This window comes from Polypterus senegalus, chromosome 9 (genome assembly GCF_016835505.1).
Source record: "Polypterus senegalus isolate Bchr_013 chromosome 9, ASM1683550v1, whole genome shotgun sequence".
In the NCBI taxonomy this organism is placed as follows: Eukaryota; Metazoa; Chordata; class Cladistia; order Polypteriformes; family Polypteridae; genus Polypterus; species Polypterus senegalus.
Window position 1 is genome coordinate 45,315,971 of NC_053162.1, and position 144,179 is coordinate 45,460,149.

Here is a 144,179-nt window from a genome sequence, read left to right on the forward strand (position 1 = left end):
AACACAAACTATATTGCCACAAAGCTAAATTTGCTTTTATACTTGAGACAAGCAGCAGAAACAGGGAATGATTAGATCTATATCATGCCATTCTCAAATACACGTAATTCAGTTCTGAGATGCAGGAGTTGGAGCCTATTCTAGCAGCAGGGTTGCATTTGTTTATAGTAGAGTTCAAATACAATAATAATATTACACATACAAACGTTCTCCAATGAATAACAACTCCATAACTGAAATACCCAGGCAAAATTCAGCAACAAGCCAATTTTCAAGTGCAGTGTTAGGTTTCATATTCATGTATTAAATGTTAAATGCCAACAATCCACATAATTAGAACACTGGGAAGCTGTTCAGCTACACTCCTTCTCGAAATGTCATTGTAATAGGTGACACAGAAATGGCTTTTTGAACTGAAAATAGGGATTCTCATGCCAGGGGGCCTCATGTAGAAACAGTGCACACACACAACAATGCTGTGTATGCCCATTTTCATGCTCACATTTTTTTTTTGTTCTTTATTTTGCCTTATACAATTTCTTGTATTAGGAATTTGTAAGTTTTCACATACCCCTTGGGATCAGAGTGTAGGGTCAGCGCCCCTGGAGCAATTACAGGTTAAGGGTCTTGCTCAAGGGCCCAGCAGAGCAGGATCTCTTTTGGCAGTGACTGGGAATCGAACCAGCAACATTCTGGATACCAGGGCAGATCCTTAGCCTCAGAGCCACCACTCCACCCCATGTATAAAATGTATAAAGGATATGTAAAAACCAAACTTGTCATAATGCCACAGCAATTTTCATGGCAGACTCAGATTATGTGTGCTACTGCTCGGTTTTGTAAATGGGTGGCACCCAGCATCAAAGCAGTGCTGCTGTTTCTGTGTGGTTTCCGTTCTTTTTTAAATTCACATCCATTATGTGGGCTTTATCAAATACACAGAAATTAATCACATATCTTCAATTGACAAATTTAAAGCACTTGATTGTAATCAATCTGTAACAATATAAAGGTGTGTGGAATGGCCAAACTATTCCAACTACCAGGGCAGCTTTAGCATTGTTTGAAGACATGCCCAATACAAAAACCAGAAGAGAGTGCATATTTAGAGATCATACTGATTTCTTGTCCCATGATGATGACTGGCTTCTAAGTCTATTTAGATTTCCAAGAGCTATCCCTCTTGGAGCTGTCTGCTGAACTGGGGCTGGCTTTACAAAGGTAGACTTTGTGGAATTACGCTCTACCTGCTTCTTTGCAAGTTCTGTTCACCCTCAGGTTTTTAGCCCAGGAGCTTTTCAACATGAACTGGCGGACCGATCGGGTATTTCTCAGTCATCACTGAGTCGCACCTTGCCAGCTGTATGGAGAGGTAGTATCTGCTTGTCCTACAGATATATGATTTATAAAAGGAAAGTGATTTGAACTTTGCTTAAGCACAGTTTTATACATCTGAATTGTTTTGTGCATACACACATTTATAGTATTGTCTGTACACCAAGTTTTAGTGTGAATTCAACGCAAGGTTATACATGAGGCCCCTGGTGTTTACAGGCTTCAGCTAGACTATGGTAAAGAATACAAATACATGTCATAAATAACATGCCAATAAGTAAGACATTTTGTCCAGTGATAGTATTTCACAAGAACTTCTATGTGCCAGAGTAACAGATTACTTCTGTTGTATTATGAAAAAGTCACATTTTGAATCTGTAAGCCATCATTGGTGCTGGGCATTTATCTGGTGTTTTCTTACTTTTCAAATGTCTTAATCATAAATACTGAGAGATGGACTTAAACCAGATTCAGATGCCTGGACAACTGTTTGTGATTTCACATAGTCAGCTTTTATTAAATATCTGGATGTAACACTGGACTTACAACCAGTAACTACCGATTTAGATGACTTTATCCCTCTGTGCAATTTAAAAATGAAATTTGTATGCTTGAATATAGGATACATACTTGTGTCTAAATAATCTGATAATCTGTTAAAGGTTGATTTACTCACTTAATAGTAGATGCTTTATGAGGGAACAGCCCAATGATGACTTTCTAGATACTGTATGTCTTCTGGTACATACATGTAATTATCTTAATAATAAATGTAAGCTTAAGGGAGAGCAGGTGAAACACATGTCGACACTGACCAAACACCACATTTGTTTTGTTAAATTGCAGATGTAAATGAAAAGACATCTTGGTATCAAATTCATTATTTCAGTAAGCTTTAGTCCAAAGCAAAGATAAACAATCATATACAATATATGTTTTGAAAAATAAAATGATGCTTTACAAAAGAAAATGTATGCATAGCATTAAATATTAAAAAGCAATGGTACAGTTCTGTAAGATCTGTGAAAATGTACTTAACTGCGTTGTTTCCCATCACACAACTAACGACCCGAACCACTTAAATATTTTTTTTACAAGTTTCGAATTAGGTTTAGGTCTGGGTTTTGAAGTTGTATTTCAGACACTCAAAACAGGACCTTTTTAAAATGTCTTCAATCAGTAGGCATGTTTCATGAATCAGAAAGCAGCACTTATCTTATAACCAGGTCTCTTATCTACCTTAAGTAAGTCAATCTTGGCAAATTCAATTTATTAAAGTACTCTGCTCATTCTGGTGGGCTCCAAAACAGAGTGTTGATTAAATGAAAATATTTAGGCCCAATGAAAATATTATTCAATACAGCCTAGACTAAAGATGACCTTCCATTGAAAAATTCAATTTTCACAAAAAGTAGATGACACTAAATGGTAATCTCTTAGTTTTTAATCAAATGGCAATTTTAAATTACAAGACTTGTTTGTGGGGTGCATTTTGAGTAGCCGATTATCTTGCTTCAAGCACACATACAGTAGATAAGAAAGCATTCACACTCCTTCACTTTCTGCACACTTAGTGTTGTACATTTAATTTGAATCAATCTACAATCAATAACCCATAATGATTAAGTGAAACATGTTAACAGAAAGTTATGCATCATTGTTAAAAATCAAAAACTAAAATCTCATTCATATAAGCATTTAGACCAGGGGTCTCCAACTCCAGTCCTGGAGAGCTACTGTGGCTGCAAGTTTTCATTCTAACTCTTTTCCTAATTAGTGACCAGTTTTTGCTGCTAATTAACTATTTCCCTTTATCTTAATTGACTTTTCTTAAGACTCTGACTGCTGAATTGATTCTTTTTTCCTTAAATGGCACCTAAACATAAATTTGATGTGAAGTGAGTCAACAGATGACTAACTAAGTTGGGGCCTCAAACTCGAACCAACTTCACTTCATTCAATTTCTTAATTTGAAGCCAGTTCTCGTTGCTAATTAAACCTGTTATTTAATTCCATGCCGTTCATCCTGCCATGGCAGACATTTCCAAAACTGTTGATTTTCTTTTTTAAGAATGCTGTCAAAATGTTTTATGGACCTGAGCAGATCAACATTACTGAGGCCTTCACCATTCTTTATTTTCAGGTATTGTGTGATGGACGCAGGTTGTTGTTTATGTGTTGGTTCATTTTGTGTCATAATATTGTTTGGTTGCTAATTAATGAAAAAAGAATTAAGGGGCCCGAGTCTTAAGTTGTGCATCAATTAAAATTAAGGCAAAGAGTTAATTAGCAGAAAAATCTGGTCACTAATTAAGAAAAGGGCTAGAATGAAAACCTGCTGCCACAGTAGCTCTCCAGGGGCCTCATGTATAACGCCGTGCGTAGAACTCACACTATAACATGGCGTAAGCACAAAAGCCGAAATGTGCTTATGCACAGAAAAATCCAGATGCAGGAATCTGTGCGTACTCCAACTTACACATTCTTCTGGTACATAAATCCCGATCAGCGTGAAAAGTAACGCTCGTGCACGTGCTTTATGTAACGCCCCAACTCCTCCCAGAATTACGCCTCTTTGAATATGCAAATCTATATAAATCACCCTTAAGCTCAGCCTTCTGTGAAAAGACAATGGGAAAAGCACGGAGGAAAATATAAGAATTTCAGCGAATACCAAGTGGAGGCAAAGGAAAAACAATACTATTTGTTCAAATAAACCGTGGTATAATCAACAAAAGGAAGTTGATCGAGTGACATAGCGTGTTGGAGAAACTTGAAAGCTCACGTTCACAAAATTGCAAATAAAAAAGAAGTCACATATCAAAGTCGCCGTGAAAAGGCGAGTTGTAGCCCACCATCTGAGTGTCATATGAAAGCTTATTAGGGTACAGAGAAAAAAAAGGCACACAGTGGGGAAAAAGCACGAAATATCAACTTCAATCTCGATATTTCCACTTTAATCACGTACTTTATTTTGTCATTAATGTTTAACATCATAAACTTCATCTTAAAATTGTTTAATTAACCAGTTTCTCAAATCACATCGTAAATAAAGTAGCACGTTAAATGCTTTGTTTTGTATGTGATCTTCTATGTGCTCTATGTGTGTGAATCACTACTTGCTTCTTAAACCGGCTCTCTTCCTCCAACTGGACATAGAATCCATTACATTTGTGATATTACAGCTCTCTGAATAACTAAAATACTGAGATGTATACGTGATATCATTTTCATGATGATAGGAGTTAAAGCACGTTATTAAACATGGGTTTTACAGCGCAGCGATTGTATGAGACCTTCGATGAAATAATTTATTGCAGCAGTACTCATGGGCGGCTCTAGGCTTGTGGTGGCCCTGGGTAGAGGACGAATCGGTGGCTCCTTCACCCGCCAATGTCAATAAGGTAGCTTATGCATGGTGGATGGCCACGTCCATTGCGGACACTGCATAGCCGTCTTGTGCTCATGACACAAGCATTTAACTTTTGCTGAAATTTGTCGCTGCGTTTTTAGCTGTGTTGTTATTTTCTCTTTCTGTTTTATATTCAATATATATTGCCATGGCCGCCCCTGAAGTCCTTGCTTTTCTTTCTCCAAGTAACCAATCGCCACACAATCAGCTCTGTAATAGACGTTAAGCCATCTGTAAGCTTAGAGCGCCGATTCTTCAAAACGTTTAAGGAACATTGAAATATCTTCGTAGTACATGTTTAATTATTCTATCCTTCACGACAGTCCCAGTGAAGAATATAGGTTATTTAAATGAAGTTAAAGTTTTATCTGTATAATATAATAAATATATTTTGCTGCAACTCATCTTAAAAATGATATCGTCATCATATGCAAATACGCACTTTATAAAGTGGCTAAGGTTGTGTAATATTATAACTGTAGTGCAAGTTTACAGTGGGGTGATTGTACTTATATGTACAAACAGTTCTACAAGGAGCAATTGATTAAGTGCATTTAAAGATCTTGGGATGAAACTGTTTCTGAACCGCGAGGTCTGTACAGGAAAGGCTTTGAAACGTTTTGCCGTGGCTGAGGTAGCATGTGCTTGAAGCTGTATACCGATAATTCCCTTTCTGATCAGCTGCTGCTGTGATTCACACTCAGATACAGTGATATAAATACTCCAAGTGGTGCAGTGAGAGTAATATGGAAAATGATTATCCGCTGTGGCAACTCCTAAAGGGAGCAGCTGAAAGAAGAAAAAGAAGAAGAAGGTGTAGTGAAAGTAACAACACTAAAGCAGTTATGGTATTTGGAATACTATGGCTGTTCCCTGGACCATTATATTGTTACAAGTTAATTACAATCAGATGCATTACACTAATAAACAATATGCTGTTAGTTTCAGTGTATTTATAAAGCCTTGTCAGGAAAATAAGGAGTAACCACACAGGAACAGTAGCACTGCTTTGACGCTGGGTGCCGCCAGTCTGCAAAACCGAGCAGAGAACTTGCGTACGACAAGGTATGAGGTACCGTGGAAAAGTGCATGGCTTTATGCCAAGTGTAGGTTTTATACAACGCAATTTGAACATGGAAAAGTTCTTATGCAACATTTCTGTGCGTACGCACTGTTTATACATGAGGCCCCAGGACTGGAGTTGGAGACCCTTGATTTAAACCCTTAATTCAGTTGTTTGTAGAAGCCCCCAGCTTTGAATTTTCAGCTTTGAATCTTTTTGAACAAGTCTATAAAAAGCTTGGCAGATCCTCTCAAGCTCTGTTAGATTGGCTGGGAAGAGTCTGTAAACTGCCATCTTATAAAAATATGTTTTTATAAGAGTCTGCACATTTATTAAAAACTGAAATCTTTGCTTTATATAAGCATTCAGACCTTTTGCTGTGGCACTCCAAATTGTGGTCAGGTATATCCCATTTGCTTTAACTCTCCTTGAGATGGGTCTAGAACTTGATTGGCACCCAACTGTGGCAAACGGAACCGTTTGGAGATCGTTTAGAATGTCACACAACTGTGTATATAAGATCCTACAATTTACACTGCATGTTAGAAGTCCAATGGACTCTCTCTAGAGCAATGTGATCAAATTATGGTGAGGCATAGATCAGGGCAAGGGAATAAATCCATTTGTAAAGCTTTGAATGTCCCCAGGAGCACAGTCCTAGAGTTGGTTGTCTGGCCAAATTGAGTAACTGGGCAAGAAGGACCTTTGTCAGGGAGGTAACCAAGAAGCCAGTGGTCACTCTAACAGAAGTCCTCTGCTCAGATGAAAGAATCTGTCAATAGGATTCCCATTTCACAAGCACTCTATCAATTAGGTGTTTACGGTAGAATGGCTAACCCCCACTTGGAGTATGCCAAATGGTATTTTGAGAGTATTTGGGAAAAGGTTCTCTGAAAAATGTAACTATTGAGGCAGAATACCAAGCACTATGTCTGGCAAAGACCAAGCACTGCTTATAACCTGCCTAATACCATCCCTACCGTGAAGCATGTTGGTGGCTGCAATCATGGGATAGATAGGAAGAATGGTCAGAATGGAGCGAAGGATGAATGCAGTCAAATTCAGGAAGGTCCAGGAAGAGAACCCAGTCCAGAATGCATGTGACCTTAGACTGAAATTGACGATTCAACTTCCAGCATGACAATGACCTGAAGCATGCAGGTCAAGACAACACTGGAGTGGCTTTGGGCCAACTCGCTGACAGTCCTGGAATGGCCCTGCCAAAGCTCAGATTTGAGCCACGAAGAACATGTGCGGAGAGACCACAAGATGGCAGTTTACTCTTCCAATCTAAAAGAGCTTGAGAAGATCTGCCAAACTTTTAGAGACTTGCCCAAGAAGATTCAAAGCTGTAAATGTTTCCATGGGGGCTTCTACAAATAACTGAATTAAGGGTCTAAATGCTGTATGAGTGAGAGATTTCAGTTTTTGATTTTTAATAATTATGCAAAGCGTTTTTGAAAGCATGTATTCACTTTGTTATTATGGGTTACCAAGTACAGGTAGTCCCCAGATTACGGACATCCGACCTATGACTTACAAACAGGGCCGCAGCTGCAACACATGCGCCTTAGTAGCCCGAGGACGCTGGAAGCAGTGGCTGGACGGAAGCTGGAGGGGGGCGATTTCGCTGCTCGCACAGTGTGGTGTCCCTCGGGTGGCTCCCAGCGGCAAGCAGTGACCCATAGTCCATAGTCACCAGGGCCACAGCTATCGTTCGTGTGCAGGACGGAGGCTTGATGGGGCGGTTCGCTGCCCGCCCACTACGCCGCCACAGCTACTGCTCCTGACTGGACGTAGGCTAGATGGAGCGGAGGGGGTCGTTTCACTGCCCGCTGTCCCATTCGTTCTCGCTGGTAGTGCTGCAAGTGGTGACCCGGTTCTGGCTGAACGGAAGCCATTGAGGGTGAACAGCGCTGCGGGGGGTAGCATTGTAATGTGGCTGCCTGGTGAATGGCTGCGGTGATGGGCAATTCACTACCCGCCTTTGGCCACACCGTGTTCGTTCTCGGTGGGCGGACGCTGCAGGCAACATACTGTAGTGGAGGTGACTGTGTGGTGGGCTGTTAGTGAACCGCCCCTTGCTGCCCTTCTCGGTGGGCGGACGCTGCAGGCAACATACTGTAGTGGAGGTGACTGTGTGGTGGGCTGTTAGTGAACTGCCCCTTGCTGCCCCCATTCATTCTCAATAGCAAGCCTGCTTGTACTGTTTCGCACATAGCAGGAACTTGTCTCTTGTCTGTACATCTGACGTGTTGACAATGGGTGCCTTCATCCTGTGATAGCGTGTACAGTGCTGTGCAGAAGAGCTCATCTTAATCTTTTGTTTTCACACTTCAAGAATGTCTCTGAAATACAAATGTGATGCAAGTGCTGATGATACAGTAAAGAAGAGAAAAACCATCACCATTGAAAATAAAGTAGAAATAATAAAAAGGTCAGAGAGGTGAAACTCCATCATTCATTGGCAGAGCACTTAATTACAGTCGGTCAACAATAGCATTTATTAAAATAATGTACCTGTTCTGACTTAAATACAAATTCAATTTAAGTATAAACTTACAGTCCCTATCTCGTACGTAACCCAGGGACTGCCTGAATAGGTTGATGGGCACTCATGGCAAATTTAAAAATTAAATGTACAACACAGTCAAATGTACAGAAAATGAAGGGAGCTGAAATACTTTCTGAATTCACAGAATATGTAGACTGTGTTATATGAGAAAACGCAGCATGGATAGTTGTAGAATTGACTGAATAATTAATGTTCCAAATACATAACTGAAAAATATCTCATCTTCTAATTTCACACAAATCCTGCCTCTTTGTGAATTTCTTGGCTCAGGAGTATTTGGAAAGGCATAATTATACACAAAATCTTTTTCCCCCCATGTAGCGGGAGAAACTGGGAAGCTCAGAAAGTTTGTATGACATGCTGAGACATGATTCAGATTCAGAAAAGCATTTGCAGGGACATCTGAAGTGATGAAATGTTGCCTGCATAACCTTGAGCAAAGGAAAATGGGTCATAAGCATTTGCTCTATTCCGATCATATCCAAATTTGTAGAATAAACAGAGTTGGCAATCAAATGGCTTCAGAGATTTATTTTAAGACACAAACTCATCCAGGTCCTGAGACCTCAAAGAATTTTCAAATTCTGGTGCCATCACCACTTCTTTGTTTGAATAGATGATGTGAGTGTTTTAATTCTCGGAAGAGGCTTTTCGTTTTCTCCTTACGTAGAAACATTTGGAAGATTTCACAATTTTACTTTTTCACAGTGGCATGACAAGTACACAATTTCACCCACACTACAAACCGGAATGTACCAACAGTTCATGGCTCAGATTACCTTTTATATCATCGGGAAGCATGTAAGGAAAACTGATCAGGTTTAATATCAAAAAAGAGCAAAGAGTTGGAAAATCGAAAAATGCGATTTCAAAGAACTGTGTTTTAATAGACATATGAGGGGGGTGTTCAGTAATTAATCTAATCTAATCTGAGTGTGTAAGAAAGTAGCAAGCATGTTGTGACTCGTGCACAGTTGGGTCAGTGCAAATCTAACATTCCAAGAGACAAGGATGTCTGAAGAATCCTCGTGTGAATTAAGTAAGCTTCTTCATGACAACGTACACGCCGGATCATAGGTCACGCCAATCACAGGCTGCCATCTGAGAATGTGGGGTCCAGCAGCTGAACCACTCGCCCCACAGTTCTGACCTGGTTCCCCAAGATTACTTCCTTTTGAAGAAATCTCTCCATGTAAAGCAGTCAAAGGAACCGTGACGTCCTGGTTTGAAGATCAGACTGAAGACTACTTTTTCAAAGGAGTTAAAGTCATTGCAGGAAAACTGGATGAAGTGTATGGGGCTATCAGGGGTCTATATTGAAAAATAAAACATTTTTTTTTAAAAACTCTTTTCTTTCCTACTGAGGTTGATAAACACCCCTCGTATCTACAAATGCTATTTCACAGAACTCTATTTTAACACACATACTGTATCTATTAACTTAACTCCACTTGACTTTTTGGTTTTTGGAAGCACCTCAAATTTAGTAAAGGAAAAGACAATTGAAAAAATATGCTTTGCTTTGATATAATCAATATCAAAATAAGCTGATAAATACCTTGCATGTTTCTATTTTGCTCATGGCAAGATCCTTTGCTTTTTAAAGAGTGCATCTTTCAATGAAGATGAAGAAAATAAAAATTTGTTTTAAGACGAGACAATTTACATTTTACAGGAAAGTTCTATTAATAAAGGAATTGTCAAAAAATTACCATGTTATACACAGTAGCAAGTAGAGAAATATGAAACCTTTCTTTATGCTAATGCATGAGATTCCATTTATGTCATTTATAAGGAACATTTACTTCGCACCTATGATGATTTACCTTATTTTAAAAATTTTTAATCATAGTTTCATTTTTAAACTGTGTGGGTGTTCTGTGGGAATGACAGCAACAACCTCAGTATCTGATGGAAAACATGTGAACATATTTATAAATTGTGTTATTAAATACATCACTTTTCTATGGAGTTAATTGTATTCTTTTCTTCTTCTGCAGACATATAGAATGCTTCATACCGGTAATTTAAAAGAATTATAAGATTAACACGATCCCTTCTTTCTGGTAGCAAAGTATAAAATTCTGTGACACCACACTTGCTTTATCAGTACTGGCCAGCAGCAATGAGCTTCAGCTGAAAACGATTTGCATATCAGCTTGGTACTCTAATGAAGGCAACATGGGATAACCACGTTATAAAGAGGTACATGCATATAACACAATTTCAAACAATATTTTATATTATATATAAAATATATACATATAGTATATATACTCGGCAAAAAAAGAAACGTCCTCTGACTTTCAACTGTTTTTACTTTCAGTAAACTTATTGTATGAACAGTAAAAGAGTCAACACCATAAGACATAAACTAAAAATGTTTCACAATGTGTCCCTGAATGAAGGGAGGCTCAAAATCAAAAGTACCAGTCAGTATCTGGTGTGGCCACCAGCTGCTTGAAGTACTGCAGTGCATCTCCTCCTCATGGACTGGACCAGATTTGTCAGTTCTTGCTGTGAAATGTTACCCCATTCTTCCACCAAGGCACCTGCAAGTTCCTGGACATTTCTGGGGGGAATGGCACTAGCCCTCACCCTGCGATCCAACAGGTCCCAGACGTGCTCAATGGGATTGAGATCCGGGCTCTTCCACTGCGAGGATGATCAGCTGTCCTTCCTGTCTCCCTGTAGCGCTGTCTTAGGCATCTCACAGTGCGGACATGGCAATTTATTGCCCTAGCCACATCTGCAGTCCTCATGCCTCCCTGCAGCATGCCTAATGCACGTTCACGCAGATGAGCAGGGACCCTGGGCATCTTTCTTTGGGTGTTTTTCACAGTCGGTAGACAAGTCTCTTTAGTGTCCTGCGTTTTTAGAACTGTGACCTTAAATGCCTACTTTCTGTAAGCTGTTAAGGTCTTAACGACCATTCCACAGGTGCATGTTAATTAATTGATTATGGTTAATTGAACATGCATGGAAAACATTGTTTAAACCCTTTACAGTGAAGATCTGTAAAGTTATTTGGATTTTTATAACATTATTGTTAAAATACACAGTCCTAAAAAAGGGACATTTCTTTTTTTGCTGAGTATATATACATAAAATGGCAATATTACAGAAATTATATAAATCAGTATTATAATTAATAATGATAGTTGGAATAGGCTCCATCTGCCTTGCAACCCTGCTGTGAATAAGCGGGTTCGGACAATGGATGGATGGATAACAGGAGAAATATACTGGAATAGCAAAAATATTCCAATCAAAAATATTGATTACAGTACAAAATGTTTTGGCAGTTTTTTTGTGGAGATTGTTCTGTGGTGCCATAAGATTAGCCATTACAGAAGTACTCAAACCCACGTGTCTGGCAGCACCAATAATACCACAGTCAAAATCACCAAAATCATATTTATTCCCCATTCTGGTGTTTGATGTGAACTGTAGCTCTTGACCCGTATCAGTTTTATTGTATGCAGTTTGCTGCTGTCAAATAATGACTAGATAATGGCATGGTGTTCTTAATAATTTGCCAGTGATTGTATTTACATGTATATTTGTTTAAGTAGATTACTGTTTAACATTCATCAGGGTTGGCTCGGAGTTGAGAAGTGGGTAGCGCTGCTGCCTCGCAGTTAGGAGACCCAGGTTTGCTTCCCAGGTCCTCCCTGCGTGGAGATTGCATGCTCTCCCCATGTCCGAGTGGCTTTCCTCCAGGTGCTCCGGTTTCCTCCCACAGTCCAAAGACATGCAGGTTAGGTGCATGGCAATCCTAAATTATCCCTAGTGTGTGCTTGGTGTGTGGGTGTGTGTGCCCTGCCTTGCACCCTGTGTTGACTGGGATTGGCACCAGCAGACCCCCATGACCCTGTAGTTAGGATATAGCGGGTTGGATAATGGATGGATGGGTGGATATTTATCAGGTTGTTTAACACGTTCAATTAACACCCTAAGGTCCCCTTGGCATTCCCATTTCATAGGCTGTATTATACTTTTATTACAAAACATCATTTAATATTAAGTAGACTCACCAAAATGTTTGTCATATTTTGAGGCAAGCTACACTGACAACAGTAGCTTATGATGTGCTGTGGTTTTAAATGGTCTATATGTCTATTTTTCATTTAAAATCCACTTTTTGACCAGCATAGAACTGAAACATAATTTATTGATTTCCATTATTTTAAATTTAACAACGTCATGTCAATACTCTTTACCATGTCTGCTCAAGTCAAAAGCTTCACTGCATGAGTCTGAGAGGTGCAGTTAAGATGCTGCAGAGCTGCCATATGTGTACTTTGCATTCAGTCAGGTGTAGATTTCTAACTGTCACTCACACCACTGTATTACATATTTTTTTGTAAGTGTACGAGTTTTAAATGAAGATCAACTCATTTGTTCATTTCTCTGTTATAAAAACCAGATTAAAGAAATGTTAAATACTTGACAACTCAAAACACAATTGTAAAAAGTAGACCCACACTGTTGTACTTCAAAAAGATTTAAAAGCATCCTTGAGGAAAATATATATACCTATATTGATAAGAGTCCAATCCATGTTTTTGCCTTAAAGCGACCCAAATCTGATTTTTTAAGGACTGTATGGACATTGAAATCCAATCTTTTTCAAATCAGATTTGAGTCACTTTCAGATGTGGTCCTGGATCAGATACCTATATGATTCTTGGCCATGCAACATATTTTTTTTCCCCCTATACACGGGCTGAGCACTATTGTCATCAGCCAGCACAACAATGGAGGAGAGTTACAACTCTGACAACAGTCATGGTCCCACCATTGCTGGCTTCTTTCATATACCCATACATCTCATTGTGCAGTAGTGCTAGCAATAGCTGTGAAAACAGCAAAGACTAGCCATCTGGGTATTTTTCACCTTCTCGACCTAACCATATACAACTGACAAAACTGATTGTCATCCTCCAGAGCAATGTGATGCATACACTAACTACTAACATGTCCATTTTGTGATTCATACCCTAACTACTAACATGTCCATTTTCTCAGTTTTAGTACCATCAGTTCTCTCACAAACATGACATTTTTTGTTTTGATAAAGATGACTTGTGCATAGGCACATCAGAGGACACTTGAACTTACGTGAACCATCAAGACAGGCAAATCTAACCTGAGCAAAAAATCAGAAATTGAGCAATGAGGCTTGTAATGTGAATGTAGAAGGACCTCCAGAGACATTACAAACAGCAATAGACTATAGGCTTCAGCACATTTATTACAGTTACAGTTAAATATGAAACACAGTTTAAAAGAAATTATTAAAAACATGATATCTGGGCATACGCCATACAGTAATGTCACCAAAATAAAACCATATAAATCTTTTTTTATATATAAAAGTTCCTTTTAAATCTATACCCAAAAATTAATAAATAGCCATCTAGAAATTACAGTACATCTTATAAGAAAAAGATCTGTGTTTATAGTTTTTAAATAAGCGATTATTTAATAAAGTTTTAAAGGAAAACTCCCATAATAAATACATTCCACCTGCTTATTTAAATTGTAAAATAAATCCATAGTGCTACTGAAGCACTTTACTGCGCGCGCTACCCCGGCACTCCCACCCATTTCCAGTGTTCAAACTATTCATTTTGAGGTGTGCTGCTGCCTTTCCTCATCTTGTATACCATCAGGGTTCAAGACCTGGGTTAGTTTTAACTGTATGAACAATATGAGAAACTCCACAGTGCCCTCTGAAATTAAACAATTACCATAACCTATGCCAACAACCAAAAAGTGGCTTCGGCGATCTAAAAGGTGGTATTCAAGGCTTCACCAAACATTTTTTTGACAGTAGTCTTCATAGTTTAAATAACACACAAGCATACAACAATAGATGACTAACTTTATGTGGGGAGCCAAAGAGCTAGCCAAAAGTTTTTGTTTTGTTTTTAAAACAGTAGATCTAAAAATGTGTATTCTATAAAGGCTTAATTGTGCTAGAAATTTACATTTTTAAATAAATTTAACCTGAGAAAGGGAGGAACAATCTATAGTAATCATACTTTTTTTGATCTGAAAACCATAAAAAGGAAAAACAAAATCTTAAAACTCATACTAAGCACTGTCTTTGTCTGTTACTTTGTGCTATTGACTTGTTACTGTTTTCACTGTATGATAATATGCTATTTTTACCTTATCTTTTGAATTATACATGAAGCAAAATGATAAACTTTGTGCTAACCAGAACATTGAGTAACATACCACTTCTAAATGCACGAAGTTGTTTTATAGGAGTTTTTGCACTTCAGCTTCCTGCAGGTTGACCAGAACATTTCCTCTTCCAGAAAAAAAAACAATCATTAAAACTTTGTGGCTGCCACAGAAAATCAAAACTGTGAGCCAAAAAAATGTAATTATTAGTTATGCCTCATTCAGCAGAGGCTTCAGGACCCATTGGATTTACTCGGAGAACAGAAAAAAAAACATTTATAAAAAACAGTAAAAATATGAAAGAAAAAATAATGAGAATTGTCTTGAATATAAACATGGCTCAAATCAGGTAATTATGGCATTTGGGAATTCAGCTTCTTGAAATAAAACAGTAGTTACTCTGATATTCAGGAGCTGTATAAGGATAGGCATCCAATAAAAGCCAAAATGCTAATGTGAAGAAGAAACCAGAAAAGGTTTAAAGTGCTGCTGGCCGGCCACTCAAAACAACAATCTACCAAAGTTCACGAAATTAGGATAAAGAAAAAAGTAATATATTAACCTGCCAGTATAAAATTAACAAACTGTGGTCAAACACCATTAAGGACACTAACATTTGCAGAAGGTATTTTTCCCTCCCCATTTTTGAGAATTTCAGTCGGCTTAACCTCTGCCAGTCTTCCGCAGCTATAAATTATTCCTTTGGATAGCATCACAAAGATTCTGGTTAGCATCAGGTTCTTTAGTCATTAACTCCACCACCTCCCACTCTCCAGACCTGCTGGACTTTTTGATGGCATCCACAACGCTCTGCATGTAAAGCCCATCTTCAAAAGAAGCTGCCATAGAGACGGGCCCTTGGTCCCAGGTTCTACGGTCATCCTGTCCCTGAAAGGACTGCCGAATAGCCTGCACCATGCAGACCATTCCTTTCAGGTACAGTAAAGGTATGTCTCTCAGTCCCTTCTCAAAACATCCAGTTGTGCAGATACCAGATGTGTCAGCCAATAACAACTCTTCCTGGAAAGAGGTATTTTTATGGCCATACAAGTCTGTACCTCGGGCCACAAGCCTTCCAGTGGAACCTACAACCATCACTTCATGCACAAAAGCACCTGGCATGTTGAAGTTCAAGGTAACGGTGCTACAGATCCCTCCAGTCATCATCATTTGAAAAAAGCAAAAATCATCACTGGTAACATGCCGGATACCATGAATAGCACCATTCTGTTTCACAAAAGTCTTCAACAGCCCATGAACCTTCTCTGCTCTTTGACCAGTGAGGTGACTTAAAAGATCCACAATGTATGTCCCCATGGTGTGAAGTCCACCACCTCCCATCATCTCATCACAAATCCAGTTATAGCTTTTGCTTAGTAGGCTGCCCCAGTAAACACGCACATCACACACCATTACTTCTCCAATGTATCCTTCATCAATCAGTTCTTTCATTCGTATAAAAACAGGAAGAAAACGTAGCACATTTCCCATCAGGCTCATTAGCTTTGGATAGTAGCGAGCAGCTGTTACCATTTTAAACGCATCCACTGAAGTGGCAGCTTTTTCACAGATTACATTCTTCCCAATTCCTAGAAAAAAAAAAAATAAGTTAAAGCAATCTGAAAGCTTTTATAAAAAGAAAATTCATGTCAGCTACAATCTACTGCAAATTATTATTTAGCAAAAGCTTAACTGGTGAATTTATCCCACATTGTGATTTAAATACTCGATAGTACTGATGCAATTTGCTTTTGAGAATTACATTTTTTTCATATATAAAACTAGGTTTTTCTTGCAGATACGACTCTTCATTAGGAAGAAACACTACTTTTCCCTGATGTCAACACGAATTAGATGATCTACAAGTCTCCAACTTAAAGTTTAAATCCAGAAAATGTATTCAATCTTATTTCCCTGTTACATTATTTCACAGAGTAATAATTTCCGTTTGTTTGCACTAATGCAATCTTTACTATCATTTTTTTGAAATTTAGTACTTTCATTATCTTTAACCTACTCTGCATATTGCGCCATTTTTTGAATTCTTTACAACGTTCTACTTTGTCATCTACTCTGGCCCCGGGCATGGTTAAATCTCTTGGCACAAAGTCTCATCTCGCGGGACGTGAAAGGATCTCTCTGAAAAAGTCACGTCTCGTACCAGGAATTTTTTATTATAATAGAAAGATTATTATAAACTATGTTTCCAGTATAGAATTTTAGGGAAACATCTAAACTTCGTCTGACTATGAATATATATGTCTGTTACACATTCAAATACCCCACCAGTAAGGAACATAAGTCTGCTATTTCCATTTCAAGTTCAGGGAAAGATGAAGCCTTTCATCACAGCATTTAAAAAAAGGAAGGAACCTGGGTGTGCTGCTAGTCCATACTAGGACACAATCACTCCTTCTAAGCAATTTACAAGATACCAATTAACCCAACATACACAACTTTTGAATATGAGGTAGAACTGGATCTTACTAAGAGAAAAACCACATGGACACAGAAGGAAAGCGCAAACACCAGAAGCACCAACTATTGTACCAATCCCAAAAATAAACTGAATATTTAAGTTAACAAAAATCATCCCTAAAGCCACCCCATTCTCTGGTTAATTTAATTTACCAGATTGGAAGATACTGCCCTGTTTTGTGAAAACTATGACCTGTATATCCAAGGGGAAAGCATGCCTGACACAGTTATCCTGATTTGTTCTATTTCAATGCAAATGTGTTTCCGCTGGCCTCTCCAGGACAGGAAGGTTTGTTTCAAAAACATAAAAAACAATGCATGTCACCAACAGGGACCACAAGTGAAATGTTTATACTTGTTTTTATGATTTCCTGCTTCTTCAACAATAATAGTTTTCATAAAGACCCATTTTCACTATATTTAATTTTTTAGATTAAAGGGGACAAGCACAAAAATTTGCATTTTAACAAAAATGATCTTCCATCATTTATTGTATAACAGTAAATCAATTTTGACATCAAGTATACCCTGTGCCAAAAAATAAGACTGACAGCAATTTTGAAAAGCACAAAAAGTATTTAATCATGACTACACCCCTTGCTTGTCTATGCAGTGACTGCCTTAAACAAAATATTAGTCTTCATTTACAGTGGCGTGAAAAACTATTTGCCCCCTTCCTTATTTCTTATTCTTTTGCATGTTTGTCACACAAAATGTTTCTAATCATCAAACACATTTAACCATTAGTCAAATATAACACAATTAAACAAAAAATGCAGTTTTTAAATGATGGTTTTTATTATTTAGGGAGAAAAAAAATCCAAACCTACATGGCCCTGTGTGAAAAAGTAATTGCCCCCTTGTTAAAAAATAACCTAACTGTGGTGTATCACACTTGAGTTCAATTTCCATAGCCACCCCCAGGCCTGATTACTGCCACACCTGTTTCAATCAAGAAATCACTTAAATAGGAGCTGCCTGACACAGAGAAGTAGACCAAAATCACCTCAAAAGCTAGACATCATGCCAAGATCCAAAGAAAGTCAGGAACAAATGAGAACAGAAGTAATTGAGATCTATCAGTCTGGTGAAGGTTATAAAGCCATTTCTAAAGCTTTGGGACTCCAGCGAACCCCAGTGAGAGCCATTATCCACAAATGGCAAAAACATGGAACAGTGGTGAACCTTCCCAGGAGTGGCCGGCCGACCAAAATTACCCCAAGAGAGCAGAGACGACTCATCCGAGAGGTCACAAAAGTCCCCAGGACAACGTCTAAAGAACTGCAGGCCTCACTTGCCTCAATTAAGGTCAGTGTTCACGACTCCACCATAAGAAAGAGACTGGGCAAAACGGCCTGCATGGCAGATTTCCAAGACACAAACCACTGTTAAGCAAAAAGAACATTAGGGCTCGTCTCAATTTTGCTAAGAAACATCTCAATGATTGCCAAGACTTTTGGGATAATACCTTGTGAACTGATGAGACAAAAGTTGAACTTTTTGGAAGGCAAATGTCCCGTTACATCTGGCGTAAGAGGAACACAGCATTTCAGAAAAAGAACATCATACCAACAGTAAAATATGGTGGTGGTAGTGTGATGGTCTGGGGTTGTTTTGCTGCTTCAGGACCTGGAAGGCTTGCTGTGATAGATGGAACCATGAATTCTACTGTCTACCAAAAAATCCTGAAGGAGAATGTCCGCCATCTGTTCGTCAACTCAAGCTGAAGCGATCTTGGGTACTGCAACAGGACAATGACCCAAAACACACCAGCAAATCCACCTCTGAATGGCTGAAGAAAAACAAAATGAAGACTTTGGAGTGGCCTAGTCAAAGTCCTGACCTGAATCCAATTGAGATGCTATGGCATGACCTTAAAAAGGCGGTTCATGCTAGAAAACCCTCAAATAAAGCTGAATTACAACAATTCTGCAAAGATGAGTGGGCCAAAATTCCACCAGAGCGCTGTAAAAGACTAATTGGAAGTTATCGCAAACGCTTGATTGCAGTTATTGCTGCTAAGGGTGGCCCAACCAGTTATTAGGTTCAGGGGGCAATTACTTTTTCACACATGGCCATGTAGGTTTGCATTTTTTCTCCCTAAATAATAAAAACCATCATTTAAAAACTGCATTTTGTGTTTACTTGTGTTATATTTGACTAATGGTTAAATGTGTTTGATGATCAGAAACATTTAGTGTGACAAACATGCAAAAGAATAAGAAATCAAGAAGGGGGCAAATAGTTTTTCACACCACTGTAGTCATTATCACCTACTCCAAAAAAAACAACAAAAAAACCCATGTTGTAAATACAGTTGCCTTGAGTGCAGCCAGGCAAGAAAAAAAACTCTTAAAGGACAGCTGAAAGGAAACATTTCTCCGCCTTATTAGAAATACCACTCTATCACAAGACCAGCCACAGGTCCCATTCTGCAGTCTACAGGGCCATGAATAACAATGAACTACAGCAAGGAAATAGCTGGGTGGGTACAAACCTGTTTTATCATGCCTCATCTAGTAACTTGTAGGAATTTCTTAGGTAGGAAAAACCAAAAAAAAAAGGTGCTGGACACGTGGAGATGATGCCTTCATCTGTGCTTCATTCAGTACAGCACTATGGCTAAGTAACCAATTAAGCTCACCAAAAATTTGTTAAACATAACTGCTGCAATGCAAATGATTTAGTGTGAACCTGATATGCTACAATGCAAAACAGCTTAATTATAATTCCTGTAAAAATAAATGTTACCTTCAATTGAGAAACACAATTAAGCATAAAAACACTTTGCAACTAAATAAATGGAGGATTAAATTGAAGAGAACATCACTAACTAGCAAAGACATGCCTGCCAAACAGGCCACATCATACTCGAAAATTGTCAATTAGGCTTAACCTAAAATTAATCTACTTTTCTTTACAATTTAGCCCATATAACCATTCTTACTTCTTATTAATGTGCACATTTCTCTCCCCAGGGAAACATTATTTTACTTTTCTTTTTTTATGAGTGGATAAAGTACGTATGAAGTTACTGTTGCTAGACCTAATGTGTGATGTTTATCATCTAATTGGGATGGATGGGTTGTTGTAAAGATTACATTGACTTCACATTCACTATAGTTTAAGTACTGTATATGATTAGGCTATCTTCACTATAAATCAAATTCTAAATTTTAGCTTTTTCAGAAATTATGGTACATTCATGAATAGCAGGAGTATGGACTGACCAGACAAGACAAGTTACATTTATAAATCTGAACTGATTAACGTTCGAATAATGCAACATTGGTTTTGAAAGTGTTCTATCTCAGGGGTGGGGGTTGATTTGTTTTCAATCTTATTTTTGTAAAAATTTATTTGTATGGAATGTTGTGTGATTTCAATAAAATAGTAAAACAAATATAAATAAATAAATAAAAGTATTCTATCAGATACCAATTAACCCAACATGCACAACTTTGCAATCATTGCACACCATTCATAGAAGACCCTCTGGCAGTGGTCAATGATGTTATTGCATCCATGCCAGCACAGCAGTGTCCTCAATAACTGAATCTGAAGATAGTCATCTGTAAAATAAATCTAACTCGCCACTGCAGACACTCACCAGTTGTTTTAAGCAACTTTGACAAGTGGTCAAGAATAACTTATTTATATAAATGATTTGTTATAAAAATAACCAACTCTAAAAAAAAAATCCTTTTTTCAACTTTATTTCAGTTTTTTAATTCTAATTTCCAGTGCTGCTAATTGCACTTAGAAATCAAACAAGGATAAGGCATTCTGTAACATTTGCTAACAGATAACTAACTTTAAAAATCATTTTGTTAAGTGGACTGACTGGTGTTAGCTAGATACAGTCATCCATTTACTAACTTCAAAAATAAATAAAAAGCCAAAAGATGCCTGATCTAAGGTAGATATTTACGGCATAAGCCAATGGCAATGAGTGAAACATTTCTTAACATTTCAATAGTCATCTTATTTCAAAAAAGTATAATGAATTATATTCACAGAAACTGTATTCCAATCCTTCACCCCAATACAAGAATGCCAACAGTCTTTTTTTTTTTTCCAACATGAGGATCAAAAGAAAAAAATATCATATGCTGTACAATTAGGTAGAAGATAACTGGCCTGTGTTGACCAGTGGACCAGCTCTCTGTACAGATATGGGATGTCACGGGTGTCTGTCCTTTGGTCTACACAACAATAATAATAATACATTTTATTTATATAGCACCTTTCCCATACTCAAGGCGCTTACATATAGATTTATGGCCTAACCTACTGTACACTGCTGGAAGTTGGCTTTAAAAAGTGACCAAGCAGCACTGCAAGAATTCATCAGAAGAGAATAAGAAGAAGCATCCATCTAAAAAACCATAGAGAAGTTTCTAATTCAAACATGACTCAAGCAACTATCCCATTTAAACAAAAAAAATAATTATCAGTCGGAGTTATTGCTTTGAAACAAAAAACAAACAAGATCAGTACACTCCATCACAGAAAACAGACTTTAAAAAGAAGAAAAAAATGTTTTACTCTCTTCCTTTACGGGGAATTGAAAAAGGAAACATTTCCACAAATGTCACACCCAGTTACAAAAAGTAACATTAACAGTTTTCCTTTTGGAAATTTTAACAGGGAGCTGTTAAAAACCCATCTTTAAACCCTTGGTTCAAAAGTTTGTCTAGTTTCTTTGAACTTTCTCGAATTTTGTTATATCTCATCTTACTTGACTGGCTACCCCTACAGTCAATTACCACCAGTTTCCTTTCGAGGTTCTGTCACTCTGTGAGCACACCCTAAAAAATAGTTTTCCCTCCATTTCTCCTCTGTCATGCAAGACCTTTAATGTATACTGTTGTCTGCAATTCTTTTCCTGTTTTTGTGATAAGATCTCAAATAAATGTTTATTTTTTCAGCTAGGATTAAACTCTGGTGTCATCTCCAAAAGCAACCCATAACATAATAATCTTTCTAAGAACAGTGAACAATGCTTTACGACATGTATTGCTTTAAACAAATTATTCAAACTGTCTTAAATAAATATAACAACAACTATAATACTTTAAAGTGCAGGCCTCAGATTTCACATTTGCTGAATATTTTCAAATATCTCTGAACAATGACTTTTGCTAATCTATACATTTGCATGGATAAAGACAGAGAGTATACTTATAGCCCACAGGGCAATGCACAGGAAAAGGAAACAACCCTTATCAGGATTCTGCTTCACGCAGCTTTCCTGCCTAGAATTAAGTAATTAGGAGCAAACAAAAAGCAAACAAGGGGGGATTTTCTCAATATAAATCTCTACATTCTTAAACCAAATGAATTAATAAAAACTGACAGTGAGATTTAGGCTGCAAGGTTAAGGCAGATTACAACATTAGATAAATTTAGAAGAGAACAGGCCATTCACCCCAACAAAGCTTGCCAGTCCTAACCGCTTAACTCCTCCAAAATAACACAATAACAAGTCAAGTTTTGAAGGTCCCTAAAGTTCTACCATCTACCACACTACTTGGTCACTTATACCAAGTGTCTATCGTCTATGGTTCTCTGTGGGAAGACAAACTACCTAATGTTTGTGTGAAATTGCCCCTAACAAGTTTCCAACTATGATCCCAGGTCCTTGTTGAACAAATTTTAAAATAACAGTCTCAATCCACTGTATTAATTCCTTTCATAATTTTCAACACTTCAATCATGTGTCCTCTTAATCTCCTTTTGCTAAAACTGAAAGCTCTATTATTCTTTCCTCATAATGCATCCCCTTTAGCCCTGGAATCAGCCTAGTCACTCTTCTCTGGAGCTTTTTCAGTGCCTTATATGCTTTCTTTGTAGCCTGGGGACTAAAACAGTGCACAATACTCCATATGAGGCCTCACCAGTGAATTATAAAGCTTCAGCATAACTGCCTTGGACCTGAACTCAACAGATCAGGGCATTATATAAACCAACAATAGGTTAGCCTTCTTAATAATTCTTAACAATATCTGTCTTGATAGTGAGGAGTCCACTATGACTCCTAAAACCTTCACATATGGTGTACAACAACTTTCAGGACTTCCAATGCATCATAGCCCAAGAGTGCTGGGATGAAATCCTGGTGTATGTATGTAAGTGCCATGAAGGACAAATGGGTATGCCAGATGGATGAAGAAATGAGAGGGCATTGTCAGGGTAGGACCTCCCTGTTGTCCTCATGACCCGGAAATGCTTCCAAGAGGAGACACGATGGGACCGGAAGAATCCCCAGTTTTAAAGAAGCCCTCTGCCTCACCTGGAGAAGTCAGAGTCAGGCGACACTCAACAAGAGGAGCAGAAGGAATGAAAGAAGATACACTTGTTTATATTGTGGTTTAGTTTCTTTTTATGTGTGGTGATTTATTTTTGCAAATAAAATCCTTAATTTGAAAATTGGACTATGTTGGGTACGATTGTGTCTGAGGTTTGAAGACACCTTGTGGTCAAAGTATGTTATCCCAATACATCCAAGGTTTTTCCTACAGGTGCTTCACCTTCTTTACATCTCAAAAATCCTACTCCAGAGTCCTAAATAAAAGAACCCACTCGGACTCATCCAGGCAAGTCACAGTCTGGTGGAAGTGGTCAAAGCTCACCACGGAGGTGTAGAGGAAGAGAGAGGGAAGAAAAAGCATGGAAACTTTTGTGTGTATTGCATTTTTGGAACCTTTTTGGAAGGTAGTGTGAAAATAACTCAGCTTTGTTTTAATGGGACTTATATCTGTGAGGTTGTTTCTAAAGTTGGGCAATTACTGGCGCCCACTACTGTCCAAACCATATATAGAACCATTCAGAAAGCAGACATGCGTGTCTGTTTTCCTTCTTACAATTCCAATCCCTCACTGTACAACCAATAGTAAATGTTTATTTCATTTTCTGGTACAGATAGTATATAACTTTTTTTTAGATGTTTAATATTCAGGTCTTGACTGAAATTATTTTTAAAGATATGAAATTTAACATTCCCTCTTGTATTACTGATTTAATTATGCATCATTAATTTGAATGTGTTATGTGTGTTACAACTGTAAGTGCAAAATATTATTTTATCGTGACTTGAACTATTACAACATTTTTTACATAGCAAATATTTTATAATGCAAAACATAAAATGTTCAAGGAAAACTAACCATTATGATTAACATGATTAAAAAAAGGTATAATATTGCCATTCCAACAGGGGTTTAATACACTGTTTTCAACTCTCCTTACAACCCTCATACTAATTTAGGCAAGCGTTTCTTTTCACACTTCTTATACAAAAGTTAGTTGTGTATCTTTCTTAAAATATACTGCGAGGCAGCAGCGCTACCACTGCGCCACCGTGCCGCCCAAAATAAGAACACATATACAAAAATAAAAGTCTGACAGAATTAATTCATGACATGACATGATATGGCTATGAACAAACAAACCATTTACTGGCAAAACATCAGTTTTGGAGTTTGAGTACTCTGGATTATTGGATGAGAAGCGTTCTCTCTCTATGATATTAAAAAACTTTTCAGTCGTGTCCACTCCACACTACTCGCCCAATCATTACTCCTGGTGTGCACATCCTTTCTCCATACCACTGTCAGTGCTAACTTGACCTTCAACGCAGTCGGTTATAAAGGCAAGGCAGAAAAGCAAATTTTCTATTCAAGAAAGTCGAATTTTAAATTTCACTAGAAGAAGAACAGCAGGAGCCGATAATGAACGTTGAAGAAAAAAAAAATTAACAAAAAAGAGCTACATATGATAAAAATCAAACAAAGACAATCGTCCAATAAATGAAACAGAGAAAAATACCCTGAACAATATACAAACTGAACTAAAAGGCAAAAAAGCAATATTTACAGAATGTAAGTTAGAGGATAAATTAGCTCATGATATTGTTTTTGACAAAGCATTAATGTAATTTAATTTTTTTATGTACTTTATTATATTTTACTTTTTACTACGTTTTATTATTCATTGGTATTTAAAATAGACAGTTGTAGTGAAATACTCAAGTAACTGATTTTTTATCTATAGCAACTAAGTACCAAGCCATCTTCCTCATGCTCCACACATACTGTTCAGTATACCATCTCTTGAAATACAATTGCTTTGTCTAACGGAGGAGCGACATGACGACCTTCGAGCAACTCGGTCGTGAGATAGCAGGTGCCCAGCACCTGCCCCATGGGATTGGCAAGCGAAGCGAGCAAGAGGTGGAGCCCCCTAGTGGAAAAAAAAGTCTGTCTAAAATTAAACACTCATTTTGTGAAACCAAAAAGTAAAATAAACATCACTACACACACTTTTCTTTTCCTGGGTCACTGTTCCACATAATAAAATAATTTTACAATAATCTGGGAATGTGCTTTTACTCTTAATGAAAAGATAATGAGGATGTATTTATTATTAGCACATTGCTGTAATTGCAGCATGAGCTTGCTGCTTTAGAATTTCAAGTATAAACAATAACTTTTCAATAATAAGACAAAAAGTAGAGTGAGAGAGGTAGAGGACAGACAGAAAGCAAGCAAATTGGAGTATAAAACATTAAACAGGTGAAAGCAGAAACATAAATACCAATGTAATTCGCTATAATGAGCAAACAACCTTACCTAATGCTTTAACAGCAATCTGCCTGGTGAGAGGTGGTGGGATATTGATACAGACAAGATCCACCTCTTGGTGCAGCAAAACGTCATCGGTTCGACTGGTGTAAAAGGAAACCTTCAACTCTGCAGCCAGCTTCTTGGCCTCCTCTTCTGTTCTTCCCCACACAGCTTGCACAGGGAAGCCTTCTGCCCGCAGCAGAGACACCAGGACCCGGGCAGTGCTGCCTGTTCCAAAGACCCCCACACCAGGTAACATTGTCAGTAGGTGTACACTTGTTACTTGGCGGGGCTTGTACTCGGAGTCTAGGACAATGTTCTTAGATGCATTCTTGCCACTTCTTCCGACTTCTAGAAAATGTGAGGAAACACAACATACTAAATAAAGTATTTACTCTTTAAAACATCTAGCATTTATAAGTGAGGCAAATAACACCTAGTCAAACCAGATGGTCTTTGTGTTCATTCATACTGACCTAAACCAACCTGACAGTAATAAAAGAAAAGGACAAATGCCATGAAAAAGATGCACCGATTAATTTGAATAAGTGAATGAAGTCTAGTAATCAAGGGGGCAAACTAGCAAGATATCGAAGAAAGTACAGGAAAGTAGGCTTAAGTATTATAGACATGTGAGGAGGAAAGACAATGAATATGTGAGAAAAAGAGTAACGGAAATGGGAGTACCAGGGAAGTCAATGTGAGTAGGCCAAAGCAAAGGTGAATGAATAAAGTAAAAGAAGATTTAAAAGTAAAAGGTCTGACTGGGAAGGACGTGCAGAACCGAGCTGTATGGGGAGGGCTGATCAGCACATCGACCCCAAATAGAACTGGGAAAAGATGAAAAGCAGCAGAGTTAATGTAGCCATTATATAACAATACCGAAACAAAAAAAAACGCATACACACTTTCCTGAAAGATTTGGCTGATGTAAGTATGGAAACAGGCAGGACTGAAAAAAATAAAATCAGAAATATCTATTACACTAAACAATAATAACAAAATTAAATTAATGCAGGTTTAATCAATTATACAATTAATTTAAAAGATATCTTCTTAAATACTTTCAACTCCATGATTATACATAACCATGTTGAACATTATTATGACAGCCGGATGATGATCAGTGAACATATCACCCACTTCCAGCAAATTATTTGCATTCTCTTTTCAAAATACAACACAAAGTCAGCTAACCTAGTCCCAAAAAGACTTGGTGAAATTTAGTCAGAAGGAATCCTACAATCATTAGCTTCAACAGTAAAATGTTTTTCTTTTATCAATGTCCTCTGTCTATGATCGATAGATAGACTGACTTTAAGGGGAAAGTATTAAAACCATACATCAGAAATGGAAATGTTACACCATAGTTTAAAAAGACTGACTTATGAATGTGCATAATCCTAATGAGCTCAAGTACTGTTCTGCAAACGGGAAACTGGGATGTCTTTTCCAACATTTCTCTTTTTCTAAAAATCTGGGCCACATCTGCTCTAATCAAAGCTTGTTTATTTTTGTGGCATTTTCACAGATATGAAACACAAACACTAGATCATTACCTCTACAGAGATTAACAATCACAATCTATTAATGACAAATGACAATACTACTACTAATTTTGATTATCCATCCAGCTATATCCCAACCTAACTACAGGGTCGTGGGGGTCTGCTGGAGCCAATCCCAGCAGGAAAGGCAGGAAACAAACCCCGGGCAGGGCGCCAACCCACCGCAGCTAATTTTGATTAGCTTGCATAAAAGACTTGCATTAAACACAGCACCAGACAGCAACAAGTAAGGCAATATCCTACTACGATTTATCACTGGAATGTAAATAATATGCTGTAAACAGGGACTTCTGGAATAACATACAACATCTAAACTATGGTCTTAATTTATAAATGAAAAAGCTAAGATAGCAAGGACAATTAATTACAGCACAATTAAACAGAAGAAAACTAAGCAAAATATACATTCAAGTGAGTGACAAAAGGAATGATTTATGGAAAACCTCATAAGATAGAGCAAAGTATTTATTCACAGAAGGGGTGGGATCACAAATTGCACTACCCGCATTCACATTCCAAGACATACATATCAAGGAAAGAGGAAAGTAGGAGAAAGAAGTTAAAATCCAAAAATAAATCCCTAGTTTCTTTTATGGCACAAGTTTGTCTTTTAGTCATCATTTTTTCTACTTTCTTCATGAAATGAAAGACAAGAAGTCGTAATGAAGGCACAACATAGGAAAACCTGGCACTACACAGCAGCTGTATTCCTGCCTGTAAGTGAGGCCTCCATAACAGCAGATTTGCGTCACTGGTCTTCAAAACAGATACACCTTGTGTAATATGCAGAGCCATTTACTGGGTCACTTCTCAGCAGCAGAGAATTAAATTCAAAAGATCTCATTCAAAACACCTCAGCATAAAAACACAAAAACTACTATGACTAATCATTTAAAGACAGGTAGGTGTTGGTAAAAACCACAAATGCAGCACTGTAATTATTTCAGAATCTCAAAATACAGCCGTAAAATAAAAAACCAACATGTTTTAAACTTGGGAAATGTCACATTTGAATAGATATTATGGTATGGCTGAGGATATTTAAAAAAAAAAAAATTACAGCTTTTCCCACCCAACTTTGGAAATTACTAGAAGTTTCATTTACTGAAATAAAGTATAAAGCTCCAAGACAAATCAGGGTAAAAAAGTTCAGACAGTTGATGGATAACAAACTAATTTAACTAAAAATTAGCAAAAGTTTAAATTGCACCCCAGCGGACCTCTCTATAAATAACTAGCTTGAATAAGTCATTGTATACAAAAATAAAATTATGAAACTTTAAACCAATAGGAACAGAAAGGTTGTGTTCAATACTGAGCAATAAATGGCAATTAACCCTAACTTTTTACAGACGAACAAAAGTGATTATTTGCAGGAACTTCCAAAATAGTGTTCCAAAATGCTACTCCAAATGGGCCACTTAGAAAAAACAGTATTAACTTAATAAATCCCATTGTTTTTATATGTTTATAACAAAGACTACAGTAAAAAAAAAAAAAAAAAACTTTTGTATATATTTTATATCTGACTGACCCAAATGTTAAAATAAAACAAGTCATTTAATTGTTGCTAAAATTCATTTTATAATAAATAAATATACATTTAAATCTGTGTTTTAATTCATGTTATTGTATGAAGGTTTGTAATTACCAAATTGGAGATATGCAAAAATATTATGGCACCTTAGTTATCAATTACTTTAGGCAACTAAAGACACTGAAGATGTATAAATCACCTAAATAAACATATGAAAGTATCATGTAAAAATGACACATTTCAAACAAAGCAGTACTGTATACAATGCCAGCCACCTGTAGAGATACAATAAAGTCAACTATTATCAAAATAATGAAGACAAAAACACAATGACTGGCAGAGGATTAGAAAATCTTAAAATTAATTTACACTTCTGCATAAGTTCTCCGCCAGCATTTCAAAGATGATCAGGTTAAGTTAAATGCAAACTCTAAACTGGCCCGGTGTAACAAAGTGTGGGTGCCTGAATGAGTATGGCACTTCATCCAGTGTCGGTCCCTGTTTTGTGTACAATAATGTCAAGACAATCTTCGGGTCCTTAAACCCTGAACTTCATTAATATGGTCATACAATGGATGAATATACAGATGAATAACTCCTCCATTAAAAAACAACATTTTCAAGCATTACAGTATATCATCATCAGGCATGTCCTTGAGGAGAGAATGACAGAAATAACAGAAGTTCAGGAATTAAAACCAGAGGAAAATGAAAGTTCAGGAATTAAAACCAGAGGAAAATGAAATACCTGAGGAATACCATAGTGGATATCAAAGGTATTCATCATCCAAGTAAATGAAAAGAAGAATTAACTGATAAAATAGTCAATCAGTGCTGGTAGAAAGCAAACAACAAGAATGAGTTTTGCTAGTGCCTTTTCCTCTTTGGTGTTTACGTCTAAAGACATTTTCACTAAGTTCATAGACTGCCTGGGACAGCACGCAGATTGACAGAAGGAATTCAGCCATTAGTATACCAAGGCAAACAGGAGCTCACTTAATGTAGGTCGAGCAATTCTTGATCATTTATATTGTTAGCAAAAATACTTGTATTAAGGTTCTGTCTGGGAAAAGCTTATGTCTGGATTATAGACAGCAATATATCACCCAGATCAATGCAGTACTTGCTTTGTCATGTCTTCAAATATCTAACGATTTGTTTCAGCCACAAATTTGTATTTAAAAAAAGAAGACGTTACAACGCTACAAGAGAACGATTAACAGGCAAGACAACTGGCTTGTATCCTGTTCTCCTAACAGATAAATATAAAAAGGGGAGGTTGTATTGAACCTACATCGAAACATGGTTTTGATGAACAAACCCAAGTAACACTCAGAATGCTGTAAAATAATACTTCACTAACTTTAATAAATAGTACACTTGGAAATGCTGTGATACATTACATGTCTACGCAAAACAAAATTATGGAACATACATACAGTTGAGCAGGTGCACCCAACCAAACACAAAGAAGGAGCTAAGCAGATCGCGTACTGTCAAAACACAACTAAAAGCAGACTGGATAACAGATGGGTGGATGGATTGATGAATAAAGAAAGTTAAAAGGAATATTGCGATACTAATATGTATAACGAAAGGATGTTAAAAGACCCCCGGTGCAAGAAGGAAACCAAAACAAGCAGCGATTAGAGTGCTGTCATGGCAGTGACAAGCACCATAGGAGATGAGGAGAGACGCGGCGGGGCCGCACAAAGGTGGAATCGTCGCGGCGAACGCTTACCTGGAGCCTGCTTAACTCCACACGCTTCCCTCGCTGGCTACCGCATGATCACCAAACGCACAATGGCTGGATGTGAAGTCCGACGTCGCTCCCGGTGTGTCAGCAATAAACCTGGACAAGAAAAGGGGGAGTAGGGCTAGGAGAAAGCACCGTTTGGAATTCTTCGTTATTTTATTTTTTTATGTATTATTTTTAGAGAAGACGCGTTTCTATTTTCCCTACTAGTGCGCTAAGGATTGCATTTTCCTATTCGGAAGCCGAGGAACCGCTCATAATTCCGCCTGGCCAGACCTTTGGACTGTGTTAGCCTTGAAACGAACAAAAAGTCGTCGCGTATAAAAGAACCCCCTATAGGTCACCCCTCGCTGCCCGCACCGAGAACGAACCTCCGCCTCAAACCCGCCTTCAGAGGGTCGCACTGCCTGCGCTTAAAGAAACACACACCGTAAAGCTACACATGAGGAAGACATAATGAGTAAACTCACACCGTTGAGGGACGTTTATACACTTGCTGCTAAGAAAAATGACCATCGGTGTGATGCCTTTTTGACGTGTAAGCTACTCAGTGTAGCGCGTTACTTCTGTTAAATAAATAAATAAGGTAAGCTTATCTTAACATTGGCACATGACCACGCCCGTTTTATGCAAATTAAGTAAATTAGCATACAGCAACACCCTTTTTCCTTTGCTCTTTCTTTTTAGAATTATTATTTCAAGTTTGTACTTGCACATCTTTACAATTTATTAAGGCTAAAATTATACAGAATTAACTCATATCTATACATATCAAATCAAACATATTTTTCTAGAGTAGATCTCTATTTTGCCCCTCCCCCTCCTTTCTGAAAATGTTAATCAAATTCAAAAAATTAGTGACGTTTCCCGTTTAGCTCCGACTTAGAAATGAATGCGCGAGCACGTATCTTTCTACGGATCACTGCAAGGTCCATTCTATAAAGCAGGGATGTCAAAGTCAATGTTACTCAGGGCAAAAATAACGTTTTATATAACCAAAGCGGGATGAAATATATCAACAAACAACTACCACCGTTGTTTTGTTTTTCCTTCAAACAAGACATCCCGTTGAAACTGCTTTACCTCTGAATCAGTTCTTGTTCTTGGGCACTACAATAGGCTAGAGAAGCTATTCGGGTCCGAAATAAGCATCTAGTGAAAGAAATGACGTCAGCAAATGTAGTCGAGTGACAGCAGCAGTCAGGACACACGTGACAATATGTAGCTGAAGAAAAGTGCATCCGTTCACACTTGCAATAACGTGCCTCACAGTCGAAACGGCACTTGACCAAATTAAGAAAACGGGTGTAAACGAGCTGGTGATGGATGACATATGCCACATTCAGAGTTGGTCAAATACGGACAGCAATCACGTGTCGACACGCAGATGAGATTTCCAACTACAGCAAAAGTGATTTGACTTTGGACTTTTAACACAGCCTCTCAAGTCCTGCTACTGGCATGGTGTTAGCATGAATATGTCATTTCATCTGCCTGTGCTCCAACTTAAAAAAAAAAAACTATCTCAAATGCTGTACGACGCCTTGGATAAAGACAATATAATCGTGTAAGGTGGTGGCAGAAGTCAGGTGAGCCTTGGAATGGTAGGTCCTGCAATGATAGTTTTGCTGCTTTAAATAGTAAGCGGGGTGGCTAAAATCTCCATTATGAGACCGTCATATCTTTGACATAATACTGGAACACTGAAGTTATGTGTGGCACATATCGTCCAGTTTTTACGTTTTCAGTTTCCATTAAAACTACAGGTAGCTGCACTGGAGACGCGTTTTAATGTTGTAGTGATTTTGAAATATGAATTAGGAGTTAACGATTTGTTATGGTTATTTTGTACAATATGTCAGAAGAAAAATGTGCAATCAACAACACAATGTAAAAGAAAAAAAATAACAAAGGACCAGAACTAACAGATATTTCATCAGAGTTTGGGCTCTTCGCATATTTCATGTAGTAATTTGGAATAGGAAATTAGTTGTTGAGTATAGGATGAGGTCCAAGTTTTTCATGTTAAGAGAGAAATACAGTACAGTCAAAAATATTGTTTAATTGGAAAACACAATTAGGGACAAAACTGTGAATAAGATCATGTTATTTACATGTCACCTTTTTTCTTCCTTTTATTAAAAATAAACTGTAACTTTAACATTTTTATTTTAATGTGTCCTTTCTCTTTATTTTATCTGATCAAATGTTACTCAGTATCTGCATTGTAATTCTTTATTCATAATAATTAAAGTAACTGTTTTATTGAGTTGGTAAATTTTGTCAGATTAGGTCTAAAATTGAAATATAAAGTATTAAAAATCTTACAATAATAAAGAGTGAACCTTTGCTACAGTAACAATATTTAATCATTTTCATTTGGTATCTACTTCACAAACTGAGTATGAAATTCTCTTTTCAAAGGTTTTCTCCAGGCTCGTGTTTTTAAGACAGCAATAATGGACAAGATTGTCAAGGGCTTTAGTCAGAACTTTGACAGTGTCACTCACGCACTTTTCACTTACCTTTTTACTCAATATCAACTCAAAAGCTTTGACTTTTTATAAGACTGAAATATAAACTCTTACATTAACTTCCAGTACTGAATTCCATCAAATTTTCTTTTAGTTGATAACAAGCTTCTTAGTCTGCATTGGTGAAAAAATTCCCAACATCATATCACATTGGCTGCTTTACGTCACATGTACTAACAGTGTTTCTTGGGGCATTAGATTTGCAGTACATACTGCATTTTTAATTTTGACCAGAAAGTTTAAACTTAATGTTAAACACCTTGATCTTTTTCCAAATAGCTAATTCTCTTTTGTTCTTTCTGCCTTAAGATGACTCTTTCTAATTAACAGTTTATTTCTATTTCTTGCAATTATCTCACACAGACCAGTGTTATGCAGACATTTTTATATAACTAAGGTAACTGATGTACCTTTAGTTCACTCTCAGATATTAAACTTTGACTTTGTAGGTTTTTCAAAAAATATTTTTTTGACTTTCAATGTTTTTCTCCTCAAGTATTCTGAGATTTGACAGGTGACATTATTTTCTTAGAGATGTCATACACCTTCCATTTCTTGATTATTGCACTAACAGTTCTCAAAAGGAGACAAAAACATTGATACATTTGTAACATTTTTGTAATCTAAGCACATCCTTAAGTCTCTGTCTTTGTATTTATGTCACTTGGATTAGATATTTGCTGATTTAGCCTTTTTCTTCTTGATTATGTGAGTTCACAAACACACTGGATGCAACAAGATGTGAAAGGATGGTCTATAATTTAGCAAAATTTAAAGGTTAAAAAAATACAATGGTAAATTATGACAGTTATACATACAGAGTATGCAGTTAGTTCCATAAATATTTGGACAGAGACAACTTTTTTTTGTAATTTTGGTTCTGTTCATTACCACATGGAATTTTAAATTAAACAACTCAGATGCATTTGAAGTGCAGACTTTCAGCTTTAATTCAGTGGGTTGAACAATAAGATTGCATAAAAATGTGAGGGAACTAAAGTATTTTTTAACACAATCCCTTCATTTCAGGGGCTCAAAAGTAATTGGACAAATTAAATAACTGGAAATAAAATGTTGATTTCTAATACTTAGTTGAAAACCCTTTGCTGGCGATGACAGCCTGAAGTCTTGAACTCAAGGACATCACCAGATGCTGGGTTTCCTCCTTTTTAATGCTCTGGCAGGCCTTTACTGCAGCGGCTTTCAGTTGCTGTTTGTTTGTGGGCCTTTCTGTCTGAAGTTTAGTCTTCAACAAGTGAAATGCATGCTCAATTGGGTTAAGATCAGGTGACTGACTTGGCCATTCAAGAATTTTCCACTTCTTTGCTTTAATAAACTCCTGGGTTGCTTTGGCTGTATGTTTTGGGTCATTGTCCATCTGTATCATGAAACGCCCAATCAATTTGACTGCATTTAGCTGGATTTGAGCAGACAGTATGTCTCTGAACACCTCAGAATTCATTCGGCTGCTTCTGTCCTGTGTCACATCATCAATAAACACTAGTGTCCCAGTGCCACTGGCAGCCATCACACTGCCTCCACCGTGTTTTACAGATGATGTGGTATGCTTTGGATAATGAGCTGTTCCACGCCTTCTCCATACTTTTTTCTTGCCATCATTCTGGTAGAGGTTGATCTTGGTTTCATCTGTCCAAAGAATGTTTTTCCAGAACTGTGCTGGCTTTTTAGATGTTCTTTAGCAAAGTCCAATCTAGCCTTTCTATTCTTGAGGCTTATGAGCGGCTTGCACCTTGCAGTGCACCCTCTGTATTTACTTTCATGCAGTCTTCTCTTTATGGTAGACTTGGATATCGATACGCCTACCCCTGAGAGTGTTGTTCACTTGGTTGGTTGTTGTGAAGGGGTTTCTCTTCACCATGGAAATGATTCTGCGATCATCCACCACTGTTGTCTTCCGTGGACGTCCAGGTCTTTTTGTGTTGCTGAGTTCACCAGTGCTTGCTTTCTTTCTCATGATGTACCAAACTGTAAATTTTGCCAATCATAATATTGTAGCAGTTTCTCGGATGGGTTTTTTCTGTTTTCGCAGCTTAAGGATGGCTTCTTTCACCTGCATGGAGAGCTCCTTTGACTGCATATTGTCTGTTTACAGCAAAATCTTCCACATGCAAGCACCACACCTCAGATCAACTCCAGGCCTTTTATCTGCTTAATTGGTAATGACATAATGACGGACCTGCCCATGAAATAGCCTTTGAGTCAATTGTCCAATTACTTTTGAGCTCCTGAAATGAAGGGATAGTGTTAAAAAATGCTTTAGTTGCCTCACATTTTTATGCAGTCGTTTTGTTCACCCCACTGAATTAAAGCTGAAAGTTTGCACTTCAACTGCATCTGAGTTGTTTCATTTAAAATTCATTGTGGTAATGAACAGAACCAAAATTACAAAAAAGTTGTCTCTGTCCAAATATTTATGGACATAACTGTATACTCATACAGATATACTGATGTGATTATTATTGATCAAATGAAAAGTAAAAATATGTTGTCATAACTTTTATCGGTTAGCCCTATGCACAAGTTCAAGTAAAGGAGGCAGTATGATGGACCAACAGACTGATGCATCAAAGGCAGTTGTATTACAATAAATTGTGGGAGCCGAATCCTTGTTTTCAGTTTATAAGTTAAAATATGTCTACATACTTATTCGTTGTCACCAGTATAGATTAGTGACAAAGGGAATGAGTTTGCATGTGTAAATGACTGAAATGTGGTTCTTCACCAGAATGGCATGACTCATTATTCATGACAATGTGAGCAGATCAACAGTTCAGGAGGACCTAAGAGTAAATCCACTGCTGTTTTGACACCAACGGATGTAGGATGTGGCTTGGGTGTCTGGGGGCTCTAGATGTTTTTCTTATGCCAGCTTTACTAGTCATGACTCATGGTGACGAGACACAAACACACAACCATGACATGCTGGACTTGGATATTTCTAAATATTATTGTAATGAAAGAGAGTCTGAACAAGTCTTCTGACTATAACATTGTCTTTTTTGAACCAAATGCTAACACCACGATGATACTCAGGTTTATATTCCTGTCTGCAACTCTGCAACAAATCAACTCCACAACTGTCTGTCTGAACTAAGATCCTGGATGGCTAATAATTTTCTTGATCTAAATCAAAATAAAACGGAGGTGCTTATAGCGGGTCCATCAGCTAAAGCCCAAATTGGTCTTGGACTTCTCGGCTCTTTTTCTGTCTTTTCCAAACCTCAAGTCCACAATCTTGGTGTTACCTTTGATAGTAACCTCTCTTTTGAGAAACAAGAAAATTCTGTATTCAAGAGTTGCTTTTGCCAACTTCGTCTATTAGGTAAGATAACGCCTTTTTTATCTTCTAAAGATGTTGAGAAAGCTACTCATGCTTTTATTTTTTTTTCGCCTCGATTACTGCAACTCGCTGTATTCTGGGATTAAAAAATCTCTGATACACAGGTTACAGCTGGTCCAAAATGCTGCCACTCGCTTTCTGGTTGGGGCAAGAAAGTATGACTCTGTTTCTCCTATTTTAGCTTCTTTACACTTGGCTGCCTGTCAGTTTTAGAATTGATTTTAAAATCTTGATGCTAGTTTTTAAATCTTTACATGGGCTTGCTCCTGCCTATTTATCTGAATTGTGTGTTTTACACCAGTCATCCAGAGTGCTTAGATCTTCTGGTCAGTTGTCTTTGGTTGTCCCTTGTACCAAATGTAAAACCAAGGGGGACAGGGCATTTGCAGCTACTGCCCCTCGCCTGTGGAACTCTTTACCTCATCATATAAAGGAGTCGTCTACAATTGAACTGTTCAAAACGAGATTAAAAATTCACTTCTATTCACTTGCATTCCGTGACCTTCAGTAATACTGATGGTTTCCTCTTTGTGATTATATAACATTATTTCTATTTATTATGGATCTTATTTTATGTTCATATATTTTATTACTATTTATGTTTTATGTTAATTGTTTTGATTTTCTTTTATTTTATTATTGTAAAGCACTTTGGCCACAGCATTACTATATTGTTTTAAATGTGCTATATAAATAAATTGACATTGATACTGCCCATGTTCTTAAACTTTCGACTTACCCTTAGTTACTATGGTTGCTTCTTAATAAATCATTTAAACCTTCTATTAATTTGAGTGTTCTGAGCTGTCTTGGGGGCAGCACGGTGGTGCAGTGGTAGCGCTGCTGCCTCACAGTTAAGAGACCTGAGTTCACTTCCCGAGTTCTCCTTGCGTGTAGTTTGCAGGTTCTCCCCGTGTCTGCGTGGGTTTCCTCTGGGTACTCTGGTTTCCTCCCCAGTGGCGTAGCGTGGGTGTCAGCCGCCCATGACAAAGGAAAATTCCGCCGCCCCCTTATTTAGGTATTTCAATTTAAAAGACTAAAATATACAGTAATTCTTTGCCACCCCCACTACGCTACGACACTGTTCCTCCCACAGTCCAAAGACATGCAGGTTAGATGCATTGGCGATCCTAAATTGTCCCTAGTGTGTGCTTGGTGTGTGTGTGTGTGTGCCCTGCGGTGGGCTGGCAACCTGCCCGGGGTTTGTTTCCTGCCTTGCGCCCTGTGTTGGCTGGGCGTTGGCTCCAGCAGACCCCCGTGACCCTGTAGTTAGGATGTAGCGGATTGGATAATGGATGGATGGACAATATATTTTACTTTTCGTGTAAAAATTGGTACCCCATTGCTTTGGATAATTTATTTCTATATCAGAATTTTTTTTAAATCTTACTTTATTTAAGAGAGCCACATGCATATAGTAACATAATTCAGTCAAAGATACATTCACATGAGCAATACACTGGTACAACCATTATAATAAAAAAGTGCAAGAAAAAAATCCATCAAGCTAAAATGAAATGCATAACTTCCTTCCCCACATCATACAACTATACTGCAAAAAAGCTCAATGTGGTTCCTCATACACAGTGTTATTCGAACAACAGGAAAAATCAATCAAAGACATGTCAAGCTCTTTTACAATAACATTAATGAGTTCTTGCAAACTTCTAAAATATTCTTGAACTTGCAGTGATACCAGACAGGAAGACACAAGTATAGTCATTGCAAAGTCACATGATTGGCTGCACAGACCTTCACACATTTTTTCTGCTCTGGTAGATCTGTCAACTGTAAGTGCTATTATTGTTAAGTGGAAGCATCAAAGAGCAAAATCAGCTCAGCCTCAAAGTGGTGAACCACACAAACTTATACAATGGGATTGGTGAGTGCTGAAGCACTAGCCACATAAAAATCGTCTATGCTTTGTTGGACTACTCACAACTGAGCTACAAACTGTATCTGGAAGTAGCATCAGCATAAAAACTGTGTGTGAGGTGTTTCATGAAATGGGTGTCCATGGCTGAGCAACTGGAAACAAGCTGAAAATCACTATGCACAATTCCATGGCCATGGTTGGACAAGGTTCTTGTGAAAGAACATGAGTGAACTGTCAGAGCTCTGACATCAACCCTATCAAACATGTTTAGGATGAACTGGAACACTGATTGTGTGCCAGGTCCTCTCATCCAACATCAGCATCTAACCTCACAAAAGCTGTTTTGGTCGAATGGGCACATATTAATTTGGTCAAATAGGCAGCTTATGCCCATGTGTTAGGAATGGCATATCCAATAGGCTGATATATTGTAGATGTGATGGTCAGATTTCCACAAACATTTAACCATATAGTGTACATGGATAAATTACCAAATAGTTGGGAGATACTAGTATGATTTTGGACACATTCAAAGCTTGAATTGATGTTATTTTGGAGAGATTAGGTGAATGTGATTGATGGACTTTATTTGTTCTTGTCAAAGTTCTTTGAATGATCTAATATTGCTTTTGAATGTTCTAATAATATTGCTTTTGCCACAGATTTGAATTAGTGTGGTGGTAGTGGAATTGCAGGCTTCACATTAAAGTTGATATTACACCAAATCTTGGTCACCACCATAGTTTTAATACATTTCCATGTGTTTTGGTATTCTACTCCAACATAAAATGTATAAGCATTTATTATTCTGAAGCAGAAAGATGGCCAAATGAAGTTAATATTCAGATTTCAATTCCAGACAGAAGGAGAAACAAAGAATATAATTTATGCATCTTTGAAAAAAATAAGTTAGAAACACTTCATTATGGTTATTGAACTATCATCATCTAATGTAGGACAATAAAGGCTCAACAGCTGGTGTGGATTTTTATTTGTGATTAATATTTTACTGAAATCCTGGAAGAAGGCAATAGTCATGAAAGCCATTTAGTGATGTATTAACAATGTATTAACAATCAAGATAAGTAGTAACAATTCCCAGCCACCACAGAACCCATTCGTACACATCCAATCCAACCTGTCCTCTATAAGAAGTCTCTAATGCAGGGGTAACCAATTAAGGTCCTGGAGGTCAACAGTGGCTAGAGTTGTTCACTTTAAATAGTTTATTAATTAGGAACCATTCATTTATTAATCTCTTCTCTTATATATATTTCTCTTCTGGTTCGTCCTGCTTCTACTTCAAAACCGGTCCCGCCCACACGCAGCCGACACGGCATTTCTCAATTCCTATTCATCCTCTTCCAAACCCTTCCCCACGCTGCCTGCAGCCTCCCATACACTTAGCTATTTTCGTTATACTGCTTTTGTTTCGTTATGCTGTTTCCTAAGCCTTTGTTATAAAATGAATGACAGTATCTTCACTGCCGACGGGTTTTCGTACAACATCATCTCTATTCCGGGATCCGGCAACTGCCTGTTCCTATCAATGGGTTATTTCTTGACATAAATCATCTTCAGCAAAACACCTATTCTCAACTGTGTCTTTCAAGAAGTATTTCTTTCTTCTTGATTTCTCAATTCCTTTCTCACCGTTTTCCATTCCTATTCTTACACCGCCGGCCGTTGGTTAGTAAAGCAATATTTTTTATTAACCAGCCATCAGTTAATAATGAGGTGAAAATGACAAAGGAATCACCAGCTTTCCAACTAACATGTTTTCATTTAAACCTTTGTACATGCACCATGAAGTTTCTGTGTTAACAAAACATTTTGAAATAAATGACAGAGAAAGGAAGGACTACAAACCATAAGGATAAAATTCTCAGAAAACAAAAAATATGCAATTTTTGTCTTGGAAGAGTAAAAGGTATGGTGGCTTCTAATTACGAAACTGGGTGTTTAAGTGGAGTGACCAAACCTCCTTGGGGTGCATTCAGCCCCCCTCTTCACAACACGAGTGCCAGAAATGTGAAGTACCATAGCACCAGCCAGGGGGGTTGGCAAGCGAAGTGAGCAGAGGGTGACCTCCTAGTGTGTATGTATATATGTGTATATATATATATATATATATATATACTGTAATGGATTAGGTGCTTTCCTCGAACCCTTGCACCCTCAGACACCACGTCAGACACCAGGTAAAAGTCCAATAATGAAATTTATTATAACACTAATGTGTACAAAGCACCCTCCACTCCCAAATACTCCAATAACAATAATAACAAATCCTCCAAACTCCCAGACGTTTAGCCACCCTGCCTCCCAACTCAGCTCGTCCGTCTGGGATTTCCCATAGTCCTTTATACTCCTTGACCCGGAAGTGTTTGTCCCTCAGTCCATGTGACTTTCTATCACTTCCGGGTCAGGTAAAACTTCTCTTTTCTTCATCCCGGAAGCACGTCATTTCTTCTGTCCATGTGAGTGGGACGTACTTCTGGAGTGTAGGGAAAATAGTCCCTGGGCCTCCCTGCAGCGACTCCTGGCGGCCCCCATGGTATCCAGTAGGGCACCTCAAAGCTGCAAGGAGGGCTCCATCTGGCGCCTGGAGGTATTGGCCGGGGTACATAGCCGGCCATATCTTACAATACATAGTGCATCCGGAAAGTATTCACAGCGCATCACTTTTTCCACATTTTGTTATGTTATAGCCTTATTCCAAAATAGATTAAATTCATTTTTTTTCCTCAGAATTCTACACACAACACCCCATAATGACAACGTGAAAAAAGTTTACTTGAGATTAAAAATAAAAAATTGAGAAAGCACATGTACAGTGGGATGCAAAAGTTTGGGAAACCTTATTAATAGTCATTATTTTCCTGTATAAATCGTTGGTTGTTACGATAAAAAATGTCAGTTAAATATATCATATAGGAGACACACACAGTGATATTTGAGAAGTGAAATGAAGTTTATTGGATTTACAGAAATTGTGCAATAGTTGTTCAAACAAAATCAGGCAGGTGCATAAATTTGGGCACCACAAAAAAGAAATGAAATCAATATTTAGTAGATCCGCCTTTTGCAGAAATTACAGCCTCTAAACGCTTCCTGTAGGTTCCAATGAGAGTCTGGATTCCATTCCTCTTTACAAAACATCTCTAGTTCATTCAGGATTGATGGCTTCCGAGCATGGACAGCTCTCTTTAACTCACACCACAGATTTTCAATTATATTCAGGTCTGGGGACTGAGATGGCCATTCCAGAACATTGTACTTGTTCCTCTGCATGAATGCTTTAGTGGATTTTGAGCAGTGTTTCGGGTCGTTGTCTTGTTGAAAGATCCAGCCCCGGCGCAGCTTCAGCTTTGAGTGGAATCCATGCGTCCCTCAACTTTGACAAGATTCCCAGTCCCTTCACTGGCCACACAGCCCCACAGCATGATGGAACCACCACCATATTTTACTGTAGGTAGCAGGTGTTTTTCTTGGAATGCTGTATTCTTTTTCCTCCATGCATAACGCCCCTTGTTATGCCCAGATAACTCAATTTTAATTTCATCAGTCCACAGCACCTTATTCCAAAATGAAGCTGGCTTGTCCAAATGTGCTTGAGCATATCTCAAGCGGCTCTGTTTGTGCTGTGGGCGGAGAAAAGGCTTCCTCTGCATCACTCTCACATACAGCATCTCCTTGTGTAAAGTGCGCCGAATGGTTGAACGATGCACAGTGACTCCATCTGCTGCAAGATGATGTTGTAGGTCTTTGGTGCTGGTCTGTGGGTTGACTCTGACTGTTCTCACCATTAAATCGCTTCTGTCTATCCGAAATCTTTCTTGGTCTGCCACTTCGAGCATTAACTTGAACTGAGCCTGTGGTCTTCCATTTCTTCAATATGTTCCTAACTGTGGAAACAGAAAGCTTAAATCTCTGGGACAGCTTTCTGTATCCTTCCCCTAAACCATGATGGTGAACAATCTTTGTCTTCAAGTCATTTGAGAGTTGTTTTGTGACCCCCATGTTGCTACTCTTCAGAGAAAATTAAAGGAGGAGGGAAATTTACAATTGACCCCCTTAAATACTCTTTCTCATTATAGGATTCACCTGTGTATGTAGGTCAGGGGTCACTGAGCTTACCAAGCCAATTTAAGTTCCAATAATTAGTTCTAAAAGTTTTGGAATAAATAAAATGACAATGGTGCCCAAATTTATGCACCTGCCTGATTTTGTTTGAACAATTATTGCACACTCTGTAAATCCAATAAACTTCATTTCACTTCTCAAATATCACTGTGTGTGTCTCCTATATGATATATTTAACTGACATTTTTTATCGTAACAACCAACGATTTATACAGGAAAATAATGACTATTAACAAGGTTGCCCAAACTTTTGCATCCCACTGTATTCACAGCCTTTGCCATGAAGCTCAAAATTGAGCTCAGGTGCATCCTGTTTCCCCTGATCATCCTTGAGATGTTTCTGCAGCTTAATTGGAGTCCACCTGTGGTAAATTCAGTTGATTGGTCATGATTTGGAAAGGCACACACCTGTCTATATAAGGTCCCACAGTTGACAGTTCATGTCAGAGCACAAACCAAGCATGAAGTCAAAGGAATTGTCTGTAGACCTCCAAGGCAGGATTGTCTCGAGGCACAAATCTGGGGAAGGTTACAGAAAAATTTCTGCTGCTTTGAAGGTCCCAATGAGCACAGTGGCCTCCATCATCCGTAAGTGAAAGAAGTTCGAAACCACCAAGACTCTTCCTAGAGCTGTCCGGCCATCTAAACCGAGTAATCGGGGGGAGAAGGGCCTTAGTCAGGGAGGTGACCAAAAACCCGATGTTCACTCTGTTAGAGCTCCAGAGGTTCTCTGTGAAGAGAGGAGAACCTTCCAGAAGGACAACCATCTCTGCAGCAATCCATCAATCAGGCCTGTATGGTGGAGTGGCCAGACGGAAGCCACTCCTTAGTAAAAGGCACATGGCAGCCCGCCTGGAGTTTGCCAAAAGGCACCTGAAGGACTCTCAGACCATGAGAAACAAAATTCTCTGATGAGACAAAGATTGAACTCTTTGGTGTGAATGCCAGGAGTCATGTTTGGAGGAAACCAGGCACCGCTCATCACCAGGCCAATACCATCCCTACAGTGAAGCATGGTGGTGGCAGCATCATGCTGTGGGGATGTTTTTCAGAGGAGCGGTGCCTGACTAGTCAGGATAAAGGGAAAGATGACTGCAGCAATGTACAGAGACATCCTGGATGAAAACCTGCTCCAGAGCGCTCTTGACCTCAGACTGGGGCGACAGTTCATCTTTCAACAGGACAACGACTCAAAGCACACAGCCAAAATATCAAAGGAGTGGCTTCAGGACAACTCTGTGAATGTCCTTGAGTGGCCCAGCCAGAGCCCAGACTTGAATTTCAAAAAAAATTGAGGCTGTAATTGCTGCCAAAGGTGCATCGACAAAGTATTGAGCAAAGGCTGTTAATACTTATGTACATGTGATTTCTTAGTTTTTTTATTTTTAATAAATTTGCAAAAACCTCAAGTAAACTTTTTTCACGTTGTCATTATGGGGTGTTGTGTGTAGAATTCTGAGGGAAAAAATGAATTTAATCCATTTTGGAATAAGGCTGTAACATAAGAAAATGTGAAAAAAGTGATGCACTGTAAATACTTTCTAGATGCACTGTATATATATGATAGATAGATAAATACTTTATTAATCCCAAGGGGAAATTCACATACTCCAGCAGCAGCATACTGATAAAAAACAATATTAAATCAAAGAGTGATATAAGAAATGCACGTATAACAAGAATAACTTTGTATAATGTTAACACTCACCCCCTGGCCCCCTCCGGGTGCAACTGAAGAGTCGCATAGTGTGGGGGAGGAATGATCTCCTCAGTCTGTCAGTGGAGCAGGACAGTGACAGCAGTCTGTCGCTGAAGCTGCTTCTCTGTCTGGAGATGATCATGTTCAGTGGATGCAGTGGATTCTCCATGATTGACAGGAGCCTGCTCAGTGCCCATTGCTCTGCCACGGATGTCAAACTGTCCAGCTCCGTGCCTACAATAGAGCCTGCCTTCCTCACCAGTTTGTCCAGGCGTGAGGCGTCCCACTTCTTTATGCTGTCTCCCCAGCACACCACCGTATAGAAGAGGGCGTTCGCCACAACCGTCTGAGAGAACATCTGCAGCATCTTATTGCAGATGTTGAAGGACGCCAGTCTTCTAAGGAAGTATAGTCAGCTCTGTCCTCTCTTGCACAGAGCATCAGTATTGGCAGTCCAGTTCAATTTATCATCCAGCTGCACTCCCAGGTATTTATAGGTCTGCACCCTTATACACAGTCATATGAAAAAGTTTAGGAACCCTCTTAATTTTTTGGATTTTTGTTTATCATTGGCTGAGCTTTCAAAGTAGCAACTTCCTTTTAATATATGATATGCCTTATGGAAACAGTAGCCTTTCAGCAGTGACATTAAGTTTATTGGATTAACAGAAAATATGCAATATGCATTATAATAAAATTAGACAGGTGTATAAATTTGGGCACCCCAACAAAGATATTACATCAATACTTAGTTGAGCCTCCTTTTGCAAATATAACAGCCTCTAGACGCCTCCTATAGCCTTTGATGAGTGTCTGGATTCTGGATGGGGGTATTTTTGACAATTCTTCCATACAAAATCTCTCCAGTTCAGTTAAATTTGATGGCTGCCTAGTTTGGACAGCCTGCTTCAAATCATCCCATAGATTTTCGATGATATTCAAGTCAGGGGACTGTGACGGCTATTCCAGAACATTGTACTTCTCCCTCTGCATGAATGCTTTTATAGAATTCAAACTGTGTTTTGGGTCATTGTCTTGTTGGAATATCCAACCCCTGCATAACTTCAACTTTGTGACTGATGCTTTAACATTATCCTGAAGAATTTGTTGATATTGAGTTGAATTTATCCAACTCTCGACTGTAACAAAGGCCCCAGTCCCTGAACTAGCCACGCAGCCCCACAGCATGATGGAATCTCCACCAAATATAATAGTAGGTAGCAGGTGTTTTTCTTGAAATGCAGTCTTCTTCTTCCGCCATGCAAAGTGCTTTTTATTATGACCAAATGACTAAATTTTTGTCTCATCAATCCAAAGCACTTTTTTCCAAAATGAATCTGGCTCGTGCAGAAAAGGTTTCTTTCTCATCACCCTGACATACCGATGTTCTTTGTGCAAATTGCTCTGAATTGTAGAACGATGTACAGATACGCCATCTGCAGAAAGGTGTTCTTGCAGGTCTTTGGAGGTGATCTGTGGGTTGTCTGTAACCATTCTCACAATCCTCCGCATATGCCACTCCTGTATTTTTCTTGGCCTGCCCGACCTGGGTTTCACAACAACTGTGCCTGTGGCCTTCTATTTCCTGATTACATTCCTTACAGTTGAAACTGACAGTTTAAATCTCTAAGATAGCTTTTTGTAGCCTTCCCCTAAACCATGACACTGAACAATCTTTGTTTTCAGATCTTTTGAGAGTTGCTTTGAGGATCCCATGCTGTCACTCTTCAGAGGAGAGTCAAAGGGAAGCATAACTTGCAACTGACCACCTTAAATACCTTTTCTCACGATTGGACACACCTATCTATAAAGTTCAAGGCTTAACGAGCTAATCCAATCAATTTGGTGTTACAAGTAATCAATATTGAGCAGTTACATGCATTCATCCATCCATTATCCAACCCGCTATATCCTAAATACAGGGTCACGGGGGTCTGCTGGAGCCAATCCCAGCCAACACAGGGCTAATACAACCAATTTGGTGCTGCAAGTAATCAGTATTGAGCAGTTCAAATGCTTTCAAATCAGCAAAATTACAAGGGTACCCACATTTTTGCACAGCCAGGTTTTCATATTTGATTTAATTTCATACAACTAAATACTACTTTGCTAAAAATCTTTGTTCGGAAAACACCCCAGTACTCAGATGTTCAGAGGAAATGAAAGACATACCACTGTTATCTTTTTTGTTGCAAGTAGAGTAAATTATTACGCAGGCTGAGAGGGGTTCCCAAACTTTTTCATATGACTGTATATGTGTGTATATTTTCAGATGTATATTGTTCATTTCGCACACTGTATTTGCTTAATTGCAAAAAAAAATGTGATTCAATTTACATTGATTTTAAAAAGCAATATAGGAAGGACCTCCTTCATCCAACCTTTTCTGCATCATTTTGCAGCTCCTGCATTCCCTTCAATCAACCCCTTCCAAGCCCCTTCAGTAGCAGACCTCTGGACTCTAGTGGATTGCTAAGACTATGTTGTCGTCATTAAAACCCAAATGCAACAATTAAAACCCTATGCAACAAGTGCACAGGGAGCTCTTTAATTTACAATAATGGAGAGAAAAGAAGGGCCTAGCAGGATACTAACAGCTCTCAAAACTTGCAATCTTGGCACATCTTATTTTTTTCTCTCCTTTGCTAAGCACTTGTAAATTCACAGCTGTCAATGTGAAAGTAAAATTAGGTACTAATTTAATTTATTATATTTTATACTAATAAATAAGCGAATAAGTAACATATAAATGAATATAAGCAAAGCTGGACATATAATGAATGGCAAATATCAACTCTTTTGTATTAGCCGTGTAATTGGGAAATGAGTTACAGAGAGACAATTATACTTCAGATACAGTTCTACTAATGTGTACCTCTTGTCATCATTACTTTCCATATGGAGAGTTCAGGGCCTTTTCAAACACTCAAAATGAATTAACGTTTACAATAACAACGGCCAAACAGTACTCATTTCAATCTAATGTAGTTTAATGATTACAATTATTTTTGAACATGTTTACATGACAACATACTTTTTCCCTGCACTGTTCCCTGTTAAATTGAGAGGAATGTGTAGTGGAAGTAGCACATCATTAATTGACAGAGACATTAACTGCTGGCATGCTGCCATTAATGGGCAATCAGATGCCCAGCTGAGCAAACTGAGGAGAAACATGAAACCAAAACAAGACTAGCTGTGAGTTTGTTAAACTTAGTACTGATCTTGTTTTACTGTTCACTGAGACAGCATTTAGACCTGAGGCTCATCTCTTCTTAGTAGTGTAGTATGTAGTCTGATGGTAATATACTCCTGTCTCAGGTACACTGTAACTGACCCTGAATAGGTTAGGTGTGTTTGAGAATGTTATTGTTTGTTACATTACTGTAATAATAATAATAATAATGTACCACTGTCTCGATCATTGTCTGATATTCAAAAAGGCTACAATAAAATTAATATATATTTTTAATTTCACTGCATGGTTTATTCTTTAATGCTTTACAACACAAGCAGACCCTTTAATATTAGATCTGATTTCAGTTTAGTCTTTTCTTTCATAGTAATGAAATCAATCATTTGCATTAAAATGTAGCATAAAATGTATTCAGATATTTTTATAAGGCAACTTTTTCTGATATTTTTGGTAAGGAAACTTTAAAGATCAATTTTCATAAACGAAAAGACAATAAACCGTCAAAAGAAATGACTAGACTAGAAAACAAGGGGTAACAACCACTCAAATACACAACAGTGCCACAAATCTGAACAAAAAAAATCACCAGTGAAACACTATACCTTTGTTTTCCCCAAATGTAGCCTACCTCCTTCATGATAATATCTTGTATTAAATTCTTTCTCATGTCAGAATGTGCAGAAGGTGCTTCAGTAAACTACCATGGGAGTCCTTGTGTTGATGAGCAATGGAGGAAGTAATCATGCTAATGTACATATGCTTGGACCTGCCAGTTAAAAGGTGCAAAATGTAGTTGCTATGGATGAACAACTGTAAGTCCTAGATATATGAATTTACAAATCATATCTGATGTTACAGGACTGTAAAACACTGATACAGTGATACATCCGGAAAGTATTCACAGCGCATCACTTTTTCCACATTTTGTTATGTTACAGCCTTATTCCAAAATGGATTAAATTAATTTTTTTTAAATTGTGATTGCATTCATTACACTTTTGGCACGCAGACTTATTCTGATAAACTGGAAGAACCCAAACTTTCCTCTTTTAAGTCAGTGGGAAACCGATGTGTTATACTGTACTATTTGAAATTGGAAAAAATCAAATACTCAGTTAGAGGATTTGTACAGACTTTTTTCAAAATATGGCAGGATCTAATCAGTAATATTTTAACATAAGCTCTTAAAGCACAGAGGAAGCAACTATTTTTGTAATTCTTTGTTCTCTGCATTAATCTCTATTGGCTTATCAAACTTATTATTTTAGGTATGTTTACAAGCCTTAAATTTTACGCTGTTTGCCTTGCTCTCTCTCTCAGTGGTGGGGGTCAATTTGTTCTTAATTCAGTTTTACTGTTTGTAAAAATTTATTGATTTTTATGGAATGACTGCAATAAAATTAATTTTAAAAAAATACTTTTTTTCCTCAGAATTCTACACACAACACCCCATAATGACAACATGAAAAAAGTTTACTTGAGGTTTTTGCAAATTTAATAAAAATAAAAAAACTAAGAAATCACATATACATAAGTATTCACACCCTTTGTTCAATACTTTGTCGATGCACCTTTGGCAGCAATTACAGCCTCAAGTCTTTTTGAATATGATGCCACAAGTTTGGCACACCTAACCTTGGCCAGTTTCGCCCATTCCTCTTTGCAGCACCTCTCAAGCTCCATCAGGTTGGATGGGAAGCATTGGTGCACAGCCATTTTAAGATCTCTCCAGAGAGGTTCAATCGGATTCAAGTCTGGGTTCTGGCTGGGCCACTCAAGGACATTCACAGAGTTGTCCTGAAGCCACTCCTTTGATATCTTAGCTGTGTACTTAGGGTCGTTGTCCTGCTGAAAGATGAGCCGTCGCCCCAGTCTGAGGTCAAGAGCGCTCTGGAGCAAGTTTTCATCCAGGATGTCTCTGTACATTGCTGCAGTCATCTTTCCCCTTATCCTGACTAGTCTCCCAGTTCCTGCTGCTGAAAAACATCCCCACAGCATGATGCTGCCACCACCATGCTTCACTGTAGGGATGGTATTGGCCTGGTGATGAGCGGTGCCTGGTTTCCTCCAAACGTGACACCTGGCATTCACACCAAAGAGTTCAATCTTTGTCTCATCAGACCAGAGAATTGTGTTTCTCATGGTCTGAGAGTCCTTCAGTTGCTTTTTGGCAAACTCCAGGTGGGCTGCCATGTGCCTTTTACTAAGGAGTGGCTTCCATCTGGCCACTTTGCCATACAGGCCTGATTGGTGGATTGCTACAGAGATGGTTGTCCTTCTGGAAGGTTTTCCTCTCTCCACAGAGGACCTCTGGAGCTCTGACAGAGTGACCATCGGGTTTTTGGTCACCTCCCTGACTAAGGCCCTTCCCCCCCGATCACTCAGTTTAGATGGCCGGACAGTTCTAGGAACAGTCCTGGTGGTTTCGAACTTCTTCCACTTAAAGATGATGGAGACCACTGTGCTCATTAGGACCTTCAAAGCAGCAGAAATTTTTCTGTAATCTTCCCCAGATTTGTGCCTCGAGACAATCCTGTCTCAGAGGTCTACAGACAATTCCTTTGACTTCATGCTTGGTTTGTGCTCTGACATGAACTGTTAACTGTGGGACCTTATATAGACAGGCGTGTGCCATTCCAAATCATGTCCAATCAACTGAATTTACCACAGGTGGACTCCAATTAAGCTGCAGAAACATCTCAAGGATGATCAAGGGAAACAGGATGCACCTGAGCTCAATTTTGAGCTTCATGGCAAAGGCTGTGAATACTTATGTACATGTGCTTTCTCAAATTTCTTATTTTTAAAAGTGGGAAAAGTGATGCGGGGTGAATACTTTCCGGATGCACTGTATGTAGTCTTTAAGACGCACTCTGGCATAACAATTGTTATTATCCAGGTGTGCCAGTATGGAATGAAGCGCAAGGGATATGGCATTGTCTGTGGATTGGTTGTGATGGTGTACAAACTGGAAGTGATACACATTTCCTTGAATATTCTATTTAATCTTTCTAAACACCAAGCCCCCACAATTCCCGGGTGGCATAATGATTAGAGCTACTTAACACAGAGCCTATCATACTTTTGAAATTGCAGTGCATTGACACCCCAACGTTTCATGCAGAGTTTTAATTACCACTTGTGCTCTTAGCACACAGCAGACACTGGATCGTTTCATTGAACCTTGGAGTTCACTCCTGGCGATTTTGGCACATGGTCAGGGACTGCTGGCTGCGCACCCAGAACGCCCTGTTAGTAGATCCACCCCTGCCAACCATTGTTCTCTCCAAATACAACGTGAGTGTCACCAATAAGGCAACTGATGACCTTTTGAAGCAAGAAGACCTATGGATTTTCTCAGTAAAGTAGTGAAGATGGCACTGAAAACACTAGCTAAATGGCTGCCACAGGTTTTTAAAAACACATCCTGAAATTTAATCTGGACTGAATGCTTTAAGGAAGTTAATGCTATTAGATAGCTTTGGTGTCACAATAACTCCTAAACAACAGCTGTGTTTGTTGTACTCCCAGAAGGGTTTAAAGTGGAGAAGGACAAGCAAATCGTATTTGCCTTTACCTACTACTAGCACATAGACTTATTTTGCTCAACTGGGAGAATCCTAACCCACCACCTTCAAGTCAGTGGGTTCTATACTATCTGAAAGTGGAAAAAGTCTAATTCCCAGTCAGTGGATCTGTTCAAAACTCTTTTAATATATGGCATCATATAATCTATAACATTTTAGAATAAGCTTCTTGCTGCCTCAAAGATTTGCTTTGTTGGCTGGCTCACCTCTTTTTCTTTTTGGGTGGGAGTTGAATTTTTGTTCTGTTAAGGTTGACTTGATTGTATGGATTGTTATTTGTTTTTAATTAAAATTAGTAAGATAAAAAAAATTCTCAAATCATCTACAGATACAGATAAGGATGAATCATAAGGTATTGTGGGCAACTGCACAGAAGGGAGAAGTGTATCCAGTTGAGAGAGAAAAAAAATGCAAATAGATTAGGTTTTATTTTGTAATCTGTAAGCATCTACAAATCCTAACATTATACCTGAATCACAACCACAATGTACATACCCATTCAGTTTTGATGAGGAATTTTTAAACATGTCCCAAATTTACAAAATCCAAATAATGCTGAGTTTTAAAATCTGCTTTTTTAGTTCAGCACTGAAGCATTTTTCTTACTGACTCCTCAGTCCTCACGGTTTCTTCTTGCAAGCTTGAAGCTAAAATAGCCTGAGTAGATCTGAGTTTCCGAAGCGAGTGCCATTTATTGGGAAGTATCCAGAGTGATGGTGCCCCCAGTGGGGAGAATGACATGACAATGGTTTTTAGGAGTCCAAACTCCTGTACAACTCCTGACAATTTTCACCAACCATTCCACCCTACCTGCACTCTCTTTTTCACCTCTCCTTCACAATCCCTGTTACTCTGTACTGTTGATTCTAAGTATTTAAATTCATCCACCATCACAAGCTCTACTGCCTGCATCCTCACCATTCCACTGACCTCCCTCTCATTTACACACATGTATTGTCTTGTTCCTACTGACCTTCATTCCTCTCCACTCCAGAGCATATCTCCATCTCTCCAGGGTCTCCTCAACCTGCTCCCTACTCTCACTACAGATCACAATGTCATCAGCAAACATCATAGTCCACAGGCACTCCTGTCTAATCTTGTCTGCCAATCTGTCCATCACCATTCCATTTAAGAATGGGCACAGAGCCAATCCCTGATGTAATCCCACTTACATGTTGAATGCATCTGTAACTCCTACCACAAACCTCATCACTGTCACACACACTTCCCTCATACATATCCTGAACAACTGTTACATACTTCTCTGCCACTGCAGACTTACTCATACAATACCACAACTCCTCTTGAGGCATCCAGTCATATGCTTTTGCCATGTTCACAAAGTTGCAACGCAGCTCCATCTGGCCTTCTTTGTACTTCTCCATTAACACCTTCAAAGCAAACAGTGCATCTGTGGTGCTCTTTCCTAAACCATACTGCTGCTCACTAATCATCACCTCCCTTCTTAACCTAGCTTCCACTACTCAACCATAACTTCATGCTGTGGATCATCAATTTTATCCCCCTTATTATTAAAAATCGATACCAGTACACTTCTCCACTCCTCAGGCATCCTCTCACTTTCCAAGATTGGATTAAACAATCTGGTTCAAAAGTCTACTACCATCTTTACTAAACACCTCCATGCTGCCACAGGTATGTCTGGACCAACAGCCTTTCCAATCGTCATCCTCTCTATAGCTGTCCTTACTTCCTCCTTGCTAATCCGTTGCACTTCCTGATTCACTAACGTCACATCATCCAACCTTCTCTCTCTCTCTGTCTCTCTCATTCTCTTCATTCATCAGCCTCTCAAAGTTAGGGTTACCACTTTTAATACAAAAAAAAAAGCGACGCATACTGCAGCGGGGGCCACGCGCAATTTCATTCTCAAATACGGGACGATTCCGTATTTTAAAGGACGGGTGGCAACCCTACTCAAAGTACTCTTTCCATCTGCTCAACACACTCTCCTCGCTTGTGAGTACGTTTCCATCTTTATCCTTTTTCATCCTAACCCGATGCATATTTTTCCCATCTCGGTCTCTTTGTCAATTGGTACAGGTCCTTTTTTCCCTCCTTAGTGCCCAACCTCTCATACAACTCATCATACTCCTTTTCTTCACCCTTCGCCACCTCTCTCTTGAACTTATGCCCAATCTCCTTGTACTCTTCTCTACTTTCTGCATCTCTCTGTCTATCTCACTTCTTCGCCAACATTTTCCTCTGTATACTGTCCTGTACTCCCCATTATCCCGTTAATATATGGAACTATGTCTTTCTAAGCAATTGCTACACAGGGAGCCAATTAAGCGTTACGCCGGAAGTTCTCGGCTAAGGGCGGGAGGGGGATTGAGGGCGGAGGAATACTGGGGTTATGGTACACGTGGTTTTGTTGTCTTGTCTGAGGAGCTGCAGCATGGCAAGTGACCCGAAACAAGCTAAGGTATTATCAAATTGGTTACAATAATTAGAAGCCATTTTCAGTTGTTGGTAAATATACATAATAATTCTTAGTGGTTATTGGCGAATAACATATTAAATATTTATGTTGTGCAATTGCGCATATATTCATTTCCATTTCGAAAAATATGCCACACCGGAGCGTACTTTTCCATAGAACGTTATCTCGTTAGGTTAACATAAATGCTCAATAGCGAACTTTATTATTTAAGTCGGAAATTGCAAGTTATGACAGCGTAACTCATCCACCCGTTTTCTAACTCGTTTTTCCAGTTCTGGGTGTCGGGGTGCCTGAGCCACAAGACCGAGGTCATTTCATCACCGAGCACATCGACTAGGTGTCAAGTTATATTTGCCTAACCCAGTAGTTTCCAAGTAAAGTTTTGAGAAATCTTTTTGACTGCAGATTCCTGTTCTAACTGGTTTCACAGTCACTGAGTTTACCTCTGATTGATTTTTAGTTTTTTAATTACTTAGTCGTTTTCTTCCATCTCTCATTCTGCATTTACTAAAGAGAAGGGATTTGAGATTTACAAGACATTAGTAAGAAATTTAGACATACCTGTATTTTTGTCATAGTTGTACTTCTAAACTCTCATATCATTTTCCTATTTTTTCACTCTTCTTGTGAAGTTTGCCCTTTCAGTTGTATCCTTTTAATGAATGCTAACAGTGAACAAAGTGCAAACCAGGGCAAAAAACACTGCACAAGATTCATCCCTAACACCCCTCCTGCAAAAACACACTAAATACCGTGCCAAAATACAAAACAATGGATATAAAAAACATTGATTCCTTTATTTAACACATCAGCCCAAAGTAATGACAGACTAAACATGTGCAAAGTACATGCAAGATAATTATAAATAATATAATAATATAGCATACCACACCATTTTTTTTAATCCTGCTTTATCCTGGAAAGTGTTGTGGGGTGCTGGAGCCAATCCCAGCAAGTATTGGGCACAAGGCAAGAACATTCCCTGGACAGAGAGCAAGTCAGTCTCGGCAATCACACACACTACGGCAAACTTAACATCATCCATCCATCCAACCTGCATGGCTTTAGACTGTGGGAGGAAGCTGGAGCACCCGGAGAAAATCCATGCATGCATGGGGACAACTTGCAAACTCCACACAGGGAGGACCAGGGATGCAAACCCTGATCTCCTTTCTGCAAGGCAGAAGTGCTACGAGTGTGCCACCATGCTGCCCCAAGTAGTAATACAGTAATAATGAATATCTTAAACAAGTACTTTGAAGCAAATGTAAAATTTAAAATATATGAATGCAAAATAAAATAAAGATCATTATCTCTGGAACTGTATACATTATACAGTGGTGTGAAAAACTATTTGCCCCCTTCCTGATTTCTTGTTCTTTTGCATGTTTGTCACACAAAATGTTTCTGATCATCAAACACATTTAACCATTAGTCAAATATAACACAAGTAAACACAAAATGCAGTTTTTAAATGATGGTTTTATTATTTAGGAGAAAAAATCCAAACCTACATGGCCCTGTGTGAAAAAGTAATTGCCTCCTTGTTAAAAAATAACCTAACTGTGGTGTATCACACCTGAGTTCAATTTCCGTAGCCACCCCCAGGCCTGATTACTGCCACACCTGTTTCAATCAAGAAATCACTTCAATAGGAGCTGCCTGACACAGAGAAGTAGACCAAAAGCACCTCAAAAGCTAGACATCATGCCAAGATCCAAAGAAATTCAGGAACAAATGAGAACAGAAGTAATTGAGATCTATCAGTCTGGTAAAGGTTATAAAGCCATTTCTAAAGCTTTGGGACTCCAGCGAACCACAGTGAGAGCCATTATCCACAAATGGCAAAAACATGGAACAGTGGTGAACCTTCCCAGGAGTGGCCGGCCGACCAAAAGTACCCCAAGAGCGCAGAGACGACTCATCCGAGAGGTTACAAAAGACCCCAGGACAACATCTAAAGAACTGCAAGCCTCACTTGCCTCAGTTAAGGTCAGTGTTCACGACTCCACATCAAAAGAAAGAGACTGGGCAAAAACGGCCTGCATGGCAGATTTCCAAGACGCAAACCACTGTTAAGCAAAAAAACATCAGGGCTCGTCTCAATTTTGCTAAGAAACATCTCAATGATTGCCAAGACTTTTGGGAAAATACCTTGTGGACTAATGAGACAAAAGTTGAACTTTTGGAAGGCAAATGTCCCGTTACATCTGGCGTAAAAGGAACACAGCATTTCAAAAATAGAACATCATACCAACAGTAAAATATGGTGGTGATAGTGTCATAGTCTGGGGTTGTTTTGCTGTTTCAGGACCTGGAAGGCTTGCTGTGATAGATGGAACCATGAATTCTACTGTCTACCAAAAAATCCTGAAGGAGAATGTCCGGCCATCTGTTTGTCAACTCAAGCTGAAGCGATCTTGGGTGCTGCAACAGGACAATGACCCAAAACACACCAGCAAATCCACCTCTGAATGGCTGAAGAAAAGCAAAATGAAGACTTTGGAGTGGCCTAGTCAAAGTCCTGACCTGAATCCAATTGAGATGCTATGGCATGACCTTAAAAAGGCAGTTTATGCTAGAAAACCCTCAAATAAAGCTGAATTACAACAATTCTGCAAAGATGAGTGGGCCAAAATTCCTCCAGAGCGCTGCAAAAGACTCATTGCAAGTTATCGCAAACGCTTGATTGCAGTTATTGCTGCTAAGGGTGGCCCAACCAGTTATTAGGTTCAGGGGGCAATTACTTTTTCACACAGGGCCATGTAGGTTTGGATTTTTTCTCCCTAAATAATAAAAACCATCATTTAAGAACTGCATTTTGTGTTTACTTGTGTTATATTTGACTAATGGTTAAATGTGTTTGATGATCAGAAACATTTTGTGTGACAAACATGCAAAAGAATAAGAAATCAGGAAGGGGGCAAATAGTTTTTCACACCACTGTATATTATATCAATATACAATAATTGCAGAGGATTCAGCACAGACATTTAACAGAAGTCAAGGACTGATACGACACTGGTAACTTTTTTATTTACAGTTTTACCTTTCTGGGCTTACGTGTTGCAAAATCCTCTATGACATTGTCATATTAAATAAAGTGTATATATATATATATATATATATATATATATATATATATATATATATATATATATATATATATATATAAGTGCATCTGAAATGACATAAATGACAGAACTATAAACATACCAAAGTAATTGCCTTATTACCATTTATTATGATATTACTGGCCCACATCACTAACTGCAGCAGTTAAATACTCAGTGACATAAACACAGTCAAACCCTGAAGAATATTCCATTTCATTTTAAAATGTCCATGGATGGCATGCCTAGGTCGTAAGATTAAATAAATAATGATTATAATATTATAGTAACTTAAGGCTGAATGTGCAGTCTTTTTCCTTAAAACCTTTTTGACCACTACATTACTTTATGATGTCTATAACACTATTATGTACAACATATGAAGAAAAGAAAATACAGGTAGCTAAGTACGGGGAGATTCACTCGAAAGAGGCCCCGAATATTCTGTAATAACTCTTGTTAGGACAAAGCAATCTGACCAAAATAATGTGCAATGTGCTCCTTAGTATATGGAGTTACGAACAAGCCAGGATGCCCTTGCCTCAGAGCGATGAGATAGGTGCCGGACAGCCGTTGCAAAGCTTAACCTTCCTTTGCAACTTCTGGGTGCATACTGCCCGTACCCCTTCACTCAGCCACTCAACTTCTCAACAGGATGGTGCTGTACAGTATTGAGCAGCACATCTTCATGCCATAAACCTATTGGGTCACCATTTCGTTTAAGTGATGTCAGAATCAACTGGATGATCGTGAGTTAACGGAACGTTACATCAAGCAAAATGAAGCAACGTGTCACACATCGGCAAGGAGCATGGCAGAAATTGAGTCCTTCTTCGGCAACAGGGTAATTTCAAAGGGGCTTTGGCCACCACAGTCACCGGATCTGACACCACTAGACTTGTTCTTTTGGGGTATGGTCAAAGGAAAAGTCTATCGGAACAAGCCTCGCACTGTGGAAGATTTGCAGGAAAACATCCAGCATGAAATTGCTGATACATTCAGGAAAATGGAGCGCCACGTCGAAATGTGTCTGGCAGAAAACGGAAACCACTTCCAGTATTGCATGTAATGCAATTGATTACATATACGTCCAGGTATATAGCATATTTTTTTGATTCAGATTGCTTCATCCTAACAGGAGTTACAACAGAATATTCGTGGCCTCTTTGAAGTGAATCTCTCTGTATAAGTAGGAAGTTAACAGCCTGCAGGCTAATCTTGTACATCCATTATCTACTCTAGCCACATAGGTACATAACCCCATACAAAACAAAACAAAACAAAAAAAACACTACTGGTAATTATATTACATGTTGATATGTAACTTCTCAAGCTGCCAGGCTTCTCTGAGCCATGCCAGCAGCTGTTCTGATTGCAACTAACTACCTATTGTACAGCTCTATTAACCTGAATAGGAAATAATCTAAGTTACTGTATATTAAGAAACAGAGTCACCAAACCTGGCAGATGTACTGCATTTACTTTTCAAAAGTAAATATTCATGTTCTGATTCTGACACCAAAATCTTTAATCTCTGCCATTCTGCACTCATCCATCTTCAGCTTCTGCCATTCCGGTTAGCTAAGGCAAGGGCTGTCTATCAACTAACTGACTGCAAAATTGTAGCTTTTTAAATTACCAATAATCATGCACACTCATCCCAGATGAAACGTGAAGGTAAACCTAATTCATATTTTTTATTTTCACAAGAAAATATATTTGAATAATCTGTAGTGGTTCATGTTTGATGAAAATAACTTTTTTTTTATAAATATGTTTTATGTATATGAGTATTGGATTTTAGTGTGGAGGTCCAGACAAAGCAACAAAACAAGATAGCGGTCTTGGTGGCCACCTATGTCGCCTAAAGGATTGAATGATGCTAAATGATAAATATATTAGGATAGGCAATGGGTCCTGTGTCCCTGAACAGGATTAACCTGTTTTGATAGTAAGGTTGGAACAATTCATCTTTCCTTAACTAGAAATGACTTAATTAACTGATAAGAATATCTTTTAATTTATACTATTAGGATTAACAAGTTTGAAGTATGAATAATCCTTTTTTTCAGCTGGATGGTGACTGTAGACTTGGAATTTCTGAAGATCCTGTTCTTGATCGTTTTCTTTGTTGGTGTAAGAAGGCTGGAATTAAACTGTCTTCAAAAGTAAGAGAAGAAAAACTTTGAATGTTCCTGTCCATAGTACATTTTCTGAATTTTAAACATTAAGTTAATTATGTCTTTTTGAAATTAATATTAATGTTATTTAATGTTATACAAAAAAGCATTTCAAGACTAACTGTTGTAATAATGGTATTTGGAAATATTTTATAAAAGCAATCTATACTGTTAAATGGGTTTAACCTAATGCTAAAGACTACACTAGAACTGACATTTCTGAAGATTCACCCTTTAATTGTTTTCTAATCTAGCATAAGAAGATAAGAATCACACTATCTTAGTAAAGGGAGAAATATCTCTGCAGTGTCTTTGTCAAAGTTGTAATTCTGCAGTACTTTTCCAACATTTTGAACTTTCAGTTTTTGAAGGCTATGTTAATCTGCAGTTTAATGTTCCTCAAAGGAAGAATTTTAATGAATTCCCTAGCAGCACAGTTTTTAATATTTTTGTGTTGCTTCCTCAAAGATCAAGCATCTAGGGTTGGAATTCTTTACCCCGTCATTGCATGTCATGTAAATTATGTTTCTCAATAAGTTCAGTGTGTCTGTGTTTGTGTATGGTCTCATGAGACTGGCATTGTGACCAGGGATGGATTGATGACTCAGGATTCATCAATAGTAAATGCTTGTTTGTTTGTTTTTTTAATCCTCACTATTTAATGCACTGTACACTTCATCCCTGTTATTTCATCACTAGATGAAGAAAAGACTTTTGCTAAAAACTAGCAAGTTTGTTTATTTGGCACTAATACAGGCAGATTTAGAATCTGCTTAATAACTGTTGATTGCACCTTTAAAATCAAATTATAAGTTTACACCTTCTTTGAAATATCAGGTTTTCACAGTATGAACAGACCACTGAGATCCTAATAGACTTATATTTTGCAAAAAACACTTTAGTATCATTTTTGCAGATCTTTGATAAATAAAACTTGACACAGAACAATTATCTATGCGTTTTGCTCATTGTAACATGCCTCAGTTTCCTAACATGTGAACCTTTACTACTATAGAATAATTATACTAAAGTACCCTTTGTGAAAAGCAGTTATCTTTTTATCAAAACCTAGAAGACAGTTCTGTTAGACTCAGTAAAATATTAGGAAGGCAGTCTTGGTTTTGCAAAGACAATGAATGAAATGCTACATCCTCTTTAATAAAACCCCTGTGTGTGTCCAGGTGTCCATGTGTGTGTGTCTTCTGGTGAAGTGCGCATGCCAAGGGCCACACGGCATGTGTTCAGTCTCTTCCTGTGCATTCCCTGTGCAGAGAGAGACAGACACAAACACACACACAGGCGCACGTGAGACACACACACACACACACAGGCGTGCACAAGACAGACAGACACACACACACGCGCGTCCAGGTGTCCGTGTGTGTGTCTTCTGGTGAAGTGAGCATGCGCGGGGCCACACAGCACGTGTTCAGTCTCTTCCTGTCCATTCCCTGTGCAGAGAGAGAGAGACGAACACACACTCAGGCGCACACGAGACAGACACACAAACGCACTCAGGCGCGTGCGAGACAGACACACACAGGCGCACGCGAGACACACACACACACACAGGTGCGCACTTGACGGACACACACACGCACACAGGCACGCGCAAGACAGACATACACACACACAGGCACTCATACGGTCTGGAACGGATTAATTGTATTTACATACAATCCTATGGGGGAAATTACTTTGGTTCACCAAGGTTCCACTGTATTACTGTCAGGCAAAATTACAGGCATTTTACGGAAATACAAACCAATATTACTGAGAGAGAAAATTAAAAGCACACAATACAGTGATGTTTATTACAGCCACATACAAGGTCCCTTGCCATTTAATATAGACTGTTTCTACTAATGTTTATGCACTACTGTTCTAGCGCCAGTTATTGTAATGGGCATAATGTCTAGTCTGAAATAATTATTCTTCTATTAGTGCTTAACACATACTAGCAACATTTTAAAGTGTACACGATGTGCATCTCTCACATATCTAACTAGGGTCAGATTCCATTTGCAAGTTGTACCATGGCAGCTATCTAGTATGTTATCCAGGGCAGGGTCTCAAGGAAAGTGAAATATGTCCAGGTAAGCAACAAGCACAAGGCAGTAATAATCCCTAGACAGGCTGTCAATCCATTGCAAAGTGAACACACACATATACATTAGGGCAAATTAACAACTCCAGTTTGGCTAATGTGGATGTCTTTGGTCTGCTTTATCAATTTATATAAAAGCAAAAATCATATCTTTTTAGTAAGTCACATGTTAAAATAATGTATGATTAACGAAGTTCAAATGCCAGCAATTCTAGATTTTGGTTTGATGATTTATTAGTACAGTCTTTCTCAGAAACAAATCACATACGCATTTTCATGCACTTTTCAATACTTCCAGTGCTTAAGTTTCCAGATACACTGCAATCCTTTTAAAACTATTCAGTTCCTCCTTCCTCATTGTCTTCAATGCATAAAGTTCCTGAACATTTCCATGATTTTACCTAACTCATGGTGAAGCAAAATATGCACGGTTCCCTCAACACTATTAGTCAGAGTATATGTCGATCAAATGAGCTAGTGCAGGGGTGGGCAAAGTCGTTCCTGGAGGGCCGCAGTGGCTGCAGATTTTTGTTCCAACCCAATGGCATAACAAGGAACACTTATTGCTCAAGTAATACTTCTACTTCATTTTTAATTGTCTGGCTCATTAAGATTGTGAATGCTTATTGCTTATTTTAGTCTTAAACAGCTGTATTCTTGGTTTTTAATTGCTCCTTATTAGCAATAAGATGCAAATGACAAAAGAAAGCAGCAGTTCTCCATTTAGCTTGTCACCATTTATATCTGTGTGTATTTATCGTACACTATTTGGTTTAATTAAATACTTGGAAGGAAAGTGAAGAGAAAAAAGTGAAGGATTGAGAAATACTCAAACATTTTAGCCTTCAAATCATTTGGATGATATCCTTAGAAAGAAAAAAAAAATCTAGGACATGAGAATGACCTGACATGGCAGAGTTAAAGCACTAACAAGCCATGAAATTTAAATAATAGCAAGGATTGTTTTCTAATTAAGCAACTGGGTTGGATCAAAAACCTGTAGCCACTGAGGCCCTCTAGGACTGACTTTGCCCACCCCTGAGCTAGTGTTTTATACTGGCTGCCTGCCTTCTGCTTGTTGCTACCTAATTAGCCGTTGAAAAAGACCACATCCTTTGGAATTCGTATTCATGAATCTGAATATGCCACATATTATTGACAGATAGTCCTAATTCTGAGGATGTATACAGTATTAATTACAGTGTTTAACATGGTTCTGAATTAACTTAGTTAACTTGTTTCATAGGTTTATATGACAAAACACGGTACTGTGTCAGACTATGGCATGTTGGCTAAGGAAGACATTGAAGAAGGGGAGGAAATATTTTCTGTTCCTCGAACAGCCTTGTTAAGCCAAGAAACCACTGCCATCCATGCACTTTTAGAGAAAGGTAATTGCACAGATAAGGATCAGAGTGTATTCCATTTGCCAGTCAATTTTGTATATGTTTTTTTTAAATAAAAGTAAGCCCTAAATGATCTTTTTCTTTGCAGTAAACCTCATAAAGAAAGACTCATTTATATCATATTGAGCTACATTTGATTTTATACCCAGTTTGAATATTCAGAATGACTACTGTGTGTTTGTGCAATGTTTTTCCAACAATACCTATTAAAACAACTATGTTAAGAAATAGAATTCATGTTTCGTGTTTTGGTGGCTTATATAAGAGTTAAAAAATTGTGGACATTCCTAAATAATAAAGTCTCATGTATAGGGCTAATTACACTGCATAACAATTTTTTTGAAAAGTCTTGCTTCCTGAAAAGTTTTTGCTGATTGTGACAGGTACCTACTGGGTATGCACAAATATAGTTTTGGTTTTATTGCATCACGTAGGAACTCTGAGAAATACACATTTATATGTTTACTGATAATAACGTATTTAGTCACGTTTATGTTTCGCATAAGCTATTAAATTGCTCCTGTGTCCAACAGTAGTCAGCAAGCATTGACGGATTCGAGTTGCCCTGGTATCGTTTCTCCATTGTAGCAATGTCCTGGTGAAACCTTTCACTGTGTTCATCACTGACAGCACCGAGATTTGCAGGGAAGAAGTCCAAGTGTGAGTGGAGGAAATGAATCTTGAGTGACATGTTGCACTTCATTGTATTGTATGCTTTGAGAAGTTTGTCTACCAGCCTAATGTAGTTTGGGGCTCTGTAATTGCTCAGGAAATTGTTAACAACGTCTTTGAAGGCTTTCCAGGTAATTTTTTCCGGCCCAACTAACAGATCTTCAAACCGCTTGTCACTCAAAACATGTCTGATCTGGAGGCCAACAAAAATGCCCTCTTTGATCTTGGCGTCAGTTATTCTTGGGAACATCTGTCTTAAATAACAAAAACCTTCACCTTCCTTGTTCAGTGCTTTCACGAAATTCTTCATGAGTCCCAGTTTTATGTGAAGAGGAGGCAAAAATATCTTTGACGGGTCGACAAGCGATTCATGTGCCACATTTTTCTGTCCTGGAACTAACTTTTTATGGAGTGGCCAGTTCTGTTGAGAATAGTGCGACTCTTTGGCACAGCTGTCCCATTCACAGATGAAACAACAGTACTTTGTATAGCCGAGCTGCAGTCCTAGTAACAGAGCAATGACTTTAAGATCTCCACAGATATTCCAATTGTACCTGCTATATTGGACGTGCTTCAGCAACAGTTCCATATTCTCATACATTTCTTTCATGTGTGCTGCATAGCCAACAGGTACTGAAGGATAAACGTTGCCATTGTGTAGCAGAACAGCTTTCAGGCTTAACATTGATGAATCAATGAAGAGACACCACTCTTCCGGATTGTGAGCACAACCCAAGGCTGAGAATAATCCTTCAATATCACAAAAGAAACAGAGACTGTCGACTTGTGCAAAAAAATTTGGTTATATCATGATGGCAGCCTTGAAACAGAAAAATCTTCGTACCTGGTGACATCAAACACCATTCCTGCAGTCTCAAACCCAGCAGCTTGGCTTTTGCTTTTGACAGTCCCAAATCGTTTAGCTCGGACTGTATAATCAGATGTGGATCGCCTGATGAGCACGGTTCAAAATCAGGGTCAGTGTTGGTACCCTGCATTGCAGTTTCTTCATCTTGTTCGTCTAAGGTTCAATCCTCTGGTAGTTTCTGAATTGGAAGACTGTCGTCATGTGGCACGGGTCTCATTACTGAAGGCAGATTAGGATATTCAATTGACTTCTTGTTTTTGGCAGAGAAACCAGACACATTAGTCAAACAGAAGTAACAGTCCATCACATGGCCTTTCTGTTTTCGCCATATCATCTGAATAGCAAACGGCATTGTCTTTCTAGTGCCTCTGAGCCAGGCTCTCAGATTGACAGCACATGTCGCACAGTAAATGTGAGGCGTCCATTCCTTGTCAAAAAAAATCATGACAAAACTGAAGATGTCTCTGAAACGGTACGTGATGGGTAAATTTTAATGCACCCAAAAACTATAAGAAACAACCAACAGTGTTCAAGAAGCAAAAACTTTGTTGTGCAGTGTTATTGCTGTGTATAACAGAGATGGGTAGTTGAAATTATGTATATAACATTGATATTTATTTGCCTTTTTCCATAGAAAAGGATTCTTTGAAGAGCCAATCAGGCTGGGTTCCTCTTCTTTTGGCTTTAATGTTTGAATACACCAAGACTGACTCTTACTGGAATCCATACTTGTCTATGTGGTCTGACTTTACTGTAATAGACCAACCAATGTTTTGGTGAGAATTAAAATTTTGGCTGTGAAATAGTCATAATGTAAACACTGATACATTTATTGAAGAAAAATATTAGAGAAAGTTTTTTTTTTTGCAGAAACAATAATAATGCATTTTCTTTTGTCTTTTAGGACCAAGGAAGAACGGGAGGCACTACTTAAAGGGACAGGCATCGCAGAGGCTGTCGAGAAAGACCTGCATAACATTGAAAGAGAATATAATGACATTATTCTGCCATTCATCCAGACACATTCTGACCTTTTTAATCCAGAGAAGCATATGCTAGAGCTCTATAAGAGTCTTGTTGCTTTTGTTATGGCGTACAGGTGTGTACAATCCTAAATGTTTTGTATATAACTTTTACAAAGGAAATGCCTTGATTTCTGTAATACTTATTAATACACTATTTCCACTATTTACAGTTTCCAAGAGCCTGTAGATGATGATGATGATAATGATGACGACAGTACTGATAAGGAATCTACACTACCGATGATGGTACCCGTGGCAGACATCTTAAATCATGTAGCCAACCATAATGCCAATTTGGAGTATGAAGTTGTAAGTAAGGATTTGTTTTACACTAACATTTTTATTTTGTATACTGATTCCAAAAGGCTGAATTTTTAATTTTTTGCCTTATCAGGATTGTTTAAAAATGATATCAATTAGGAAGATCCACAGAGGGGAAGAAGTGTTTAACACTTATGGGGATTTGGCTAATTGGCAGCTGTTGCACATGTATGGCTTTGCGGAACCATATCCCAGCAACAAAAATGACACAGTAGACATACTAATGACCACCGTATACAAAGCAGCACTTCAAGGTCAGTGTACTGTACACAAAACAAATATTTTTATTATTTACAAAAAAAAGTTTGCTTTGCTTTATGTGTTGGAACCTGTAAAATCAAGTTAAAGCAGTACAGTGTATCTCTTTCCCAAACTTGCATCTGAGTTAGTGAGGGTGGATTGGAGTTCTCCCATCTAAGTAAAATAAAGGGTTTTCAATCAAGTATTAGAAATGAACATTTTATTTCCAGTTATTTAATTTGTCCAATTACTTTTGAGCCCCTGAAATGAAGGGATTGTGTTAAAAAAATGCTTTAGTTGCCTCACGTTTTTATGCATATATTCTCCAGTTTTGAAGAAAAATGATTGTTGCATGAAAATGTTCCACCATTTTGCTCATCTTTATATATACAGTGGAACCTCGGTTCACGACCATAATTCATTTTAAAACTCTGGTCGTAAATCGATTTGGTCATGAACCGAAGCGATTTCCACCATAGGATTGTATGTAAATACAATTAATCCGTTCCAGACTGTATGAACTGTATGTAAATATATATTATTTTTGTTTTTAAGCACAAATATAGTTAATTAAACCATAGAATGCACAGCGTAATAGTAAACTAAATGTAAAAACATTGAATAACACTGAGAAAACCTTGAACAACAGAGAAAACTAACACTGCAATAGTTTGCGCTATAGTGCTAGGAACTGCTCGATAAAAACACTTTTTTTTAATGAATTTTAAGCACAGAGAAAAAAAATGAACATTTGAAAAATCTGTAATTTAATAAACCACCAAGAAAAGTAACATTGCCACAATGCATGCGTGTGTGTGTACCTCTCTCATGTGTGTGTCTGCCTCTCTCTCACGCGCCTATGTGTGTATGTGTGCCTCTCTCGCGTGGGCCTGTGTGTGTGTCTTTCTAGCTGTGTGTGTGTGTATCACGCTCTCTCTCTCTTGCTCGCTCACTTGCTGCACAGGAAGAGACTGAACATGTACAAACCAAAAGGGAAACTGGCTTGTTCGTATACCAAGTGTGTGGTCGTGAACCGAGGCAAAAGTTTGTCGAACTTTTTGGTCGTAAACTGATTTGTACGTGTACTGAGACGTTCGTGAACCGAGGTTCCACTGTTTATATAAAATATATATATATATATACAGTTAGGTCCATAAATATTTGGACAGAGACAACTTTTTTCTAATTTTGGTTCTGAACATTACCATAGTGAATTATAAATGAAACAACTCAGATGTAGTTGAAGTGCAGACTTTCAGCTTTAATTAAGTGGGTTGAACAAAAAGATTGCATAAAAATGTGGGGGAACTAAAGCATTTTTTTAACACAATCCCTTTATTTCAGGGCCTCAAAAGTAATTGGACAAATTAATTAACTGGAAATAAAATTTTCATTTATAATTCTTGGTTGAAAACCCTTTGCTGGCGATGAAAGCCTGAAGCCCATGCCTTCTCCATATTTTTTTCTTGCCATCATTGTGGTAGAGGTTGATCTTGGTTTCATCTGAATGTTTTTCCAGAACTGTGCTGGCTTTTTTAGATGTTCTTTAGCAATGTCCAATCTAGCCTTTCTATTCTTGAGGCTTATGAGTGGCTTGCACCTTGCAGTGCACCCTCTGTATTTACTTTCATGCAGTCTTCTCTTTATGGTAGACTTGGATATCGATACACCTACCCCCTGGAGAGTGTTGTTCACTTGGTTCGTTGTTGTGAAGGGGTTTCTCTTCACCGTGGAAAAGATTCTGCAATCATCCACCGCTGTTGTCTTCCGTGGATGTCCAGGTCTTTTTGCATTGCTGAGTTCATCAGTGCTTGCTTTCTTTCTCAGGATGTACCAAACTGTAGATTTTGCCACTCGTAATATTGTAGCAATTTCTCGGATGGGTTTTTTCTGTTTTCGCAGCTTAAGGATGGTTTCTTTCACCTGCATGGAGAGCTCCTTTGACCGCATGTTGTCTGTTCACAGTAAAATCTTCCACATGCAAGCACCACACTTCAAATCAACTCCAGGCCTTTTATGTGCTTAATTGATAATGACATAACGACGGACTTGCCCACACCTGCCCATGAAATAGCCTTTAAGTCAATTGTCCAATTACTTTTGAGCCCCTGAAATGAAGGGATTGTGATAAAAAAATGCTTTAGTTGCCTCACGTTTTTATGCAATCGTTTTGTTCACCCCACTGAATTAAAGCTGAAAGTCTGCACTTCAACTGCATCTGAGCTGTTTAATTTAAATTCATTGTGGTAATGTACAGAACCAAAATTAGAAAAAGTTGTCTCTGTCCAAATATTTATGGACCTAACTGTAAATATATATATACAGTGTATATATATATATATATATATATATATATATATATAATTCACTAAGGCAAGACACCCATTGAAAGCACGCCGGAAGGAGCCACGCCCACCAACTCTAAGACCATTGGATACGATGACAACTCGCAGAACCGTGCCCACCAACTCGGACGCAATGACACAGGAAAAACAGCGTCATTTATATTCGTCTGTCGTAGAGTCCACATGCACCTCTGAGCCACGTTGACTGTTCATAGAGGCATGTTTCTCGCGGAAGTGAATCGCTATATGCAGCGTGTAAAGCAGTTTGTTTGTCACGGATGTGAATCGCTGTTTGCAGTGTGTAAAACAGTTTGTTTGTCGCGGATGTGAATCGGTGTCCCATGGGATCCTTAAAACAATCCTTTAAAAATGAGGTTACAACACAGTGAAGGAAGCAGTCTTTAAAAACCAATAAGCTTTGTACCTCTGTTTTATTACCGTCTCACCTGCTTCACCAATGCAGGCCCTTCAACAGTCGAGACGCTCTTTCAGCAGCTGACCTTCTCTGTGTCTGACCGGTTCACACAGAGGCAACGCAAGAGAAAGCCGCGCACACACACAGGCAGCTGGTGGGCGGGTCTCCGTGAGTTTCTCTTGCGGGCGGGCACATGACCAGGCGATGTGTATGCTTCGAGAACGAGGGTGGACGCGGCAGGACTATCTAAGAATAGGCCTGTTTGTCATGGATGTAAATCGCTGTATGCGGCGTGTAAAACAGTTTGTTTGTCGCGGATGTGAATCGCTGTATGCAGCGTGTAAAACAGTTTCCGAGGGGTTTCCCATGGTCTTACAGTTGGTGGGCGGGTCTCTGTCAGTTGCTCTTGCGACCGGGCACATGACCAGGCAGTGTTATGCTTCAAGTGCGAGGGTGGACGCCACAGAACCATCTAGGAAAAATCATGTCGCGGATGTAAATCGCTGTATGCAGTGTGTAAAACTGTTTGTCGCAGATGTGAATCGCTGTATGCGGCGTGTATAGCGCTGTATTGTATGTTGCCCTTTCCAGAGTTACATCTTTTCATTCACCTACAGTCGTATCCTCAAAACCAACCCCATTTGGACAACTGTGTCTTTCAGGAAGTGTTCACCCATCAATACATAATTATGCACCGTTGGTTGGCTAGTATATTATACTAGCCATGTGCGCCCAACTACGTTGCGTGTGTTAAAGTTGTTTTAAAGCACAACAATTTGTTTAGTTTGAATGTCTGTGTTTTGAGGTGTGACTGGAGTACTACAGTCTTCAGTAGTATAAGCCTGGAGGAGATTCTTAATGCAATGCCTATGTTTTAGCTGTCTCTCTACTGCCATCTAGTGCTTCTTCTTCTAATTCATTCACGGACAAACAAAGATCAAGATCCAAATGAAGATTATATATAGAGATTATATATATAGAGAGAGAGTAGATATATAGTTTAAAATTTTGGTTATCTATGAGAAAGACAACTTTTAAATACATTTAATTACAAAGTCTTCATTTTCAAAGCAATAGTACCACCAGTTTATTTGAAGCCTTAGTATGAACTTAGTAAGTTTTATTGCTCCAAATTACTTCACATTTTATAACTTTTACATGTTTTTCCAGCTGCCAACTCAGATGCAGAGCGCAGTATACTGAGGGATAAATGGGACCTATTGTGTCATCTTGATATAACAAGTAATGATGGAGCATTTGTGTTTGGCTGTTCTGGATCACTGACTGAAGAAGAATTGTATACTACACTTAAGGTCAGAAATCATAAGTATCAGTTATAATGTGTCTTTGGAAATTGTACACCAAGATACAATCAGCTTAAAAGTTAATATTGGGAATTTTTAGCCATCTGTAAAGGTTTTCAATTTTTAGATGCATCACTCATGAAATTAAAGCAGATGTACTTTATGTAAAACAAGTCATAAATTCTACTTTTTGGAGTTTCTATTTACTAAAACATTTAAAAATGTGAATTGTTTTAAAGCATTTAAAAGTTTATTGAGTTGGAGAATAAAACTAAATCTTAATAATTGCACAGAAACTTCCCATCACATCAATGGTGGTAGCATTTTAGCAGACAATAACTGCTTAGCACAAATAGTAGAATTATACCTTGTTTTCTCGCATGCATTTCTGAAAGATGGCGCTTGTTTGTGCATGTCTGGCTGCCACTTTTCATCAGTGCTGTTTTTCATTTTTTTCTTCTTTCTTTTGAATTTGTGCCAGTTGTTCTTGCTTTGTTTCTGAATTGGTTACTCATATCTTGACAGTGTGGGTTTGTTTTCACTTATAACTAGAATTTATACTTGCAGCTGGAGGTCTTGGTATACTGGTCTGATTGCCTTGTTGCCTTAGCATCCTGCACATTTTGGCATGGTTTGTAACTAACCTTCCACCTTCTCAATTAGCTGTATTCAACAGTTCTTTGAATGGCCGAATCATTGCTTTCTTCCCAATGATCAAATTACCCAGATAAACCATGACACATTTTTTAGCCCTGAAACTTATGTTTTATTGTTTTCTTATTAATGTTATGAGAAGTGATTTGACAAGTGTTCTGCACTATTATTATTGGATAATGTAAATAATATAATAACCAAGTGCCTCCCTGTCTTATGTAAATGTCTGTTACGTTTGTGAAATCCAAAACATGTGTATTCCTTATTCCTGGACACTGCATTATATGCATATGAACATTTATTGGTTGATAGCTCTCGTGCCCACAGCTGCGCCACTATTACTGTTTTGTCGGCCCAATTGGTGACTAGAGTGAGTCACTGTGTATGTCACATTTTTCGACTGTCTTCACAGAAGCATTGTGACAACTGCCTCCAACTCAGTAAGATTATGCAAATGAAGCCTACAACTGAAAATCACTGCAAAATTTGCATAATCTGACATTGCTTTTGCGAGAGTACCCAGTTTGAAAGCCTGTGAGTTGTAGTTCTGCTTTAGTAAATGGTGTTTTCCTTTTTATTGTTGTCTGACAATAATCTCTAAAATATACTAATTTGGATTGCAATTCAATGTGACTTTGTTAAGAACCATGGAAGTTCTAGTCCTTTATAAAAAAAAATGGCTTGCTGTTTGTAGATACATGACTTGTATCTGCAAAAGTGAGTAAGGTCACATTCCTTTTTGTTTTGTTCATGAGTGAGGACAAAGAATCATATCTCACCTTCTTCTTTGCACTGAAGACCTGCAAGATTAGCAGTTGTTGTTGTTGTACAAGCAGCCAAAATTAAGTATTTGTGTAGAGTTGGTGGTCTCATGATAATGTGACAATTTCAGTAAAACAGGAAGACAACTTCAGTAGGTTAATTGCCTCACCATATCAAAAGGATCCTGTTTAAGTATTTGAGGCATTAAGTGAGGATGCCACTGGTTGTACTCCATTGGAAATATATCATGTATGCAAACCCAGGCCATATTGGAGAGATTATATGCTGCACAGTACTGGTTCACTGTAATTCACAGTGTGCAGTAGAAAGTTTAGCCAAGCAAATGTGGTCCAGATTCCTAATCTATCCATCCATCCATCCATCATGAAAGACAATAAATTGAAATATCAACACTACAAACAAAAAATTTTGTTGAGTGTGTCTACTCACTAATATAGGTGGTGAATGAAGGAACAAAGACAGGGGAGATGAAAGGAGAAGAAGACCAGAGAAGTTGTAAAAACTAAGCCATCACAGCAGAAAAAGAAAGAGATGAAAAAGTTAGCCAATTATATATTCATTGGGAAATGTGTAACCCAAGCCTGACAGTGAGCTTAGCCTTTTCTGTTTTTCTTTGAAAACTGCCCTTGAAGACCTGTGAATGAATAAATGTGAAATGTCCAGCAAGAGCCTTTGTAAGGTATATGTTCATAATGGCTCGAATATGCTTCTTAAAACAAATCTGCAAGCCATGTGCCTGTTTCACCAAATGTACTGTAGATGGTTTGAGACAATTTGCAAGAAGAACAGTAATTGAGATTTTTGACTTTTTTTCACTCCTTTCATCTTTCCATTTTTACCACATCCTTCCTTTCCTATATGTTATCTGTTGTTTCCATTTCATTCACACACCAGAGGCCTCATGCATAAAGCCGTGCGTAGAATTCAGCACTACTTCCACGTTCTTCCACTCCATAAATCCTGGTCAGCGTGAAAAGTAACGCATGTTCACGGGCCTGCTGTCCCGCCCCAACTCCTCCCAGAAATATGCCTCTTTGAATATGCAAATCAATATAAATAGCCCTTAAGCTCAGCCTTCTGTGAAAAGACAATTGCAAAAGCATGGGGGAAAATAGAAAAAGTTCAGTGAATACCAAGTGGAAGCAAGGAAAAACGTACTATTTGTTGGTTTAAACAGTGATATAATCAACAAAAGGAAATTGATCGAGTGACATAGAGTGTCGGAGAAACTTGAAAGTTCAAGTTCACAAAGTCTCTCAGCGGCCGAAATAAAAAAGAAGCGGTCAGATATCAAAGTCGCCGTGAAAAGGCAAGTCGTAGCCCACTGTCTGAGTGTCATATGAAAGCTTATTAGGGTACACAGAAAAGAAAAAAAAATAGGGACACAGTGAGAAAAAAGCTTAAAATGCCAACTTTAATCTCAAAATTTCCACTTTAATCACATAGTTTATTTTGTCATTAAAGTAGAACATCATATTCTTCATCTTTAAATTGTTCAGTTTACTAGTTTCTCAAATCCCATCGTAACTAAATTAGCACATTAAATGCTTTGTTTTGTATGTGTTCTTATATGTGCTTTATGTGTGTGAATCACTACATGCTTCCTCTGACAGGACACAGAATCCTTTACATTCGTGATATTACAGCTCACTGAATAATTAAAATACTGAGATGTATACTTGATATCATTTTCATGATGATAGGAATTAAAGCATGTTATTAAACATGGGAACACGATGGCTCAGTGATAGTGACGAGCTGGCGCCTCGTCCTCAGATTGTTCCTGCCTCCCGCAAGATCCTTTTTGCTCCATACGCGACCTTCGATAAAATAATTTATTGCAGCAGTATTGTCTCTTTCAAACGTACTAACCCCAAATTCCTGTCCTTCCTTTTCTTTCTCCAAGTAACCAATCGCCACACAATCAGCTCTGTAATAGATGTTAAGCCATCTGTAAGCTTAGAATGCCGATTCTTCAAAACTTTTAAAGAACATTGAAATATCTTCATAGTACATGTTTAATTATTCTATCCATCCAGTGTCGCGCCAGCCCCAGCAAGAATACAGTGCAAGGTAGGAACAATCGGGGCGCCAGCTCATTGCTACCGCTGCGACACCATGTCCTCACATGTTTAATTATTAATAATATAGATTATTTAATATTTTTTCTATGTAATGTAATAAACATATTTTGCTGCATTTAATCTTAAAAATTATATTGTCATCATGTGTAAATACGCGCTTTATAAAGTGACTCAGGTTGTGCAATATTATAACTGTATCGCAAGTTTACAGAGGTAATTATACTTATAAGTACAAACAGTTCTACAAGGGGCACTTGATGGACTGATTGAGCGTGCTTATAGTTCTTGGGATGAAACTGTTTCTGAACCACGAGGTCCGTACAGGAGAGGCTCTGAAGCGTTTGTCGGATGAGAGCAGTTCAATAGACTGTGTGCTGTGCTGAGGCAGCATGTGGTTGAAGCTGTATACCGATAATTCTCTTTCCGATCAGTTGCTACGAGTGGTGCAGTGAGAGTAAAATGGAAAAAGATGATCCGCTGTGGCAACCTCTAACAGGAGCCCCTGAATGTAGAAGAAGAAGGTGCAGTGAGAGTAACAACGCTAAAGCAGCTATGGTATTTGGAATAGTTTGGCCATTCCATGGACCAATATATTGTTACAGGTTAATTACAATCAGATGCCTTAAACTAATGAATAATATGCGGTTAATTTCTGTGCATATGATAAAACCATGTGAGGGATGTGGATCTAAAAAGAAAGGGAAACCACACTGGAACAAAAGCACTGCTTTGACGCTGGGTGCCTCCAGTTTACCAAACCGAGCAGAGAACTTGTGTACGCCAAGGTTGGAGCTACCATGAAAATGTGCATGGCTTTATGGTAAATTTAGGTTTTATACATCAAGATTTGAGTGTAGAAACGGTCTTACACAACATTTTTGTGCGTAGGCACCGTTTATACATAAGGCCCCAGATGATTGTCTCTCAAGCAACCAGTTCTGTCTGTAACTGGAACAAATACTAATCCATACATTCACTTTCTATTATGATTATCCAGGTCTGCAAGAGGCCTAATCCTAACTTGCATGAAGTGTCTCCAATCTCCCTACCACTAAAATATACTGTTGGGTGGAGCATCAGTTTGTCAGAGGAGATAATATCAGCCTAACATGCATGTCTTTGAGATATGGGAAGAAAACTAGTCCAGGCATAGAGCAAATACACAAACTACACAAAGATGGTATTTAGACTATATTGGGACATTGAAGTCTAGATCTGTGAGGAAGTAGTGATATTGTACCACAATGTTCCCACTTGTTTTTATGTAAAATGAAGCATGCATGTGGCCTACACTAATCTGATTTATCACTGAATGCACATTTATGGCGCTTTTCCACTGCATAGTACGGCACAGCACGGTTCAGTACAGCTCACCTTGGTTCGGCTCAGTTCGGCTCGGTTTGCGTTTCGACTGCAGTTTAGTACCGCTTTAGAGTGGGCGGGATTATTCACGTGTCGTTATAGTTGCGCCGCCTCTACTGCCGTGACACCGTGGAACTTTTACAACAACACGCAGACAACGACAACACTTTAGCTTGATGATGCGCAAGGGTAAGCATCTAAAAAAAGCACATCACTAGCTAACTTTTATCACTGTTGCAAAGCATAAAATGAACTTAACTGTCAGTGTAACATTAAAATGCTGATTCTGTATATTACAGATCTTCCACATTTTGCAAAAAAGTCGCCGCAACAGACCATCTGTTTGGACATTTAACCGTGCTTCAGAGTGGTGGGATGTGATTGTTCCCGGTTTTACAAACACTCAGTGGCTGGAGAACTTTCGAATGTCTGAAGAAACATTCATCCACTTATGCAACAAACTGCGTCCAGCGATGGAGAAACGGGACACAAACTTCCGTGTGTGTGTACCTTTAAAGAAAAGAATAGCCAGTGACGCAGTAATGACGATTTTCTCCGGCCAATCAGTGACCAGCAGAGTTTACACGTCACGTTTTGGTAACGGTTCGGCGCGCTTGGAACCTTAGCTGAGGTGGTACTAAAAAAAGGACCAGGTACCAGGTACTGTTCCCAGTGGAAAACCCTCCAAAAGTGAGCTGAACTGAACCGTGTCGTGCCGTACTATGCAGTGGAAAAGCGCCATATTGAATTATGCTATAGACTTGTGTCTTAAATATGACTTTGTTTTTACCTTTGCATATATATGAGATGATTGACCTAAGAGAAATTAATCATCTAGTCCGGGGTGACGAACTCCAGGCCTGGGGCCTCATTTATAACAGCATGGGTAGAACTCACACTATAACATGACGTAAGCACAAAAGCAGGAATGTGCATATGCACAGAAAAATCCGGATGCATAAATCTGTGCGTTCGCCATCTTCCACGTTCTTCTGCTACATAAATCCAGATCAGCATGAAAATGAACGCACGTGCATGCGCCTGCTGCCCCACCCCAACTCCTCCCAGAATTATGCCTCTTTGAATATGCAAATCAATATAAATTGCCCTTAAGCTCAGTGTTCTGTGAAAAGAGAACGGCAAAAGCACGAGGGAAAATAGAATTTCAGCGAGTACCAAGTAGAGGCAAGGGAAAATGTACTATTTGTTGGTTTAAACAGTGGTATAAACAACAAAAGAAATTGATCGAGTGACATAGAGTGTCGGAGAAACTTGAAAGCTCAAGTTCACAAAGTCACACAGTGCCCAAAATAAAAAAAAAGTTGTCAGATATCAAAGTCGCCGTGAAAAAGCAAGTCGTAGCCCAACATCTGAGTGTCATATAAAAGCTTATTGGGGTAGAGTGGAAAAAAAAAAGGCACACCGTAGGAAAAAAAGCACGAAATGTCAACTTTAATGTCTAAATTTCCACTTTAATCACATAGTTTATTTTGTCATTAAAGTAGAACATCATAAACTTCATCTTAAAATTGTTTAGTTTACTAGTTTCTCAAATCCCATTTTAACTAAAGTAGCACGTTAAATGCTTTGTTTTGTATTTGATCTTCTATGTGCTGTATGTGTGCGAATCAAATCACTACGTGCTTCCGGGCTTTCTCTTCCTCCGACAGGACACAGAATCCATTACATTCGTGATATTACAGCTCTCTGAATAATTAAAATTCTGAGATGTATACATGATATCATTTTCATGATAATAGGAGTTAAAGCATGTTATTAAACATGAAGACACGGTGTTGCAGTGATTGTTCATGTCTCACGCAAGATGCTTGCTGCGGCATGCACGACCTTCGATGAAATAATTTATTGTAGCAGTAATGTCTCTTTCAAACATACTAACCTCCAATTCCTGTCCTTACTTTTCTTTCTCCAAATACCCAATCGCCATACAATCAGCTCTGAAATAGATGTTAAGCCATCCGTAAGCTTAGAACGCTGATTATTCACAACTTTTAAGGAACATTGAAATATCTTCGTAGTACGTGTTTAATTATTCTATCCATCTATCCTTCCAGTGTTGCGTCAGCAGCAGCAAGAATACAGTGCAAGGTAGGAACAAACTGTTTTTGAACCACGAGGAAAGGCTCTGAAGCATTTGCCGTGTGAGTGCAGTTCAATAGACACCATGGCTGAGGCAATGTGTGCTTGATGCTGTATACCGATAATTCTCTTTCCGATCAGCTGCTGTGCAGCAGTGATTCACGCTCAGATGCAGTGATATAAATACTCTGAGTGGTTCAGTGAGAGTAATACGGAAAAAGATGATCCGTTGGACCAACCACTAATGAGAGCAGCTGAAAGAAAAAGGTGCAATGAAAGTAACAACGCTAAAGCAGTTATGGTATTTGGAATAGTTTGACCATTTTGTGGACCATTATATTGTTACAGGTTAATTACAATCTGATGCATTAAACTAATAAACAATATGCAGTTAATTTCAGTGTATTTATAAAGCTGCATCAGGGACGTGGATCTAAAAAAGAAAAGTAACCACACAGGAACAGGAGCACTGCTTTGATGCTTGGTGCCGCCAGTCTGCAAAACCGAGTGCAGAACTTGCGTACGCCAGGGTGTGAGCTACCGTGGAAATGTGCGTGGCTTTATGCCAAGTTTAGGTTTTATATATCGCAGTTTGAACGTGGAAACGTTCTTACACAACATTTTTGTGCGTACGCACCGTTTATACATGAGGCCCCTGGAGTGCCGCAGTGGCTACAGGTTTTCATTCTAACCCTTTTCCTAATCAGTGACCAGTTTTCACTGCTAACTAACTTTTTTCCCATCACTTTAATAGCCCTGTTAGAAGAATTCAGCCCTCTGAATCATTTCCTTTATTCATTAAATGCAGAGCCAAGTGGAAATGAGATGTGAAATGAGCTAACAGATGACCAGCTAAACTGGGGCTCCAAACTCCAACCAATTTCACTCCAATCACTTTCTTAATGAGAAGCCAATTCTTGCTGTTAACTAAACCCATTATTTAACTCCATGGCTTGTTGCTGCTCTCATTCTGCCACAGCACACTTTTCGAAAACTGTTGCTTTTCTGTTCTTTCTAAGAGCACTGTCAAAATGTTTTGGTGACCTGAGAGATCAACCTTACCAAGACCATCACCTCTCTTTAATTTCAGATATTATATAATGGGCACAGGGAGGTGGTCATGGGGTGGCTTGTTTTGTATCTCATTATTGTTTGGCTGCTAATTAAAGAAAAAGAAACAACTATGGGGCCTGAGTCAAGTTAATTAAAAGAAGTAATCATTAGCAAAAACTGGTCGCTAATTAAGAAGATGGTAAGAATGAAAACCTGCGGCATTCTAGGCCTGGAGTTCGCCACCCCTGATCTAGTCAAACACCTGATACATTAATTATAGTTCATAAAGGCCAGATTTAAGAGAAATAAACCAAGAATATTCTTTGACTTGATAGTGGCACTTTTGTTTTTCAATTGTAGGTTTTATGCATGTCTGAAGAGCATTTTAAAGATTTTAAGGAAAACAAAGGCTGGGAAGAAGCAGAGGACAATGATGAAGAGGTGATGGCGATGTCTCTCTCCAATGAAGGAATACCAAAGCTGAGCTTTCCATTTAAACAGCTTCTCTGGAACAGCTTGGTGCTCTCTGTCCAGCTTTACTCCAGTGATTTAAAAGAAGACATTCAGCTAATTCAAAATATGGGTACGAATGTAAAGCTCAATAGGCGGGAGCAGTGGGCTCTTTATGTTCGTTATGGACAGAAGGTCATTCTCTCCAATTTACTACAAATGACACAACCCCATTGATACAGATTTATGGACTCTAGTATTACTTAGTTCAAAGAAATTTCATTTACTGGAAGATCTTGAACAAATCTTAGAGAGATTTAAGGATAACAGTATCAAGTTTATTGTCATATGTATGTAGTACAATGAAATTTGTACTTCCATGTCTCCTCAGAACAGTTGACTAAACAAATACTATGCAACATATAGTATATGTTCAATTTTATATCATCATGTTTTTGTGTGTTTTTAATACACACTGCTTACATTATAGTATATGAATTTTTATGAATGAATATGCAGCAGCCTTTCCAGTGGTCTTGTACTGTACACCAGAAGGGAAGGGTGAGAAAAGAGGCAGCACAGGATGGTTGAGGTTTTTAATTACACAGTTTACTTTTCCAAGGCATTGAATGTTGTATAGGTCCGGAATAGAAGACATTTGGGTGCAAGTAACTTCATGTGCCACCTCACCACCCTTGGCGGTACTATACAATCTTAAACCAAGCAGATGCAATACCAGGATGTGATGCAGTCAGTAAGAATGAACTCCACTGTGCATCTGTAGAAGTTTGTGAAAACAGATTGAGAAATGCAAGCTGTCCTCAGACATCTAAGTAAGTTTATGTGCTGGTAAGTTGTTTTGACAAGAGCCAAAATGTGTTGTGCCAACTTCACTTAAAGATAGTCACTTCAGTTAATTTAAAGCTGTCATTCGTTCAATACAATTCCTTCCAATGTAGATGGAAGTGTGGTCTGCCTTTTACTTTTTAAGTCTATAACCAGCACTGGTACAATGGAGTCAGCAGGTAGACCTCTTCTCAGTAAACTGTCTCATCACTGTTGGCGATTAAGTCAATAATAATGGTGTCAACAGCAAATTTAATGATGGAGTTGGAGCTGTACTTGCCCAAATAGCCCGAGGTGAACAAATAGTATTAGAAGGGACCACAGCACACTGCCCTGTTGAGTACCTGTGTTGAGGGTCAGTGTTGAGGATGTGATGTTGCCATTTCACATAAACTGAGATCTGCTGATTAAGAAGTTCAAAAGCCATTGGTAGTGGGTGGCACAAAGTCCTAAATTGATGAGGTCAGTGTTGATGGCACAAGATTATGTTTGTATAATGCTAAGTCTTTGTTATAACTGACGCAGAAACAAGTGTTTAGGGTGGTATTTATTTGGCATTGTCTATATTTGTGTAAAATACATTTGAAGAAAGTAAGATACACTTTTGTGACACATCCATCCATTTTTTTTAACTCAGTTATCCAATTTAGTGTTGCTGACAGCCGATGCCTGTACTGGTTCAGCATTGGGGTACAAGGTGAGAACCAAGTCTGGTCAGGGTTTAGGTCATTACATGCACACATGTATACATCCAAATGTGAACACATTTATTGGTACCCTTGCAGCTCATTGAAAAATTGCTGTATGCGTCCTGAAAAGTGATTCTCCATGTATACACCTGCATGCCTTTGATATGTTGACATATTTTAAAGTGGCCTGGACATATTTGTTGGTACCCGTAGAAATGATGATAAATACTTGGATTAGAGTGATTTTTTAAACTAGCTGTTTTCTTTAAGTAGTATCCCATGTGTCTCCAGTCGTGCAATCTGTCACTCAGCCTATTTAAATGGAGAAAAGTAGTCACTCAGCTGTTTGGTGTCATTGTGTGTCCTACACTGAACAGAGCTGTCTGAGGAGATCAGAAAGAAAATTATAGACACGTTAAAGGCAAAGGCTATAAGACTATCTCAAAGCAGCCTAATGTTCTTGTGACAACAGTTGGAAATATTAAGAAATGTAAGGTCCGTGGGACTGCAGCTGACCTCTCTGGACACGGCCACAAGAGGAAAATCAACCCCAGAATGGGCAGATGGATAATGAGAATGATAGACAAAATCCAAGGACAACTTTCAAAGAGATACAAGCTGAACTACAAGGTAAGTCCTTCAGTGTCTGATCGCACAATCTATCTCTTTTTGAGTGACAGTGGGACCAACAGAAAAAGATCCAAGAGGACTCTACACTTGAAAAAACAATATAAAAACTCATATTTATATACTTGCAAGCCACAGTGCCTTTTTAGAGAATATTATTTAGACCGATAAGACAAAACTGGAGCTTTATGGCAAGTCACATCAGCTGTATGTCTACAGACAACAAAATGAAGCTTTCAAAGCTTTCTATGATCCCTGATTTGAATCTTGTTGAACAATTATGGAAAGAGCTGAAACATGCCATTTGGAGAAGGTCCCCTTCAAACCTGACAGATGGAGCAGTTTGATCAGAAAGGTGGGTCAAACTACCTACTGACAGATGCAGAAGTCTCATTGAGAACTACTGTTTGCTGTGAAGCTTCTAAAGGTTGTACAACAAAATATTAGGTTAAGGGTCTCATCATTTCTGTCCATGCCTTTTTAATTTGTTTTATTATTTGAAATATTCTGTTGAATCAAAAGTCAAAGTCTGACTTTTGTTAAATGCGGAGTAAACAATGATGGTTCCCAACTACATTTGTTAGTTTCAAGTTATTTCAGAGGCAATTATGGGTTCTTTTTTTGTGGAGGGGTACCAAGAAATATGACCACGTCTGTAATGTATCAAGAAAAACAATTTGGGTCATTCTTTTCAAAGCTAAATTGGTTGTCAGTCAAGGTTTACTAAGGATATTCTGCTTATAGTTTAAATATAAAGTAATTAATAGTTTAATCTGCTTTATAAAGTCCATTAGTAAACATAATCAATGGACTATTTAACATAATTAATGTTTTTCCAGCCATTACATTTTATATTGCATTTTTCTTGGCTGTCACCATTGTAAGACCCTTAACAAAGCAACAAAGATAGCAACTTATAGTAACACTGAAGTATTTTACAGAAAAATGCATATGATATTTTTACAATGATGGTAAGAACGATATGGTCATCTATGGAAAGTGTACACATGCTGTTTCTTTAAGTTTATAAAATTACTTATGGATTCATATTCATATCAGTCCCAATTCATAGTGTTCAAACTGTGCTGAGTAGAACCATTCTGAATTTGTTTTACCACAAACCAGTGTTGTGTTTTGTTTTTTTTTTTTAACCATAAACGTTTTAGTCAGTGTTCAGTCCTGCAGTCTCACAGCAACAGGAGACTAATTTTGAATCCTCTCTCAGTCTCTGCCCATATGGAGCTTGCAGATATTTCCAGTGTCTGCATGTGTTGTCAACCACATCCCTGTATTAGCCTACTGTGTAACTTTATATTGGCTGTGAGTGAGCCTGGAGTGGACGTGGCACTCCGTTCAGGGTTGGTTCCTGCTTTGCACGTAATGCTAACATGTGCATCGCCTCCTTTGACTCTAACCTAGGATTAAGTGAGTTAAGCAGATAGATGGCAGTACAGTAAAATAATAGTATACAAGTTAAAGTTTTATGTTTGCAAATTAATTTTGCTCTGATTAGATCAACAGTATACCAAAATAGTGATTACTAATTTATTATGAAAGAATATGTATTGATAATGAAAACACAAAAGAATTTTTGTGAAACTGTCTTATACTGAGCTTCATGTTTCTTAATTATGAAGACTTTAGAAATTTTTGTGAGGCATGCAAACCAACTGACCACTAATTTTACATAATACCATTCTCTTGCAAGGACCATCCCAAATCACTTTACATTATAACTGTATTACTTATTTTTACAAAAGACTTGCTTAACATCAGTAATAGTTGCGGATGTAAATTCAGCCATCAAGCTTGTACATTAGAGACCATTTCCTTATACAATACTTCACACTATACTGTAAAACAAGGGGGAAAAGGCACATCTAATTGTAAGGAGGTTAATGAAGTCAATACACATGCATTAATACAAGTTAAAAAGCATTTAAATAAAATAGTGTTACATGGATGCTCATTGTTAATTTCTACATATGCTTTTATCCGTTAAGAAAAAGTGTAGCTGAATTTTGAAGTACAGTCTGCTGTAAGAGAATAAAGCACACTAGTTTTCTCTGGACTTAAGCTTCATTTTATACTTTTGAGGCTCCTGTGTTATCCCATAGAGTGGAGTCAGGTCAGGTGCTCCACAGTTTTCTGGCCATATGACTTCAAAGCGTCGTAGCAGAGTCGTAAGGAAGAGAAATAGTTCCGTCCTAGCAAGAGCTTCTCCTAAACAGATTCTTGGACCTAAAATGAAAGGGAAATTAAAAAAAAAATGACTGGACAGATATCATGTCAAACCTTTCAGCATGCCTTTATACCCCAAGATATGTAGGCACCTGATAAACAGTAAATTTAATTGTGTCATCTTGTTACTATGTGTAGCAGTGTTCTAACATAGACTTAGGATTAAAAGTCATCCCTTTTAATTATATTCATCATATAAACATTTGTCCAACTTTAACTTTGTGTGTGAAGACTGTTTGCTTTGCATAATTTTAAGAGCAGTGTGTAATTACGTTTTCCTAAAAATCTAAAAACATTCAGCCTTGCCTTTAATGTGTATATTAAATTTGAAACAGTGAGTTTGCATATATAAATTTTAAAAAGCAAGTTTGACCATTAGGGGGCGATGCAGCACCCCATATCCCAGACACAAGTCCCAGGTGTAAATACATGCTTTATCATACAAAATTCCTTCCAAAGGGCTTCTTTGTAATAGTTGATCAACATGATTCCTTTCTTTCTTTCTTCACCCCCACTCCTCCCAGGTGAGCTTTGTCCGTCCTCCACATCCCACTCTAACTCACAGGGATGATGCTGAATGGCTCCTTTTACCTTTGACTCAGGAGTACTTCCAGTGCTAGGGCATAGCCCATTGGAAGTACCTCCGGATCAAACTCAAGTTCCACTGATCGTGGATCTCTGTAGCACCCCCTGGCTCCATGGAACCCAACAAGGCTGTCGCATAGGACTACAGTTCCCAGAATGCCTTGTGGGTCTCCATACAGGTAGTGTCGTCCAGGGATTCTGCCACCTAACGTATCAGGGGAGCATATAGTCCTGACTGGTTGATCTCCCTTTCTCCTTGCATCACACGGCCATCCCAGTTGGGTATTGTTCCTTGACCCATCCTAGACTTACAGCTAAGAACTTATAAGTACATGTGTCGATAAAGTGGGACTTTTTTTTTCAATTATCTTTAGAGTAGTGGTATTCTAGCCATCTTTCAATTGGCTCTTGCAATCAAAGCATATGTACATGTCACATACTGCAGTTATACTCACACAGATTATTACTCCATCCTGAACAGAAAGTGAAACATGTAAGGACAGCTGTGAGCATGCTTTAGTGCACATTATTTTTGTTGATTTAAATAATAAATATAATTAAATATATGTATTAATCACACTAGTATAGTATCAGTGCTGCTCTTAACTATATTACCTGCTGAGAAAGGGACAAAAGCCTCTGGCTTCACAAATTCCCCTTTTTCATTGAGAAAGTTGGAAGGGTTGAACTCATGGGGGAACTTCCATTGAGTATCATCATGGAGAACTGAACTGAGATTAGGAATCACAGTAGTTCCCTGAATGAAAAAAAAAGTAAAATATAATTTGTACTTAAAAATACTGATCAGTAAAAGGTATAAGGTGCATTTGGAGAAAAAATGGATTAGTGCAGATAATATAAAGGAAAAGCTCACAGTAAAGTTTACTGATCTTGCTTCAGCAGTCGAGAAAAGACAAGATGAAGGTCAGTTAATCCAGTTGCTACCTTTAAAATCTAAAGCAATGATTGTCACCAGTGGAGGTTAAAAATTGTGTTGCCTAAATAGCATATTTAAATAGCAAATAGCATTATTGAAAATTTAAGCTAATCTCAAACATCTTCCCCATTAATAACAATGAAATTGGCATCCATGATTATTTCAGTGTAAAATATTGTGATAATCATTAGGTAACTTATGGAAAACAGAGTTTAGAGAATGTCAGACTGTTTTCCTGAAATGTGATTTCATTCCGTATTGTTTAGCCTTTTCTTATATTAGATTGAAGCCTCCCCTTATTACATGTGCCTACCAGTGAATATTGAAATGTTCAGTTTTTATACCTTAGGAATTGTATATCCAAAAAGTTGGGTGTCCTTCAAGGCAGCATGAAATACTCCCAGAGGAGCAACATCTCCCATGCGCTGGGACTCATGAATCACAGCTAGCATATATGGCATGGCATGTCTGTCTTCATAACTGATCTGTTCTTTGCTACCAAGAATGCAATCAATCTCCTTGTGGCACCTTGCTACAATGGGGAAAAAAAATAAGATGGGACAAATTCATAGCTATAATTTATACAAAGCATCTTTGATTACCTAAAATTATTTGCATTACAAGAACCCCACTAAGGTGACTATTCTGTTTGGTATAAGCCATGTTTGTGAAAGTGATTAAGTTTTTCAGAGATAATTTGTGTAATATGTACACAAAGGCCAGTCATGCCAGTATATTCTGTCAAATATTAAATGGTTAAGCCGAAATGTCAAGTACCTCATTTACTGCTGCTTGAAGCGAGGTTTTACGTGAAATAAGTCTTAACAGATCTTACACTAACTTGGAGGACAGCAGTGAATCTTAACTCAGAATCTAACAATCCATGATTGTGGCCCATTAGAAAATTTTAATGGGGTCAACGGAAAAAAGGTTTCAAACATTGAAATAAGAAAAGTTCTATTCAGATGTACAGCACAATACAAATTACGTACAAACCACTAAGTTTTACAAAATGTGACACCCAAATATGAATAGATGGTTTTTTCATGTAATGTTATTTTTGGTACCCAAGAAGAGGAACGAGAAAGGACTATTGATTTCCTAAAGTAGACCCTTGTGATTTATATCTCACTCTCAACTCTATCCATTCCTGATAGTGCTGCTTATACCTTGAACATCTGGATAGCGCATCAGGTATAGGAGTGTCCATCTTATTGTGATGGCAGTGGACTCGGTGCCTGCCGAGAACAAATCTATTAGGTTGAGAAGCAGGCTGTTCTCATCAAAGATGGATTCGTTATTATTCTTACGCTGAAAAAATAAAAGAATGGCACATTAGCATTTGGAATACCCTAAATCAACCTGTTCAAAATTATTGCCTTTAAGAAATTATTTCTAACTAGCACAGCTCAGCCCGATAAGTCTAAGAGCATTACCAGAGATTGTTTCAGAGCTATGTCAGTATACTAGTGAACATAAAACAGTCTGCAAGATCTCAAAATGATGCACAGTGAAAAATCAGCGTAGACATTTGAGACTTACGAGGTGGGTCTGACTAGCTGCAGAGTGAATGCTTATGCCTTCATCCCAACTGCTTTGAGTTGCATAGCCTGCTTTGTCTCCATATTTTGCAAACATTAAGGAAATGTGGTGACTGTTGTTAAGTGTTGGTTTTATGAGTTACATCATCTCCACTAAAAAACTTTCACTTTTATCTCCGCCAGCCCATCTTCCATTCCACATTATTCCCAACCAACACTTTATACTTCATATTTAAATCCTACCTGTGACCATGCAATAGCTTTTCAGGTATGGCTAAAGTATGATTAGAGGTGAAATGGTTTCATATTAGATTTTTTGAGATACTTAATACTTAATAATAAAAATACACTTAATAATAAAAACCCAGTATAGCTATGTTACACTCTATTTGAAGCTCCAAACTCCCACAGATCTGCCAGGTAGATGTGATGCTGTAAAGCAAAGTGGAAATCACATTGATGATCCACAGTAGAAGTAGTAAAACAACTGAAATTGAAACCTTCTCCATTTCTTCAAAGTAGCAATCAATGTAATCCTGTGGGTCTCCTGGCACCCAGTTTTTCCTGTGTTGTTTTACAAAGGACCGAAAGAAATCTTTCATGTTATCTTTGTTGGATATTGCTCTTCGAAAAGGCAGACGTAAAGACCTGATGAAAGGTAGGGCATCATACAGCTAAATAGGGTGAAAGAAAGAAGAGACATTTTGAATTACACAAAGTAACCCACATTAGTCACCATTGCTTTATGATCATGTGCACAAACAAAATGAACAGGAGTTTAAAAGATGAAGGTCATATCATAAGTGTGTCACATTCAAAAATACTGTAATGATGATAACAGAATGTAAATACATGTGTTAACAGAGTACATAAAAATGTTTGCTAATACCACTTTACAATATGGCGTGGCTGAAATTGCTTTCATAGATGGCAGATGCCTACTGAAGTGATGAAAGTTTCTTGGTCTGTTGTTATTAGTTGGATGCCGAGGGTCTGTAGCTAATTGGAGTTCAAATTTTTTTAAAAACATAACATTTTTCAAATAATTACCTGATGTTTGCAGAATCTGAACATGATGGACAGTGGACCATTGTGGTGGTTTGCCAATAAATCAGTGTCAGAAAAAAAAACAAATCATTATAATCTCAAGAAAGTGCAGCTGTGAGAAATACTGAGGGCATGTTTAGTCACTGTGTTATAAAGCGTCAATGAGCCAGCTTTCATACACTTCATGCTTTTATTTTTTACTTTTATGGACGTGAACATCATTTCACTTACCTGCTTTTATTTCAAGGAGCAGGAGAAGTGAGCTACTTTGATGGAAGTTTGTACGAGATGCTGCAGTGATGAGTACCAGATAAGGTGGAGGCAGAAGCCACATTGTTAGCATATAATGAGACCTACTGCTACATTCTGGTACATTAAGGGACAGTGATGAATAAATAATATCATTACTATCATACTTAATAATAAAAGAATATCATAAATAACAAATTGGATAAAATACTGAATCATTCAACCCCACCCACACCCGACTCCTCTTCTCCTCTTGTCCTGCATCAAGGTGTTCTTGCTTCATTGCCCTCAACTGGATTGTTTTACCATAGGAGTGGCTGTCATTGAGTAAACTGAAAAATATATATACCAGTAATGTCACAGATATGCTTGACTTGAGCTTTCATAGTTTTCATACTCTTTCTCTGTACGTTTAACATTCATTAGCTCAGAGGTTGATGCGCTTGGTGCTTCCTGTGCAGCTCTTCTTTTCTCCACCCTAGCGACCCGCTTATTCACTTCTTTCTTCTGCATCTTTTCATGTTAAATTGATTAAGTCAGAATTTGTGTTGCTATTACTTAGTGCAATTTCTTTAATTTTTCACTTAAGCTGGCACTTAAGTCTTCAATCTGCCTCAAGAATGATTTAAGATATGAAGAGGTAGGGGAAGTGACGGTGGAAGTGGTAGGGAATGCTAACGGCTCTCGCACACATGCACCGCCTGGCTGCCTTGCTGGCCGCCTCCGAGAGTTGATTCTACATAAAATAAAATTAAAAAGAGGAATAACCTTGGAGGTCAATTATCACCCCGAAAGCAGACAGTAGACGCCGTGTCGTATATGTGTAGCAGATTTTAGGTCAATACTTCAAATGGTTTGGAAGGTACAGGTGATTTAAAATCCTGGGCAGACAAACGGACAGCCACCCACGGTAGTGAATTATATATAAAGACAGGTTGAAGTAAAGGCTCTCAAGGTAAAATTGAAACTGTAAATTAATCCATAGTTGAAGTTGCACAGAATGTTTCTCTATTTCAAATTTGCCAATGTTTTTCAATGTAAGATTTTGAAATTTCAAAAATGTGTACAGTGCTCTGTATTCAAGACACCTCAATAAATATTTTACTATCCCAATAAATTTCCTCAAAGAGTAACTGGCCCTTCTGGGAGCCAAGCTGTTTCAAATGGACAGACAGACATGGCTGTCACAAGCAGTACTTTTTTTGCATGGGCATGAGCCAGAATAAGAACTTTTCCAATCCTGTTTAATCCACTTCAGAGACAGCAGTTCGGAAGAATGTGCAATAAACAGATGAAACCAAGATAAACCTCTGCCAAAGTGATGGTTGGGTGAAAAGGTACAAACTGCAGACAGTCCCAAGCATACCTCATCTTCATCTGTATTTTCATGGTTTCAGCATGCATGAGTTCCCCTGGTGTGGGTCCTTTCCTCATTGTTAGTGAATTTGCTATTGATTGTAGTTGCAGAATGACTTTGGAAATGTACAAAAGTTTTCTCTGTTCAAGAACATCTATATATATAATTCACTAAGGGCATGCAAGACACTAAGCGCAAGCAAGACAGAGAACCACGCCCGCCAACTCACAGACTCCTGCCCGCCAACTCTAAGACCATAGGATACGCTCGACAGTGCTATCACTAGCCAACTCTAACCCTCCTCCCGTGTAATGGGATACGCACAACAGAGCCCTGCCCGCCAACTGTAACTCTCCTCCTGCGTCCACCGTCGCTCTCGAGGCATGTGCACTGCCTGATCATGTGCCCACACGCAACAACTCACCAAACACAGCCTCAGTCATTTTCATCTGTGCTACAGTCCACATGAGAGAGACACACACACACATGCGAGAGAGAGAGAGACACACACAACACACACAGGTGTGCACGTGCATTGTTGCAATGTTACTTTTCTTGGTTGTTTATTAAATTATGGATTTTTCAAATGTTAATTTTTTTCACTGTGCTTAAAACTCATTAAAAAAAAGTGTTTTTAGCGAGCGGTTCGTAGCGCTATAGTGCAAACTCTTGCAGTGTTAAGTTTTCTGTTGTTCAAGGTTTTCTCAGTGTTATTCAATGCTTTTACATTTAGTTTACTATTACGCTGTGCATTCAATGGTATAATTAACTATATTTGTGCTTAAAAATTTTAAAAAATATATATTTACATACAGTTTGTACAGTCTGGAACAGATTAATTGTATTTACATACAATCCTATGGGGGAAATTACTTTGGTTCGCGACTAAATCGGTTTACGACCAGAGTTTTGGAATGAATTATGGTCGTGAACCAAGATTCCACTGTATATATAATCGACCAAGTCGCCCGCCCGACCATGGGGTACGGACGACAGAGCCCCGACCGCCCACTCTAACCCTCCTCCCGCGTCCAGCCTCACTCTCGAGACATGCGCACTGCTTGCTCATGTGCCCGCCCCCAACATGTCACCAAACACATCCTCACTCGCTTTGGTCTGTGCTACAGTCCACATGCAGCTGTGAGCCACGTTGACTGTTCATGTTGATAATTATCGCCGCGGGTTGGCTAGTGAAACTATATTTACTGATTAACAGTCCCTCATTTAACAAGACAATGACCATAGACTTGCTGCAGGAGCTCACTAGGCTGGTTTGTCATAGATTGGCCAGGTATAATCTAGTTGAGTATATATTGTACTTGCCGAAAAGGAGCAGGTGTAAAAAATGTTCCACTAAGTACAAATTTTTACACTGCTTTAGATGAAACTTAAACGACTTTGTCCCAAAACTTACGCTGACTTGCAAATGCAAGTGGAATGGTAACTTGTTGTGGAATCACACCACGATCCTTCCCATTTCACACATTTGGTAACTGCTGGTGCTTTGCCGTCAGAGGACTTCCTGGAGACATCAGTTGAGCTTGCTCTCTCACTCGGCCCACACCTTCTATGCAGCACTGCCGTTAAAGATGGGAACCCCAAAATCTATACTTTTCAACAAAATTATTATTTTCAAGCTTAACATGAAAGTCATTTGGAATAGAATGCCTTAGAATAAGAAGCAACATGCTGTACGTTTGCCATCATATTCATTCATCTTGAATTTGTAGTGAATATTGCTAATCGGTTTCATTGTCACAGTACTCATGGCATTGTGTGTTTTGACATATAACTTATGTGCAATACATTTTGATATTTGTACACTGTGCTGGATGTTTCTAAATGTAAAGTTTTATTAACATTTTGAATATCAAATAGAAATTTGAATACATCAGCCCAAAACCTACAGTACATACATACACAGGGCTGCAAATAACATCTATTGACCCCTGTTTTTTTATTTTTTTATTTAGGCTACATCATATGGTAGTTAGCAGACAAGCAAATGTGTAAATACATTTACTTTTTTAAAGTGCTGGAGCATCCCAAGAGAATATAAACAATCAAAATGTAATAGCAATCCAATAACAACAGCACACCTCCCAATACGTACAGAGATTCTTACCATGCCCCAGGGTCCATTCAGTATTTTGGTACTGTCATTCAGAAGCTCCATCATTTTGTGGAAGAGTTTGTTGTCATAGTCAAAGCGCAATCCCAGTATTACCGAACAAACAACATTGGACACAGCATTCTCTAGTAATATGTGGGGGTATATGGCAAGACCTAGTGACAGAGAAAGAGGGGATTGTTAAAAAGGAGGAACAGTACCCAATATGCCAGCTCCAAAGCTGCATGAGCAGTAAACATGTTTGAATACTTTGAGCCGAAATAGCGTAAACACAAAGTGGAACAAACATGGCTCCTCGAGGTCGGAAAAATATTTTTTATGGCGTAGAATAAATCTGCATGCATGCTACAGTAAGTCGGCCTACAGTAAAGTTTTAATGTCTACACTGTGGTGGAATAAGGCACTGCAGGGTTCCAAAGGAAAACGTAGGGATGCCAACCAGGTTGTCCATGTTTAATTCAGTCACAAAACAAGACGGAAGGACCACTATGTACACCACTATGAGCAACAGCTGAAAAGTACTGAAGTAAAGATAGCCATCTGGCTGTAGTAATGTCTTCAGTTATGTTTAGGGAGCTCTGCTCCGAAAGGGACGGAGTCAGTTACCCTCGATGGGCATCTTCTCAGTGCTATGGAGAGAAGAAAAGGGGAGAAGGTTGGCACAAGCTCCCCCTGTCAACTTGGGGTGATAGTACCTGCTGCAAATCAGCCCAGAAGGTGATCCACAGACACTGGTGTGTAGTGTTTTTTTTTTTTTTTTTGGTTTTATTTTTTGGCTTTTTTTTTTGACTCGTGAAGAAGCGGAGATTAGTAGACGTGTAGTGATTGCAGCGATCAGTAGGTGGCAGCATTGAGTGACGAGATTTGGCAAACCCTCAAGCTTGCTACCCCTTAGTGAATGTTGCAGTGTATTTTCAGATATTGCTTCTTGGACTAAAAATTCACTGTTTAAGTGATCTACTTTTCTTACAGTATAACGAAAGATTACAAGAAAAGCAATGGCAAGAATTGCCTGTTCTTTGATGCACTACATACATCATCTTTTTCATGATGGAAAATATAACTTTGTAAACATAACAGCAATCAACACATTTCTCTGTGCTATGAAACCTTTAGACCCCCAGAACTGTAATAAGATTACTTTTAGCATTTTCCCTTGATGGAGGTACAGGAAAGAAATGTAAGGTACAAGGCATAGACAGGGAGTGGGCTTCCTGCTCAAGGACAACTTGGTCTTGACTACACTAAAAGGGGGGAAAAAACTCAGCTGCATGAAAGGACATGTTTAGCCAATGGAAACCCAAGTACTTTTGTAGTTAGATAATAACACATGTTTGTTTATCCACCCGTACCTTCCTGTTTTTCCAGAGATTGTATCAAGTGTGCGGCCTCACTTAGAATCTTACTCTCCATCAGTTTCTTTCCCAGTCCGAAATCGCGTAATGTGCTGAGAGTAAAACACTTATGTTCCTTCCAGTGAGTCCCATAGGTGACCATAGAAATCCCTGTAAAATACAAAAAGGTTACATCATGAGCCACCCTGACACATTTCCAGCTAACCAAAAAACAGGCAAAATGTGAGAAGTATAAAAAAATGAGAGTGAGAGCAGGGGCCTCTTATGGAAGTGCTGTGTATGCAGGACACTACACAAATACTGTAACTGTGTTAACAAATATCACTAGGTGGGATAAAAAAGGGAAACTTAGAACCCAACTTAACCAGGGCCCAGCTTTCAAGGCTTGGACCCTCTGCTTGCCGGGCACAAACGCTAGCCCACTCAACAAACTGTAGTAACAAATATCACTTCCCCACTTTCATTTATGTTCCCAGTCCCCAGACCCTGGCATCCCTTCTTAACACCAGATGTCCACTTCCCCAGCACCACTGCACTCACAGCTTCATCCACAACCATTTCTGAGGTCAGTGAATCCGGGTTAAAGCTCTCTCTACTGCCCACTGGCCAGCCTGCACCCCTGAGCCTTTAGTTGCCTGGCAGAATTTTCCCAGCTGCCTGCTCTGACAACATTGTGCCATAATGTCCCTTTTTGGACCCTATGCCCCTTAGTATCTGGGAGGTGTTACCACTTTGAACTTCTCCTTCCTGTTCTCACGCAGTGTCAGTTACCCCCTTCCATTTTAAGGTTACCAGCTTCCTAGTATTCTCAGATAGCATTTCATGGTATAGCCCAGGCTGCCCCTCTGTCTCTCTCACACACACACTGGCCACCACATACAGTCATGGCCAAAATTATCGGCACCCCTGGAATTTTCCCAGAAAATGCACCATTTCTCCCAGAAAATTGTTGCAATTACAAATGTTTTGGTATACACATGTTTATTCCCTTTATGTGCATTGGAACAACCCAAAAAAAACTAAGAAAAAAGCCAAATCTGACATCATTTTACACAAAACTCAAACACCGGGCTGGACAAAATTATTGGCACCCTCAACTTAATATTTGGTTGCACACCCTTTGAAAAAAAATAACTCAAATCAAGCGCTTCCTATAACCATCAACAAGCTTGTTACACCTCTCAGCTGGAATTTCCAACCACTCTTCTTTTGCAAACTGCTAAAGGTCTCTCAGATTTGAAGAGCACCTTCTTCCAACAGCAATTTTGAGATCTTTCCATAAGTGTTCAATCGGATTTAGATCCGGACTCATTGCTGGCCACTTCAGAACTCTCCAGCGCTTTGTCTTCAACCATTTCTGGGTGCTTTTAGAGGTATGTTTGGGGTCATTGTCCTGCTGGAACACCCATGACCTCTGACACAGACCCAGCTTTCTGACACTGGGCCCTACATTGCGCCCCAATATCTTTTGGTAGTCTTCAGATTTCATGATGCCTTGCACATAGTCAAGGCATCCAGTGCCAGAGGCAGCAAAACATCTTAGAACCTCCACCATATTTGACTGTAGGTACTGTGTTCTTTTCTTCGTAGGCCTCATTCCATTTTCTGTAAACAGTAGAATGATGAGCTTTACCAAAAAGCTCTACCTTGGTCTCATCTGTCCACAAGACGTTCGCCCAGAAGGATTTTGGCTTCCTCAAGTACATTTTGGCAAACTCCAGTCTGGCTTTTTTATGTTTCTGTGTCAGCAGTGGGGTATCCTGGCTCTCCTGCCATAGCGCTTCATTTCGTTCAGATGTCGACGGATAGTTCGAGCTGACACTGTCTGCAGAACAGCTTGAATATGTTTTGAAGTTGATTGGGGCTGTTTATCCACCATTCGGACTGTCCTTCGTTGCAGTCTTTTATCAATTTTTCTCTTCCGTCCAAGTCCAGGGAGATTAGCTACAGTGCCATGTGTTGTGAACTTCTTGATTATGTTGCGCACAGTGGACAAAGGAACATGAAGATCTCTGGAGATGGACTTGTAGCCTTGAGATTGTTGATATTTTACCACAATTTTTGTTCTCAAGTCCTTAGACAATTCTCTGCTCTTCTTTCTGTTCTCCATGCTTAGTGTGGCACACTCAGACACACAACAGAAAGGCTGAGTCAACTTGTCTCCATTTTAATTGGCTTCAGGTGTGATTGCTATATTGCCAGCACCTGTTTCTTGCCACAGGTGAGTTCAAACGAGCGTCATATGCTTGAAATAAAACGATTTACCCACAATTTTGAAAAGGTGCCAATAATTTTGTCCAGCCCATTTTTGGAGTTCTGTGTGACATGATGTCAGATTTGGCTTTCTTTCTCTGTTTGTTTGTGTTTTCCAATGCACAGTACATAAAGGAAATAAATATGTGTATACCAAAAGATTTGTAATTGCAACAATTTTCTGGGAGAAATGGTGCATTTTCTGGGAAAATTCCAGGGGTGCCAATAATTTCGGCCATGACTGTAACCCACACCAATGTGTTCAGAATCTCTTCTGCTGATGGTGTGCTTCTTTTTCTCCCAGAAGCTTTCCGAGTCTCATGCCATCCTGATGGTGCCCTAATCTCTGCCAACTGCTGCCCTCTGGACATCCCCTGACAATATGACTATTACCAATAACTGCTAAGAACAGTAAGGAGCTGTACGGTATGCTCTTAAAACTAAAGGAAGGTTTAAAAAATATATCAGTGGGTTTACTGCAATAACTGTTTCAGTTATTTGTCTACATTTTTATCTTAAAGACTTTTAATCCTCCTGCAAAAACTTTTCATTGTTACATGTCAAAGTTGATCATTCTAATGTTGTTTGTGTCCAGTTTCTATCCATATTTCATGATTAGTTCACCACAAACCTAATACCAGCTCTGGCACTACATTGATCATTGGCACACCTTGTTCTTGTTGTTGAGCATATTGTATATTTCCCAATCTCTGTACTGGGAAGCACCAGTAATACAGTAGTATATACATACTGTTACCATAAGAAGTCTTAACTCCATTGGAAGTTCTCACATTTTATTTTTCTGTACGATTAAATCACAATGGATTTAATTTGCCTCTTTTATCAACTGAACTAATCAACTGAAAAAAGACTCTTCATTGCGAAAGTGAAAACAGATCTCAGCAAAGTGGTCTAAATTAATTACACATATGAAATTCAAACTAACTGATTGAACAAGTGTCATCCCTTTAATTCAGAAAGCCTAAATCATCACCGGTGTAGTCAATTGGCTTTACAAGTCACAGAATGAGTTCAGTGGAGATCACCTGTCTCTTGTTCAAGGGGTTTCAATTGATTGCATTTTAAATACACCTTATCTGAAGGGGCCCAATTGTGGTGTGAAATATTGCATATAAGTTGATAAATATTTTGTATTTCTTTATTTGTAACTTATAACACTAATATCTATCATTGATAAGAACAGTGGTGGTTAGATGGTTGAGAACCCCTTTCCCCCTTTTAGAATGAGTCTTTTTGTAATTTTAAGACAGGGTTGGGGGAAGTGCCTCAAACAAGTTTGGCCAATCTTTCTAGGACTCTTCTCAATCAAATGGCCTAGCTGGCAAGCTTCACCTTTTTGGGGGCAGGTGTGAAGGTATTCTATGCCCCATTGGTCTGAAGTATGGCTGTTTGGAATTGGCTTGTATCAGAATCCTTTAAGTACCATGGCGCCCTATTGGCTATAGGGTTTGGACAGAGAATCTGTAAATCTGCTTGCTTTACTCCTCCCTAGCTCTCTCTCTCTTACCAACTGATACAGGAGCACCTCTCTGTCACACCGTGAACTGAAAAGGACAACACAATGAAGAGCACAGCTTGGCAGCCATATTGTGACAGGCATGTGGCCTGTTCTGAACAAAGCTGACCACAAATGATGCCTTAACTAGAAACATTTTAAGTAACTAACAAGCCTGTGTACCGTCTGAAACGACACATCACCATTTATCAGGTTGTATGGTTGCCAATATGCAAATGAACTTTGTATATTGTTATTATTTATGAATACTATCAATAATACATTATTTAAAATGTAACTTAACTCCTTGCTTGTCTTTTACTACACCTAATTGCCTGAGGTTATAAATGTAGAAGGGAAAGTGGGTAGAAGTTATATGATCTGAAGCATTCTGACAAAGGCTACACATTAGTAATACAAAAGGGGAAAGTACAGTAATATGTTACTCTACCAAGACAAAACAGGGCCCAATTGTGGTTTGTCAATATGGTGGCCTGTCCAACACGATGAAGACATAGGAACACTCCAACCAACTCCTTGAAAAGCACAAGACAGGGGACTGATACACGAAAATCTATCTATCTATCTATCTATCTATCTATCTATCTATCTATCTATCTATCTATCTATCTATCTATCTATCTATCTATCTATCTATCTATCTATCTATCTAAATACCCAAGTCACTGAATATTTGGAGTCCATTTAAATCAGTCCTTACGAAAAGGAAAGAGTGTGGCACTACTGTAAATCTGCCTAGAGCAGACCATTCACAGAAATTGAAAGTTCACACAAGACGAAGGCATAGTGAAGGAAGCCACCAAGAGACCTCTGATAGCTGTAAAGGAGTTGCAAGCTACAGTGGCTCAGATTAAGGAGACTTTGCATACAAGTGTTGCCTTGGTGTTTCATGAGTTGCAGCTTTATAGGAGAGTGGCAAAGAGAAAACCACAGTTAAAATACACACAATATCTTGGCTAGAATTTGCCAGAAAACACATGAAAGATGCTAAAGTCAGTTATAAGAAGGTTTTATGGTTGATGAGACCAAAATTGAGTTTTGCATGGACTAACACCTGTTTGTTGTGAGCCAAACACTGCACATTATCAAAAACATGCCATCACCATATTGATGCATAGTGCTGGCAGCATTGTGACGTGGGGATGCTCCTCTGAAGTAGGATCTGGAAGGCTTGTAAGGGTGGAAGGTAAAATGAATGCAGCAAAATACAGGGAAATCCTGGAGGAAAACCTGATGGAGTCTGCAAGAAATCTACACCTTGGCAGAGGAGTTTTTTTCTAGTAAGCCAACAGCCCCAAGCATAAAGCTGAAGCTGTACAGGAGTAGCTTAAAAACAAATGCGTCAAAGTCCTGGAGTGGCTGAGTCAGAGCCAATTGACAACTTATGGCTGGACTTGAAAATGGCTGTAACCTCAGGATCCCCATGCAACCTGACAGAGCCCAAGCTTTGTGGCAAAGAAGAATGAAGAAAATGGCAGTTTCCAAATATGCAAAGTGGACAGACAGAGAGACCGGACTACATGGACACAAGGCTGTCAAAAGGGCCATATACTAAATATTGACTTATGCAATCAAATGTTTTGTGTTTTCTATTTTCTATTTAATTTAGATCACTTTGCAGATGCCTCTCTTCATTTTGACATTAAATAATCTTTTTATGTTGATCTGTGTCAAAAAAGCAAAGCTACATCCACTGTGATTCAATGTTGTAAAACAGTAAGATTTTTGGGGTTTGCAATTTTTAAAAGGCACTAGTGCTTCAGTATAAAGTTTGGCATTCATGCCATAGATGGTGACGACAACTTATCCATGTATAACAAATATTAGTTAACTTCTAGTGAAATGTGTTGCTAAGCCAGTATTATTTCCTGTATATTTCAGTCATTTCTCGAAGGCCCAATGAACAACACAGCTACTGTACTTAAGTTCTCAGGCACCATTAGGTCATCCATTACAGTAAGTCAGCTAGCCTTCTACAAATACATTAATATAATTACCAAAGAACTACTTTAACCATAAATATGAAAGCTTTCAAACTAATCAAACATCAGAAAAGTATGCAGTTAGTAAAAACAAAATCATTTTAAACCCTAAAGTGACTGCTGCTGAAAGTATTGTTATGAAAAGACTAAGATTTTTTTCAATTTTGTACTCTACATACCATATATAGTGTTTGATACTTGGTTTTGCATGGTTAGCAGCTCTGAATTGTGGCTTTCAGACAAAGGTGAATTATTTTCTCAAGGTCATGTTACCAGTAAGGAGTAGCACTGCTTCCTCATGGTAAGGAGCTGGAATAGGCTTCAGCCCCCTCAGGACCTTGGTCTGGATTAAGCAGGTTAGGAAATGATGACATGTTACCAGTATCTTAAAAGGGTTTTGCTATGGTCTACACAATGTTACCTCGATACTCCGTGACGTCATTAACTAAGAGTCCTTGTGGCCTTCCAGCATAATCAGCCCCATGACTTATCAGGATCTCCTTCACCGCTTCATACCCATGTAGAAATACTGTTAGGTTCCTCCCAATGTACAGGCTGTACACCTTACCATATCTCTTAGAAATCTGCAAGACAAATCATTAAAGGTCAAATGGACAACTGAAGACAGAAAGTAGGTGAGTTGCATGGTTTCACAAATCCAGGATTGAAATAAGAGTGTTTCTTTTGTGTGTCAGTCACCTTCCATATACAGTAGTACTTCAATGTCCTCCCACAGTCTTTCTGGGTTTTCTTTGGCATGTTGGTTTCTGTGGGTATGTGTGGCTTGGTTAATTGCTATCTTGCACATGATGCTACAGCAACATTTTCTTGCTCTGAACACTGTAATACAAGAGGCTGGTGCAGAAAAAGTAGCTAAAACGGTGCTGTAGAAAAGTAAGTGTTCTTCAAAACTTTAGCATGTATGAATATTTGATTTTCTCTCAACAATATTGATAGGTAAAGGTGATTTAATTTCATAAATAAACAGTACAAATTATTCTTTGAGATCATTTACTGAAGACAGAAATGGAGTTGTCTGCTGTGGTGGAAAAAATAAAATAGATCACTAGCTTTTGTTGCCCCCTTTGGTAGAAATTAACTCTTGTAAACATTTCTTCAAATCGTCTATTCTACATCAGCTTGGAGAGAATTTTTCACACTCTTCCTTCAGCTATGCAGTGTTTGAGGGCTTTGTTACATGTGCTCCCCAATTCAGGTCCTCCCTACTCCAGTATTTTTATGGAGTAAAGATCTGGGCTTCGACTTGGCCATTTCATACCACCCAGTTTCTTCTTTCTGAGTCATTCATTTGAAGATGTGTTATGTCATTGTCTTGTTGCAAGGACCATTTGTATTTCAACTACTTCTTTTGGACAGACGGCTTCACATTCTCCTCAGGTTGAGCATGGCAAAGGTGCTATATAAATAAAATGTGTTATTATTATTATTCATTTTTATTATTATTATTATTATTATTATTATTATTATTATTATTATGCTCTGGTAAAATGCAGAATTCATGGTTGACTCCATGATGGCAAGCCAATTAGGACCTGAATCAGAAAAGAAACCAACAATCATAAATGCCTCCAATATCATGCTTTACAGCTGACTTGAGGATTTTCTGATCAAAGACGATTTTGATAGCATTCAGCATTGTGGCCAAACATTTGTCTCATCTGTCCAGAGCACATTACTCCAATTGTCCTGTTGTTCACCAAGAGGTTGTCTGGCAAGTCTGCGATTACAGACTTAACTTGTTTTCCCATATTCAATGTGTCTCTCTGTCAAAATGATCCTGATCAGCATTCAAATGGTGCAGCATCCATGTTAGAGACATACATTTAGGCATTGTGTGTAGGACAGCCAGTGTGAAGGGTTGTCCAATCAACAAAATGCCTCGTTGGCCTGGACTATACGTATATATTTTGTATTTTTGTTCTTGCTAAGGTTGACAGGCATTGCAGCCAAGTTGTATAGTTAAGCCTAAGGCTGCTTGTCCAGTCTCATTATCAATTTACTGTATAGCCCTCACTTAAATGGTCAGTGATTAACAATCCATGTATACAATCAAGATTCATGAGGTGCTTTAGAACAGGTTTCGTTTTTCACCAGAGACACCAGTGATATGTTTACACAAATTTCGAAAATCTGTTCTTAGTGCCCAGGACTCCTTAAGCACACAGACCACTTAAAATGAACTCACAGGTTAGGTAGATTGGCAAAGCTAGACTGGACCCTGATGTGTGTCAGTGTGTTCATACTGCGACAGACTGGCGCCCGGTCCAGGGAATGTTCCTGCCTGGAGCATAATGCTTGCTGGGTTAGGCTCCAGCTTCCCCACGAACACACTCTGGATACTTGAATTTCTAAAATAGATGGATGGATACAATTTCCAAAGAAAGATTTGGAAAAATACAAAATCTGGTCAGTATAACACCAACACTTCTTTTTGGAATTTACTTACTTATGCATATTTGAGAGTTTTATCCCACTTTTTTCCAGATAATCTGTGGCACTGTGAAAATACGATGATGTTAAAAAGTATTTGCCTCCTTCCTGATATACTCTATTTTGTATGTTTTTCACATTGAATATGTGAAGATCTTTAGACAAAATGTAATAATGGATTAAGGGAGCCAGAGTAAGCATAGCACTATTACTATATTGCTTCTTGATATACTTAAAGTACTGCAGAACAAAATGGGCATTGCCCATTCTGCTAGACTTTAGTGGCACACCAAGCCTGTTAAAGCAGCACATTTAACAGACATCCAGCTGCACAAAATCCCCAACTTACATTCCAAACTAAGTGACTGAACTGCAGCTGGTACTAGGATCTGCTTGGACTTCATCTGATAACAAAGGTGTACTGACGAGACGAACTGACATCAGAGGCCCCTCTGCAAACTCCTTCAGTCCAGAAAGAACACAAGCAAGAACAAAGTCTTATAATACAAGGAATGACTACTGTGATGCACAAAATGATGCACCTTTGAGAAGACTAATGACTTGAACCCAATCACGAGAGGTTCCGCATTTCTTCATAAACTAATTACATTCATCCAGTTGGCGGGATATTCTCTGTACACACTCCCTGATCACTCAGGAGAATACTGAGGGCACTCTGCTCTCCCACTTTCTAAAATGACCTTCTAGAGCAGTGTTCCCCCAAACTCGGTCCTGGGGACCCCCTGTGGTTGCAGGTTTTGAATAAGTCACCCTCGCTTCGCTCTTACTTTTTTACCGTTCATTTAATCATGGCTAGTGGCGGAAATATATATATATAATTATAAAATGGAAGGAGGATTACACTGAGTATGGCTTTACCAAAACAATTATTGATGGCGAATCGATTATTCATAAAGCTTCAATTGTTGATCTGTTTTTCTGTGTTAACCTCATATTTTTTCATACTTCTTCTCAAACCAAGGGGGTGCGAGGCTAAAATGAATCGGGAAGTGCTGATCAATGTAATCGGTGTACCAGAAAATCATGCATTGAGAGAAATTCCCCTTTGTTTGTAATGCAAAGTGTGATTAAATGCATGATTTTTAACGCGTTATGGAGCACTTGCATCAAAGCTTCTCAGCTATGCTTGTGCTAAGAAAAGGAAACATTTTAAAAATAACATAACATGATTGTCAATGTAACCTTTTGTAAGTGGTGCCTGGAGGATTCAGTGTGGAGAAACTGTAGAGACAGCGTGTGTATTAACTTGTGGATTTTTCTGTGAGTATTTGGTGGCAGCGTCACAAAGTCGCTTCCGAAACACTGCGTTATAGTGATGGGTCGTTCTTGAACGATTCGTGTGATTCGTTCAGTCGCGCAAGCGCATTTGCACAACTTCCTATAGTTTCTGTATTGGAATTGATTCACCTGTTTCGAGTCTTCGGGTTTTTCAAGTCGTTCGTTCACGTGACAACCCCATAAGCCTAACCAACTCAGTCTGAGCCGGAAATAGAATTGATTAGTTCATCGCTCGAGTCTTCGGGTTTGAGTCGTTCGATCATTACGTGACAGCCCCATAAGCTTAACATATGCAGTCTGAGCCGGAAAGAGAATTGAACGAATTGACTCGGAAAAAGATTTGTTCATTTTGCTGAACGAGACTCAAAGGTCCGAGTCGGTAAAATGATCTGAACCACTGTTTTGTAAGAGCACTATGCTTCAATCAAAAGAAATTCCAGAAAAGATGAAGAAAGGCTGCTGAAACTTAGCAATCATGAAAGGTTTACCGTGTCAGTTCTAAGACTCTGCGGACTCTACAGCACAGTATGAGCCATGATCTCCAAATAGAGAACATTTAGAACAGTGGTGAATCTTTCCAGGCGTAGTAATAACTCTTTAAAGAAGTTATAGAGGATCCCAAAAGAACAACTGAAGAACTGCAGGCCTCTCTATGCTCAATTACAGTCACCATTCATGACTCCATGATGTGATTCATGAGAGAATAGCAAGGTGGAGACCTCTACTATCCAACAGTAGATAGATAGATAGATAGATAGATGGATAGATAGATATATAGATACTTTATTCATCCCAAGGGGAAATTCACATACTCCAGCAGCAGCATACTGATAAAGAACAATATTAAATTAAAGAGTGATAACAATGCAGGTATAACAGACAATAACTTTGTATAATGTTATCGTTTACCCACCCGGGTAGAACTGAAGAGTCGCATAATGTGGGGGAGGAAAGATCTCCTCAGTCTGTCAGTGGAGCAGGATGGTGACAGCAGTCTGTCGATGAAGCTGCTCCTCTGTCTGTTCAGTGGATGCAATGGATTCTTCATGATTGACAGGAGCCTTCTCAGCGTCCCTCGCTGTACCATGGATGTCAAACTGTCCAGCTCCATGCCTACAATAGAGCCTGCCATCCTCACCAGTTTGTCCAGGAGGGGCCTGGGTCTCCTAAAATCCACCACCAGCTCCTTGGTTTTGCTGGTGTTCAGTTGTAAGTGGTTTGAGTCGCACCATTTAACAAAGTCCTTGATTAGGTTCCTATACTCCTCCTCCTGCTCACGCCTGATGCAGCCCACGGTAACATGAGAGCTTGTCTTTCATTTGCAAAGAGACACCTGTATGATCTCTAAGCTTTTTTGAATAATATTCTACGAACAGATAAGTTAAAAGTGGAGCCCAGTGGAAGACATAGGTCCTACCATATCTGATTTAAAGGTAATCCAGTTTTATTCTTCAGTAAAAGTGTCACACCTACACTAAAACATGGAGGTGGTAGAGTGATGGAATGGGGATGTTTTGCTCCCTTTAAACCTGGAAGACTTACCATTATTGAAAGAACCATGAATTTTACACTTTACCAGAATATTCTTAAGGAGAAAATGTCCAGTCTGTGGCCTGAAGCTTAAGTGTAATTAGGTTATGCAGCACAGCAATCACCCTACACACCAAAGCAAATATTCAACTGAATGTCCCACAAGAAACTCAATTCAACGTTTGTAGTGACTTTGTCAAAGTCCTGACTTGAACTGAATAGAGATGTTATGGCAGGACCTGAAATGAGCAGTTCACACTTGCAGACCAACCAATGTGTCTGAATTAAAACAGTTCTGCAAAGATGAGTGGGCTAAAACTGGACAGCGAAAGACTGATGATTGCTGTGAGACAAGAATCAAAGTCAGGCTAGGTAGGATGAAAAAGATACATGCACAGACAATGTACTGGGCCAAATCAAATATCAAAGTTGAAATTAAAAAAAGAAGACAAAAAACTAAACTAAATACCACTCTGCCAACCCTGCTCGGGGTAAGTGGGTTTGAAAACGGATACATGGATGGATTGATAATACTACATGGAGTCATCACTATATTTATAGCGGAACTCATAAATACATTTTGAAATACTAGAAATTCATTTTTCACAAAGGTGAGAATGGGGTGTTGAATAACTTGGTTCCTTGAATAAAGAAAGCAATGATTTAAGGACTGTACTGTGTGCTCACTCAGGTTCTCTTTCTCAAATATTGCATTTTATACAACAGTCTGAAGCCATTTATTCTTTAAAATCTGCAAAAACAGAAGATACCAGGAAGGGGCAAATACTTTTTCACAGCACTATTTCTATTTCTAACCCCTTACCTTCTGGAGAGTTCTCTAGGCACGTCTCACTTTCAACTTATAGTTATAAAAAGGAGCCCAAGCTTGTAGAGGCTCAAATAAAATAATGTTCATAATACTTAAAAAATAAAGGCAACCAAGCGTTTCATCAGAAAGATGCCATTGGGGCACCTTTTTAGGTCTCCACCCCAAAAGAACCATCCATTTAACGGTTCCAGATTTGTTCAGAACTGTAACATGTTCCATAAATAACCATCAAAATAGGATCACAGATCTGTGATCTCCCGATTGTCAACGGACCCTCGCTGCATACAATAACACTACACAGTCCTGGTTGTCTTGATCTCTTAGTATCCTTCTAGGTAGTCCACTTACTACACTTTTAAAATTTCAGCTTTGTTCACATATTAAGAAGTTTTTCAAAGCTCAAAGAACCAATCTGACGTGCAAAGAAGCTTTCCCAGATGAAAAGATCCTTTGTCAAGCAATGGCTCTACAAGAATCCACACAACCTGGTGAAATGCCATTACAGAATCATTACTTTTAAGAGTGTAGTCATAGATTCCAAAAGTGACGTTAAAAATGGCATTGACTGATGCACTCATGGCCAGACTTACAGGAGGTCCTAACAGGAGAACCCCTCCAACCATTATGCAGACTTGTAGTAACTGCATTGTTCAAAATGCCAATGGGGATCTCTCCACTCAACGATCCCTAATCACGACCTTCTAAACGCTGATTAGGACACCCACCCATCTCTTCGATCATGAAGCTTGAACCCCATAAGGTCACTTCCGTCACAACCCTCTACACACCAAGGGGGAACTCTTGAATTTCACAGCTTGAAATGCCAAAGGGGAGCTCCCACCATGTTCAATGTTTTTAACTGTCGCACCAGCCTAGACGTTCCAAATGCGGCCCTGAATGCACTACTATTTGATGTTAGTTGTGGAGGGGCTGTGACTAATTGAAGCTCACGTTTCTTCATAATCCAATCCAATTAATTCATAATCCAATGCAGACAGTTAAAATCTCTATTGAAGCCATTGCTGGGACTATGTCTCCATTTCCATATTTCATGTTACATTTTTTTTTTGTTTTACTGTCCAGAAGTTATTAGTTAATGGGTGTGGAAATGAGGAAAAAAATACAAGTTCATTCATCCATCTATCCATTATCCAACCCGCAATATCCATACTACAGGGTCACAGGGATCTGCTGGAGCCAATCCCAGGCAACACAGGGCGCGAGGCAGGAAACAAACCCCGGGCAGGGTGCCAGCCCACCGTAGGACACACACACCAAACACACACTAGGGACAATTTAGAATCACCAATGCACCTAACCTGCATGTCTTTGGACTATGGGAGGAAACCCTCGCAGACACGGGGAGAACATGCAAGCTCCACGCAGAGAGGACCCGGGAGGCGAACCCGAGTATCCTAACTGCGAGGCGGCAGCGCTACAATACAAATTTAAATAACCTCTTTTAAGATAAAATTGTAAGCGGAAATTAAGCAGTGACTGATTTTGCACAAAATGTTTCTTTGTTTTAAGATGGATGCTTTTTAAATGGGAATTTTTGAAATGTCAAACTGTGTGTAACACTCTGTTCTAAATGTCCCAATGAAAGCTGAACTTTCCTGACAAATTTTAGCCAAATCAGACCTGACTTGCTTTATGCAAGCAAACAAAAAGATGGTTTTATGTGAACTCGGCTATGCCACCTGCACTTCCGAACAGGTAATCCATCTGAAGTATGTTTGGGCCTGGACAGTACTTGGATGGGAGATCAATCAGGGAAAGCTGGAGTTGCTGCTGGAAGAAGTGTTGGTGTTGGTCCGTGTGTGGATCTCAATGCTCCAGCACAGTGATGGGGATACTGTGCTGCAAAAATTGTGCTGTCCTTTGGATGAGACATAAAACTGAGGTTCTGACTCTTTGTTGTCAAAAAATATCCCTGGGCATCTTTGAAAAAATAGCAGGGTGTACCCCTATATACAGGCTAAGTTGCGCACCACATCCTGGTCATTCTGGTCCCCACTCACCCCCTGTCCTTTACTGTCTAAAATATCTCTCTCACCCACCCCTTCACCACCTAATAGCTAATGCATGATAAGTGTGGGTCCGGTTATGTCAAACGCTGTTACCGGTGTGTATGGACTGTATGAACTGGCATGCGAATTTAGAAAAAATAATGTTAACATTATTGGATTAACTGGATTTTCTCATGACAGTATTCAGCTAATTTTTTGCAAAATACCACATGGACTATATCAAAATATAATGATATAATCTATTAAAAAGTGCAATTCATAATTCATGACAATACCGTGACAGTGCGCAATGCGATGAGGTGTCATGTGGAAATTAGCAGGGCCTCTTCTAGAAAAGTACCCAGATTGCAAGTATACTCGATGAGTCTCGATATGCAGGACGTCAGAGTCATAACTCACTTTGATGTCATGTCAGCCAGTTATCATTAGCGATACATGTTTTTATGCATTAATATTTGGACTACAGAATGTTTTTAAAGACGTACATGCATGGAATTTTACTTTACCTTGAAGAGGGATTTTAAAAGGGTTCCTCTTAGAAGCATCTCAAGTATATATATATACATACTGGAGAATATAACTTGACAAATCCGCTCGAACGGGACACGCGAACCTCAAAAGTGCGGCTTCGGGCGGTCTAACGTGGTGACACGCGTTCGTGTCTCTTGTGTTCCCGCCATTCTGTGCATATGAGCACGTGGGTTTCATCCGGGTGCTCTACCTTGTACCCGATGCTTTCTGGGATAGACTCAAGGTAAGTGGGTTTAGAAAATGGATTGATAGGAACAAATAAGGTGCATCCTGGAATATTTTTACAATTTCTGGTAGTAAGGTTGCATGTTTAAAACTTTTTTTCATCAAAATTAAATGAATTATGAATAGGTTTTGTGAATATAAATGTACTTTTAACATTTAAATAGATAATACATTCATTTTAATAGATTGATTCTTTTACTGAAGAAGAAGATGATGATTATGATGATATACTTTATTCGAATGAAAAGATTTGCACTCCTTCAGGATTTCAGTACTGTTTTAAAATGTCTTCTTCTTCTTTCGGTTGCTCCTGTTAGTATCATCTTTTTCCATGTCTTCCTGTTCTCTGTATCTTGTTCTATTACACCCATCACCTGCATGTCCTCTCTCACTACATCCATAAACCTTTGCTTAGGCCTTCCTCTTTTCCTCTTCCCTGGCATCTCTTCCTTAGCATCCTTCTCCCAGTATACCCAGCATCTCTCCCCTCACATGTCCAAACCAATGCAATCTTGCCTCTCTGACTTTGTCTCCTAACTGTCCAACTTGAGCTGACCCTCTAATGTACTCATTTCTAATCCTATCCATCCTCGTCACACCCAGTGCAAATCTTAGCATCTTTAACTCTGCCACCTCCAGCTCTGTCTCCTGCTTTCTGGTCAGTGCCACCGTCTCCAACCCATATAACATAGCTGGTCTCACTACCGTCCTGTAGACCTTCCCTTTCAGTCTTGCTGATACCCGTCTGTCACAAATCACTCCTGACACTCTTCTCCACCTATTCCACCCTGCCTGTACTGTCTTCTTCACCTCTCTTCCACAATCCCCATTACTCTGTACTGTTGATCCCAAGTATTTAAACTCATCCACCTTCACCAACTCTACTCCTGCATCCTCACCATTCCACTGACCTCCCTCTCATTCACACACATGTATTCTGTCTTGTTCCTACTGACCTTCATTCCTCTCCTCTCTAGAGCATATCTCCACCTCTCCAGGGTCTCCTCAACCTGCTCCCTACTATCGCTACAGATCACAATGTCATCAGCAAACATCATAGTTCACGGGACTCCTGTCTAATCTCGTCTGTCAACCTGTCCATCACCATTGCAAATAAGAAAGGGCTCAGAGCCGATCCCTGATGTAATCCCACCTCCAACTTGAATGCATCCATCACTCCTACCGCAGACCTCACCACTGTCACACTTCCCTCGTACATATCCTGTACAACTCTTGCATACTTCTCTGCCACTCCCGACTTCCTCATACAATACCACAGCTCCTCTTGAGGCACCCTGTCGTATGCTTTCTCCAGGTCCACAAAGGCTCAATGCAACTCTTTCTGGCCTTCTCTAAACTTCTCCATCAACATCCTCAGAGCAAACATCACATCTGTGGTGCTCTTTCTTGGCATGAAACCATACTGCTGCTCACTAATCATCACCTCACTTCTTAACCTAGCTTCCACTACTCTTTCCCATAACTTCATGCTGTGGCTCATCAATTTTATTCCCCTGTAGTTACTGCAGTCCTGCACATCCCCCTTATTCTTAAATATCGGCACCAGTACACTTCTTTTCCACTCCTCAGGCATCCTCTCACTTTCCAAGATTCCATTAAACAATCTGGTTAAAAACTCCACTGCCATCTCTCCTAAACACCTCCATGCTTCCACAGGTATGTCATCTGGACCAACGGCCTTTCCATTTTCATCCTCTTCATAGTTGTCCTTACTTCCTCCTTGCTAATCCATTGCACTTCCTGATTCACTATCTCCACATCATCCAACCTCTCTCTCTCTCGTTCTCTTCATTCATCAGCCTCTCAAAGTACTCTTTCCATCTGCTCAACACACTCTCCTCACTTGTGAGTACGTTTCCATCTTTGTCCTTTATTACCCTAACCTGCTGCACATCTTTCCCACCTCTGTCCCTCTGTCTAGCCAATCGTTACAGGTCCTTTTCTCCCTCCTTAGTGTCCAACCTCTCATACAAGCTCATCATGCGCCTTTTCTTTAGCCTTCGCCACCTCTCTCTTCACCTTGCCTTATCTCCTTGTACTCTTGTCTACTTTCTGCATCTCTCTGACTATCCCACTTCTTCTTTGCCATCCTCTTCCTCTGTATACTCTCCTGTACTTCCCCCTTCCACCACCAGGTTTCCTTTACCTCCTTCCTCTGTCCAGATGTCATGCCAAGCACCCTTCTTGCTGTCACCCTTACTACATCTGCTGTAGTTTCCCAGCTGTCTGGTAAATCTTCACTGCCGCCCAGTGCCTGTCTCACCTTCTCCCTAAACTCAACCTTGCAGTCTTCCTTTTTCAACTTCCACCATTTGATCCTTGGCTCTTCCTTCACTCTCTTCCTCTTCTTGATCTCTAACGTCCTCCTACAGATCACCATCCTCTGCTGCTTAACTACACTTTCACCTGCCACCACTTTGCAGTCTTTAATCTCCTTCAGATTGACTCTTTTGCATAGGATGTAATCTACCTGTGCGCATCTTCTTCCACTCTTGTACGTAACCCTATGTTCCTCCCTCTTCTTAAAATCTGTATTCACCACAGCCATGTCCATCCTTTTGGCAAAATCCACTATCCTCTGACCTTCTTCATTCCTCTCCTTGACACCATATCTACCCATCATCTCCTCATCTCCACTGTTCCCTTCACCAACATGTCCATTGAAATCCGCTCCAATCACCACTTTCTGTCCCTTGGGTACACTGTTCATCACTTCATCTAACTCTCTCCAAAAATCTTCTTTCTCATCCATTGCACACCCAACTTGTGGTGCATATGCACTAACAACATTCATCATCACACCTCCAATTTTCAGCTTCATAATCATCACTCTGCCTGACACTCTTTTCACCTCCAAAACACTCTTGACATACTGTTCCTTCAGAATAACTCCTACTCCATTTCTCCTCCTATCCACAACATGATAGAACAATTTGAATCCACCTCCAATCCACCTGGCCTTACTCCCCTTCCATTTAGTCTCTTGCACACACAATATATCAACCTTCCTTCTCTCCATCACATCTGCTAACTCTCTCCCCTTACTAGTCATACTGCCAACTTTCAAAGTTCCTACCCTCAGTTCCACTCTCTTTACCTTCCTCCTGTCCTCCTCCTCCTCTGGACGTGTCTCCCTCTTCTTCATCTCCTTCGTCTTCTTCGGCCAACAGTAGCCCAGTTTCTGCCAGCACCCTTAACAGTACTGGTGTCGGTCGTTGTACCCCCGGGGTTCGACCGATCCGGTATGGAAATTTGTATTGTCCGCATATTGATTTGGCAAAATTTTACACCGGATGCCCTTATTGACGTAATCCTCCCCATTTTTCCGGGCTTGGGACCCGCACAAAGAAACACACTGGCTGTTTTTAATTTGTAAAACATTTTAATATGTGAAAAACATGTTTTTAACAGACAATAATCTTGTGATTACTAGTAGCACCTCTTAATAAAGTCTTTTGTCACATAATGGCAGTGATGACAGCAAATGATTGTCAAAATATATTTAGTTTTTTGGTTGGCCCCCCGTATTTTTACAATTTAATTTCTTCACATTGATATGTGTGCTGTTGTTTTTATAAATAAATCGATAAATGAAAAAAAATTCAAAGTATATGATGTGTTCGGTTAGCTGTGGCCGTAAACGCGCACTGAATCCGCCACGCCTCTGCGCCGCCTCGCGTTTTCTGTTACGAGTCCCTATCTCCATGAAGTCGCCCAATGCTCAACCACCGGTCTGCGTTTCAGAAAGTTCTTGAACTTTGCGTTCAGTGCATGCCAAATTACCGTCGGGTGCGGTGAGCAGAGCCAATACCAGCGGGGCGCACAGCAGGAAACATCCGTGGACGGGACTTCAGCTCGACATACGGTAAACCCACGCGCACACCGGGAAGATGAGAACCCACTTTTCTGGGGCACCCAGGCAGCAGCAACACTAACCGCTGTGCCACCACATTGGGAAAATTGGTCTTGCACACAACATTAATCAATTAAAATATCGCATATGTTAAACAACCAGCTCAGACTGGCAGTTTTCAGTTTCTTATTGCGCATGTGGAATTTTAAGTAAAACTTTTGCATTCCTTGTTGAAGTCTGCCGTTAGGTGCAACAGGTACAATGCAGGGTTCTATGCAACGACGCGATTTGTAATTAACATTACACGGCTTAGAATTTCACACCGAAATACGAAGTTCATTTTGTAATCCTTCCATACATCCCTCCATACATTTACCTTGTTCAGGTCCACCAAAGGGTTCTTCAAGTTCAGCTGTAACACGTTCCCGAAAAGTGGCACAGGCATTGGTCCCGGTGGGAAATTGTGAGGTCTTTTGTTTTTTAAAAGGTAAAAAAGTAAGAAAGTCCCGGAACAAAGCAACACCAGAATTTCGAACATCTTTGGAGCAGATCGCCGAAGGACCACTTCTTTCTTCTTTAGAATCGCTTTAAAAAGACCGCACTTATTTATAATGATCTCCGCGGACGCCTCGTTGTGGTGAAATAGCCGTGCAGAGACACAAGGGCACCTCTCGCGTCACCGAGAAGTACTCCGCAGGTAACAAATCATGGGATGTGTGACGAAAGTCAAGGTTAATGGCACAGCAGCACCAGTCATAGACTAGACACCCGCCCCCCCAAAACGCCAAACCCCCCCACCCACACACACGTGCCCTAAACTAACTGGGCTGGCGAACAGATCAGTTCGAAGAAATCCAAATACTACGAAGATGTGGGGCAACGAGGACAAATCTAACTACCGTATTATATAATATAATATACGAAAACGTACTGCTTCGTTGGGAACAATTCGTATTTTAAAATTGCACGTTTTGTCCGGATAGCGAAGCGTTACTTTTAAACATTCTGCCATCCGCTCTTTCCAAAGTTAGGGTTTTCTGGGCGTCGGAGATGAACTTGATCGCATCGTGCATGGGGCAGGGACCAGCTATGGACCGGGAGCCACCAACACATTGAATCGTTGGACAGCCCAATTAGCACGGTTTGGGTGAGAGGAAAGCTCCGCGCAAACTAAGGTTACGGAATCCGAAACTCAGGACAAAGGGCCCGTGAAGCGGGAGCAGTACTACATTAAATCATGTCATATACCAGAAAATGGAGGTTTCTATTAGAAGTGATAATGTGTAGGTCGAGTTCATTGGCGATGACTCATAAAGGCTTGCGATTGTGCATATCCAGGCATGGCCTTTATCCTCGATTGCACAGAATCTGGGCGACCGACGTCTCCGACAGCAAAGGTGGCATGTTAGGACCGACATCAGGTGGGGAGATACTCGATCTCAAGGCGCATTCAACAAACTTGTCAGACATGAAAACAGGATCTGAATTCAGGGGCCTTATGTCTCCGATGCATAAGGACAAATCCTTGGGGTGGCCGTCCTGATCCAATCCACACGCACTGAAGCCTTCACGCGCTGCATCGCTAATTACTGCGCCACCGCAGCGCCCACCGCATTCGTTTCAAATCAAATCTTATGCGCTTTTAGGAGAAGCCCATGGTAATGGTTTATTTATTTTTAAAAGTATACAAAGTCTAACCAGAATAGATTCCTATAAAAATGCCTCAATAGCTTCCAAAACACTACTTAACGCAGGAAGTTAAATTCTTTGCATTTATACAGCGCTTTTCTTACTAATCAGAGCGCTCAGCAATTGCAGGTTAAGGGCCTCGTTCAAGGGCTCAACAGAGCAGAGTCCCCTTTGGCATTTACGGGATTCGAACTGGCAACCTTCCGATAGGCAAGCTGTTAACAACACCGAAACCCTAAAATTAAACTCCTGTTGACAACCTTTAAATTATTAACCACAAACTAATAAAATGCCGATGCGACATATCAGTGTACGATTGAACAGAGTGAAGGGGAATGCTCCTGCACTACATTTGAATGGTGGAATATTTATGACAAAATAAAATCAAATACATAAATATATACGCAAATAAATTAATTCTTTGAAATTGGACTATAAATAAACAAAATAATGGCAATATGAGCATAATTTGAGCAGCAAGGACTGGAAGTCTAGACAGGGTTTCAGGAAAGGTCAGCAGTACACAGAGATATCCTTCATGAAAATCTGCCCCTGAGCACTCCGGACCTCAGACTGTGTTGAAGGTTCACCTTCCGACATTACAATGACCCTGTGCTCAAAGTGAAGACCACCCAGGAGTGGCTTAGAGACCCGGCTTGAATCCAATGAAACATCTCTTAAGAGACCCTAAAAACGCTGTCCAACAACAGTCTCCATGCAACCCGTCAAGAGCTGGAGAGATGAATGGCAGAAAATCCAAATCAGACGAGTGAAGCTTGTCACCCAGGAAGACCTCCGGTTTTAATCGCTGGCAGAGGGGCTTCAACTGAGTACTGAGTACAGTTTCTGAATGCTTATGTTGACGTGATATCTCAGAGTTTAATCCTTAATAAATATGCAAACATTTCCTTTCGTTTGTTGTTCTGGGTTATCGAGCATTTCTTCATGTGGGGAGAAAATTAACTTAAACGATTTTAGCACAGGGCGGCACGGTGGCGCAGTGGTAGCGCTGCTGCCTCGCAGTTAGGAGACCCGGGTTCGCTTGTTCTCCCCGTGTCTGCGTGGGTTTCCTCCGGGCGCTCCGGTTTCCTCCCACAATCCAAAGACATGCAGGTTAGGTGGATTGGCGATTCTAAATTGGCCCTAGTGTGTGCTTGGTGTGTTGGTGTGTTTGTGTGTGTCCTGCGGTGGGTTGGCACCCTGCCCAGGATTGGTTCCTGCCTTGTGCCCTGTGTTGGCTGGGATTGGCTCCAGCAGACCCCCGTGACCCTGTTCGGATTCAGCGGGTTAGAAAATGGATGGATGGATGGATTTTAGCACAAGGCTGCAACACAGTAAATAAAATGTGTCAAGCGGTGAAGCGGTGTGAAGACTTTCTGAAGGCACTGTATTGCTCCTAAATGCATCGTGACAGCCCATTGTCCTCTGACTTGCCCTCGCTCGCTGTTCATGGACCGCCTGCTGTTCTCATGCCCTGGCTATTCACGTCTCGGCTTCTCCTCTGCCTTGGCACTACATGCTAGTTTTTCTTTCTGTGATTCCGTCAGTGCAGCCACGTGGGGCCCGGCAATGGCTCAACCTCAGGGGTCAACTCCCTTCAGGTTCTCTCAGCTTTCATGATCAGATGTGTCACAACACAGTAGTCAATTTTTCTGTTTTTTTTCATCATTTTTTGAGCCTACAGGGGGCCAAGTTCTATATATAAACCTTCACTAAGATGGCTTTAGATGTCAATATGATCAGAAGAAAATGACAAAGTCCGCTAATGGAAGCAACTGAATACAATATTCAGAGCGACAATAACAAGCATATTGTCTTAGAGCAGAGTGTGGTGTTTGCTGTGTAGATTAGATGTAAAAAAAAAAAAAACATAAACCTTAAAATCCACATTTAGAGTTACCACAAATAAACACGTGTGACCTGTTCCTGGGTAAACGAAAAACAAATACTTAGAAAAGTACCAGGAAATGGAGAGCAAATCCAAGTGCGAGTCCACATAGTGCAAGACAGTAAGGTTAAGAGCAGATCTGCAGAGGTCAGCGTCTTAGGAAACAAACCACAAAAACGCAAAGAACCCAAGACAATGTGATTATTAAAACAATAACATCTAGAAGGTGATGTGACATGCAGTCATCAAGAAAATGCTTTGGTACACTCGACCCCAAATTTCCCAGAGTAAATGTTTTGGTGGGACTGTAGACAAGGGAATTGTGTATTGAATTAAAAGTAGTCGTCATCTTTAAAATTAGGCACTGGTGGGCTACTTGAGCCATTTGTTGTTTACTTAATTCCTGTTCAATTTGGAATGATGCAAAAGTGCCATTGCTTCAGCATAAATACTCAAAAATAGGAGCACCTTAGAAAACTGTTCATATTAGGTATCGGGTTTGGTTATTGCTTATTTTTAATTGGACGTAGGACCTGCAGGCCTCCATTACAATTAAACAAAAGTTAATAACAAAACTTAGTCTGCAGTCCTGGCTGACAATAATTAAAGTATGGCTAAGGAGATGGTATGTTAAGACTTTATCTATATACAGTATATATATATATATATATATATATACACATATATATATATATATATATATATATATATATATATATATATATATATATATATATATATATATATATATATATACATACAGTACAGGCCAAAAGTTTGGACACACCTCCTCATTCAATGTGTTTTCTTTATTTTCATGGCCATTTACAGCACTCCATCACTCTCCTTCTTGGTCAAATAGCCCTTACACAGCCTGGAGGTGTGTTTTGGGTCATTGTCCTGTTGAAAAATAAATGATCGTCCAACTAACCTGACTTCTGCACAACACAACTGCTGGTCCCAACCCCATTGATAAAGCAAGAAATTCCAATAAATAACCCTGATAAGGCATACCTGTGAAGTGAAAACCATTTCAGGAGACTACCTGTTGAAGCTCATCGAGAGAATGCCAAGAGTGTGCAAAGCGGTAATCAGAGCAAAGGGTGGCTATTTTGAAGAAACTAGACTATAAAACATGTTTTCAGTTATTTCACCTTTTTTTGTTAAGTACATAACTCCACATGTGTTCATTCATAGTTTTGATGCCTTCAGTGAGAATCTACCAATGTAAATGGTCATGAAAATAAAGAAAACTCATTGAATGAGGAGGTGTGTCCAAACGTTTGGCCTGCACTGTATGTATATATATATATACTAGAGGGTTTGCCCCTGCTCGCTTGACCCGCCTGCCACTTAACGTCTCTGCCAGTAACCAGTGATACAATGGGAAACAAATACGTGTTTTTTTTTTTTTTACCTCCTCTTTCCTGGATCAGCTGCTGCTGTGCCGTGTGATCTTCATCTCATGTGGCGCTTTGAACATTTATAAGCCTGTACAGCAGCTGTCCTACTCTTTGTCTTTTATTTCCAGCCCCGGGCGTGGTTAAATCTCTTGGCACAAAGTCTCGTCTTGCGTGACGTGACTTCTTGATATTTTAGTTTATAATTTAAAAACGGAAAAAGAATCTGAAAATCTAACAATATCACATTAAAGTTTGATAAATTCTGAAAAGAATGATACCAAACATATATATGTAGGTTTTAAAATAAGCCAGATTTAAAGCATGACATAAAAACGGCAAATAAAAAGTCACATAAAATAATTGCACTTATAGGCTTAGGATTTTATATATAGAGTAGAATATAAATATAAATATATATATACTCAGCAAAAAAAGAAACGTCCTCTGACTTTCAACTGTTTTTACTTTCAGTAAACTTAATGTGTAAATATTTGTATGAACACTAAAAGAGTCAACACCATAAGACATAAACTAAAAATGTTTCACAATGTGTCCCTGAATGAAGGGAGGCTCAAAATCAAAAGTACCAGTCAGTATCTGGTGTGGCCACCAGCTGCTTGAAGTATTGCAGTGCATCTCCTCCTCATGGACTGGACCAGATTTGTCAGTTCTTGCTGTGAGATGTTACCCCATTCTTCCACCAAGGCACCTGCAAGTTCCTGGACATTTCTGGGGGGAATGGCCCTAGCCCTCACCCTGCGATCCAACAGGTCCCAGACGTACTCAATGGGATTGAGATTCGGGCTCTTCCACTGTGAGGATGATCAGCTGTCCTTCCTGTCTCCCTGTAGCACTGTCTTAGGCGTCTCACAGTGCGGACATGGCAATTTATTGCCCTAGCCACATCAGCAGTCCTCATGCCTCCCTGCAGCATGCCTAATGCACGTTCACACAGATGAGCAGGGACCCTGGGCATCTTTCTTTGGGTGTTTTTCACAGTCGGTAGACAAGTCTCTTTAGTGTCCTGCGTTTTTAGAACTGTGACCTTAAATGCCTACTTTCTGTAAGCTGTTGAGGTCTTAATGACCATTCCACAGGTGCATGTTAATTAATTGATTATGGTTAATTGAACATGCATGGAAAACATTGTTTAAACCCTTTACAATGAAGATCTGTAAAGTTATTTGGATTTTTAAAACATTATTGTTGAAATACACGGTCCTGAAAAAGGGACGTTTCTTTTTTTGCTGAGTATATATATATATATATATAAACACACTGACTGGCCACTTTATTAGGTACACATTGCTAGTACCGCAGTGGTTCTCAACCTGTGAGGCGAGCCCCCCTAAGGGGGCACGAAGTAACAAAAAGGGGGCGTGAAGATGTGAAAAAAAGAAAACAAGAATCAAAAATATGAAGAAAAAAAACATCTGTTGAAACCAAAACAAATTAACTTAAAACTTCATTCTGATACTACAGTAGAACAATAAATATAGAGTTAGTAAATGTCGATAAAAGTTAAGGAGGTATAATAAAATATGCATCTACATTTCAAAAAGATGTTGGGGGCACGATTAAAACTGTTATGAAAACTCGGGTCGCAAATACTTAAAGGTTAAGAAATGCTGTGGTACTGAGTTGGGTCACCTTTTGCCTTCAGAACTCCCATAATTCTTCATGGCATAGATTCAACAAGGTGCTGGTAACATTCCTCAAGGATTTTGGTCCTTATTGTCATGATAACATCACACAGATGCTGCACATTTGTTGGCTGCACTTCTGTGATGCAGATCTCTTGTTCCACCACATCCCAAAAGTGCTCTACTGGATTGAGATCTGGTGACTGTGAAGACCATCTGGGTACAGTGAACTTATTGTCATGTTCAAGAAATCAGTTTAAGATGATCTGGGCTTTGTGTCATGGCGTGTTATCCTGCTGCAAGTAGCCATCAGAAGATGATGCATTGCAGTCATAAGGGATGGACATGGTCAGCACCAATAGTCAGGTAGGCTGTTTCATTTAAATAATGCTCAGTTGGTACTAAGGGGCCCAAAGTGTGCTAAGAAAATATCCCCCACACCATTACACCACCAGCAGCCTGAGCTGTTGATACAAGGCAGGATGGATCCATGCTTTCATGTTGCTGATGCCAAATTCTTACTCAGACATCTGAATGTTGAAGTAGAAATCAAGACTCATCAGACTAGGCCACGTTTTTCAAATCTTCTGTTGTCCAAGTTTGGTGAGCCCGTGTGAATTGTAACCTCAGTTGCCTGTTCTTAGCTGACAGGAGTGGCACTCGGTGTGGTCTCCTCCTGCTGTAAGCCATCTTCTTTAAGGTTTGACATGTTGTGTGTTCAGAGATGCTCTTCTCCATACCTTGGTTGTAACGAGTGGTTGAGTTACTCTTGCCTTTCTATCAGTTCAAACCAGTCTAGTCATTCTCCTCTGACCTCAACGAGGCATTTTCACCCAGTAAACTGCTGCTCACTGGATATTGTAACTTTTTGGGACCATTCTCTGAAAAACTTGGAGATGGTTGTGCATGAAAATCCCAGTAGATCAGCAGTTTTCAAATACTGAGACCAGCCTGTCTGGCACCAACAACCATGCCATGCTCAAAGTCACTCATATCACCTTTTTCACCCTCCAGACACTTGGTTTGGTCTTCAGCAGGTTGTCCTGACATTGTCTACTTGCTGAAATGCATTGACTTGCTGCCATGTGATTGACCGATTAGATATTTGCTTTAACAAGCAGTTGAACAGGTGTACCTAATAAACTGGCCAGGAAGTGTGTGTATATTATACTGTATACACTCACACACACACGCATATATATATATATATATATATATAGTGATGGACAGTGTACATAGGTGGGTGTCCCAACCAGGATGGGAAGCCAGTCCATGAAGAAAGGTAAGGCAGAGTCAGGCAAGAGATGCCCTTGTAGAAGTGGGTTTGCTGGAATCTCTTGAAGATACTTACCTGACCAGGAGAGACCGGGAAGGCGATCAGCTCGATCAGATCTTCTCCTCCAATACACTAGATGGCAACATCCTTGGTTTCGGCACCTGTACTGACACTCACAGAGCACGCTTGAAGCTGTAGTGTTATGGAACAACCCTAGTGGGTTCCATGGGTGTCACCAGGGGGTGCTACGGGGATTCATGGTCCCTACTCTTGCAGATTTTTGCTTAACCTGGAAGTGCTTCCAAACAGACTATGCCCTGGCTTCCTGAAGTAACTTCTAGGTCCAGTTTAAAAGGAGTCACTCTGCCTTTCCCTATTATTCAGAGTCGGGAGGCAGAGGGTGCTGCACTTGGAGGACTGGTAGGAGGGGAAAACTAGAGTGATATTTGTGGTTGTAAAATTTGATCTTGCTCACTTGTGTACGGCGCTTAATAAACAAATCCTCTTCAAGCAGTTGGCCTTTATTCTTCTCTTATTAGCATTATGGTGGCACTACACTGAAAGTCTGCAAGGACTGGTCATCTACAAAACGAAGCACGGAAATGGAAATCTATGTACCTGTTAGCATTCTGCTTAAAACAAACCCAAAATGCAGCAGCTTGGATGACAGGTCATCTTTCTGCAGGACAATAACATAACTTTGGAGAAGTAACAGGTGATTGTCCTCAAATTGCCTAATGACAGACCTGATCCAAGTCCAGTTGAGAAGTTGCAGCACAATTTGAAAACTGCACTATACGTGTGTTACCTGAATGCCCTGAAAAAAATGAAAATTTTCTTGGAAGCAAGGCTCAAAAGTCACTTTTGAACAAAGCTCACTAAAACTAAATAAGGAGATAACCTAAACATTATTTCCAAATGAAATATCCAGTGCATTTTGAGATCTCAAATATAGTGAGGTCTCTTAAAATAATTTTGGGTTGAATTTCCTGTGGATTCAATAGGACTTTCTGCATTTTTAAGAAGATTTCAAATGATCTGAAGATATTTTAAGACCCCTGTAAATGCAGTCAAGCTATCTTAAACTGCTCGAGTTATTCTCACACCGAGTCATGCATCTAAATGTCTAAAATACATTTTTAGATCTTACATATTTTGTGACAATTTGAAAAGGCTTTCTCCTGCATTTGATACTTTGCACTATATTTCAAACTCTCAAGTTTTATTTCAAGATATTTGAAAAAAATATCTTTAAAAAGACTGGAAGTTCAACATATTTGAACAGTCTTGAAGTATGTGAAATTACAGATTTCTCCAAGGAGTTTCTAATGTAATCTTCTTGCCCATATTGTGACATCATAAACTGATTTTAAGATCTCAAGCACACACTGCACACCTTTTACTCTGCGGGGATGTCAAAATGTGATGACAGTAGTTGCTGGTCTTGTAATCTAACATACTCAGGAGACATGAGTAGAAATCACAGGGTATGTCAAATTACACAACTCCATGACTAGTCAACACATTTTCACATTTCTTAAGTATTGCCAACCTTCCCCTTTTTCTGATACTCAACAATATGCTGCCTGACAAAGCTGGTGCCTGTACCTGTGTCTGGCGAAGGCTTTACAGGTATGGCAAGTATGTATTACTAAATGCATTTTGAATCTAAACTCTCTTGCAGATATCTTGTAGAAATGTGCCTCAAGATATCCTGAAATAAGCTCAGTGGCAGTGCTGCTGCCTCTCACTAAGGAGGCCAGGGTTAGCATCCCGGGTCCTCCCTGCGTGAAGTCTGCCTGGTATGCCCATGTCGGTTTTCTCGCCACAGTCCAAAGGCATGTAGGTTAGGTGGATTGGCAATTATACATTGGCCCCAAGGTGTGTTCACCCTTTAATAGCCCTGTGCTTGGTGGGATAGCCTCCATCACCCACTATGACTGACCCTGAGACATACCCGAGGCATTGAACTACAGTACAATGTAGAAGAGAGGTCTCCAACTCTGGTCCAGGACTGCTACTGTGGCTGCAGGTTTTCATTCTAAACCTTTTCTTAGTGACCAGTTTTTGCCTCGTGTTTAGTTAAATTGCTATTTACAACTCAGACCTCCTTAATTCATTTTTTTTTAAATTAGCAGCTAAACAATAATGAAATACAAAATGAGCCAACACATGCCCAACTAACCTGTGTCCATCAAGTAACATCTAAAATAAATGTCAATATCTTGGTAATGCTTGTCTGCTCGGGTCGACTAAACATGGGCAGTGTTCTTAGAAAAAATAAAATCAAAAGTTTTAGAAATGTCTGCTGTGGCAGATGAGACCATTGTAAAGGCATGGAATTAAACAATGGGGTTAATCAACTACAATCTGCTTCTAAAAAAAAAAAAAAAAAAACTGGTTGGATGTTAAGGCCATAACTTAGCACATCATCTGTTGGCTCCCTTCACAGTCCTGGCCCGGATATCAACCAACTTTAAATACCATAGACAAAGAACCCTTTCCCAGGTAAGGTGCATCCCTCCATGTACCCATCTATGACCAAGCTTTATCAGCAGAATAATGCACGATACAAAGCTCTGTAAGTCCTTTTGTGACTAAAGGAACATTACTGAGATCTGACGACAATGTAGTAGGCTCCCTAGTCACTAAATCTTGATAAAAAAATGGAAGGATCTATTCATTTCAGGCCAACTACTAGTTAAGTAGTAAAATCAACACATCTAAATCAACAAAAGGCAGTTTAGGTGTTAGTATTGTATATCTTGTTGAGTCCAAGGCTCAAACTGAGATCACACTGATTCGATAGCAAATGAGGAATTTGCTCACAAGAAGCTACACCCAATCAAGTGGTTACAGTGTGGATGTTACAATTAAGGGATATACCGTATAGTGGACTTAGAACCCCTGCCAGGGATATGACATCAATGTGGATTCACAAAACTGAAGACCACAATACAGGATGTGTCAAGTCCAGCTGCAAACCACAATCCCCTTTCACTCTCTGCTCAACTTCCATTTTTATGGTGGAGTAAAAGCACAACCTATAAGAAAGTAGCCAGTCAGTGTTCACAATCAGCAAGGTGCTTTATTTCTTGGAGAAGCAGTTCGGTTTCTTATGCATTTCCATTTATCTTTACACCTTTGCCTTAATAAATTTCCAATAGCACAGGTGCCATTTCTGTTGGATCTCCTCACAATATTGGTAGCTTCAGCGTTTTAATGCCTTAGTGATATCTGGCTGGGGTTTTAACCATTAAAAAAACAAATTTGAACAAAAACATGGAAGTATGGAAGAGAGATCCTGAAGATTAGGTAGGTACAAATATGGATGGCTAAGCAGATTTAAATCTGTTAAACATGAGGGGATTGGGGAGTGAGTCAATTCTTGTAAATAAAAAAAATCCTGACTACTCTCTCCCAAGGCACTTCAAATCCCCCCAAAAACAAACAGGCAATACAAGTAAAACACACACCTACTGCAACAGACAATTCTAAGCATAGTAAACTTGTTTATTTATAATGAAATGAACTTGGAGAGCTGAATTTACTTTATATGTAACAGATATATGGTTCTAGACTGTTTTGTTAGTAATATGCACACCGTAAACAAGCGACCAGTGCTTAACCATAAACCCGTTTGCCAACAAAGCACTGTGCAATGTCTTATGTAAGCCCCATGGCATAGCAACTACTACAAATACAGGTGGCATCAACTCGAAAGATCAGGGTTGGATTTCCATTCCAGGTGCACTCTGCATATTTTGTCAATTGAAGCTTTGCTCCAATTTTTAAACTATGAATTTAGGAGGAATTCAGCAAATGACAGGATTTCAATGAATGCAGTCTTCCTATGTCAAAAAAAAAAAAAAAAGTCAGAAAGTGAAGGATGTTTACTTCATTGCTTCTGCTTTACACACCATTTACCTGTACACAAAAAGACCCACAAACAAAAGCATGCAGTCTTTAAATTGCATTTTTACAGGAATCAGTTGTAGGTCAAGTACTCTTTATGCAAGATGCTCCAACATCCACTGCAATCCTCATTTAGACTTTCAAAGTTAAAAAAACAATGAAATGACTGGCTGATAAGGAAAGTTACACATAATGAAAACATCTTCTGTAATTTTCTGTCACTTTGGAGTCCTTGGAACTTATTTAGCTTCTGTTTACTTTTGTGCTTCTTTTACCTTGAGGCAGGAAAGTGTAATATTTTATAAACTCTGGCACATTGGCCTAAAAAAAAACAAAAAACAGAATATTGCCTTGGGTGTAATCTGAAAGGCAAAGTTCAGTGCTTAAAAATATAAACATGGATGAGTACATATGACACATTGGACTTCTGCAGCTACATCTTGGAAATATCTTCTGCAGCAAATACCTTGGAAAATCAACTTTGGGCTAAGACCAAGGCCACATCTAATTAAATACATTGCTTTACACTTAAATATTGCAGTGGTAACAATGCAAACTGAATCAATTTGTTTAGGAACTTGAGACTTTTTGATAAGCAGCATCCATTTCAATTTTAGCCAAGAGCACATGCCAGGTCATGCTCATCTGTGCCTCTATTTGGGTTTTTTTTTTTTTAAATATAAAAACAGCAGCACTCATTTTACCATTACTTGTTCCAAATGTGTCAAGAGTATTCAGTTCTCATAGTGCTTTAAAATATACATTATTTTTCATGGGAACACCATCAAATGAAATATAAACCAGACAGGAAACAAATTTTCATCCAGTCCTTCAATTTTCCATTCTAATTGGTGCAGTAGTGCATAACCAGTTGAGCCTAAACTCTGTACTTCTTGGGAGAAGGAAACCCAGAGTAGCATGCGAGGAAAAGTCCTATGCAGAGGACTTTGGGTAGGTTCAGAGCTTCGGGTTACTGAAAACTCCTCACAACAAGTGTTCAGATGACTCGGCGCCTTCAGTAACAGACTCCATTTCAGGTTTTTATATGGGTTGTGTTGATCTGTGCTTATTCTTGTAGTAACGACAAAGCATACAGTCTTAGGAGAGTAATGCACAAGAAATACATTAGACTGAATACAACAAAGTTCCACAGAAAACAGCAAAGGGTGCATCAAATGAAATTACCTAACTGTAAAAAGATTCCATAAACAGTAACACCTTTAAAGGACTGTTTAAAATGTTGTGAACAGGAATGCAGAAACATTCCCAATTTTAGCTGGCATACAATAAAGGCTAAAAGTCATTTTAATAAAAATACTAAGAAAAATGACCAAGACGTATTAAATCCCTGATTTCAGTTACTTCAGAATTTTAGCATTGAAAGCAAAAGAAAAGTCAACAGCAGCAGAGTGCTGCATTCATCACTTTAATTAGGGAACTACATTATGCATACATACAAGAAAAATGTGGCAGAACTAAAGGCAAAACTATAAAGTACTACAAAATACAACACAGGGACCAATACATTTACAAAACATTCAAAATCCTTACAAAAAAGGCTGTATTGGTCCATTTTTGATCTTTATACAAACTTAACAGGCTTTCTACCAATATTCTGGCATATTTATATTCAACAATTGTACAAGATTGGGAGAGCACTTAATCCCTTATTTAAAATTACAACCACAACCCATTACCTTACATTGTCTGGAATAAACATCTCTAAGAATTAATAAATTGCTATCCTTTATACATGGCATTCAGTTCATACCTTATGAACACCTCCCACCCCAATCCCAACAAAGAGATCCTTGTCCCCACGCAAAACCTGGTTGAATCCACATTTCAGTTGTTAAGCAACACACTTTAGTCTTCTTAATAACACAATTATGTATTGTTGTAAAGGAAAAAAAAACATCTCTGTACAGAGGGGCATGAAATGAAAAACATAATGGTTTGGACATGTTGTCCAGATAATTTAACAGCAGCTGCCCCAAAACCCACCCAGTCAAAACAGGTTTTAGTACCAGACATCTGTCAATCTGCAACACTATTTGAAAAGTCCAGTTTTGAAAGCCTGCCCTCCCAATTATTTACATTTAAGTTCAAAATTATATTCACAGCATTTGTTTTTAAATTTAAAAATAAATCTTAAAGTCCTTACTCATTTTGGCCATAAATTATATATAAAAAAAAACAAACAAAAAACAAAACAAAACAAAAAAAAAAAGACATTTTCTAGCTTCCAGTCAAGATAGTTTCTGCTGAGGCAGGCTGAAAGAGCTGTCAATGTCAGTTTAAGTGTGGGATACAAAAGGCTGAGAGGAGGTTTGTTTTATGCTGCCAGAATATTCCACTGATTGTCTAACTGGCACCAGTGCCTTCCATTACTTGCTGTGCTTGTTTTTGTCCCATACAGCACTGAGCTACTGATTGGAACAACCTTAAGAAAAAAGAAAAAAAAAAGGTTATTGACTAAGAGACCATATCAGTCTTATTATTAAAAAAAAAAAAAAAAACCACTACATTATGTTTATGTTAAGTCTTCCAAAGCCAAAACTGCATTGTCTTTTCTCTACTGAAGATATTAAGGCCGCATATAAGACTTCATTCATAAGTGAAGGGGTCAACATAGTCATCCATTGAGGGTAAGGTGGAATTCTACATGTGCTAGTTCTCAAGCAACACTTCTTTAGCATAATTATGCATAATATACTGTTAAGCTTCATAACAATTCTGACAAAACTGTCTCTCTTGGAATCAGTTTTAACACATCTGTAGATTCAGACGGATATTATGGAGAATTATAAAAGAGTTTACTTTTCAATTTCTGGTGCACAGTGAACAAAATCATGGTTCCAGAACTTGAATGCTGGGTTTTTTATTAGCTCGATGAAAGTAATAAGCAGACCCCATGGATGCGGCCGGTTTACTATCAATCTTTCAAGTAGGACCCTAAAGGAGAAAATTGAGAAAGAAGTTAATAAGACAGCTAGTAACGGAAAGGAACTAAACAAACATGATAAAATGTAACCTTGCCCCTCATTTACAAATCTTAAACATTAAACAAATCATGCAATTATAAATAAAAATATTCAAATGTACTTGATCTAAATGTAAAAGATGTAAAGGCATTAATCAGGAAAGAAGGGTGCTAAGACTTATGAAAATGTGGCCATATAATGCTCCAGAAATGCAATATTGCATAGAATACATTTTTCAGCTTAAAAAGAAAACTACAAAGCTAAAAGCAAGACTAACAGTAAAATTACTAACCTGGTGATTTGCTCCTGTATAGCTTCCGTATTGGCCTCAGCAAAGAGATACAACATAGTACAACTGAAGTAGTGAGTGTGGCTGTTAGGGTAGCGCAGCTGATTGGCAATTGCATTGAGAAAAAGGTATCGTCCTATAGCAAAAGTAGGACCAAAGTGAAATACTGAATACATTTCATACTAAAAATAAATTGATCTAAACACCTCAAAATGAAATATACACATACAATTACCTTGCACACTGTAAAGGTTTAATTTAGCATTCTACTAGTTAAGACTTAATATTGGTTTACACATGTGGCCAAATATGAAGCAGCAGATCCAGAGCAGTGCATTGTAAAAGCTCAATCATACATACAAATCAACCTTTAGCTCACCTTCTGTATCCAGGTCCACAGCGAGGTTTTGGAAAATGTCCATGTGGGCAGAGTGTGTTATAGTGCTCATTGATGGTGTGCTTCCCTTGTTGTGGATGTGTGCAATAGCTTGAGTTCCAACATATAATACAAGTGCATTGATAAGTTGTATGTTGTAGCGATTACCTGGCTCATTAGAAACCTGGAAAAAATGTAATTGTTATTTTACAAACAAGTGGAACTCATTTTATGGATATTAAAATATGACCTCTTAATTATTCATCTAGGACAGTGTTTTTTTTTTATTTTTTTTTATAAATATGCAGAAATGATGCTAATCTAATGATCTAAAGGCAAAAAGAAAAAGACACACACACTAATGCTTACTTAAAACTGTAATTAGCCACATAAGGACAGGCAAAGAAACATCTCCTGACCTCCCAAAGCACATACTGCACCCATGAATTGCATATACAGAATATATATCACTGGTTCATAGTCATACCTGCAGGTTGCTACGTAGCTCTGATAAAAAGGTGACAGGAGAACGTGTTTTTAGGTAGGAATCCAAATCCTTCTTAAACTGAGGTGGCATTACTCCAGTAAAATTTGTTAGAATGCGAGGTGCAATATTTATTTCACTCAGCATATCCACCTAAAATTAAAATAATTTTATCAATACGTTAAAATATGATGACTTGATTGTATAATGGTATATATTAAGCCATATTCCCTTTGATTGCTTTGAGCGTTAATCCTAACAATGAAACATGGGACTCTGATTAAAAACTATAAACTGCAACATTAAGACAGTCAATACTTAAACTTTTAAGTATTACCATTTCTGTCAGGTGCAGCAAGTCCTAATCCTGTCTATAAGCTAGGTAAACTGAGGATGCTGCACAGCTTGCTGCCAAACAGTAATCAAGCATCAAAACATTTTTGGCAGAGTCCTACATTGTGTCAGATGAGTGTAGTGGGCGATTGAAGGACCGATTTATTTATGCAACATATTCATATTCTCTCTCTCTCTATTATATATATATATATATATACACACACACACATACATATACATATATATATATATATATATATATATATATATATATATATATATATATATATATATATATATATATATATATATATATATATATATACACACACACACACACACACATATATACATACACACACACACACACTATATACATACACACACACACACTATATATATATATATATATATATATATATATATATATATATATATATATACACATATACATATACATATACATACACACACATACATATACATATACACACACACACAGTGTATGTAGGTCAGGGGTCACTGAGCTTACCAAGCCTATTTGAGTTCAAATAATTAGTTCTAAATGTTTTGGAATAAATAAAATGACAACGGTGCCCAAATTTATGCACCTTTTGTTTGAACAATTATTGCACACTTTCTGTAAATCCAATAAACTTCATTCACTGTGTGTGTCTCCTATATGATATATTTAGCTGACATTTTTTATTGCAACAACCAACGATTTATTCAGGAAAATAATGCCTATTAACATGGTTGCCCAAACTTTTGCATCCCACTGTGTATGTATATACACACACACACATATATACACTCACACAACAAATCACTTAAGACAACTGGATGCATGTCTAACTAGGAATATCACAGTAAATACGTTAAACGCACAAAAATCCATCAAAGTGCTTAAACTACTCCCTATCACTAAAAATAAGCAGCAAACAAAGCAGTTGAACAATTATTGAATAACACTGCTAAATGTTACATGATTATCAATAAATATGTAAATCTTCTAAACCTGGAAGGAACTGTAATTAATCTATTTGAGTGTTCCTAAGGAAAGAAGAGAAAAAAAAAAACTGAAAAAAAAACACAGTACCTTGAGGTTGGGGGTGAAAGGGTCAGGTAGTCTCATGTTGCGTGGGAAGGCACTGAGAATAAGATTCCGTAGCTGAATACAGTTAGGTGGGATCACATCACAAAACCCATAATGGTAATCACACAGGAATTCTGGGAAGTCATGAAGAAGAACCAATAGCACACGCAGAGTACCCTGTGAATAAAAGGAGATCAATCAGCTCATATTGCTGATATTGAGGATGACATATTCTCAACTAAATACTTGAAAATAAAAGGAGACTGGGGTGGATTCTCATAGAAAGGAAGGCTGCCTTGACTACATCCAGGGAGTACAAGGTTAAGTGGTCCAAGTATATACAGTAAATGCCTGTGGGGTTGACTAAGTAGAATGTAGACTGTGTTGCAAACACAAAGGCCATGTACAAAACTGAAGAAGAGTCAACTTATTTCCTAAAATGGCTTATATCCCCCTCCAGTACAAAAGTTAATACTTCAACATATGATTCATCTGTTAGTGGTTAAAAGAACGCTGTGGCTGCTTAAAGATTTGCATTAATCACGAATGCTGCCTTCGTGAACTACCCTGGACACACTGGAGGTAGTTAAATTGTTGAGTAACTTAGAGAGTCAGACCTTTAAGTAAAAGAACAGTATTAGAGGAAAACGTCTTTCCTATTTATCTTGTACGGCAAGTTTTCTGAAAGTTTTAGTATTTTAGCAAAAAATGCTAAAAGTTTGCCTATTGTGTAAAATACAAATGGATAACTCGTATGTAAACTCATATGTATATTATGAAACATATGTTACATGCCAAATCCACCAATAAACATTTTTCACTTTGATAGCTGTTGTCCAGCATTGGCAAATATTAAGTCCTATTCAAGCAGAATCTTTGAAATGTATGTTTTCCAATAAAACAGGATTAATTCTTTTTGGCAACCACAATAGTAGTATGGGGTAACAAAATATTTTTGGGTGAAGTATTCCTTTAACATTGTTTATAATGTATAAATACTGTTAACCGCCACATTTTAAAGTACAACCACCACAGTCCTGTTAACAGCTGATAAGACAAAGCTAATAAGATGGTGTCTTTGGTGTCATTTAAAAGACAGCACATCACTAACATTTACGCATTTTTTACCAATTGAATATAAAACAGACAAACCCATTGTATGGTGCACTGCAAACGTTAACTCTGAAATCTAAATAATCAGTGTAGACCTCAAAACAGCCTTAGACATTTAGCAGAGCTAGTTGTCAATACTTTGACAGTGGGTTGGCACAGGGAAGTCTATTTTTGTATAGTGCTCTTAATAAAGTGCAGGCACAGTGAGCTGGAGCAAGTTCTGAGGTAAACTAATATTTTGAAGTTAAGAAAAATGATCTATCCATACTCAAGTGACAGTTTGGAGGACAGGGTAGAACCATGCACACATCCGCAACCAAAAAAGCCCTCCACCAGTCATGTTTTCAATAGGTTGTAACTAGTGGGAAGCAGAATATATGATCAAGAGAGCAGGCGGGGTGACTTAACACTAGAATTACAACAGCCAGCAAAAAAAACCTGTAAATCCAGCACACCTTAAATCCCTTCACACAACTCCGTCAGCATCTTTTGTCTTCTAAATGTGTTGATAAGCCCAAGCAGCCTGCTATAGCATCCTCCCCTCCGCCTCAGAACAGGCAAGAGGTTCTCTTAGTTCCTGCCTTGATCGTTTATCTGGGAATGAGCTACCCAAATTGTAAGAGGAAATAATTGGGATGTGTTTTGTGTCTATAAACACATTGTTAAAACAAAAGTTTTTCATGTTTTAGTAATAAACAAAATGTAGACATGAACTGTATGTGTGAAGGCTGATGGCCAAATATCAAATAAACATAATAAGTGATAACAGTAACTAACACACATGAATACATCATCTACGGTACACTGAAGGATCATAGGTTAGTTTTAAATCACGACATACATTGATATTTGACACATCTTGCTACTGCAGGGGTAGTGGGGGTGAAGTCTTGGGGGGAAAAACACTCTGTGTGGGCTTAGGGCATCTCACTAGAGAGAGCTGAGTGACAGGATAAGGGTAAGAGGGGAGCAAATGGTAAAAGAACAAGAGATTCAACCAGAGAAGTGGCTCCTTTAATAAGTCACGTTATCCGACTCCTACCACTACTTGTAGAAACAAAACAACTCGTTGCACTGGGGGTTGAATGTTTCCCAGCTACGTGGATTATTGCATATATCGTCTGTACTAATGTAGGAATTTCAAAAGGCTCGAGAGACATGTTTTTCCTCGGTTTCTGGTGGGGTCAGAGGGCTGTGCCACTTAATGCCACTATGCATATGCACCATAATGTCTGTAATGATTCGATAGAAAACTCAGTTTAAAAAAACATGACATAACAGAAACATGTGTGTTCTCTTTTCTAACTGTATGAGATTTTTTAGTGAAGTGTAAGTTTTTTAGTGCTAAGTATAAACTTCATGGTAAATTCTTCTTATATACAACCTATTTTTCAAAAAATGTTCTCATATCTTTATCAATGCAACAATTGCACTCTCAGCACTGCAAGAATAAAGTTGACTCACCTGTGTCTTCCCAGATCTAAATCCCTCTAGTCTACAGTGCCAATACAGAGCATAAAAGAGCAGAGGAACAAAGAGCCGAGTTTTTTTTTTTTTTGTACTTATTCACTGCCAGTATACTGCAAAACCTTATATTGTTTGTATTAGCTATTCTTTGTTTCGCATGCTATTGTGCTAAAGATTTTAAATACGCTCGGGAAAATGTCTATAATTTATTTAATCTATTCAAAATTCATATCCATGTAAGGTTACTTTAGAGAGGGCAAATTGTATTAAAATAATGATGCAGAGGTGATTAAACATGAATTGTTTCAGTATACATAACTATTAGAAGGGAATAACCTATATAATAAATTGGTTCTAAGACTAAATAAATCTAAGAGACAAATAATACTTCACTGCTTTGTATGACAGTTCAAAATAAAAAGTCACACCTACAACTTCATAATATTAAAAACATGGATTGGCACCATTTCAAAATTCACACACAATCTCAAAAGAAAAATGTCTACCTATGAAATATGGAAATCTTGAAAGCAGTTGAAAAGTCAGACTTAAGTCTATCCCATAAAATGGATTTAGATGCACATCAAATCTTTTGAATTTCCAACAGTTGTATTGTAAATGATTAGAAGTTAATTGGCGATTTAAATAAACCCATCTTTTGTTAACCGTTGCATCTTCAAAAGTGCACCTTTGCCTAACAGCATGTTAATGACTACAAACAAGAGTATTATTTCATGCATTTAGGTGGTTACATTTTTGACATCTTAATACCAAGAGGAAAATGAATTGTTCTCATTCTTTTGACGAATAGATAACCTTAATTTTTTTCCGCCAAAGTTGAAATAACAGACCTATTTAAACTGGCAATCTTAGATGAGTCTTACTAACTTGATACACCTTATTAACTTAAAAGCGTATTAAGAAATACCAAGCTACTGGTGCAATTAAATCATCTCATGCTGAAATTATACTCATGTGTTCTATCAAGAGTTCATTTAAATGTGACTTCAGAAATTACAAACACATATCTAAAATTGTACACAATTATTTGACCTTAACTATATAATCTTACCTTATATAGAATTTGCATAGGTTTGTTCAGCTCAACATTCCGCAGAAACGGAGCCAAGTATTTGAAAAGATCTATTAGCAGCTGAGCATACATTGGCCAACCCTTGGAAAGAAAAGTTATGAAACAGTAAAAAGCATGAAAGGTTATGTATATTCTAAAACAGGAAAACTGCTAAACTTGAAGGTAAAACTTGAACATTCTTTAAAATTCTGCCCTTCTTACCTTCTGCTGCGGTGTATGAGCCAGCATCCTAGCAATGAATATTCGATGAGAAATCAGTTCAAGCCAAGCATAAACAAAACCAGGAGCTTTCGTTGGCCTCAGAATATGGAATGTATTGCTAGTCAAAAAAAATTACAGCAATATAAGAATTTGTATTACAAGTGTAGAAAAATGTGCAAAATAAAAATAGAGAACCATTAAATCAGTGCATATAGGTTTACATCATGCTACATGTCTTTGATGTTTACCACATTAGCCAACAACTGAAGAAAAAAAAAAAAGTAACATTTTTGATGTAAAACTTGAACTCACCAGAAAGCAGTTAACGTTTGAAAGTTAATGGTTTCCAGAACATGCTCTGGTGCATTCAATTCCAAAAGCAGCATAATAAAAATTCTATGATAAGGAAGTTGCTGAAATTCAGTTTGACGTACATCATGATCTTGAATTAACACTCCAACAACTATACCAAGAACCTGTGTGGAAAAACAGAATGCTAAATTTTTCTCTAGTATGCATCTGCTTGGGCATAGCTGCAGCAAATTTATTAAGCCATTAGGAAACCGGAAAAACATCATTCTAAAAACTGAACCATATGAAGTCACCAGCATCACAAGGTGATGAATTTAACAACAAAATGCAGGCTTTAAGACAGGTAGTTTAAGGGTAAACTGTACAAATATCAGAAAATTTCTTTCACACCAACAACCTTAAGAATGGAATAAAATATTATGGACGATACTTTTACTTTTAAGACCTTCTAAACTAGAGTGGATGATATACTGCAAAATTGGGATTGCAGATCTAGGGTGGGCTAAAAGACCCTTTTAAGTATTTTGTTCTTATGTCAAGACAGCTACACACACACACACAACAAAATGTTTTAGAGTGGCACATAAGCTTTAGGAATATTATATGCTACCATGAATTATGTTGTAAAATGCTTACAGGTGTTTTTTTATTGGTCATGCCGAAATGTTCGCTGTTTTTCTTGATATACAACCACTAACACTAAACAGATTTTTCCGTAAAAGTACCATTGTTCTGTATTAGGCTATTAGGAAAGAGGGTTCTTATAAAAAACCTGCACAGTAAATGGTTCTTTAATCTTCATTGCAGTTGCAATTAATAAAAAGAAAGCTATAAGTGATTACATTTACTATCCCAGGAGCTGCCAGGAACAACCTTAGCTGCATGAGGCCTGCAGAACTTGATATAAATGTACTTAATCATTGACTTCAAGGAAACCGCTTAGGACAAGTATTTTAATTTTAGACAAATTTGTAAATCTGTGTGGTTGTACATGAAACAGCTGTTGTGTATAAAGTTTTTCAGCTGCTCATTATTATAAATCACACAACATGGTTTTCTGTTTAAAATTACAATGCAGCTCACGTTCACAAACAAGGAAGTAAAGAGTTCACCCTTGATCAAAAACATCAACAAAAAACTCACTGCAGAAAATGTTCATACTTGTAGTAAAATTAATCTAAATTAAATATGACTTCAGCAATGTAGAACACAACTGCCTGTGATATCTACAAAACACATTTAAGGTGGGGAAGAGCACTACATACTTTGTCACCATTTTCAACGTCTTTGCACTTTCAGGTACATGTGTGAGCTGCCAGTTATATTCAGTGACACAACAACCCAATAACCTGACACACAAGGGGCTCAATTGGCAGTAGCCTGGTTCACTGAGCAGAACAAAGTACAGCTATAGTTCAGGTGAGGTGGGGGAGCATGCACTGGTACAGTGTGTTGCTGCACCCTCCACCCGATGAATCAGCTCGGGATTCCGGTTGGCAACTCCCCAGGCAGTCACTGTCCAGTCCCATTCTCCAGAAATGGCCATCTGCTGCAGCCAGGTGTTACATGGCTGTCCCCTTGGCCTGGTCCAGTGGCTCAGGTCCTCTACAATAAAGATCCTGTGAGGCGGATCACCCTCAGGGAATTGCACAACATGTCCATAGTGCTGTAACCAACACTCCCTCACAATGCAGGTAATGTGGCTTAGTACCCAAAGATTCTCTAAAGAGACACAGTACCAAATGAGTCCAGTGTTTGTCTCAGGTCACTGGATAGCGTCCATGGACCTTTGTCCTTTTGCAAAGATATTGGGAGCACCACACACCCTTGACCCTCCAATGACCTCTTGACCATGCTCTCCCAATCTGTCCATAGGAAGAGTCACCAGAGACATGAATGTCACTGCCAAGGTAAGAAAACATCTTGACGAGGTTGACACTCTCTCTGCAAACAGACACACTGCTAATAGCTGTGCCTAAGAGGCCATTAAAGGCCTGGATCTTGGTTTTTGTCCAGGACTATAGTCCCCAGCGTTTAAAGTGTCCATATCACAGACATATCACGCTAGGAATTACAGATGCAGGGAGATTGAGGAAAGGAAAACTGTAACCCAAGGGCCATCTTTATGAGAAAACCTAACGCTTAAATTACTTAAATTCAAGGAATTAAACCCAGATTTCCAGAATTCATTTTTCTGCAGAGGTTTCAACCTTAAATGATATCAAACCATAACTGGTCTACTTGCATACCTTGTTAAGAAGATTTATTTTTGTCACAGTGTTGGTAGCTTCTCCAGAATGCTTGACTAGTAGTGCAATAAGCCTGACAAAGGCATCTAAGTTGTGGTAACATTTGGCACGGATAATTGCAACACTTGCAGCAGGGTTGTGCTGCTGCTCTGCTTGTGCACGATAACTGATTTCTACACACATTTCTGTACACAGGCGAAAAAATCGGGTTATCAGATCATCTGTTTTGAGAATTCCTTGCTGGTGCATCTACAAAAAAAAAAAAAATTTTCTGCACAAGTGAAACAAAACAATCAGAGTAGGTATTTTTTTTCAAATTCTTCAATGTCATTAATATCCAGCATAAAGGCTGGTCTTCTGTTAGTTTATACTGCTAGGTACATTAAAATTAAAGCAGGTGCTTCCCAACACCTATAAATTCCTATAATATTCATATTGAGTATATAGAATATGTTACCAAATAAACATACCTGTCCTACAAAAGCAGAGAAAGCCTTAGTGCTATCCCTGCCAGCTGCCGCAGAATGGTACAGATTCACCCACTCTCTCAGGAGATATTCTGCCTTCTCCCTTAATCCTGGCGGGTCATCATATTCAGATGCTTGAGAGATCCCGGAGTGCATCATGAAATTGGGTCCTCCATGGGCACGATCAATCATTGCTTCATAGTTTGACCTTACTACCTCCATTAGTTGTGGAAGTCTAAAATTAAGAAGAAAACATTAAAAATGTTAAGATGTCATGAATGCTAAACTCAGAGAATTTCCAAGATTTAATTTCTTTCCACTTACCCTTCAGGAGCATTTGCACGCGAGTGTGCACTTGTTCTCATGAGAGTCTCAATTGTGTGGAAAAGGTCTGCTTCTGTGATATGACTAACACTTCTGTCATCAACAAGCAGCAGCTTCACCAGTTGCATGGCAAATGCCACTGCCATGTAATGTAAGCCATTCTCCATAGACTAATAATACAACAACAATATGGACAGAAACTAAATATGAAATGTGTAGAACTTTTTCTAATATTCAAAGCAACACAAAAATGAACACAAAGTATATAATTAATGACAAAAAAGTGAAAAAGTATTATATTAGTAGTTTCATAGGAAAAAAAAAAAACAAAACCCAGAAATGGAAGTAAACAGGATTAATCTCACCTGAGCCAAATGCAAATCGTACTGCTGCATGTTAACAAGATGATTTCTGATTAGCAGTTCTACTGCTTCAACATTGTACTTGTATTCATCACGACATTCAATCAGGCACCTAAACATTAAAACAAGATGCATCAAAATATTTTTCATGCATCATTAATTAGTAACTACTGGGCATTTTTAAACTGTACAGAGAACACAAATACACTCTTCTGATTAGGCATAAGGGCTGTATCAACAGGACCATGCTAGACAAATTTTCATAACCATTTACATTTGCAAACAAACAAAAAAAAAAAGATGCGTAGAACATAAGTCATTGTTAAATTATCTACCAAATACGAATAACATTTTTTAAACTAATAAAAAAATCACCAAAGCACATGAGTCACTGGCAGACTGGTGACAAGATTTAAAATCCCTGAAGACTACACTATTAAGAACCTTTGTGAACTTGAAGAGACTTTCAATTAGTATGTTAAATGTTCCGCTAAGAAATCAAAAATGTCTGATATATATGGCAATAAGCAGGTCATGTCTAAGCTGAGGTAATCTTCATATTTGCTCGTATTTTGAAGCTTAAAGTAAATGACAAAGTAAATGATCAATGGAAATTTTTGAAAATTCACTTACCTCTCAATGCAAAAGATAACAAATATTGTAAACCATACAATGAGTCAGGCAACATAAAAATCTTGTATTGCAATTATGCAATGCAGACACTAAGAGTACTGCCTCCAGATTAGGTAAATTGGGTTTAAAAACTAAACTTGAATGCAGCACAATTCACCGAGGATGTTCTTCTCAAAGTAAAGCTTAATATGGTCATTGTGGGATCTAATACATGATCTGAACCAATGTTGCCCCCAATCATTTACCCAAAACAAAAATTCTGTTTGCTTTAATAATCTTCTAAAAGTTACTAGATTAAAATAGTCATGAGCATACAATCCCCCTTACAGTGGCACTGAAAGGATTTAATTTGGTTCATTAACTAATCAGTAAAAAGCAAAAACTTGCAAGTGTTAGGAAAACACTTGTGCAATGAATGGGATTGAAGGCAGAAACTAGGCAAACCATTTTTTTGGAGCTTAGGCACAAACATATGCAACTGTCCCTTGGAGAGAAATGCAACAGCTACTACGTAGTCTGAGGCAGATTTGTCAACAAGATTTTATTTCGCACTACAGCGTAACCTTAAAATGGCATGAAATGCCATAAAGGCTTAATAATAGTGCAAGTTAAATACTAAAAAGTTAAACTAGACCATGAAAAATTAACATAAATGCATATTTTAATAAGATATGCAGCATTATTTTAGTAGGGTTAAAAAAAAAAAAAAACACAAGACTGACCTAGTAATCTGTTTGTTACACCAGTGAGACCCATAGGCACGACCATCCTGCAGTGCTTTAAGTACAAGTAGATGACATTCCCGATATCGGAGAAGCAGATCTGCATCAGCGCCACTGGTAGCATCCAACAATCCTTCTACTGCCTAAATGATGAACATCAGATTAATGGAAATCCTAAAATCCAAACTGATGACCAGACCACAAACTGGGAATACTTAAAACTACCTTCTGCAGCAGCCCAAGTGCAGCAATTGCATCCCTAGAATTTCTGGCCAGCACTACAGCTTCCAACAGACTTCTAAGTGCTTGTGTTTGAGGATTCATAGCCAATGCAGGAGGAACGGCATGCAGATGTTGCTCCAGCTCAGTAATACACTTATCATATATCTGTGCAACATCGTCTGTAGCCCAGGCTTGTTGCTGTAAAACAGGGATTTCTAAATATTTCAGTCTTTAGAGCATGAATCCTCATAAAATAGGCAAGATATTTCCTGTTGTATTTATTAAATACAAAGCATCTGCATTAATTAAAACAAGGTCTACTGTGATAGTAGTATAAAAAAAAAAAAACATACCTTCATTGGCTGAGCAAGAAAACCAGTTGGTTGGGATAAATCATTACTAGGAAGGAATCCAGGAACATTTCGGGCAAACTCTTCATAAACAGCCAGCTGTTTAGGATCAACACCTCCAACCTTATTTTTGATTGGGGGCGTTATGGGGGGATGGGGAGGAGAAGTTAGGAGAATCTCTTAGACAAGAACATTTAACAAGTTTCCTGAAGCATACACAAGTCTATATATGGTCTATTTGTTGCATATAAATACAGCATGTGTTTAAAAAGACATATCATTATACAAAAGTTGATAAGACATAATTTAAACATTAAATGGAAATAACTAAATCCTAAACCTTTCAGCAAATCAGTACGGTATTTCAAATTATGGAAACTTCAATCACACCAAGCACTAAATGAATACTGATAAGACTAAATAACCTTTGTGATCAAGAATGCTTCTTTAAAAGTACAAATTCAAATCTTGCTTTACCTTAAGTCTGATTTGCTCAGGCATGCGTTCTGCTTGATACGTTAGTACAACTGGGTCACAGTAACGGCGGCCTTCTTGTCTAGCATGCTTGCGCAACTCAAACTCCTGGTTTAAAAGAAAAACAAAAAATCAAATTCAGATGATACTTTAAGTGTGGAATCACCTAGTAAACTGAATTGTTTCTTACAGTTGCAAGTCTTTTGTCCATTTCTGGTCCAGCTTTTTCCACTGCAGTTTTCTGAATAAAGCAACAGGCAAGCTCACAGTTGTCTTGTGCTATTTGTGCTGCTGCTTGCTCCATCATTTCTCGCTGTTGGGGAGTTGGAGCCTTAAAAACGGTAACAAAACATCAATTATCTGATCAATACAAATTAAATGAATGAATTGAAATAATTACAGGTTTAAATTAGACATGCAAATAAAATCTCCATGCAATGCAATCATAAAACTTCTTTCGTACAAATGCTAACCAACGTGTAACACATCACAACTCTCTGGCACCGTTAGTTAGTATTGCTACCTTACCAGTGAATTAAAACATAAACACAAAAAAAACACTAATTTACTACCTCAAGTTTTCAGGTCATGTACAGGCTCCAAAATAATTATGAATATTGGGCTGCTCCAAAAGGATAGCATTTAACACTTTCATATGATAAACAAAAGATAAAGGTAATAAAACATTCAAACTGAACCAAGGTTGAAGAAAATTATTTACCCTGAGAGCAGAAGCAAAGCTGTTTTTTAGGTTCGTAGCAATGCTCATAAGAAGAGGTTCTCGGCAAGTAATCATTGCCATCCCAGCTGTCAAATTGCGCATCATATGATGGGCAGCAACACGCATACGAGATTCTTCTGAGTCAAGGGCAAAGTCCTTACGAACAATCTGCTCACAAGTCGTCATGGCAATTTTTATGGAACGGTCAACTACAGGATGGACAAGCTCTTGAACTGCTCTCTCTATGGCCTGTCGAACACACTGCTTGAGTTGTGGGTGAGTCTGGAATAAAGGAATCTACACAAACCAGAAAGAAACAGTTTAGCATTATTGGGAAAAAATGATAGATTATACAAAAACAACAAAAAAAAGTAAATTTTACTGGTAAATTAAGCTAAGCAATATTTGGATATACCACACCGACAAATCAAGATTGAAAAACACTATTAGAACACAAATACAAATTGTGCAACTAAACCAGTAATTTTATTTTACATTGATTTCAAATGTGTTCACAAAAATGACAAGTGTGAAAGAACTTTGGATCCTGTTAGACAATGTCAGTAAGGCTCTGCACTGTGGCTACAGGGTTTTATGCAAACGATTCTTAATATAATCAAGTTTCTATGCCCGGTTATACAGACAGTATGTCTCAATTATTACAGCTTCAAAGGTTACTGTTAGGCATGAGACAATACGCTTGAACGATACAATTCAAACTGTGATTTACGTGTCACAATACAATATTCCCATGATATTAAACCTTCATAAAAGAAATGTACAGTATGTTTAGTGTTAGATATTTATAACTCAAAACACTGCAAAATAAATTAAAATTATGGTCATAAACATTCTAATGTATATTATTGTAAGTTTTTCTTTTGAATTAAAATAATCTTAAATATTGTTAATAAACACCAAGCAAAAAGACTGAGGCAGACAGCAAATCAAGGTTAAACACACTGCTTGGGCTTACTTAAAAAAACATTGTACACTAAGAAGTTTGAAGATATCACCATGGAAACACCTCATTAAAAAAGTCAACATGAACTGGCAACTAGGCATGGTTATTCTTCACCTGTTCTTTATGGCGCGCTACTCATTCAGCATCCTCAATTGTCTTTCACTCTCATGCAGTTTCCAATGAAAATTTACACTCACCTAAAGGATTGTTAGGAACACCTGTTCAATTTTTCATTAATGCAATTATCTAATCAACCAATCACATGGCAGTTGCTTCAATGCATTTAGGGGTGTGGTCCTGGTCAAGACAATCTCCTGAATTCCAAACTGAATGTCAGAATGGGAAAGAAAGGCGATTTAAGCAATTGTGAGTGTGGCATGGTTGTTGGTGCCAGACGGGCTGGTCTGAGTATTTCACAATCTGCTCAGTTACTGGGATTTTCACGCACAACCATTTCTAGGGTTTACAAAGAATGGTGTGAAAAGGGAAAAACATCCAGCATGCGACAGTCCTGTGGGCGAAAATGCCTTGTTGATGCTAGAGGTCAGAGGAGAATGGGCCGACTGATTCAAGCTGATAGAAGAGTAACTTTGACTGAAGTAACCACTCCTTACAACCGAGGTATGCAGCAAAGCATTTGTGAAGCCACAACACGCACAACCTTGAGGTGGATGGGCTACAACAGCAGAAGACCCCACTGGGTACCACTCATCTCCACTACAAATAAGAAAAAGAGGCTACAATTTGCACAAGCTCACCAAAATTGGACAGTTGAAGACTGGAAAAATGTTGCCTGGTCTGATGAGTCTCGATTTCTGTTGAGACATTCAAATGGTAGAGTCAGAATTTGGCGTAAACAGAATGAGAACATGGATCCATCGTGCCTTGTTACCACTGTGCAGGCTGGTGGTGGTGGTGTAATGGTGTGGGGGGTGTTTTTTTGGCACACTTTAGGCCCCTTAGTGCCAATTGGGAATCGTTTAAATGCCACGGGCTACCTGAGCATTGTTTCTGACCATGTCCATCCCTTCATGACCACCATGTACCCATCCTCTGATGGCTACTTCCAGCAGGATAATGCACCATGTCACAAAGCTCGAATCATTTCAAATTGGCTTCTTGAACATGACAATGAGTTCTCTGTACTAAAATGCCCCCCAACCCCCAGTCACCAGATCTCAACCCAATAGAGCATCTATGGGATGTGGTGGAACAGGAGCTTCGTGCCCTGGATGTGCATCCCACAAATCTCCATCAACTGCAAGATGCTATCCTATCAATATGGGCCAACATTTCTAAAGAATGCTTTCAGTACCTTGTTGAATCAATGCCACGTAGAATTAAGGCAGTTCTGAAGGCGAAAGGGGGTCAAACACCGTATTAGTATGGTGTTCCTAAAAATCCTTTAGGTGAGTGTATCTTTATCAAGGCTTTTATTCATCCTACACTCTGAGAATGTTTGCCTGTATTCTTGATCCTTACCAAGCCTATGAGGTGTATTGCAAATAATCCTGGAGTTTATGGAATATGGAGTTTTATGCACCTTTAAGTCATCAGCACAGAAAAGAAAAGACACAAAAGAATGAAGCAGTTCATGCCCAACTAATAGCAGAAGTGCTTAGAAAACTAAAGTTGTCAAACTTCCAGTAAGCTAGCCAACATATCACTTGTCATTACACTAAAGCTAGCAGTTTACTAGAGTAACTAACATTATGTGCAATAGTTTTGCTATTCAGTATTCAGATATCTAATGGTACAGTACCTAGCTGAGAAATGGCCGAGTTATTATTGCTATATAGACCCCCAAGACCTTTACATGTTGTTAAATTCTACTTATGCTAGTCAAATTATGAAGTGCTCAGAGTACTGCTACATTGAGGACACATCTGTAAATTTTACCAACAAAAAGGCTGTCTTGCTTACTAGTTATTGGCTGAATAGTGGAAAGGCACCATGCAAACAACTTTTTCCATACAAAAAGAGCAACTAGCTTAGATTAACTTTAACTGGTGGTTAATTTTATTGGTAGATAACATTACTATATCAATGCGTTATTGCAATCTGCTGAAATTGGAAGGACAAAATGAAGCTTAGAAAAAGAAAGAAAGAAAAGAACTGTCTTTAAAGAATTAGTCATAACTGCTGTGCTTTCAGTATCTATATACTATAGCACATTTTCATACAACAATGTAGCTCCAAGTGCTTCACAAGATAAGGAGAAAGCAAAAAAACTCCAGTTAGGATGGAGGGGGAAAATAAACTGCAGGAGTTCCAAGGCAAAAAGACAACCCAGCCATCACTGGCCATTCAACCTAACAAGTTTCTAAATCAATCCTGTTTTCATACAGGCTTCCATGATAGGAACACACACATTAGGGCTGCCAGAACAAGCAATTTTAATATAAAATTAACAACTTGCTATCTTAGCATAAAGAACAGTTGTTTGTCTTGCATTAATAATTGGCACTGTGTTACTCAAGTCATGCAATGCAACATGGCTTCCCCCCAAAACTCGCTTCCAGGATCATCCTATTCCCATGTTTCAATGATTATATTACCATTAAAAAAATGGACAGTTTTCTGCTTCTTAACCCTTTAGAATGCATTTTCGCACATATTTTCATTTCCAGAATACTTCTCGGAAAACACCCAGAAAAACAAGTCAAAAAACACTGAATTTTCTACAACACGAAAAAAGGTAAGTGTAACAGAAATGTGTAAATACTAAAACATTAACAAATATGATGGGAAATTTTGTCTAATGTCCACTGCAGTACTAATACATATTTAGATAACTTCCTTCATGTGATATATTTTGAAACTGTTACCGACCCACAGCCCCATATCGCAATAAGGACAGTAGAGGCACATTTCTATCTAAACTTTCACTTTTTCAGTTGCTTGTGCATGAAAAGGTTAGTGCCATATTGGCATGATGGACATGCCAATTGTGTTATTGTACAGCAACACAAGGCTTAGTGACTTTCAAATTTCCCCTGACACAAACCACAACAGTTGCTGAATTGTGAAAAGTGCTCAAGGGTTAAAGTCTCATTCTCCCACTTGTTCGCCATCATTTTGCCTTTTTTGCCATGAAGATGCTGAACTGCATACTATGGCATAGCATGTGGTTGTTTCATACAGTGAAGCATGCATGAGTTTCATTATCTGTGTCAACGTCTGATTACCGGTTCCCATTATCACTATCATTTGATTCAAAGGTTCAGGTTCAGTTTGTTCTAAAACTGGCTTTAAAGCTTTTCATTTATATTCTGGCTCTGCCATGCTCAAATACTGAAGAGTTTAAATAGAGTGGCAAAACACAATTTAATATTTTCATTAGATAGCAAAAGAATACTGTCTGAGGTGGTATTCAGGCTTAACATTTTACATCAGATTGCAAGAGCTTAACCCAAGAGAAACTCAAGTGTAACCATTTTTACATAGAATTTCAAACCCAAGAAACACTCCAGATTAATGCCAAGGATGTTAAAACATCAGTACGACAGGCATCTCGGGTCAATGCTATTAGTGGTTAGGCATCTAAGGCATCTGGCAATAGCTTTCTCCTTGAAGACAACACACGAAAATCAGAAATAGTGCAGTTACTTCTTATTATCATACAAGTAATTTGCATGAGCTCTGTTTTCCAGGAACACCTACATGGTAACAGTGTAACATGTATGTAACTACTATTTGGCATCTTAGACACAATCTCTCCTGTTCTTTGTGAGACATATTGCAAATATGGATTCTTTACAGCTCCCCCTAAAGGCCTCTGTTGATTCACCATCCTTTACACTCTCACAGCCAAATAAATCCTTAAAAAACAAATCCAGTAGCACAGAACAATATAAAACATAAGCTACACATAAAGCTAGTCAGTCAGGAATGTGTGGACTTTGAACCATGGTGTAGAGGCACCTTTAAAGCAGTAGTAACACCATTCTTTCCATTCCCTCCTAACAGCAACACACATAATATCCAATATAAAGAGAATTACAATACAATCCAGTATAGTGAAGGAGAAAAAATTGGGAGTAAAACGAATGTAGATATAGCCAGCAAGAGACGCTCACAAAAGTAAACAGCTTTCGAATTTTTAACAGGAGATAAACATATTCCCTATACACGCTTCAATCTCATCTGCAATATTCAGTTGCCTTTCCTTGTGTTCATATGTTCTGCCCCTGAACTCCATCTCTGAAATGTGTACATGAGCTCAAGTTACAGACTTGTGTGGTAGAAGAATTTTGGCATTTGAGAGAAATTCCTGACAAAACAGCAGTGTTGTTACATGCAATATTCCGTGAAATTAATACTCATCTGCTGTCCTGGGTTGGTCTCATTGGGAGCCCCTCAATTATAGCAAGGATCAAGCCACACACAGGTCTTGCTCCAAAGTTAAAATTGAAAAAGTTGAAGCTATTGAGAAAAGACGAAGCAGCTAAAATAGGAAACCCCTTTCACACAGCACTAGACACTAATGCTCCTGAAGAAGAAACCTGCCATCTCACAGTCTCATGGCTGGCAATAGCCTTCCCCAAAAAAAACTTGTGTGCCGAAAACCCCCAAAAAATATAAAACCTACAATATATTACAAAAAAATACAATGGTAAAGACACAGTCAGTATGGGAGCAGAATCTCCCTTATTTATTAACACTAGAATTACCAGAGCATACGAAAAAACTTGTAAATCCGTCCCACCTTAAAATTGCTTCTATAGTAGTTTGCGCCTACATTGTGTCATCTACTACTAGAATATAAAAAATGTTTGTTTTAACAATGTGTTTACACAGATTACTGTAGAAATAGAACCGACATGAATTGCATGTGTTTCAAACAACGATCTATTATTTCCACTCTAAAACTCCACTTCACTCCCAGAAAAATCAATCAAGGCATGAGCTGGGAGAAGTTTGTGCACGTTCTAAGTCAGTGGGGGGATGGAATAGCCGGCTGCTTGCAGCCTGAGTTTATCAGCACATTTAGATGACAAAAGACGCTGGTGGAGAGCTGTGAACGGTTTTAAGAAGCAATTTAAGGTGGGACGGATCTACGTTTTTTATTCGTAGGCTCTGG

At 38.6% G+C, this 144,179-nt stretch overlaps 4 protein-coding genes across 8 annotated transcripts in view; 1 reads left to right on the forward strand and 3 right to left on the reverse strand.

Moving 5' to 3' along the window:
• Window positions 1-13,624: 13,624 nt before the first annotated feature.
• LOC120535301 (glucose-fructose oxidoreductase domain-containing protein 2-like) lies at window positions 13,625-31,782 on the reverse strand. Of its 2 annotated transcripts, none has more exons than XM_039763049.1 (3): window positions 30,535-31,782; window positions 25,695-26,039; window positions 13,625-16,172 (listed from the first exon to the last, which is right to left on the reverse strand). In XM_039763049.1, the coding sequence occupies exons 2-3, from the start codon at window positions 25,945-25,947 to the stop codon at window positions 15,271-15,273; spliced, it is 1,155 nt and encodes a 384-aa protein (XP_039618983.1). In that variant the 5' UTR covers window positions 25,948-26,039; window positions 30,535-31,782; the 3' UTR covers window positions 13,625-15,270. The 2 variants fall into 2 exon arrangements, with proteins under 2 accessions (XP_039618983.1, XP_039618984.1); XM_039763050.1 differs by lacking the exon at window positions 30,535-31,782 and adding an exon at window positions 29,542-29,622.
• A 21,538-nt stretch (window positions 31,783-53,320) lies between these two features.
• Window positions 53,321-78,339, forward strand: setd6 (SET domain containing 6, protein lysine methyltransferase). Its single transcript, XM_039763054.1, has 9 exons — window positions 53,321-53,397; window positions 58,601-58,696; window positions 62,062-62,206; window positions 64,396-64,537; window positions 64,666-64,860; window positions 64,957-65,095; window positions 65,181-65,361; window positions 69,278-69,420; window positions 77,808-78,339. Exons 1-9 carry the CDS (start codon window positions 53,329-53,331, stop codon window positions 78,132-78,134), a joined length of 1,437 nt encoding a protein of 478 aa, XP_039618988.1. The 5' UTR covers window positions 53,321-53,328; the 3' UTR covers window positions 78,135-78,339.
• A 3,251-nt stretch (window positions 78,340-81,590) lies between these two features.
• On the reverse strand, window positions 81,591-110,733 carry LOC120535302 (cytochrome P450 2F2-like). 2 transcript variants are annotated; one of them, XM_039763052.1, is made up of 9 exons: window positions 110,420-110,733; window positions 97,696-97,858; window positions 91,500-91,652; window positions 90,130-90,302; window positions 85,864-86,037; window positions 84,992-85,133; window positions 84,167-84,354; window positions 83,501-83,642; window positions 81,591-82,300 (listed from the first exon to the last, which is right to left on the reverse strand). In XM_039763052.1, the coding sequence occupies exons 1-9, from the start codon at window positions 110,579-110,581 to the stop codon at window positions 82,116-82,118; spliced, it is 1,482 nt and encodes a 493-aa protein (XP_039618986.1). In that variant the 5' UTR covers window positions 110,582-110,733; the 3' UTR covers window positions 81,591-82,115. The 2 variants fall into 2 exon arrangements, with proteins under 2 accessions (XP_039618986.1, XP_039618987.1); XM_039763053.1 differs by having other exon boundaries at window positions 90,142-90,302; window positions 110,420-110,731.
• A 13,343-nt stretch (window positions 110,734-124,076) lies between these two features.
• cnot1 (CCR4-NOT transcription complex, subunit 1) overlaps window positions 124,077-144,179 on the reverse strand; it is a 149,323-nt gene continuing 129,220 nt past the window's right edge. For all 3 annotated transcript variants that reach the window (XM_039763056.1, XM_039763057.1, XM_039763055.1), the window contains exons 31-49: window positions 138,133-138,429; window positions 137,602-137,742; window positions 137,415-137,519; window positions 136,941-137,060; window positions 136,591-136,785; window positions 136,366-136,508; window positions 135,014-135,122; window positions 134,649-134,818; window positions 134,328-134,559; window positions 133,858-134,106; window positions 131,609-131,772; window positions 131,297-131,414; window positions 131,075-131,176; window positions 127,426-127,599; window positions 125,994-126,143; window positions 125,510-125,690; window positions 125,134-125,266; window positions 124,678-124,812; window positions 124,077-124,300 (exon numbers count right to left, since the gene is read on the reverse strand). In XM_039763056.1, the coding sequence (XP_039618990.1) occupies window positions 124,222-124,300; window positions 124,678-124,812; window positions 125,134-125,266; window positions 125,510-125,690; window positions 125,994-126,143; window positions 127,426-127,599; window positions 131,075-131,176; window positions 131,297-131,414; window positions 131,609-131,772; window positions 133,858-134,106; window positions 134,328-134,559; window positions 134,649-134,818; window positions 135,014-135,122; window positions 136,366-136,508; window positions 136,591-136,785; window positions 136,941-137,060; window positions 137,415-137,519; window positions 137,602-137,742; window positions 138,133-138,429 (2,997 nt within the window). In that variant the 3' untranslated portion in view covers window positions 124,077-124,221. The remainder of the gene's footprint in view (window positions 124,301-124,677; window positions 124,813-125,133; window positions 125,267-125,509; window positions 125,691-125,993; window positions 126,144-127,425; window positions 127,600-131,074; window positions 131,177-131,296; window positions 131,415-131,608; window positions 131,773-133,857; window positions 134,107-134,327; window positions 134,560-134,648; window positions 134,819-135,013; window positions 135,123-136,365; window positions 136,509-136,590; window positions 136,786-136,940; window positions 137,061-137,414; window positions 137,520-137,601; window positions 137,743-138,132; window positions 138,430-144,179) is intronic.

Excerpts from the sequence above, each read along its gene's own strand:
- setd6 (XM_039763054.1), top strand. The coding sequence starts at position 53,329 with ATGGTACACGTGGTTTTGTTGTCTTGTCTGAGGAGCTGCAGCATGGCA. Across the intron at positions 53,398-58,600 it reads GTGACCCGAAACAAGCTAAG|CTGGATGGTGACTGTAGACT; the intron begins GTATTATCAAAT and ends CCTTTTTTTCAG. Across the intron at positions 64,861-64,956 it reads GCTTTTGTTATGGCGTACAG|TTTCCAAGAGCCTGTAGATG; the intron begins GTGTGTACAATC and ends CACTATTTACAG.
- LOC120535302 (XM_039763052.1), bottom strand. The coding sequence starts at position 110,581 with ATGTTCGAAATTCTGGTGTTGCTTTGTTCCGGGACTTTCTTACTTTTT. Across the intron at positions 86,038-90,129 it reads GGGGCATGGTAAGAATCTCT|CTGTATGATGCCCTACCTTT; the intron begins GTACGTATTGGG and ends CACCCTATTTAG. Across the intron at positions 83,643-84,166 it reads TTGGATATACAATTCCTAAG|GGAACTACTGTGATTCCTAA; the intron begins GTATAAAAACTG and ends TTTTTCATTCAG.
- LOC120535301 (XM_039763049.1), bottom strand. The coding sequence starts at position 25,947 with ATGTTACCTGGTGTGGGGGTCTTTGGAACAGGCAGCACTGCCCGGGTC. Across the intron at positions 16,173-25,694 it reads GATTGCTGTTAAAGCATTAG|GAATTGGGAAGAATGTAATC; the intron begins GTAAGGTTGTTT and ends TTTTTTTTCTAG.